We start from the raw sequence: 139,672 nt of genomic DNA, 5'->3' as shown, positions 1-139,672 counted from the left end.
TATTTTAACAGTGAAACTTAGCAAAACAAACAAACAAACAACAAACCGTGACTACAGAAATGCTACGGGCAATAATGGGAATCATACACAAACCCCATAGAAAATAAACCTAGAACCCCACATAGAAATAATAAACTAGACTAAAACCCCTAGTCACGCCCTGACCTATTCTACCATAGAAAATACAGGCTTTCAATGGTCAGGACGTGACACATGGGGACAAAGATCGTACTTTTTGGAGAAATGTACTCTGGTCTAATGAAAAAAAAATTGAACTGTTTGGCCATAATGACCAGCATTGTGTTGGGAGGAAAATGGGGGATGCTTGCAAGCCGAAGAACACCATCCCAACCGTGAAGCACGGGGGTGGCAGCAGCATGTAGTGGGGGTGCTTTGCTGCAGGAGGGAATGGTGCACTTCACAAAATAGATGGCATCATGAGGAGGAAAATTATGTGGATATATTGAAGCAACATCTCAAGACATCAGTCAGGAAGTTAAAGCGTTGTTGCAAATGGGTCTTCCAAATGGACAATGACCCCAAGAATATTTCCAAAGTTGTGGCAAAATGGCTTAAGGACAACAAAGTCAAGGTATTGCAGTGGCCATCACAAAGCCCTGACCTCAATCCTATAGAAAATGTGTGGGCAGAGCTGAAAAAGCGTGTGCGAGCAAGGAGGTCTACAAACCTGACTCAGTTACACCAGCTCTGTCCGGAGGAATGGGCCAAAATTCATCCAACTTAGTGTGGGAAGCTTGTGGAAGGCTACCCAAAACATTTCAAACAAGTTAAACAATTTAAAGGCAATGGTACCAAATACTAATTGAGTGTATGTAAACTTCTGACCCACTGGGAATGTGATGAAAGAAAGAAAAGCTGAAATAAATCATTCTCTCTACTATTATTTTGACATTTCACGTTCTTAATAAAATAAAGTGGTGATCCTAACTGACCTAAGAAAGAGAATTTGAACTAGGATTAAATGTCAGGAATTGTGAAAAACGGAGTTTAAATCTTTTTGGCTAAAGTGTATGTAAACTTTAGACTTTAACTGTATATAAAAAATTCTGTAATTGTTTTGAAAGGGAACTTTCCAAATTCTGTTTCAAATGTGAACTAGTGCAGTTACCATGCATACCATCACATCAAGATATTACAATTCCATAGTGGTGTAAAGTACTTATGTAAATGTACTTTTAACTACTTAAGTAGTTTTTTGAGGTATCTGTACTTTACTTTACTATTTATTTTTTTGACTACATTTACTTTTACTTCACTACATTCCTAAAGAAAATGTGGTACTTTTTACTCCATACATTTTCCCTGACACCCAAAAGTACTCGTTACATTTTGAATGCTTAGCAGGACAGAAATTGACCAATTTACATAGTTGTCAAGAGAGCATCCCTGGTCATCTCTACTGAGTGTTGGAGTGTGCCCCTGGCTATCCATAAATTTTAAAAACCTGAACAATTATGCCATTTGGTTTGCTTAATTTTACTCATTTTAAATTATTTATATTTTACTTTTGATACTTTAGTACATTTTTGCAATTACATTTAGTGTTGATACTTAAGTATATTTAAAACCAAATACTTTTAGACTTTTACTCAAGTAGTATATTACTGGGTGTCTTTCACTTTTACTTGAGTCATTTCCTATTAAAGGTATCTTTACTTTTACTCAAGTATGACAATTGGGTACATTTTCCACCATTGCAATTCCATGTTGGCATAACTGTCTGTGGAACTCAGGTGTAACACCTGTATTTTGCTATACGTTTTGTCTGCATAAAATACGTTTCTATGAATTGAAATGTATATTTTCCGTCGCAAAGTGGCTACAACAACTCTATAACAAACCTATTACAATAAATGCCACAACTCAACACACATCTTAGTTGAACTTGCACTTGCCTAAGACTAGATGGCGCGAATGGTCCAGTAAACGACCAAACAAACTGATACCCAAACAGCATCAGTGAAAAACAGTGAGAACTTGTTAACCCATCTTTTGGTCGCAGAAGATGTTTCATGGTAGGTTACGCATGCCTAAATCAGCTAGACCTGTGATGTAACAGATTGCTTCATTTGATAGTAACATTTTCTATAACATTATTAAGAATGGAGTAATTGTATAAGGGGAAGATACCAGTTCCTGTTAAATATTTATTCCCGTACTTACTTTCAGCTGTGAAAGGCTATTTCATAAGCTACGTTTGCGTTTTCTGTGAAATGTAAGTTCATTTTGGCATGTGTGTAAAAATATTTGAATGGTTTTCAAAAGTAAATCTGGTCAATCAACAGAACATTTGAGTTTGTTCAACAAACATTTGATGAGCTATTCCGATATATAAATTCTTAAACAAACGGTCAAATGCGGGCTACTGTAAGTGATGTTACCCTCCAATGTCTACAGCTATGTTTTTGTCTTGACCACAATACAAATGTGGGTCTTCCAAATTAGATAATTCACGTTTTGGTTCGCCTAGACATGAAATTATTATAATATATATATTGTATTTAACCTTTATTTAACTTGACATGAATAACCCTGCCGATTGTGGTCTGAGTAAATCTTATATCAAAACATGTTAGGAGTGTTAATAAAGGCTGTAAAAGTAGCCTACAGACACAGATAAACGTTAATGACCTTTCTTACACTTTTGGTTTTAGGCTCCTTCAAGTCCTTCCATAACTTCCAGAGTTTAGTCTAAGATTGGCAGAAAAATACATGAATAATAGTACCTTCAAGAAAAATGTCATTATAAGGACATAATTGGATAGCTTCTTCATGCAACCAATTACAGAATAAATCAAAAGTTTGGTTTTAAAGCGGTTTTGCCTGCCTGCACGTCCTGCAGGCTTATGCTTCACTTCATCAAATATATTTTATAATCTGAAAATAGCTTTAATATCCTACCGCCGAGGTATCTAATTCATTTAAAATGAATGAGATATGTTCTTAACCTCACATATTACAAGTATTTAAGAGGTTGATAAGATTCCATCTACTCATAGGTAAATCCTCGAGAGAGATAAGGCCAAATTAATTTTCTATGGACAAGGTAGCCACTCTCTCTGGGTAAAGCTACCGTATTTTGAAGGCAACCACCGACCAGCCTCCCAGTTTGAATCTTGGCAAGGCTATGAGTCTTTGGATAACACGTTGGACAAACTCTATACGGCTTTCATGCCATATTTAAATCACTGCTTCTCCAATCTTCATTTCAAATTGACCTGATAACATTAATACTCTGTTGGTTCCCTACGCAAACGTCAAAGGGTTTACAGACTACAACGTACAGTGAATAAAGACATTCTTCATTTTATGCACGGTCGGCGAGGGAACTTTAGTTATTGAACTTGATAGGCTGTAGTTCAGTGACTGTCTTTTGACACTTACAAGTACAGTCATCTATTTGCAAGCTCTCATTACACAATGCTGTCCATGTCCCCAAAGCACCAAAACATCAATGTTTGTATTGGAGAACAGAGGCCTGTGGCTTGATGTACGCTTAATTGCGCCCATTCTCTTCCCACTTCTACTGTCAAATTGAACAGAAGGTCTGTCAATCAATTATGAGAAGTTGTTTCAAATTCTGACACACAACCTCCAATAAAATAAATGTTTTAGAGTGCTATTATAAACCTGAGAAAAAAAATAAGTGAATAGCTTATTTGTTAGACTACTTTTATTTTTGGGGGAAAATTGACAGCTGTTTCTATTCATGGTCAGTTATTTGCTTATTTATAGCATATTTTTTGTTAATATTTATATGTATTCTTTAAATAACCTAAGGCGTGCTCGTTATTGCCACAGCAAAACTTCCAGTTGAGCACCAGATAATGCAACCCCTATCTGCGATTGAATATCTGCGATTGAATATCTGCTATTTTTACAGTTATCAAACGCCCCCACCTGGTTCTCCACTTGATGTGGCCCATTCCAATACGTGACCAGTTATGGCCACCACTACTTCCGGGTTTGCACAAATTGGTCAAAGCTACCCTCTGCGTTATGCGCCCTGCAACAACACACACACACGCGCGCGCATTTGGAGACCCAAGCACGGCATTCGCACTGCACATCGGGATCCACCAACACACCGACGGACAGTCGACGGCTCCTTTAAGAAAAACAAAGTAAGAAAATATCACCCCTCCTTCTTCAGATCTCCACTTGGATGGTATTGCATCAAAGAAAACCTTCACTGGAGTTGCAAGTGATCGAGGACACGATGGGGACTGTTTTTGAACATCTTTACATGAATATCTGAAGAATTCCAAGTGAGGGAAGAGCGCGACGAGTCATCATTAATTAAGCAAGTTGACAACCTCGATATTGATTGACAGCTTGCTTGTTGAGCGAGACTAGAGTATCAATGTTTTTTTTTCTTCTGTAAGGGGCATTTTACACGTCTCAAGCGTGAAGTCGTAGCCGAGTGTCGCTTGTCTATGAACGGTCTCCAGGAGAAAGAGAAGGAGCTCTGTACTGGATTGTGGTGTTTTTATCTACCCGTGGATTTATGCTGGCAGTCTAGCAACCATCCTCTCTGGAGAGACGAGAACAATATTTTTAATCTTGCATTTGGAGTTAGGTGTTTATTTTCACTCAGCCCTGGCCTCGTAGAAGACGTTTAGAGTCCGATTGGAATCGGCGAGAGTGACAGGCCGATGGCGCAACGGGTGCGTATTGACAGAACTTTTAGCAATGGTAATAAAGCTACAATTGAGACGTGGCTTATTACTGTGCGCAATTCTCCAAGCAGGCAGCCATGCAATAAGAGGTTGTTTCGGCCCTTTGGTAGAGCTATAAATTGTCAAATATACTTCTGCTACGTGCTAGCCTATACTATTCAGCATTTGAACGTGTGTGAGTAGAATAAACAATAGCATTTTCATATTGTCTAAAGAGCTATAGACTGCAGACTGCAAACTTCATAGCATAATTAATTTGCACTATTATGACATGTGTTTTGATATTCTGCATTTCATAAACGCAGCATCCGTCTTTGGGGGGGGGGGGGGGGGGGGGGGGGGGGTAGTGTTTAATGTTTAATGTTGGGGGGGCCAGTGTTCAATTTAAAAGATTACAAAAAACATTATGTAGGTTTGGTAACAAGAACATGGACGACAATTCACAAATGTTTTGTATGTGTGTATGCAATTTCAGTCTTTACAGATATGCGAATTATGTAAAGAATGTTCGCTTTGTGTTTAGTTTGTTGATATCTGTATTTTTCAACATTTCATCATATTCTTATCTGATATATGACATACAAATAAATCAATTCAACATTTAGAATAACAAATATTTGATTACTTCAAAACGTTCTCGAAATGTACTCGAAATAGTTTAGATAGGCCACGTACAGCCATAACAATTAGCCTATCTAAAAATGCATCTGTCATTTTAAACGTTTCTTTAAGCTATTAGTTTAGTCAAGATAAACAGAACAATATTTGATTTCTTTGAAATGTCAGCAAGAATACAGACTGAAAAGTGTAGACATTTGTGATATCGTTTTGTCTTAAGCAAGACCCTGTAGTTCGAATCGCCTGAAAGGATTACGCATACCAAAACCGTTTGAAAGTTGTAGACACAGATAAGTGAACTTCTTTTTCACAACGTTTTAACATGTTAATGATTCAACACTAATCCACAAACAATGAACATTTTCCATTGTAATTTTAGACGATCAACATAGGCTTTTATTGCCACTAATATTATTCCTACCACTAAACATACGATAGGCTACTATTAGCATCATGTACCTAACACATTAGCACTTATTTTATATACTCATTTAGAAGGCCTAGACTTAATTGCTATAATTAGTATAGACTGCAAACAACATAATTTAAGCTAATTTACCATTTTGTTAATAGATTTTTCTTGTTATTAGTCTTTATAATTCGTTTTTATTGTCAGAATTATTACATTATTATATTTAGTTTAGCTATTATCAACACAGGCCTTCATTCAAAATCAGGAGAGGTAGCACAACAGTGTCATTGGTTATTCTTTTAGAATATTCTCTATCTTTCACTTTTGACAGTATGAAGACCTTCCCCACTATGGAATGGACGGAGTAGGGCTGCCCTCGACTATGTACGGGGACCCTCATGCAGCGCGCTCCATGCAGGCGGTTCATCTGAACCACGGGCCCCAGTTCCACTCGCACCAGTACCCGCACTCAACACACGCCAGTGCCATACCGCCCAGTATGGGCTCCTCCGTCAACGACGCTATAAAAAGAGACAAAGATGCCATTTACGGGTACGTTTATTTTACTGCCAACATAAAGTATATAACCATTGGGGATATCAAGCACCACAAATGTGAGCGATGGAAGTTTAAGAGAGAGGGAGGCTTTGAGAAATTCTCGCTAATTATAACCTCTTCTGTGTTCGGTCATTACGCATGGTGCTATAAAGGCTTGTTAAAAAGTATATCTGTTTTGAAATGTTAAATTATGACATCGTCCCCTGAGTTTTCGAAAAAGATGCATAGGCTATGTTTGCATTTGGCTTTCAGTCTAACTATAATGTTATTTTGCATTCACAAAATGTATGATTTGGATGTATCCTATTGTTTAGCCGGAGTCAGTGGTCGAGATAGATAACCTAACTCCCTAAGTGTTTCTAAATCCAACTCTCAGAATAAAAAAAATGTACATCAAACACATTCTCAAACTACCCTGCCTATACTTCAAAAAATGTATAGGCAGTGTTGTTTATATTTGTGTGCCATAATATATAGGCCTATTTTCAGGCCAAGTGTAATAGTCTTAAACTCTATTGAAAAGTTCATAATGTATTTTTTTTGCCTGAGCTAATCTCACTGAAGAATGTGGCGTTATTTCGTTGTCCTAAAATGTTGACTCGTGTTCTAAATAAGGCACTCGAGAGCTGAGGATGCCATACAGTATTTCATGCAGTAAGACTAGGCCTACTTTTATGCAATTATTGTGCTGATACATTTCTGAATGTTTTATTAGGGCAATATTTATTACATTTACAACTGAAGACAGTAGACAATGTGAGTGAAAGCCGATGTTACCTACTTTCTTAGTTTGGGCCTATACCGACTCGCAAACTTTCCAAGGCGGCGTACATCGTTAATGTCCTCTCTCTTCCTTTTAGGCACCCTCTTTTCCCACTTCTAGCTCTGATTTTTGAAAAATGTGAATTAGCAACTTGCACGCCGAGAGAAACTGGGGTCGCTGGAGGCGACGTGTGTTCCTCCGAGTCTTTTAATGAGGATATAGCAGTATTTTCAAAACAGGTTGGACATATCTATTTATTTGTTTTGGTTGTTCAAATTCGTTCAAATTCGTATATTCTAGGGTAGATAACAGTTGTGCATATATAGATGTTTTGTCATTCTGCATTGTGGAAACTTGTAAGCGACAAACTGTCCTATGCATGTGAACACCATGGTTATGAATGATGTATGACACTCAGTGAACAGTGAACTGCTAACACTTTTGTTTCAGATTCGATCAGAGAAGCCTATATTTTCATCAAATCCAGAAATTGATAACTTGGTAAGAACTCACTTGCTTTAGGCCCTTCACAGAAACAGTATCAAACATATGAATACATTCACGAATTGTTTACAGTAGCCAACACTTTAGTGTGAATTGGACTTCATCACAGTCCTTGTTATTAATGGTGTCATAGCAGATACACGCTCATGTAATCGTAATCTGTCAAAACGATTTTCTTGTCATGAAGTATGTTTGCGTTCATGCTAATTATTTTAATCCTAATGATCTCTCACACACACACACACACACACACACACACACACACACACACACACACACACACACACACACACACACACACACACACACACACACACACGTAATGATAATAATAATGTAACGCTCCAAAATGTGAATAAAATGTTTTAATGCAAACGTTTTCCTTCTAGATGATACAAGCAATTCAAGTATTACGGTTTCATCTGCTCGAGCTGGAGAAGGTATATTTACTCATACCCATCTCATGCACGGTATATTTTATCACCATCGATTGCGACGATGCATAGCATTAGGCTATAACTCCGTAGTAGAGGTGTAATAGTGGTGGTAGTATATTTGCTTTGCCCAAGTAAATGTTCATGTTGCGGAGTTGATAATGTTGTCATTGATGGATGCGCTTGCAGAATATTAGGCGAGGGCGTTTATATAATAGTCGCCATATTGCTCATGTTAGGCCTGTATTGTAACTTTCATTAGTGAGGAGAATAAGTTGCTAAAGTAGCCTATAGTTCTCGCTCAATTATATACAAAAAATAAGACAAATAAAATAATCATTCGTTTTTCTACAAGTAATGTAAAATGTATGTGATGTAAAGTAGTTCTGCTATTTTTGAAGCCAATGTGCTTGAATAGTATCTTAGGCCTGTCACAAGGCCAGGGATAGGCTATTCTTTATAATTACCATTCATTGCCACCATCTACATTTGATTTTTTAGGGCTTTCCCGTAGGGTATAGTGCTTACTCAGTTTTCGTGCATGTTTGGTTGTCCTCTGTGTTTGCAGGTACACGAGTTATGCGATAATTTCTGTCATCGATACATCAGCTGCTTGAAAGGAAAAATGCCCATTGATTTGGTCATAGACGACAGGGACGGTGGAAATAAATCTGACAGTGAAGATTTTACAAGGTCGTCTGGGCCTCTTGATCAGGTAAGCTCTTGCCTATTACGTGCGTATTAATACAAGTGTCGTCTATTAAGTGCATTTGAATTGTAGGCCTATACAGAGAACATGTCGCACGCGTTTTATGCTGTCTAGATCGTTGAATCAAAATAGATAGGCCTATGGAAAACATATCATTTAGGAAATTGTTGGCCTCCTCTTAGTTATATAGATTAGTAAGCGACTTTAAAATAAATCAAATATCAAATGTAGGCCTAACATTTGACAAAATGACCATGAGAACAAAGTTTCTATCCCATTTCATTTAAAAGCATAATAAATTGTTTCATCTTTTCTCGGACATGAACATTAATATGTTTTGGAAAAAACGTGTTTGAAGTAAGGATCCCAGAAAACAGTTGTTTGGCTTTTATTATATAACTTCTTGAATAAGTGCTTTGGGGGACTATGGGAAACATTTGAATTGTTATTATGCAATTTTATGGTGTTTTTATGTGTTAATTATGTTCATTGTGCTGCATGTGCTTGAAAAAAGTTGCCATTGATCAAAAAAGGGACAAGAGGTGAAGAGTCAAGTCTGCTCTTTTTTCGTGTGAATGCAACCAAGCCAGTTTTCAAGTCACGTTGCACCCACTCTCTGAGCAAGGCTTTAAGAATATGGAATCTCTTCCTCCGAGTGCCATGTCAGCCACACAGCAACTTGTTAACCATTTAACCCTTTAATTTACCAAAGCAACGAGCATAAACTCAGGCTTCCCTAGCCTTATGGTCAGCCTGTTGTTGAGATGTTCTGAGTGTCCCATTCACTGTACTACAGGGTTCCAAGCTCTGTATTATAAAATAGTCCTCTATCCAAGTCTATGCTGTATTCTAGTGTGAATCACACTACTATATATCCACTAATGAACACGTATCCCCTTCAGTCCTCTCATTTCCATCAGACAGGGAGACTTCCATCCAGTAGTACTTCTGTCACATCTGCTGATTTGCACTTTGACGGTCATCTGACTGTGTGCTGCCACCTGCCAGAGTGTTTTTATTACCGATCAAACACCGCGATCAATGATGAGCGCAGGTCCCCTGAGTCTTATAAGCACTCTTGATTTATGCTTTTGATTTAACAAATTGTGTGGCTCAGTTGGTAAGAGTGTGGCGCCAGCAAAGCCTGTCGTCGGCTCGATTCCCGCTGGGGTTACATATACTAACATGCAAGTCGCTTTGGATAAAAGTGTCTGCTAAATGGCATATGTTATGAAGCAGCACACTCAAGTGTAGCCCCTGGATGTGGAGGTCAACCCAATAACCAGTCCCACCAGCCTTTACTCAGCCCACTCATAAGTCCATACATGGTACAGCACCCGCCCGACACCCAGCCTACCTTACAGGCACTTTGTCCCCTCACCTCTAGCCCAATAGTGTACCCTTTTCACACTTAATCCCACACTTAGTTTCTCTTCTCAAGTGGGGCTGCATAGGGAGTACCTAACACTGATTATGGGTGAATAGTGGGAGGTGGTTGGTGGTGTGTGTGTGTGAATATGCATGTGTGTGAGTTCGTGTACATGTGTGTGTGTGTGTGTGTGTGTGTGTGTGTGTGTGTGTGTGTGTGTGTCTCGGGTCTTGCCACCCTCGGTCTCTCAGGAGCGGTTCCATTCTGACTGAACCAATCTCTTCAGTCCTGTACTCACTCCCTCTCTTCTATCCCCCTGGCTCGTTTCGTTGGGAACCCCTCTTGTTGGAGTTGGCCATTGCTGCTTTAACCATTTGTGTTCCGAGCATATGTTCTAGATTATCACAGCCTGACGGCATTCTCTTGGTATGCAGCGTAATACATGATATATATTTTTCATTTTTCCCTTCCCAAAGAGGACTTATTATTATCCATTTGCTGGTCAAAAACAATTATGAGTAATAGGGTTTGCATTCTGACCTGGAGTTAGCATTGAGTTAGCCACGATGCGCCGCCAACTGAGGGGAGTAGCTAGCTAGTGTGTACAGGGCTGTTTACTACAGGCTACAGTGTTTCTCCTTTTCCCTCCACATGATATGTACTGCATATGATATGGATATGATATGTAAGGAAACTAAGAATGCGGCTTTCGTGCCGATGTACCTAGGGTCTCCATCCACATCTCTTTTAATCAGTCGGCCGTGGATTATTCTTTATGACTAACTCCTGTTAAAGCCCTTGGTTTCTACATGGCGCATAGACAATTGACGCGCTCTCTGTGGTAAATCGTATTCATACGGTAGTTTCTTGGCTGATTGTTGGTGTCATGTCATCCAATCAGATCTCGTGGAGCAGAGACCACGATGACACGGCATCAGTTCGCTCGGCGGGGACGCCCGGGCCCTCCAGTGGGGGACACACGTCACACAGTGGGGACAACAACAGTGAAGAAGGTAAGGATTCACTGATAGGTAAGATAACAGGATAGGTGTCCATCACTATTGCTTTTGTCTTTCAAGTATACTTTCATATCAGTGGGAGGAACGAGGAAGCTATTTTAGAGTTCTGGGACAGATCAGATTCACTTACAGGTAGAAATACTAGAAAGGTGTCCACCATTATCGCTTTTGCCTATCAAGTACTTTCCGGTTAGCGAGACAGTGTTGGGACGGATCCGATGTCAAGCCAATGAGTGAGTGTCACGTGTTGTCGAGTTTGGATTGGATGTAATGTTGAACAGAAAGAGAGACAGCACAGAGAAAGAGAGAGTGAATGATGAGGGTTGACAGAAAAATGTGAATGCTGAGCTCAGCCTGGGACTGGAAGAAAGGGCGCATTATGTTCTTGTCGACTGAGCGACGATTTATATACCAGCCTCTGCGCCTCTTTTATTTGGACATGGGGAAAGAGTAATAACAGAGAGCAACACGCATACACACACACACACACACACACACACACACACACACACACACACACACACACACACACACACACACACACACACACACACACACACACACACACACACACACACACACACACACACACACACACACACACACACACACAAAATGCTAGGCTAGCTCCTAATGGTTGAGGTAGAGAAGAAGACTAAAAGGGACTCTCTCTCCTCTGCTATTGGCCGTCTTTATGAGCAGGGCTTTGGGTTTGTGGACTCCCACCACACTGTCCAAATAGTTTCAGTCAGATGTGTATCACCTATTACCAGGGCCATTTGCAAAGTGCTGTTTGTGTGCCAAGTGCAACAAGCGTTCAGGGGGTTTTGTTATCTCCCGAATACATTTTCAGTTTAGCACCGCCACGGGTGGACTGCATCGGGGACATCTGTGTGTTTTAACTCCCAAACACAAATACAGTCACACAGCCAGAACACAAGGCCCAGAACACAAACACCCCTAATGTCCTTTTTATTCCCCATTTGGATGGTTGGGGAATTGTGGCTCCATCAAGGGAAGTATTTGATAGAAACGTATTGGTTGAGCTTCTGTTGGAAAGTGGATTCTTGGTTGATCCCTGTTGGGGTATGTCGTCCAGTGATACCCTAACACTGGTTCCTTGCATCTCGTAGATAGTCCTAGAGGACCAGAGAAGCTACCACTGGATAGTCATGGTTTTCTGACTTTTCTGGAAAAACCTGATTACATACCTGAGGAGAGATTTGTTATCTCCCACTTTAACTGAAAGAAAAAATATCTCTCACCTGTAGGGAGGGGAGGTTTCATTGCCGGGAAAAAGAGGAGGAAGAAAGAAAACAAAGGGAAAGCTGGTAAATAATGTCCCAAAGAAGGCAAACTGTTTCAATGACTTAGTTCATCGCTATGGGGATGTCTGCGGTTTGGTCAAACATTTAGCTTCTGTTCATTTGAGCTTGCAGGTAGCCAATACAGAAAGTCCATCCAAGACAAGTGGTCAATTAATCTCAATCTTTTCTTTGTGCATTGTCCGTGTTTTGTTGTTTATGGTTGCTTGAAGTTATCACAAGCCTGGCCTGAGCAGCGAGGCCGTTCTTCACAGACCCTTGGATTGGCCAATGGACAATGGACCATGGTCACATGGCTACCTTGCTCCTATAGGGAAGTGCGTATTTTCAAGAAATTACCAATGGCGGAAGCCTGGTGCAAAATGAAAGGTCCTCTCTCCTCCCAGGCCCCTTGCACCAGACCATGGCCGCCAATAACATGTTGTGCAAACACTTCTGAAAGCTCAGCAAATGAGCAGGCCAGCAGCCGCTGCGAGCGCCGAGCTTCGGCAGCTTGACTTACAATGTTTGCGTGAAAAGTGCAAGTGGATTTTTGTGCCCCTTAACCTTGACGCTGGAAGAGAAAGGAGCAAAGCAGCGATATTGAACGGTAGAAGGAGAAAAAAAGGCTGGGAATGGAATGAGGGCAAAGGGAATAAAAGAAAGAAGAGGGAAAGAGAGCGAGGGAAAGAGAGCGAGGGAAAGAGAGAGAGGGAGAGAGAGGGAGAGAGAGGGAGAGAGAGGGAGAGAGAGCGAGGGAAAGAGAGAGAGGGAGAGAGAGGGAGAGAGAGCGAGGGAAAGAGAGCGAGGGAAAGAGAGCGAGGGAAAGAGAGCGAGGGAAAGAGAGAGAGGGAGAGAGAGGGAGAGAGAGGGAGAGAGAGCGAGGGAAAGAGAGCGAGGGAAAGAGAGAGAGGGAGAGAGAGCGAGGGAAAGAGAGCGAGGGAAAGAGAGCGAGGGAAAGAGAGCGAGGGAAAGAGAGCGAGGGTGAGCAATGCATCCTTTGGTTTGGCGTGTGCATGGTCAAGGCTGCATAACCACAGCTGAGCTGACTTCATGTTCAGAGTTTTTTTTCCAGGGGCAACAAATTCCTTTGTATGGCCTCACTCCAGACAGGATGCCAGACAGGAAAGCAGAGCGTAGCGGTGACTTCCCTTTGCCACTACCACTTTCTCCGGACCTCCCCAAGTCACTGCATCGCTCTGCTCCTTCCTTCGTCTTTTAACACCCCCCCCCCCCCTTCACAGTCACACACAGCTGGATGTAGAGGAGGAGGAGGATTTGACATGTGCAGCTCTAGTCACTGTAGAGCGCGTGTCTCCGTCTCCACCCGCTACCCAAGTTGTCACTGTGAAGCTCGGAGCTGTCACAAACCATTAGCAGGTTGGGCCCAAAGTCACCCCAGCGGCGGCATATCTCTCCTCGTGGCGTTTGGGCTCGAGAACGCTGCCGCAACACGGCCCAGTGCGGAGTGTAAATCAGCCTGAGGGAGCCCGCCGTCGTCCCCCTAATGAGGCCGAGAGCTTGTTTATGGACTTCAGCATCATTTTTATGATTATTTCCACCTTCTCAGACTCTTGTCGGTCCCAGTAGAATCTCACCTCTGTTTTGGCGGTGGAGGTAATGGCAGGAGAAGCCTAAGTGAAGTCAACCTCCCAGCTAGTGAAGTCACCACTGATATTATACTCGTGTGGTCAGTAGTTGCTGCCATATGCCTGCTCTGCTCGGCTTTAACTGACTGTCTCTAACCTTGCCTGTTGCTGTTAAAAGGGGGGGAAATTAAATCAAATTAACCTCATTACATGGCACTTGACAAGAATACTGCGTACGACATGATTTGTAATTGCATTTGGGTGGAGAGGTTAGCAGTTAGTGGGGGCTTTGCTAAAGTTGAAATGGACTTAATGTTGGATCGAATGAAGCCTGGTCCCAGATATGTTGTGCTGTCTTGCCAACTCCTATGATAGAGTTGGCAAGACAGTACAGCGTGATCCGGGGCCAGGCTACCTTCAATCCAGCATTTCATCCAGTTCGTCTTTCGCAAAGCCCTCGGCGTGCCCCAAACAATGACCATAGGAGTTGGCAAGGCAGCCACAAACCGATCTGAGACCAGGCGAGATCGAAGGAGCATTCACTTCCAATGAGAAATCTTGGATTATGAACCCAGGGCCAGCAGTGTAGCTCCCTCGGCCAGATGGGAGCTAAGTAAACATAAGAGGCGGACTTTAGAGGAAAAAATAGGGAGAGGAACAAACTGGGTATTAAATCATTGGCTGGTTTTGGACTGCGGGTGCTTCCCAAATGGCACCCTATTCCTTACAGAGTGCAGCACTATGGACCCTGGTCAAAAAGTAGTGCACTATGTAGGGAATAGCGTGCCGTTTGGGACGCACTCTAGGTCTGTGAGATCTTGGAGATGTACTGTATGGATTTTGGGGGTGGATAGATGGTGCTCTGGGTGGGTCATATCAAATCCACAGTACAGTGAGTCAGAGAGTTCAACCCCACAGTACAGTGAGTCAGAGAGTTCAACCCCACAGTACAGTGAGTCAGAGAGTTCAACCCCTGGCTTAAAAGCTTTCTGAGAGTATATTCATAAATCCTTATATATATATATATATATCTTTGTTCTGGGGAGGTTTGGTGCATCACGTGTACAGTACATGGGAGGGTTTTGTATGGAACATTGAAGACTCAACCTATTCGTTCAGACACTCTCTTCTGATAAATATGTGAAGGTTTCTTGGATGAAGATGTTGATGAGTCAATCGTTTGAAATGTGGAGAGAAATACATTTTTCCCCAGATCCATCCATATTTCAACTTTAGAGCTTTCTCCTCGCATTCTGAAAGACTGTGTAGCAGTAACTCTATTACGGCATCCTGCAGTTTGATCCATATGTTCAGAGCTGTGATAAAACTGTGTAAAAAGGGTAGAATGTCTGTAGAAAACATGATCAGTTGCTGTCTTTTGCCCAAGATGCTGCAGCAGAATTCTCTCCTTTTGGTTGAAAACATTTATCTTTTAATGCACTAACTCAACACATTCAGCTAAGCAAGGCCAGGAAAGCACGATCGCTGGCTAATCATGCAAAATATAAAGTTTGTCATTCCACAACAAGCAAAATGAGCAGTTGACTATTGTCCAAGAGAAGATAGTCGGTTGCCAGGTTGGAGCCGAAATGTCCCAAACCTCCCACCTTAGCTCCCCAACGGAACCACTCACCCACACAAACTGTCGCCTTTGTTTGTACAGGTGACTGCATGGACAACGGGGTGGCCTCTCCCAGCACTGGGGACGACGACGACCCTGACAAGGAAAAGAGGGATCGTCACAACAAGAAACGAGGAATCTTCCCTAAAGTGGCCACCAACATCATGAGGGCGTGGCTCTTCCAGCACTTAACGGTGAGTAGAGTGGTGGATCCCCATTACACTTCTTAGAAGCCAAGCAGGGAGACCTCAATACCGGCGGTCATTTTGAGCTCCAAGTCATGCCCTTTAGCCTCAGTTATACTTTATGGGTGTTTAGGGTTGTTGTGACAAGTCTGAAATGTAGCAATGAGGGAGGCATTTTTCCACTGCTGCCTAGCAGGTTTAGAAGGATTTAGCTGTTGAAATGACTTTTGAATTGACTCCACCGAAGTTGTCATGCGGGGGGTGTGTACGTGTGTGTTTGTTTGACAAGGCATATCAAAGCTATAGTGAAAGTTATTTTGTAGATAACTTCTCCCTAACTCTCCTGTCAGTCGCTACATTCAAATCAAATCAAACTACATTTGTCACATGCGTCAAATACAACAAGACCTTACCGTGAAATGCTTACTTACAGGCCCTTAACCAACAGGGAAGTTCAAGAAGAGTCAAGAAAATATTTACTAAATAAACTAAAGTAAAAAATTGAATTAAAAAAATGATAAAAAGTAACACAATAACATAACAATAACGAGGCTATATACAGGGGGTACTGGTACCAAGTCAGTGTGGAGGCTATATACAGGGGGTACTGGTACCGAGTCAGTGTGGAGGCTATATACAGGGGGTACCAGTACCAAGTCAGTGTGCAGGTTGAGGTAATTTGTACATGTAGGTAGGGATGAAGTGACTATGCATAGATAATAAACAGTGAGTAGCAGCAGTGTACAAAATAAATGGGGGGGTCAATGTAAATAGTCCGGTGGCCATTTGATGAATTGTTCAGTAGTCTTATGGCTTGGGGGTAGAAGCTGTACCGAGCAGTTGCCATACCAGGTAGTGATGCAACTGGCCAGGATGCTCTCAGCGGTGCAGCTGTAGAACATTTTGAGGATCTGTGGACCCATGCCAAATCCCCTCTCCTGAGGGGGAAAAGGTTTTGTCGTGCCCTCTTCACGACTGTCTTGGTGTGTTTGGACCATGATAGTTTGTTGGTGATGTGGTCACCAAGGAACTTGAAACTCTCGACCCGCTCCACTACAGCCCTGTTGATGTTAATGGGGGCCTGTTCGGCTCGCCTTTTCCTGTAGTCCACGATCAGCTCCTTTGTCTTGCTCACATTGAGGGAGAGGCTGTTGTCCTGGCACCACACTGCCAGTTCTCTGACCTCCTCCCTATAGGCTGTCTCGTCATTGTCTGTGATCAGGCCTACCACTGTTGTGTCATCAGCAAACTTAATGATAGTGTTGGAGTGTTGGCCACGCAGGGAGTACAGGAGGGGACTAAGTACACACCCCTGAGGGGCCCCAGTGTTGAGGATCAGCGAGGCAGACGTGTTGTTGCCTACCCTTATCACCTGGGGGCGGCCCGTCAGGAAGTCCACGATCGAGTTGCAGAGGGAGGTGTTTAGTCCCAGGGTCCTTTGCTTAGTGATAAGCTTTGTGGGCAATTATGGTGTTGAACGCTGAGCTGTAGTCAATGAACAGCATTCTCACATAGGTGTTCCTTTTGTCCAGGTGGGAAAGGGCAGTGTGGAGTGCAATTGAGATTGCATCATCTGTGGATCTGTTGGGGCAGTATGCGAATTGGAGTGGGTCTAGGGTATCCGGGAGGATGCTGTTGATGTGAGCCATGACCAGCCTTTCAAAGCACTTCATGGCTACCGACGTGAGTGAGAGCTAGAATGTAGTAGCAGCAAAAAGCGAGGCAATATTATCTGTGTCCATAGCCTCACGGATACAGACTGTTAAAGGGAGACATATCTGACATGCACAGACATATCTGATTTACAGCTTTGGCCAAAGTTAGCAAGCTAGTCAATTGGCCAGCAGGCACTGAGAGAGAAACACTGAGAGGATTTTGCTATGTAGGCATTTTCCCCCTTTTTTCTGTCCAGGCTCCATACAAGGAGAGGCTAAATCGGGATGTCTCGATGGGGGTCAAGGTGGCTGCCAGGACCTACCACTGAACCTGGGTGGCTGCAGCCTGCAGCAGATGGGATATGGGAGAGAGGGAGGAGAGATAACCCAGGTAGAGAGAGGGTGGGAGGAAGAGAGGTAGGGAGAGAGAGTTGACCATAGACATTCCCAGGTTCTCTGGAGAGTAAAATGTTTGTGTGTGTGTGTGTTTGTGTGCATGGTCAGTTAAGTGGTATTTAGAACTATGAGCACAGTGTCTTCCATTTACACCGTATCGATTCTCAAGGACTTGGTAAAGGTTCATGTATGTGGTCTAGCAAGCTGGCTGCGGATGTGTGTGTGTGTGTGTGTGTGTACCCAGAATCCTGGTGAGAAATGGGGCAGCACTCTTGCCCCTCCAGCAGGGAACCACAGGCCTTTTCTTCCTTTCACACCCCTATCTCCTCCACTCCCTCTCTTTACCCACTCACACAAATGGTATTTTTGCTTTTAATTGATCAAGAAATTAGTGGTAAACGAAAGCCGTTGCCCCGAAAAGCCCAAAGGAGACCCTGACTGCATCCCAAATGGCACCCCATTCCCAATACAGTGCGCCACCTATAACCAGGGCCCATAGAGCTCTGATCAAAAGTAGTGCACTATGTAGGGATTATGGTGCCATTTAGGAAACAGCCCCCTCTGCTTTTTTTCTGCACACAGGGCTCCCCAAAGAAAAGGTAATTATGTGATAGGGTAATGGGACGAAACCCAGGCGTTCAGATTGTTGCCATGCCCACTACATTGTGGGAGGATCCACTGGGATTTGGCGTGTCGTTACCACGGCGAGGGGGATCAGAGGCGGGGTGAGGAGTGAGGGAGGGGTTAGCAAGTTCCCTCATTTTTTTTTCATTATTTTTTTTCATTTGAGATTTTTTACATTTCTCTTAGTTGTGAACAGAATATAGCCTGCGAGTGAGAGGGGAGCCACAGCTTGTAAAAGAGAAACCACCGCAGAACGTGCTGTTTTCTTCACATGTTTTTGCTTCTCTTTTTACAAAGTGTTTAATGTAAAAAGCAAAAACCAAGTGGAAGGCGTAATCCCTGTTAATGCAATTAGAGGCTAATTTGCCACCCTCTTGCTCACAGATGTGCTGTAATAATAACGCATGCTCCAACCCTGAAAGCACATTCTACCCAAACCTGAGCAGAAACGGGTGGGAAAGAAGTTGTCTTGGGTCGCTAAGTGTACGGTAACTTTGTTTATTGAAGTTGGGTTTGAATAAATGTCAAGTTACCTGTAATTAAAAAACACCCACTTCTGTGAGTTATGGAATGCTCTGGTTACACAGAGGTGAAGAGAACTTCTGAACTGGGGTGGAGATGGCCTAATTCCCGAACCTTAGAGTTCGTAACCCATGCAATGCAGAAACATTTTCTATCCTGCTTTCCTGTCCTCTGGAAAAAAAGGAATGCCCTCCTAAGCAGAAAAAAGTGGAGTCTGGCTAGTGTTTCACAGGAAGCCCCTGGAATGACCTCATCCTCTCTCGCCCCGGGATCGTCAAAGGTCAAAGTTCGACAGGTCATTTGAACCCATTCGTCATTGGTTGTTTATTGCCAGAGCCCCCTTGGATGTTGACGTGCCAATCACCCATGGCAAACTATGGTGTGCCACACAGCATCCTATATATACGCTGGCTGGGAATCCCTGTCCCATGCCAACGGCAGCCAGCCATACCCATACCCGTTCCCCCTCCCCCCATCTACACAGAGGCTCATTTATAATGCGGTCTTGCCCTGATGTCATTAGATCTGGGACATGAAATGATACAAATTAAATATTGACTATAGCCTGACTGGTCTCTCATGCCCCCCCCCCCCCAAAAGAGTCCCTGGACTTCTGAAGCTTTCCCCCATACACACTGTGTATTTACTGTCCTCCCCCCCAGCCCCAAACCACCCCGACTAGCACCACTCATGTACGTGTGACGAATCCATCTATCCATATTCATATTTGTAAATTCAATTTAGTCCCGGGACCTACGGTTCCTGATTATACCTTAATTCTATCCAAGCAAGCACTCAGAATCGTTGGCGCCACCCAATTAAAGAATAAAGAACATTACACATGGTGTATAATCACGTCTTGGCTTCTCAGACTAAAAATATGACCCTCCCTTTTTAGCTGAATGCGCCTCTTTGTTGGGGTAGTTGAAGTTCTTCTTGCCACTGTTTTTAAACCTTTCTTTTAGATCCTTTTTGTTCTCGATGCCCATTTGAGTTATTTGAGTTATTTGAGTTATTTGAGTTATTTGAGTTATTTGAGTTCCAGGGAAATATTTGGATGTAATGAGAAGACGATTATTGGAGTCGGTGGCAATCCAATTCCCTACATAGTGCACTACTAGCCTATATGGCTTTGGTCAAAAGTAGTGCACTATGTAGGGAATAGCGTACCATTTGAGACACAAACAAAGAAGGGAGGAGCAGAAAGATGGGGCAGCCAAACAGGGTATTTTTAGGAGACCTGTGGGGCATCTGAGTTCATTTATCCAATGCTGGCTCCCCATTGTGTCAGGGGATGGTCTTCGCTCTTTCTCTGGGTCCCTCACCCTGCAGTGAAAACATCATCCATTACCTTTTTGACAGGCCCCCAGGGACCTCCAGTGGCTTGGGACTCAGCGCCCAGCGGGGGTCGCCTTTATTGACCTCCCCAGAAATACAGCATGTGGTCACATACATCACTGGCTGGGGCCTTTTTCTCTGACAAGGTAAATGGACAGTGTTTAGTCCCGAAAGGATAATGAAGTGAGGAGAAGAGGGCCAATGGACCGAGGACGTTGGAGGAGATTGGCAGATGGCAGTACACAGTGAACGGGGGAAGCTTTAGTTTGATTGGGGGTGCACTAGAGACGAGTTCAGCAGTTAAACCTGACTCGTTGGTGTTGCTCCGCAATTGATGTTTTGTCTTGATTGCTTTCCCCTACAGCAGCTGGACACACATTGGATATATTTTTTTGGAGTGTCCCTCTCCTTACCCATCTTTATTTTGCCCTTGCCAAAATGCCACAAATGGCAAAATGCTAACAAATCTGAGTTTGTTAAGATTTTGAATTCTTTGTGAAGTTTAGAATTTAGCCTTACTGTAGTTCAATTACACCCGTAGTGTTAAATAAAGATGGGTGAACTCTGCAGACCGAGATGATGGTTCATATACAGTACGTTTACCCTCCTCTATTTTCGCCACTCTTCTCACCTCACACCTCTCGCCCCCGTCCTACTCAGCTGTGTCCGGTTGTGGGCGCGCTGGGCCGACCGCCCCTTGGTTAGCGGCTCCTCACTCCAAATGAGGAGTAATTACAACCTCCTAACAGGTTTACTGGTCCAGTAAACAACATAATGACCCTCCCAAAACGTCCCCTGAATTGGCCCGGGCTGATCGTTCAGTCGTGAACTCAAAGAGCTCGCAGCTCAAACCCCCATTTGCTCACAGCAACCCTTCCCTCCACCCAGCAGGTGTGGAACAGAGTGGCAAGCCCCCTTGCCCTCCCCTCTTACCCCATAGCCGTGAAATGCCACGTATTCTGTTACTGCCGTTTACTAATGAGACTGGTCAGTAGTAGGTACTCCCACTCATTAGAGGCCCTTGTTTGGGGGGGGGGGGGGGGGGGGGGGGGTTGACGTGCTCCATTGCTGGGGCTAGCAGCAGTGGAATGTAGCCTGGGGCTTTGGGCCCTGTTTAAGGCCTACATTGGCCTGCCTGCCTGGTTGGATGAATGGCTGCTAGGTGGGAGACTGGTACAGCTGGCCTGTCACCACCTAGGCTGCCTCACAACCCACAGCCCAGCGGCAGCCACTTAGTGGTCGACACCAGGCAAGTCAGGGCCCACTATGTGAGTTGTGGTGTAGTGTGTTGCAGAAGGGTGGAAGAGTGTATGATGTGTTTGTGTGTGTGCGTATATGTGTACATTATGCCCATGTGTGTATGTGTGAGTGCGTGCATGCGTGCATTCTCGCACATGTGCATGTGTGTGTTTACAAACCCCTCTGACCAACACCCCTCCAACACTGACTCTCTCGCCAGTTTGACAGTAGAGCCCCCTTTCCATTTGATGTGTTTAGACCTGCCTGCTAGGATCGGCCTGGTTGACGACGCTTCCCTCTGTTGCTGTTAATGTGGTGCTGAAAGGCATGGTGACGAGGTGTTCCCCTCGGAGTGGTCAGGCTGGCTGTAAGTGGAGAGGGAGAGGGAGGGAAATAGAGGCCTGTTAACTGTTGGTAGTCTCGGTATCCCATGCTAACAGTTGAAAAGAAGTGACATTCATTTTGAGGTAGAGTCAATAGTGTTAGAAGCTAAGACAAGCTACGTTCATTTTGGATACTAAGCCAAGTTATATTAATTATAAGGTAGAGTTAGTTGTTTGTAAAAAGCTAGTTGCTTGGAAGATAAGACAAGTTACTTTCAGTTTCAGGTTAGTTGTTTGGAAGCTAAGCCAAGTTACATTTATTTTCAGGTTAGTTGTTTGGAAGCTAAGCCAAGTTACATTTATTTTCAGGTTAGTTGTTTGGAAGCTAAGCCAAGTTACATTTATTTTCAGGTTAGTTGTTTGGAAGCTAAGCCAAGTTACATTTATTTTCAGGTTAGTTGTTTGGAAGCTAAGCCAAGTTACATTTATTTTCAGGTTAGTTGTTTGGAAGCTAAGCCAAGTTACATTTATTTTCAGGTTAGTTGTTTCAGCTAAGCCTTAGCTCAGCTCTGTTGCCCCTGAGTATTTGTGTTGCTCTGCACTACTTTTTCTGCTGTTGGTGTCTTCTGTCTCCTTGGATATTTGGTGTCTATTAGCCATTCACCTGGAGGACATGGTTTCATTCTGTCCCAGCATGCTAGAGAGCAGTTCTTGCCTGAGCATGGAGTGGCTGCTAGCTGGCGGCAGACCTGTGTCGCCATTCATGCCAGAGTGCTCCGAGTATAATGTCCCTATAGGCACAAATCTAGGATCAGCTTTAAATGCTATAATCCTAACGGTAACCGTTATAGTGAAAAATCACAAACTGACCTTGGATCAGCGTTGAGAGGCAACTTCATCTTCCTTGTGTCAGAGCCAAGGGTCATGTCCAGTAGGGAGAAAGCTTTTGAAAAAGAGCAAAAAGGGGAGATACTGAACTCGTCCAATATGGACACATATTTGACATTTTCGGTTGCAATGTGTTTTTCCACAGGGTACCCTACTGAACAGGACCCAGGCCTCAGTGCTGATTACAGGGTTGGGGATGGCCCGGCCTTAACTCTGGGGCGGTTAGAGCCGCTAGTCCTTGCTAACAGGATTATAATTCATAATGAGCGGGTGGGTCGGGATTGGGGCCCAGAGTGGAAACTCTGAAATTAGGCCTGAGGTTACCAGCCTTTCCCATGTGTGTGTGTGTGTGTGCGGGAGTGTGTGTACGTGCGTGTGCATGTGTGTGACTGTGCTTTCACTTTTGTGTTCTGGGAAGATGTTATGGTATCTTAACTTGTTTTTCCTTATGAATGTCATTGTAGAGATTGGTTCAAGGCAAGTTTTTAATTCACATTTTCTCAAAAATGTTTTGCTGCTATTTTTCCTTCTCTGAGTTGACAGAATTATCCACGTTATTCAGGAACAAAGGCCACTTGGAGGAACATGGAACATGGCCGACAGACAGCGAGGGACAATTTGATGAGGCGACACTGAGATTATCACTTTCTGTGGCGAATTAGACTCCGTTTAGGCCAATGACCTACAATCAAATCACATGGAAACAAGAGGGAAAGGCATCCATTACCAATTGATTCAGCGTCAATGGGAAAAACACTCAGTAACATCAAAGACCCTCTCCCTGTCGCCACAAAAAAAGGATGTGGTAGATAAATATTCTCCAGGTGTAAAGTATGTCATTTCTAGCTTTGTGCCTATGTGGAATTGGCCTGCAGGTGTTTGGCATCTCAGATGGTTTGAACTGGTCACAGTGGAGGTCTGATTTCTGATTTGATGTTAAATAGCATTAGATGTAATTTTTTAAATTGAACCTATATTTAGCTAGACAAGTCAGTTAAGAACAAATTCTTATTTACAATGACTGCCTACACCGGCCAAACCCAGACGATGCTGGGGACAATTGTGCGCTGCCCTATGGGACTCCCAATCACAGTCGGATGTGGATACAGCCTATGAAGGGTTGGGACAGTAGATGTTTTCCTCTTCTGGTCAACCCATAGTTTGACCTACTTTCCTATATCGTAGCTCCTTTATTCTCACTGACTTGACAGGTCTGGCGGTCGTTGAAAGCCATAGGCTTTAGTTACTGACATAGTGCTCCCCTATCCAGTTCTTTCAGATTAGGGAGTAGGAGGGGAAAGTAAATAGAAAAGGGAGCGCTGTTAAATGCATTGGGATTCTTCCTATGTGACTTACACTCCCATCTCTACACACACGCGTACACACACACGCACGCACACACGCACACACACACACACACACACACACACACACACACACACACACACACACACACACACACACACACACACACACACACACACACACACACACACACACACACACACACTCCACACACCTGTATCTATATCCCCCCCACTGCTAATAGAGCCAGCTCAACCTACTCTAGGGCGTATCAGGAGCTTGTGTGTGTGTGTGTGTGTGTGTGTGTGTGTGTGTGCAAAGCACTAGTATCACCCCTAATTAATAGTAAACTCTTTAATTGGCTCACACACACACACACACACACACACACACACTCACACTCCACACGCCTCTATCTATATCCCCCCCACTGCTAAGAGAGCCAGCTCAACCTACTCTAGGGCGTATCAGGAGCTTGTGTGTGTGTGTGTGTGTGTGTATGTGCAAAGCACTAGTATCACCCCTAATTAATATAGCTGTTTCTCCACTTTGGTAAACTCTTTAATTGGCTCACACACACACACACACACACACACACACACACACACACACACACACACACACACACACACACACACACACACACACACACACACACACACACACACACCATTAATTATGATTCCATTTCATATTGCCCTAATGAGTGTTTGGAGCCACACCTCCATTTGTTCACGCTCATTAGGGCCGCTGCAGCACAGCCACAACGACACAAACAACACAAAAGCCATTTTTTTGTTTTCTTTCAGTTACTATTTCCTTTATATTCATATGGTCTTTCTTTTTCTTTTTCTCGTTGAAACAGCATCCTTACCCTTCGGAAGAGCAGAAGAAACAACTGGCCCAGGACACAGGGTTAACAATCCTACAAGTCAACAATTGGTGAGTTGGATTGGGGTTGTTTGGCGTCTGCGTGTGTTTACATGGCAGTAATACTTAGGCCGCGTCTTAAATGGCAACCTATTCCCCATAGGGCTCCGGTAAAAAGTAATGCACTATATAGGGAATGGGATGCCGTTTGGGATGCTGCCTTAGTTAGTTTACTCCACCCCAGGCAACCTGCATCTAATGATTTGAATGATTAATTCATCTGGGAACACCCGGAAATATCCCCCCTTACAGTCTGCTGGCTTCAGTTAATTGGAATGAGAGGAAACCTGTAGAATAGTTCCAGTGGTGCACGGTGCATTTACTACAGTATTTACTCATCTGAAAGAAGAAAGTAGGACATTTCACTGTACTTTGATCTATTTTATGAATAACTATCCACAGTTATTAACATTGAGTATGAGGTAATAGCATGATGAGGCCTGCAAGGGTTTTAATGCTGTCTGGTTATGGAGGCAAAACATAGACAAGAATGATGATTCAATTACTCTATGAGAAATCTCAGTCTTCACATGTACAGATGTACAGACATCCTATCCAATTGAAACCTAGCCTAGGCGAATATACGCAGCAATATACATGAGCAAATACAGAAAATGCAATCAGTGGTTTATGGTTTAGCTCTACACCATTCCAACTACTGTTTAGCCTTTATATGTATGCACTATGCACAGTATTTCCCTATATGTATGCACTATGCACAGTATTTCCCTATATGTATGCACTATGCACAGTATTTCCCTATATGTATGCACTATGCACAGTATTTCCCTATATGTATGCACTATGCACAGTATTTCCCTATATGTATGCACTATGCACAGTATTTCCCTATATGTATGCACTATGCACAGTATTTCCCAATATGCATCTGTCAAAATCAATACCCACAGAACAATCCTCTGTCAATTCTACAGCTGTTGTATGCGCTAATCATCTGCCTATGAACCGGAGTTATACTGTGAGCACTGAGGTGGCGTGCCCTAGTAGGGAGTCCACTGTGTGCAGCTCACCCTGCACTATCAGCTCCAACATAAATATCACTGTCATGTCTACCTCTGATAAGCCTCCCAGTAAAGCAATAAAAACAATCACGAATCTCAGAAGTGCTAAAAATAGCCCACATTAACATGTGTAGCCTACCCTGACGACATTCATCGCTATTGCAGTTGTTCATGTATATTATAACTTTTTTTAATTGCAATTTGTATTGTTTTTATTTCAGTCAATAGTCACGGTGCTCCCCCTATGGTCATTCCACCCCACCACACCCCTTCAATAGTCTTTACTCTGCCTCCACCTCAATTAATTAATCGCTGCCACAGTTGTTATTATGTATATAGTGCTATTTCTATTTCTATCGTTGTTGTTTTATTGCCATTTTCATTATTTTATTTCACTAAGTCCTGCATGTTGAAGCGCGAAGCCTAAGATTTTTTTTACTGTACCCTGGAATCACACCTGCAACCCTGTACATGTGACTATTAAACACTGCATCTTAATCTGAATCTGAAACAAGGTTCATGAAATCAATAATTCGCGAGTAACAGATATCATTCATTTACTGACTATCTCTGAAACTCACTTACAGTGCCTTGCGAAAGTATTCGGCCCCCTTGAACTTTGCGACCTTTTGCCACATTTCAGGCTTCAAACATAAAGATATAAAACTGTATTTTTTTGTGAAGAATCAACAACAAGTGGGACACAATCATGAAGTGGAACGACATTTATTGGATATTTCAAACTTTTTTAACAAATCAAAAACTGAAAAATTGGGTGTGCAAAATTATTCAGCCCCTTTACTTTCAGTGCAGCAAACTCTCTCCAGAAGTTCAGTGAGGATCTCTGAATGATCCAATGTTGACCTAAATGACTAATGATGATAAATACAATCCACCTGTGTGTAATCAAGTCTCCGTATAAATGCACCTGCACTGTGATAGTCTCAGAGGTCCGTTAAAAGCGCAGAGAGCATCATGAAGAACAAGGAACACACCAGGCAGGTCCGAGATACTGTTGTGAAGAAGTTTAAAGCCGGATTTGGATACAAAAAGATTTCCCAAGCTTTAAACATCCCAAGGAGCACTGTGCAAGCGATAATATTGAAATGGAAGGAGTATCAGACCACTGCAAATCTACCAAGACCTGGCCGTCCCTCTAAACTTTCAGCTCATACAAGGAGAAGACTGATCAGAGATGCAGCCAAGAGGCCCATGATCGCTCTGGATGAACTGCAGAGATCTACAGCTGAGGTGGGAGACTCTGTCCATAGGACAACAATCAGTCGTATATTGCACAAATCTGGCCTTTATGGAAGAGTGGCAAGAAGAAAGCCATTTCTTAAAGATATCCATAAAAAGTGTCATTTAAAGTTTGCCACAAGCCACCTGGGAGACACACCAAACATGTGGAAGAAGGTGCTCTGGTCAGATGAAACCAAAATTGAACTTTTTGGCAACAATGCAAAACGTTATGTTTGGCGTAAAAGCAACACAGCTCATCACCCTGAACACACCATCCCCACTGTCAAACATGGTGGTGGCAGCATCATGATTTGGGCCTGCTTTTCTTCAGCAGGGACAGGGAAGATGGTTAAAATTGATGGGAAGATGGATGGAGCCAATTACAGGACCATTCTGGAAGAAAACCTGATGGAGTCTGCAAAAGACCTGAGACTGGGACGGAGATTTGTCTTCCAACAAGACAATGATCCAAAACATAAAGCAAAATCTACAATGGAATGGTTCAAAAATAAACATATCCAGGTGTTAGAATGGCCAAGTCAATGTCCAGACCTGAATCCAATCGAGAATCTGTGGAAAGAACTGAAAACTGCTGTTCACAAATGCTCTCCATCCAACCTCACTGAGCTCGAGCTCGAGGAATGGGAAAAAAATTATGTCTCTCGATGTGCAAAACTGATAGAGACATACCCCAAGCGACTTACAGCTGTAATCGCAGCAAAAGGTGGTGCAACAAAGTATTAACTTAAGGGGGCTGAATAATTTTGCACGCCCAAATTTTCAGTTTTTGATTTGTTAAAAAGTTTGAAATATCCAATAAATGTCGTTCCACTTCATGATTGTGTCCCACTTGTTGTTGATTCTTCACAAAAAAATACAGTTTTATATCTTTATGTTTGAAGCCTGAAATATGGCAAAAGGTCGCAAAGTTCAAGGGGGCCGAATACTTTCGCAAGGCACTATAGATAACACCTTTAATTATACAGTGGTAGCAATATATGGTTTCAACATCTTCAGAAGAGACAGGAATGCCACTGGTGTTGCCATTTATGTTCAGAGTCATATTCCTGTAAAGCTTAGAGAGGATCTCATGTCAAATGCTGTTGAAGTAATATGGCTGCAGGCTCACCTGCCTCAACTAAAGCCCATTCTTGTGGGAAGCTGCTATAGACCACCAATTGCTAACAGTCAGAATCTGGATAATATGTGAGAAATGCTTAATAATGTATGTGATATCAACACAGAGGTCTATTTTTTGGGGTGATGTAAATATTGACTGGCTTCGATCAAGCTGCCCACTCAAGAAAAATATTCAAACTGTAACCAGTGCCTGCAACCTGGTTCAGGTTATCAGTCAACCTACCAGGGTATTTACAAACATCACAGGAAGGAAATCATCCACATGTATTGGTCACATCTTTACCAATGCTGCAGAAATCTGCTCTTAAGCAGTATCCAAATCCATCAGATGTAGTGATCATAATACTGTATAGTGGCTATATCTAGCAAAACCAAAATTCCAAAGGCTGTGCCTAATATATTGTATAAGAGGTCATACATATATGTAAATAAGATTTTCTGTTTAATGAGGAGCAACCAGATGCTGCACTTGACACATTTATGAAATTGCTTATTCCAGTTACTAATAAGCACGCACCCATTAAGAAAAGCACTGTAAAAACGGTTAAATCCCTGTGGGCTGATGAGGAATTGAAAAATTGTATGGTTGAGAGAGATAAGGCTACAGGAATGGCAAATAAGTCTGGCTGCACAGCCAGAAATGTACTTTAAATTGAGAAATCATGTGACTAAACTGAACAAAAACAAGAAGAAACTGTACTATGAAACAAAGATAAATTATATAAAGAATGATAGTAAAAAGCTTTGGAGCTCCTTAAATTAAATCTTGGGCAAACATACTAACTTGGCTCCATTCACTGAATCAGATGGCTCATTCATCACAAAACCCACTTATATTGCCAACTACTTAAATGAGTATTTCATTGGCAAGATTAGTAAACGTAGGCATGACATGCCAACCACAAATTCTGATCCTACACATTCATGCATAACTGAACAAATTATGAAAGACAACTATTGTCATTTTTAATTCCGTAAAGTGAGTGTGGAAGAGGTGAAAATAGTATTGTTGTCTATCAACAATGACACGCCACCTGGGTCTGACAACTTGATGGAACATTTCTGAGGATGATAGCAGACTATATTGCCTCTCCTCTTTCCCATCTATTCAATCTAAGACTACAGGAAAGTGTGTGCCCTCAGGCCTGGAGGGAAGCAACATTAATTATACTATCAAGAATAGCAAAGCACCCTTTACTGGATCAAACAGTCGACCAATCAGTCTGTTACCATTTCACAGTAGAGAAATTAACAACATATTTTCAGCACACTTATAGGGAATGGCATTCGACATGTACGGCACTTAAACAAATGACTGATGATTGGCTGGGAGAAATTGAGAATATAAAGATTGTGGAAGCTGTTTTTGAAGACTACAGTGCTGCTTTTGACATTATTAATCATAATCTGCTGCTGGGAAAATGTGTGCGTTATGGATTTATATCCCCTGATGTATTGTGCATCGAGTTACCTGTCTTAACAGAACACAGAGGGTGTTCTTTAATGGAAGCCTCTCCAACATAATTCAGGTAAAGTCAGGCAATCCCCAGGGCAGCTGTCTAGGGCCCTTACTTTTTTAAATCTTTACTAATGACCTGCAACTCGCTGATGACTCAACACTATACATGTCAGCTACTGAAATGACTGCAACACTTAACAAATAACTGCAGTCAGTTTCAGAATGTGTGGCAAGAAATATGTAAGTTAGTCCTAAATATTTCAAAAACTAAAAGCATTGTATTTGGGACAAATCATTCACTAAACCCTAAACCTCAACTAAATCTTGTAATGAATAATGTGGAAATTGAGCAAGTTGAGGAGACTAAACTGCTTGGAGTAACCCTGGATTGTAAACTGTCATGGTCAAAACACATTGATGCAACAGTAGCAAAGATGGGGAGAGGTCTGTCCATAATAAATTGCTGCTCTACCTTCTTAACAGCACTAGGGCCTGTAGGCAGTTTTGCCACACTACTGGACTGCAGTAGTGTGGTCAGGAGCCACAATGAGGGACTTAAAACTGAGGGACTTAAAACTGGCCCAGAACAGGGCAGCACGGCTGGCCCTTAAATGTACACAGAGAGCTAACATTTATAATATGCATGGCCCAAAGTAGAGGAGAGATTGACTTCATCACTACTTGTACTTGTGAGAAGTATTGACATGTTGAATTCACCGAGCTGTCTTTTTAAACTACTAGCACACAGCTCAGACACCCATGCATACGTCACAAGACATACCACCAGAGGTCTATTCACAGTCCCCAAGTCCAGGACAGACTATTGGAGGTGCACAGTACTAAATAGAGCCATGACTACATGGAACTCTATTCCACGTCAAGTAATTTGTGCAAGCAGTAAAATCTGATTTTAAAAAACGAATTAAAATACATCTTATGTTACAGCGGGGCCTGTGAAGAGACACACACATACACACACAGGATAACATACGCACTATACAGACACTTACACATGGATTTTGTGTTGTATATGATATGTGGTAGTAGAGTAGTGGCCTGAGGGCACACACTTAATGTGTTCTGAAATCTGTAGTGAAATGTAATGTCATGTTTTTAATTGTATATAACTGCCTTAATTTGGCTGTAACCCAGGAAGAGGGGATCCACAATAAATACAAATACATGCGCCAAATACATGCGCCACAAAGATCTGAAATCTCAAACTCACTCTTACCTGAATAGTGCAGTAATAATTAGCAAAAACTAGCAAAGATGGCCTGCGGTGTGCCACACTGCCATGGTTATTGGGCGGAAGGTAATGGCTCACACAGAGAGGCCAGGTGCTGTAGCCAGGTAGAGAGGAGAACCCAGCGTGTTCCTGCACACTCAGCTGCAATCAGCACTTATGCCTGTCTGGGTCCTGTTCAGTCAGGCACACCGTAGAAAAATGTCTTACAATGGAAACGAAAATCTGCATTGCTATTGGACAGTTCACAGTAGTACCTTTCCGATTCATTCTGTTTCAAAACTCATACAGAAAGGACATGTGCTGTAGCCAGGTAGAGCGGAGAACCCAGCTTGTTGCTGGTCCACACTCAGCAACACACTTTTCCTCTTTCAAGGACGGCGAGGTCGTGAAACATTGTGTGTGTTCCAAATGGCACCCTATTCCCTTTATATTGCACTACTTTTGACCAGTGCCCCTTACACTCCTTTTGACCATAGGCTCTGGTCAAAAGTTGTGCACTATATAGGGAATAGGGTGCCATTAGGGACAGAATCAGGATAGGTTCTCAGGGGCGTTGGTTAGCTGCTCATCCTAGCATGCAGGTAGTAGTACCACACGGGCCCCATGGGAATCAGGGGTGTGAGAGAGGTGGGGTGGGGAATGGAGGGAGAGGAAGAATATAAATAGAGGGGTAGATAGGATGCTTGCACATTCTGGATGGGTGGTGAGGGTGGGGTATGGGAAATATTGTTTCATTTGATGGAGATTGATGACTTCTTGCTATTAGTGTAGCAGCAACGCTAATATTGTGTCATCTATTATTTGTCTGTTACCGTGGTAACTTGGCTGGCGAGCTGATTTTCAGAGGGAGTCCAGGTTTTTCTCTTGCATTATGCTGAGAAATACAAATGAATTTGCAAGTTTAGCCAACTTTGCTTTCAGAAAACTGCAAATGAGGCCTTCTTGTTGGTGTCTCTCCCATATATGCTTTTAAATGGACTTGTGTGTGTGTGTGTGTGTGTTTCTATGTTCTACCAGTATCTGTGTGTGTGTCTGTCTGTGTATGGAGAGATGGCGGGTTCACAGTTTAATTAATGGAAACACTCCTCTGAGTTTGGCGAGAGGTACCCACTGACGGTTGTAATGGGGGTAAGGGGGGGGTTTAGTGATGAGGTAATGGCCTCCCACTGTTCAACAACAGAGCCTAATGTTGCCGTGGGGAGTTGTAGGTGACGCCCGCATATGTCCTTTTCGTTAAAAGCACCAACCTTTGAATCACACACAGACACACAAATGTGCACACACACACACACACACAGACACATGCATGGTTGTGCGTATGCACGTATGTATGTGTACAAGCACGCTGGCACACACACACACACACACACACACACACACACACACAAGTACTGTTCTTGGAATCGCCGGCTGCGGTGGAACGTTACACATATTCGAGCGTGTGTGTAGGAATTCAGAGCCGTTTGGCCTCTCAACTCAGCGGCTGGCGTTTTTTCTCCCATGTCCTCTTTGGAATTTATGTGGTGGAAAAAGTACTACATTGTCATACTTGAGTTAAAGTCAAGATACCTTAATAGAAAATGACTGAAGTAAAAGTGGGAGTCACCCAGTGAAATACTACTTGTGTAAAAAGTGTAAAAGTATTTGGTCAAAAAAATATACTTAAGTATCAAAAGTAAAAGTATAAAACATTTCAAATTCCATATTTGTATATATATATACATATACTTCTTAGCCAAAGAAGGCGACACCATTTTCTTGTTTTTTATTATTATGGAGAGACAGGAGCACACTCCAACACTCCAACATCATTTACAAACAACGCATGTGTGTTTAGTGCACCAGATCAGCGGCAGTAGGGATGTTCTCTTGATAAGTATGTGAATTTGAGCATTTTCCTGTGCTGCTAAATTTTCAAAGTACTTTTGGGTGTCAGGGAAAATAATGTATGAATAAAAACTATATTATTTTCTTTAGGAATGTAGTGAAGTATAAGTAAAAGTTGTCAAAAATATAAATAGAAAAGCAAAGTACAGATACCACAAAAAACGACTTAAGTAGTACTTTAAAGTACTTTTACTTAAGTACTTTACACCACTGATTTAAATGAAGCAGCAGCACATTCCATTTCCTCGACATACACATGCATTGCATAGTCATCGTTCAATTGACATTGCTGTTAGTGCTTTGAATATACTGTACATGCATGGGCTCGTTTATCAATCACATACTAAGTGCAGTAGGATAGGTTGCGGAGAGGTTGTGGAGAGGTTGCCGAAGCGTTTAAGTCCCCCCCACCTCATAACAGGGCCATATGCTGATTGGAACAGGTGAGAAGGGGGGGGGGGGTGATGTCAATGGCGTTTTCACGGCAAACAGCTGGACTGGTTTATTCAAACACACCCAAGGGCGGGCGTGCAAGGGGGGAGTTGTGGGGGGACCGAGGGGGAGGGGGAAGCTGACCTGAGAATGACACCCGGGGAGGTGGGTTTAGGGGCCATTTTACGACCAGGGGAGCCCAGACTGGAGGGGAGCGCTCGTTTATTTTAATCCTCACAGGAGAGGCGTTTCACCGTGCTGAGGCTCCAGCTCTGCAGCCTGCAGTGGACGAGAACAGATGCCACCGCACCAAATTAGCTAAAGGATATTTCAGTTGTTGGGGTTGTCCTTTCTTGGGCATTACTTTAAACAGAAAATGCTTTTCGGTCTGTGTTTTTATGTGTACATTTGATGGTGCTTGATGGTGAGGTAGTATTTATAAAGTTGTGGATCAGGGTTGGGGTCAATTCCATTTCAATTCAGGAAGTGAAAGTAAAGGGAAGGCTTTTCAATGCAATAGTTCCTGAGATGATTGAATTGAAATGGAATTGACCCTAACCCTATTGTGGATACCCTGGCTGTATCTAGAAGTGCTTACTTCACTACACGCTAAGCGTACAAGTTCATATCACACAAAGCCGTCGTAAAATAATGTTTTTCTGAAGAAAAACAACGCTTTTCAAAAGTGGAGGGTTTTTACAACACGTCTAGTCAGAAGAATAGGCCTCTATTGTGGGAGTGGGAGCCAGAGAGGGGTGGATGGTCGCACTTATTGTGCGGTGGGAAGCGGAGGGCTGAAGCAGGGCCATAAACGCAGTCCCATGGTGTGAAGGGTTCGCGGAGGGGTGAAACTTTTAACTCCCTAACAGAGGACGCAGCCTTGGCCGCGCCACATGGCGCTCTATTCCCCCTTTCATTGGCTGCTTAAAAGGCGGAGCTAGGGGGTGTGTGGTGGCGCCCGGGCTCTCACACAAACAGTGCGCCCCACATCCTCTCCACCCCTTTCTCTCCCTCTATCTCTCTCTCCTTTGAGACCCCTAACACTACATACACCCCCTGTGCTCACCACCATGATTCGTCACAGTATCATCAAGGAAATGTCCTTCTTGTGTTTTTTTGTGGAAGCACTCTGGCCTAAGGGACTTTGCGCCTCATTTGTCAAGGCTTTGTTGATATGAAAGTAATTGGTTCCCCTTTATTTTTATGGTTCTATCACCCAAAACATCACCTAATAGCCACATTTTATTGTCTGATAGATATACAGTATGTTATTACACTGAAAAAGCATGCAGCTCTAGATGGGCTTCGTCATATGACTCGGTTTTCTCGTTCAGTTTCGGCCTTTTCTCCTCACTTCTCTCTTAGTGTCTTCTTCTCCCCCTCATCTTCACCCCCCCACTCCTCCTCCCACTCCTCCGCCCCCCTGCCACCCCCTGCTTCTGCCTTTTTTCAGGCCATGCTGAAAGGAGTGTTGTGGCTTTTGTTTCCCTGAAAAGGAAACCCGTTCCTCCCCTTTTCTCTTCTCTCTTTTTTTTCCCGAAGAAAAAGATGAAATGGAACCATCCCGCCAGGGGTAAAAAGGCAGGGGGACATAAATCAAGTTGGAACCACTGAGCTTTCACTCCCTGGGTCGGCAGGGGTCACGGGGCGGGTTCACAAGGCTTTAGGCTGAGCAAGACCAGAGTGCTCCTCTGCCGAGGGCGCTGGGTCACGGGGCCGCCAGGGTCAAAGGTCAGGGATCATGCATACCAGAATGATGGCTTTCAAGAGCACATTTATACTTAGAGGGGACGTGTATGAATATAGGACAACTCTCTGCAAACATTGCTATTCCGTAATGCACCTCAGGTATCCCACAGCACAGAGATTTAGTTGTATGAGTTTGGATTTTGTTTGGATGTGTGCTAAGGGGATAGGACACTAAAAAACGACACTAGTACTTGAGGACTTTACTTAATCAGTGCTTGGTGTATTTTATGTATTGAAAAGCTAAATAGAATTTTGCTGTGACATGAAATGTTTTGGACTTAAAGGACCAACATTTTCAGAGACAGTATATCAAGTGTCTACTGTATTGGTGGATATCAAAGAAGTGTCTGCTTCCACCAGCAGCGGCCGTTTGCTATGAACTCATAGATATTCTAGGTTTTTTGGTTTGATAAGAATCACAGTTACTGTCCAAGAGGCCATTTTTTTTTCTTTGAAAGCCACAGTTTGAGAGGAAGTTGAGGTTTCCACGTTCTTTTAGTGAAGTGTAGACCAGACGCCTGGACAACGTCAGGCAACCATCGCTGACAGCGAGTCTTTTTTTCTTCTCGTAACGCCGAAGTCGAATGAATGCTTTTCCTCTGTGGTCCCAAAACAGTACATTGAAATCATATGCTGCTCGCCAGGCCTCATTTATAACGTGTTGCTGTCTTCTCTCTCCTCCACTGCCCTCCCCCCATCCCCTCCTTCCCTCATTCTCTCTTTCAGGTTCATCAACGCGAGACGAAGAATTGTACAGCCCATGATCGACCAGTCCAATAGAGCAGGCAAGTCTCCCGTCAAATTTGAGGGCTTTCAATTCATGTGGTAAAGCTGTTTCACTTCAAGTCAACGCAGGAATATGAACTCGTCAAGTAAACAGGTCAACATAGATCTAAATAAATCTTAAAACATCTCAACATTTTTGACATGAATTAAAACATAAATGAATCGGTGGTGTACTTCTCCTGCTACTATCTCCAGTCTTGCCCCTTCTGGTCTTCAATGTGTTTAACTGAACGGACGACTACGGGAGTGAGGGGACACTAAAACCCAGAGGATTAGCCCAGACAAAGACGCTAATCACTTTGACTAGCCAGCCCATTGAACATTTAACCTTAGATTAAAAACAAACAAGGAGCAAGTGAAACTGAAGCTAAAATATGACCAGTCGTTTTCCTTAGCTATTTTACAAATTGAAATTTAATTTCAGATTTAAATGTTTTTGATTAAAAAACACATTTTGTCTACTGTAAAAAGTTGTTGAGTAGGACTTTGGTTCACTTCGTTAGTCTCTCTCTCTCTCTCTCTCTCTCTTCCCCCCCCCCCTCTCTCTATCTTCCTCTCTCTCTCCCTCTCTGCTAAAGACAGAGCAGTCCCCTGGCACATGCCTTGTTTTGGAGCTGCTGTAAAATTTATGACCTGTGATGAGGGTTAGGGGTTAGGGTTGCATTAGGGGGACTCTGTAAAGTTCAAAGACGGACCGAGGAGCTTGAACTGTTGCTCCGGCTCATGTAACCAGAACCAGCTCTCTACCTGAGGCTGCCTACACTTTATGATATGAGGGAGACAGAAAGCCGAATCACAGCCCCTTCCTCTGCCACTAATTGTTCCATAAGCGATAGTGGATGGATTAAATAGTAACCTGGTGGAAAAGTAGTTCCTTAATTACGTACTATAATCATGGTTAAGTGGTTCGCTTAAACGCGTGTTTAATGAGTCAAAGAGTTGTTCTAAGTTACTTATCTCCCATTTGCTGCTGTGTATTTCGAGGTAATTACATTCAAGTTGCCAGAACAGTAATCTATTTGCTGATATCAAGTTGCTCTTTCACAGCATAAGCCATAAGGACAAATTGATATTAACTCTTACCAATACAAACGAAGTCATTTGTTAGTAATTAAGCCTGTTGATGAAGAAAATGACCTACCAAATAATCTTGTAATAAGAGGATAATAGTGAGAGAATAATGAGGACAGACCAAACCGGGAGAGGGAACGTTTTATGGGGGCGCACCGGTAATTAAAACTTATGCAATATTCTAATTAGCAATTCCTTCTGTCTCGGCCTGTGTTTTTTCGCCAGTGACTGGAGGAGGGCCCTACACCCCAGATGGTCAACCAATGGGAGGGTTCGTTATGGACGGCCAGACACACATGGGAATCAGACCACCTGGTAAAGACTCCTATCTCTTAACTCCTACGTCCCAGACACACACATATACACACGCACATGCATGCACATATGCACACATGCACACACACACACGCAGGAACGCACACACACACACACACACACACACACACACACACACACACACACACACACACACACACACACACACACACACACACAAACACAAACACACACAAACTTTTGAGTCCCTCAAACACACACCATGGACCTGACTGTTTCCCATTCACCCCTCCCCTGTCACAGTATAATTTACTCACCCTATCTCCCCTGCCCTCCCTCTCCCCCTACAGTCTTGACCAGGTGTGACCAGTCACATTGCAATATTTTGCATTGCCTCACCTCACTGACCCAAATAATAAGTCTTTGTCCTCTTCATCTCTATCCCCCCTCTCTTCCCCCATCCTCACAACTCTCTAATTTGTCCCTCTTCTCTCCCCGTAGGGCCCATGGGTGGGATGGGCATGGGTATGGGCGTGGAGGGACAGTGGCACTACATGTGACCCCTTGCGGACTTAGCACAGAGCCCAAAGGGACGCACTGTAAGTATCAGGCATCCACATTAATGTAGATGTGTTTATTCTATTCGTATTTACAATAAAAGTGACTCCAAAATGTCAAAACATGATTTACCATTCATTTGGGCGCAAAATCATTTTAAACACAATCAAAACAAACAGCAAATGCATCCAGTTTGTAGAGTCACAAGCTTGATGTAATCATCGCGTACTAGGAATATGGGGCGAAATACTAAACTTTTGACTACTTCACATATAAGTGCATTTGTCCCAAATACCCTCAAATTAAAGCTGACAGTCTGCACTTTAACCTCATAGTCATTGTATCATTTCAAATCCAATGTGCTGGAATAGAGAGCCAAAACGACAACAAATGTGTCACTGTCCCAATACTTTTTCCGAGCTCACAGCATCATGACGAATGTGCAAGGCATGCATACTAAGTGGTATGCTAGCACGGACACTCAGAGAGAAACGTGTACGGTACATAAACGCAGCATAAAGCTACTGCCGCGTTGCAGCAGGATGAAAAGGCTGGCAAAAGCTAATTGACTTTGTCTAAATGAAACATGTACACGCCGGTGGTGTGACCAATTGATTTATTTGACTGGTCATGTGGACAGAAATAACGACCTTTCCTTGCTCCCGCTTCTCACACCCACTGTGGGAAAGAACTTGCTATGGCTGTCCACTGTCAAAGGGTCAACCATCGGAGAGAGAAAAAGAAAGAAAGCATAGTGGACTTCTCAGATGTGCATGTTTAGAAACAACCGAAGTGAATGCTCGTTGAAAAGCCATAGCGCTAACGAATTTGTCACGTGAAAATTGTTCATGGGGTAGGAGGTGGCGTCCGAAATCCTATGGGAACAGAAGCAAGACAGACACAGGCCCGAGAGTCAACCTTCCTCTGCCGTCTACTGAGTGATGGTGGCATCCAGCTCCCTCACAGTTGCATTTCGGCCTTATTGAGTGGCTAATTAAGGTAAAGCTCTCAAAGATTGCGGGGTCAATTTAATCATAAGAGATGAGCGATATTCTTTTACGTCCCGTTGAATGAATTGATCATTAACGAGGGACATGAAATGGTTTCCCCGTCTTATTTGATTAAGGGCTCCAGTTCCTTCATAAGATATTTTCATTAAGCCCGGCAAATGGGGAAGATTAAGCGAGCCGCTTACGGCCGAGACTGGAGAGAGACTGGAGACTCGGCGGGTTTTTCTAATACGGTCACTCGGCGACATTACTTCGAACCAAAGTCAATTAAAGACTCCTCAGAAGGAGCATTACGTTTTCTTCCCCTTGCGATTATTGAGCTTATGGGTCCTTGGGAAACAATGCACCTGTCAGTTCAGATCCGAAGCAAGCCATGCAGAAAGTACCCGGACCCCTCTGCACTGCAGAAATGACTGTTCCCTGGTCGTTTGGCCCTCTTCTTTCTTTTCTTCTTATTCCGCAAAATTAGCCAAGGCTGGGGCAAAATCGTCCTTTTCCCTTCCCAGACAATAGGCGATTACGGGCCCACAAATTAACGAGCGTACAGGATTATTTCCCCCCCGTACAAAATGTTTCTCTCTACCCAGAAACCCCCTCAGGCATCCTTTGGTGAACTTCCCCACTGACCCCTGTGCGTTGCCCTAACACCGCTGGAGGCCATTGTTTAAAGGAGCCTCTCCGCCAATTATTCGGGCCGAGGTTTGCTAACATCGTTCCAAGGGGTCAGGGTTGCCATCTTTTGAGGGGAGGACCAGTGAAGGGACTCAGGAGAAAGAAAGAAAACGAAAGAGAAGAAAGAGAGAATAAGGCTTCGGGGGCGTTTAGCCTCTGCTCTCTATCGGGAAGTAGCGCCTGTTGATTGGGTCCCCTGGTGTCAGTGAAACAGAATGGGTCAGCCACGCTGCTCTCTTGCTCAGCCGCAGAGTGCTGCACTCTTGCAAGCTCTAAATTGCTCAACCAGTGGCCTCTTTTTCCTCCCTCCTCCTCTCATTTCCTTCATGAACACTGATCTAAGAGTTAGTGGGATAGGTGAAATCCATTTGTCCCGACATGTCACCCCATTGTAGTGCCGCTTCACTGCACACAACACAACTGCTTCACATGACCTATTCTTTATGTATAGTACATGTCTCTGTGGGAGTTAAAGTAACAGTGCAGAGTGCTGTCGTTTTAAACTGACACTACACAGTGTTATAGAGTTAAAGTAACACTACACAGTTTTATTGTTAAAGTAACTTGTACACACTGGTGTTGTTTTCAATTTTACTCTTTGTTTGTTTCCCCAGCAGAACTGCCAGGTATTCCCGAGGACGGCGTGTCCCATGGCGGTCGGAACAGCACGGATATGGGCATCACTCTGACCTTCACTGGTGCCCCTACCATCACCTCTACCCTCACACCAACCACCCCCACCGCTGGGGCATGATCTCTCAGTGTTGCCCCTCCCTCCGTGACTCTTCCGTGACCCAGCGATATCGATTGCGCTGGTGCCCAGCCCAAACTCACCACCATCACCTGACTGTTTGTCAGTAGGGCTGGTGCCCCCCCCCCCTTTCCAACTTCCCCCATTTCCTTCAAGTGGTTCAGTCTGAGTAGCCACTGTTGCTGAACCACCATCGTGACTATGAGAGGCCTTGGAAACCCTATCATGCCTTGTGAAGACTTCTGACATTGTGAGGACTTCTGACGTTGTGAAGACTTCTGACGTTGTGAAGACTTCTGACGTTGTGAAGACTTCTGACGTTGTGTGGACTTCTGACGTTGTGAAGACTTCTGACGTTGTGTGGACTTCTGACGTTGTGAAGACTTCTGACGTTGTGAAGACTTCTGACGTTGTGAAGACTTCTGACGTTGTGAAGACTTCTGACGTTGTGTGGACTTCTGACGTTGTGAAGACTTCTGACGTTGTAAGGACTTCTGACGTTGTGAAGACTTCTGGCGTTGTGAAGACTTCGGACGTTGTGAAGACTTCTGACGTTGTGAAGACTTCGGACGTTGTGAGGACTTCTGACGTTGTGAAGACTTCTGACGTTGTGAAGACTTCGGACGTTGTGAGGACTTCTGACGTTGTGAGGACTTCTGACGTTGTGAGGACTTCTGACGTTGTGAGGACTTCCCTTCTGGGGACTACAATTACTGGAGCTCTCCAGTGGATACTTCAATACTCTGTTAATTCAACCGATACAAACAAACACTTAGTCCTTCACTTTTCCCCCCTCTGCTGCATTGCATGGACAGTTATAGGGGGTGAAGACACTCTTGTCTTGGCAGTGGACTTGTAAGCAAGAGAAGAAGCCGATGTCCGTATTTGACTGGGGGGTCTTTTTAAAACAACAAACACCCTGGAAACCATTCTTCTTTTTTATATAATGAAATTGTTGTAATTGTGGAAAATTACAATAAGGTGAGGCAATAGTGTCCTGTTTTACCACAAACTCTCTACGGACGAGTAACTATTGCAAGTGCTCTGGTATTGCTTTGCCGTACTGTGCTGTTTTTCAAAAAAAGGACTTGACTTGTCTAATTCACACTATGTGTGTGAGTCTTTTTTCATAGACTTTTATCTCCTACCCCCACGAATCTCTTTGTGTTTGAAAATAAAAAATAAGTTACAGGACCAGTTTCTCTCAGTTTGCTGTATGAACAACACAGAAAGGAACCATTTCAATGCTTCGAGGTCCTATCATGCAATTTATATTATGTGGTAAAGAGCTTTGTAACACTTAAGTAACTAGAGTGTAATTACAGATTTCCTTGCTACATGTAGCCTATAAGAGTAGTAATTACAGGGCTACGACACCGGTATGAGTGCAACTCAATGTAAAGTGCTACCAAAACCCCAGTTAGTAACCCAGACAGTTAGTAGGAGGGTACAGCTTGGTACAGTACAGTGATGGGAAAAATTACACAGTAGATTTTCTGCCTAGAGGCTGCCCCCTTCCCTGCTTCGCCTGGGTTGCTCTGTATTTACTGACTAATTACTTTGTTTGACTCACCCGACTGTGGTGGAAAGGGCTTATGCAGACACAGATTGTGTCCCAAATGGCACCCTACCCCCCCCCCCCTATATGGTGCACTTGTTTTGACTAGGCCTGATAGAGCTCTGGTCCAAAGTGCCATATAATATATGGAATGTGGTGCCATTTGTGATGCATCCTCAGTGTTGGTGGTGTGGGTAAGAACAGAGAAGGGTCGCTATCTCTCGCTCTTTGGTTTCTCAGCTGCTGTATGAGGTGTGGCTGAAGGAAGCAGGCTGTTGAGGCCAAAAGGTTATTCTGCATGACGGACGCTGTGGTCACGTCCGAACCCCCGACGAGAACAGACCAGGTGGGCTTTGAAGGTCCACTAAATGAACAAGCACATTGCTCTATCTTCTTGTTCTTGTCTTTCAATATCTCAGAATAATACATTATAAACTTACCTAAGACCCATAGTCTCTCAGGTTTGAATCACAATGTGAGAAAACAAGGTTTAAACCCAAATCAACTGTTGTGGCAAATAGAATGTTTGCGGACTACTTGAGGATTTTTCTTTATTTTGGAAGAATAGAATATGAATTGAGGTTATACGGGGAAGCATAATGTGGTATAGATGTGAAACTCCCGCATCACTACTAATAAAATATCTGCTGAAATGCACCTCACTGAAATCCAACCACTCCCAAGCTGTGGTACTCTTGCTGCAACAGGGACAAAAAAAATATGCTGACGCTGAAACATGATCTTGTACTATATATAGACAGAGGCCTACTATTTCTATGACATATTGTTATTGTGGCATCCTCCCGCATGAGAAACATGACATACACTACGCTATCCACTACCAACGATGCTTAATAGTGAGAAGGCCTATAATACAGCATATTTTCAGTCCCTCAAATTCCATGCAAGACTCATTGTCATAGACTCATTGTCTTGCATGGAATTTGAGGGACTGAAAATATGCGTATACTTACTAAAACATGATCTTCTACTATAGACATAGGCCTACGATTTACATGATATCCTTTTGTGAGACTCTCCAGAGACAAATTATATCCACTATCCACTACCAAGACACTCAATAGTGAGAAAGGCCTAGCTATATACAAATGAGAGTCTTCCCTGGAATTTGAGGGGGGAAAAAGAGATTTGCGTCAATCTGCCCCAAACACTTAAATGGAGTGATTAGTTCCTGCTCACGCTCTACTTCTCCCTCTCAAAAGATGCACTCTCCCAATCCTCTGGGAGTTCCCTAGATACACCTTATTTCAAAGCCAGCGGCCACAAAAGGAATCATTTATCTTCCTCTTAAAATCAATTACTAATTTGGTTTGAAGACAGAAGAATATTGTGGAATTTTCGGTTGGTTATCGACTTTTATCAAGTGTCGAGATTATGAGAGAATGAGGCTGCCACAAAAAATTTTTTTTGCCACAAATGTAATAAAAGAAAAAAAAGAAAATAGCATCATAATGTTTATGAAAATGTAACTCTTTCTTGTCAAGATTCCCCCCTCATCTCTCATGCATCCTGATTCCACTGCAAGTCTCACATTCCTGAGTGACATGGCTGTCTACTCCGATAAAGCCAACGTGAACTAAGCCCCATGTTTGACTGCCATCTTTAGGGGATTTTGGAAACTGCCTTCATCTGACTGTTTTTCACAACCAAGGGCAGCGTTCCAAATGGCACCCTATTCACTACATAGTACACTATTTTTGACCAGGGCCCATAGGGCTCTGGTCAAAACTAGTGCACAATATAAAGAATAGGGTGCCATTTAGGGCGCTAACCTAAATGTGTGATTATAGCAGATTTCCTCCAGCTGAGGATTCATCATGCCTCTTCGTGTAAACAACAAATATAAAATACATAAAGTTTGTGTGGGGCCACTTTAGGGATTATAGTATGTGGCAATTGCAGTGTTGATTTATTACAAAGTAATAAATGAAGAACTAAGCAAAAATCAATCAACAAAGTAGTGATATACAAAGCATTCATACCCCTTGACATTTTCTACATTTTGTTGTGTTACAGCCTGCATTGTAAATTGATTAAATATAGATGTTGTGTCACTGGCCTACACACAATACCCCATCATAATGTCAAAGTGGAATTACCTTTTTACAAGTTTTTACTATGGGTATGCTTGTCATCGGCAAGGACTAGGGAGTAAAAATAAACGGAATAGAGCTGAGCACAAGCAAAATCCTAGAGGAAAACCTTGTTCAGTCTGCTTTCCAACACACTGGGAGACAAATTCACCTTTCAGGAGGACAATGTGGAACACGTCGAGGGTTATAAATACTTTTTGAAAGCACTGTATCTAGTCCATCTAATCCATTACAATTAAGTTTCATTTTAATTTAGATCTACAATGAAACCCAGACTTAAACAGAATAAATCAGAGGCACACAAGTAATGCTAATGGGAATCAAGATGAGGACTGGTGACATCTCCGAGCCAGTGTGTAAATAGCCTTTGTATTTGATGCAACTAGGAGAAGCAGTCACCCTGAAACAATGGATGGAATCAGCAGGCCACGACCCCTGGGGCCCGGGGGCCCGACATGCAGTGACGGATGACTTGGTCTCCTGAGGTGGGTCACTGCTCTGGTTCTCTATGTGTCAGGGTGCTGCAGGGGCCAAGGCATGGCCACCACCTCACCTCAGCCTGGACCTACCAGAGGAAAGAGGAAAGAGGAGGAAGAGGAATATTTCCACTGACCATGTAAATACTTTATCTGGGGAATATTTCATTTAGTTCACTTCCCCCAAAAAATAATTGGATGAAATTAATTTCTTTTCATTTCAATTTCAATTCACTGAAACTCAATTAGATTCCATTCAAATGCATATCACAAGTTCAGAGCAACTGCAAACCACTGAAAGCTACACGACTAGTTTTGCCTTCTGAATTCTCCATATAGTCACATGCAGCGATTTCACAAGTCTTGACTAGTAAGGTCAATATCTCATTACTAATGTTGTAGAGTTCAGAAGTGAACATTCCGTTAAAGGTACAAAAGATTTTGACATAAAAATTCCTTGCAGACTGACATGCAACTATGGCATGCTGGTACAAGCAGCAGAAACTTCCAGAACATTGAGAGATGGTTAGGTAAAAGTTGTTATCGGGTTCCGAGTGATGAAGTGAGTTAGACTGACAATGTTATCTCTGTGAGGACAGATAGAGTGGCTAATATCTGTGCTGGTTGGCCACCCAAGGCAACTAATACCTTTATGCCCTCAAGAAAATAATTTGGTCGCTGTTTCAAACATGCACAAAAACAATCAATCACTCTTGTCTGTATTATATGTATTGGGCCTGTTTTTCAAAGTAAATGTAAGGAAGGCTAATAGAAAAATGCAAAATGTCCGGAAAAAATTGTGGAAGAGGTATTTATGTTGAATGTGGTGCTACTGCGAATAAGGTACTGCACAGTCAGATCACTGTTATATATTTATTTAAAAAAAGAAAATGCATCAAATAAACCATTTTCCTTAACGATGCACTCTCAAATGTTTGTATAATTTCGGACAGTAGTTTTGAAAGTGGTGCTCACAAGCCAAAACGGAACCGTTTTTTTTGTGTACTACATCATGTGACCCGTTAAAGCTACAATATGTAACTTTTTGGGCCACCTGACCAAATTCACATAAAAAAATGTGAGTTCTAGATCTGTCATTTTTATTAAAAGCAATTCTAAGAAGCGGTAGATCTATTATATGTGCGCTATTTCTAAGCTTTTTAAGTTTCGCTATGGAAAAGATATGTCACAGTGATTTAGATGGTACAATGATTCTCCACACAATGACTGTTGTTTTGTCACATAAACTGAAATTAGAATTTTTGCAACCAGAAAATGGCAGACCAATTTCTGCATAGTGCACTTTTTAGAAATGTTACAATGTTTATGATATCATATTAATTTTGCAATTCATGTGATACAGTATGTTAATCCAATTAGTCAATATATCACAAATTTGTTGCGCTTCAGATTCAGGACTTCTTTAACATGTATATGCTTACAGATTCAAGATGTAATACTCTTGGATTTCCAACCCCCCAACCTGAATCAACAAGAATACAGTGATGGAAAAAGTACCCAGTTATCATACTTGAGTAAAAGTAAAGATACCTTATAATAGAAAATGACTCAAGTAAAAGTGAAGGTCACCCAGTAAAATAATACTTGAGTAAAAGTCTAAAAGTATTTGGTTTTAAATATACTTAAGTATCAAAAGTAAATATAATTGCTAAGATATACTTAAGTATCAAAAGCAAACCAGATGGTGCCAAATTGTTTTTTAAAATTTATTTACGGAAAGCTAGGAGCACACTCCAACATTCAGACATCATTTACAAATGAAGCATGTGTGTTTAGTGAGTCTGCCAGATCAGATGCAGTAGGGATGACCAGGGATGTTGCCATGATAAGCGTGTGAATTGGACCCTTTTCCTGTCCTGCTAAGCATTCAAAATGTAACGAGTAATTTTGGGTGTCAGGGAAAATGTATGGAGTAAAAAGTAAATATTCCAAAAATATATAAATACAGATACAGATACCCCAAAAAACTACTTAAGTAGTACTTTAAAGTATTTTTTACTTAAGTACTTTACACCACTGCAAGGATGACAAGTTGAGATTAATGAAAGGCTGTCGGTGACAGGGCCATTTCTTACGAATTACTGAGGATAATAGCGGACGATATTGCCACTCCTATTCACCACATTTTTTATTTGAGCCTACTAGAAAGTATGTGCCACCAGGCTTGGAAGGAAGCAAAAGTCATTCCGCTACCTAAGATTAGTAAAGCCCCCTTTACTGGCTCAAATAGCTGACCAATCAGAATGTTACCAACCCTTAGTAAACTTCTGGAAAAAAATTGTGTTTGACCAGATACAATGTGATTTTACAGTAAAAAATGTATAACAAATTTTAAGCATGCTTATAGGGAAGGACATTCAACAAGCACAGCACTTACACAAATGACTGATGATTGGCTGAGAGAAATTGATGATGAAAAGATTGAGGGCTTTACACCCCCTGCTATATTGTGGATAAAGAGTTATCTGTCTAACAGAACGCGTTCTTTAATGAAAGCCTCTCCAAAATAATCCAGGTAGAATCAGGAATTCCCCAAGGCAGCTGTATTGGCCCATTACTTTTTTCAATCTTTACTAATGGCATGCCACAGGCTTTGAGTAAAGCCAGTGTGTCTATGTATGCAGATGACACAACACTATACAGCTACTACAGCGACTGAAATGACTGCAACACTTAACAAAGAGTTGCAGTTAGATTCAGAATGGGTGGCAAGGAATAAGTTAGTCCTCAATATTTATCAAACTAAAAGCATTGTATTTGGGACAAATCATTCACTAAACCCTAAACCCTAAACCTCAACTAAATCTTGTAATAAATCATGTGGAAATTGAGCAAGTTGAGGTGACTAAAATGCTTGGAGTAACCCTGGATTGTAAACTGTCATGGTGAAAACATATTGATACAACAGTAGCTAAGATGGGGAGAAGTTTGTTCATAATAAAGTGCTGCTCTACCTTCTTAACAGGATTATCAATAAGGCCCTAGTTTTGTCGCACCTGGACTACTGTTCAGCCGTGTGGTCAGGTGCCACAAAAAGGGACTTGGGAAAATTGCAATTGGCTCAAAACAGGGCAGCACGGCGGGCCCTTGAATGTACACAGAGAGCCAATATTAATAATATGCATGTCAATCTCTCCTGGCTCATCACTACTTGTATTTCTGAGAGGTATTGATATGTTGAATGCACCGAGCTGTCTGTTTTAACTACTGGCGCACAGCTCGGACACCTATGCATACCCCACAAGACATGCCACAAGAGGTCTCTTCACAGTCCCCAAGTCCAGAACAGACTATGGGAGGTGTACAGTACTACAAAGAGCCATGACTACATGGAACTCTATTCCACATCAAGTAACTGATGCAAACAGTAAAATTAAATAAATAAATAAACTCATACCTACACGTACGCTACGGTCACAAGACGCAGGCCTCCTAATTGTCCCTAGAATTTCTTAGCAAACAACTGGAGGCAGGGCTTTCTCCTATAGAGCTCCATTTTTATGGAATGGTCTGCCTACCCATGTGAGAGACGCAAACTCGGTCTCAACCTTTAAGTCTTTACTGAAGACTCATCTCTTCAGTGGGTCATATGATTGAGTGTAGTCTGGCCCAGGAGTGTGAAGGTAAACGGAAAGGCTCTGGAGCAACGAACCACCCTTGCTGTCTCTGCCTGGACGGTTCCCCTCTTTCCACTGGGATTCTCTGCCTCTAACCCTATTACAGGGGCTGAGTCACTGGCTTACTAGGGCTCTTTCATACCGTCCCTAGAAGGGGTGCGTCACTTGAGTGGGTTGAGTCACTGATGTGATCTTCCTGTCTGGGTTGGCGCCCCCCCTTGGGTTGTGCCGTGGCGGAGATCTTTGTGGGCTATACTCGGCCTTGCCTCAGGATGGTAAGTTGGTGGTTGAAGATATCCCTCTAGTGGTGTGGGGGCTGTGCTTTGGCAAAGTGGGTGGGGTTATATCCTTCCTGTTTGGCCCTGTCCGGGGGTGTCATCGGATGGGGCCACAGTGTCTCCTGACCCCTCCTGTCTCAGCCTCCAGTATTTATGTTGCAGTAGTTTATGTGTCGGGGGCTAGGGTCAGTTTGTTATATCTGGAGTATTTCTCCTGTCCTATCCGGTATCCTGTGTGAATTTAAGTATGCTCTGGCTTTTCTAGGGAGTTTTTCCTAGCCACCGTGCTTCTACACCTGCATTGCTTACTGTTTGCGGTTTTAGGCTGGGTTTCTGTACAGCACATTGAGATATCAGCTGATGTAAGAAGGGCTATATAAATACATTTGATTTGATTTGATAAAAATACACCTTATGGAACAGCGGGGACTGTGAAGCAACACAAACATAGGCACAGACATATGCATACACACACGAACACAAGCATTTGGTACTGTTGATATGTGGTAGTGGTGTAGTAGGGGCCTGAGGACACACGGTGTGTTGTGAAATCTGTGAATGTATTGTAATATTTTTAAAATTGTATAAACTGCCTTCATTTTGCTGGACCCCAGGAAGAGTAGCTGAGGCAGCAGCTAATGGGGATCCATAATAAATACAAATACAACTATGGTGCTATTCAGACCCTTTTTTGTACTTCTTTTGATCAGAGCCCTATGTAGTGCACTACATTTGACTAGGGCCCAAAGGGCTAGGGTGATAGTGCACTAGATAATCGCGTGCCTTTTCGGACACACCTTACTGACTCGAGAATAGTGCCCGTGGAATAGCTTCAATGTTAACGTCACGTCTCCCAATGACTTGGATTATCCATACTCACGCTACACTTACTTTAGCATACTTTTTTCAGTTGGTTTTCTAATCCTCTGCTAATGCTTTTGGTATGGAGGCGTGTCGATACAGGCACTCAAACCATCATGCAGTGTGCCTCCCAAATGGCACCCCTTTCCCTATATAGTGCACTACTACAAATGTAGTGCACTATATAGGGAACAATGTGCCATTTGGCACACAAGCCCACAAGTGTGTACATGGTAAACCTATAGTCCTCCCGAACAGATAATAAGTCTCCGAGAGTTGATGGGGTGTATGATGGGATTTTGTCACCCTTTCGCAAGAGTGCAATCGGTAATGCACACGTAACCACTGGCCCAGGAGGTATGGAGATATTTTACTAGGCTCAACGTTGGAAAAAAGTGTCACGGGACGGATAATGAATAGGTTTGCAGTGTTTTCCTTTTTGCCGGCTTTTCCGGTTACGCTAAAGGCTAGTGCATTCCAGACTTCTCTCCATAAGGCACTTTCCCTCCACAAGTCCCCCAACGGCCTCTTGTCTGACAGGTCCGTCGTACTCAACAGGCTTCGGGGTGGAGGGAGGGAGAGAGGTGTGTGTATGTGTGTATGTGCACGTGTGCATGTCCGTGTGTGTGTGCGTACTGCTCATGCATGTGTTGTGTTTGCGTGGTGAACTTTTGATTTGAAGCAACGCTCTTTTAGGCCCTTCTCCCCGCATTGTGCGTTCGCTCAATAGGAAAGAATGCGAGAGACACAGGCGGAGATATATATGCCTTCAAAATGATGGGAGTAGCAAGTGCCCATGGGATGACCCCTCTCTGGCTATAGGCGAAGAGCCCAGAGAGAGGTAAGGGGTTTATATAAACAAAGCAGCTCCTAATTTGGACTCACATAACCAACATTAGTCTGAACATACCCAAATTCCAGCAAGGCATCAATCTAAAGAGCAAGGTTTTCCCCTTCCACTCCTCCAGGTCTTGGTCTGGGTGCGTGACCCAGCCCATCAATAGTCTGCTTTAAGAATAACACTTGCCATGAGCTCATTCCCACTCTTGAAAAGTGTCCAATGTCTTTGTCTCGCTGAAAGTCTAGGACGTTTCCCGGCCGCCTGCAGAATCCAAGTGCGTTCAAGTAAAAATTGGATAATTTATTACTCTTAATTACATTCTTGATTTAAGATGGGATTAAATGTTGTACCGCCTTGCGCTAGTGGAGGGGGAAGGTATTGGATAACGGACAGAGGATCAAGGAATCCAGGGAGGCATGGATCATGGTTACCCCCGGGAGAGGAAGGCGGGAGGTCGGGTTACCCCAACGGGAGACATTGACCCAGCAGGCAGGAAGTCACTGCATTTAAAGGAACAATTACAATGATTTACCCACCAAAGGCAAACATATCAAAGATGGCTGCCATTCCTGTAGGGCATACAGAGGGCAGCGGTACAGAGTGTGGTTTGAAATGAAGAAGAAGTTATAAAGCTTATGGACAGGTTGGTTGTTGAGCAACAAAACCGACACCTGTGCAACTACGGGGCAAAACGGACAGGGTTGGATAAGATTGTCAGCCAACCCGTCTTTATGAAGAATTTGTATATTACACATGTAATATATAAAAGTTTCAGAAACCATTCACAAGCTACCATTGTACTTTAGTAGAGTGTTATGGCACACGATGTTGATGTTATGCTTGTCTAGTGTGTGTTACAGTAACCTACATTTTTGTGCACATGCCTCTGGAAAAAGGCATTGCAGGTTCAAAGAGCTCACATGAAATGTGCAGTTCAAAATAGCCGCCATTCATTGGCACTTCGTAATCACCATCCCTTCCAGTTAATGATTCCTCCTTTGTTTGCACTCCCAGTCTGTCTAGACTCCATTCATTTTTCCTGTTTACCGATACACCTAATGACACCAAATTACAAATAATCGATAGCTAAGAGGAAAACTGGCATGCGGGGAAACTCAAAACAATCTTACTAATGACACTGACTGCCTTGGCCCAACGCTTGTCCATTTACCTTTAGCGATGGCTCAATTAGCTCAAAAGCAAGTTGCTTTGTCAATAGAAACCAAATAACCCGGAAGAGTATTCATTCTTTTGTCGCCCGCAGTGAAATGTGAGTTAAGAGATGTTTGATATCGTACAGTATATGCGGAGAATATACTACTCATACTACTTGTTTGACGGTACTAATTTAAAGTAGGTGGGGACTGGGAGTAGTAGGCCGACATGCCGCCAGTGAGTTCAAATAGCCACTCAACATGGGTGAATGAGTGGAGGCAAATAGATGGGGGGAATGGTGGGGGGTGACTGTAACACAAGCGCAATATAGAGTGTATATAATAAAGCACTGCATACATAAACAATCACCAGAATCAAGGTAATTAAGCTAAAAGCTCATAGTGCACACACACACATATGGTCTTGCAAGTACCACTGATCAAAGGCACATCACCCCCTCCCCCCCCATACTCCTCTGGACACCACAACAAAGAGCCATATCGGGGCTCAACGAACAAATGACCTTGGGGCTGATGACATCACGTGCCGCCGAGCAGAGCAGAGAGAGAAATTAAGCCATTAGCCCGGTGGCAGCCAGCCTTGCTGTAAATCAAGCCTTTTTCCAATAAGACTGCCTCGCTTTGTCATCCATCACGGGAGTGGTGCGCAGGCGAAGCATGGCGACACAGGAGCTGGGCTGGCCCCGGGATGGAAGAGACATAAACAGTCATAATGACCCCTGTCGAAGTGGGTCAATGCCTGCCGCCCGCCGCACCCCCTGCAGGAAATAGAAACACCGAGGTGGGTTCTCTGCCATCTCTGATTGCGACATAGAGGTGATATTGAAAGGAGGAAAGCTAGTGGAGCCGTTGACTGTATCAAACAGGGCGAAAGGCATGTAGTATGTATGGTTGGAGCAAAGGTTTTACGCATATCAAGGTGGATCTTTGCAGCTTTGATGCACCACCCATGTTAAGTTTATGATATTGCTTGTAATTGATGGGATATGACATCACATGTAACCTTGTCCCCAGGCTAATTGCCATTCCAGATGGAGCTCCGGCTGGTGGATGAGACGGCACAACATGTACTATTAGAAACCTAAACCTGTTGCAATAGCATTACGCTGCAACATGTTTGTAGGCTACAGCAGGACAACACCCCTGTTCTAAAAGTCATCCCTTCCCATTAAGGAAGTTCATCTCCATTCACATCTCTCTGATGGTAGCGCACATTACGTTCCTCTCTCAGGGGGCCGCCAGCAAGTGGAGAAAAAGTGTCCATAAAAGTTGCACAGATGGATGAAACAGTCTTATCAAGACCAATATGACATGTGCGGGGAAATGTAATATCTCAAAGCTGTACAGTCAAAAAATTCAAAGCAACTGCTGCCAAAGATGGGATAATCTCAGCTTTTCATTGCAGTGCAGTGATTGCAGGCTGTTTCCCGATAGTCCAGTAAAGATTCTCCATAAATTGAAACAGCCCTTGGCCTGGAACAGCCAAGCAGGCTTCACCTTGACTCCGAAGGAGGTTTCCTGGGAACCAGATATGAAATTAGTTTGGGAAACAAGTTATGCTGTTGTACAGAAAACACAGTGCTCCGTGGAACCTCTCAGAGTAGATCTGGGTCTGTGTTCATAAAGCAACTCAAGAGTAGGAGTGCTGTTCAACACTCAGGTCTCCCCTGTAATATCATACATTATGATCTAAAAGGCTAAACTGGTGCTAGAGTAGCACTCCTTTTCTGAGATGCTTTATGGATACAGGTACTGTAGGTGTGAGAACATCACATCACAGGTGGCCTGGACGTTGGTTCTTCAGAACCTTGCTATTACAGTGCCTGTTGTTTTTACTGAAGTCCTAACAAGCTCATTTGATTGAAATGGGTTCTGCTGCTACACTGCAATGTATCCTAGGATGTACATGCTAGGAAATCAAACAACACCTATAATAACCAGGTTCTCAATTATCCATCACGTGTAGGACCTATGTGCTCTGTTAAGAGTCAAGTTTGGACACTTCCTGCTTGCAGTGGAGGAGTATTGTTTTAGCCAAACGCAAACACAATAAGGCAATTCCTGTGCATGCAATGTCCTTTGCTTTAAACATAGTTTAAGGATGGTTGGAGATCTCACTGGCACCACTTGACATGACTGACAAATGCTGCCCTTTTCCCTCAGGACACACTACTTTATTGAGTTGTGCTCTGTGTCTCCCATTCATATTTCTCACAATACTAGGAACTGAAATCCATATGACATGCATTACATTTCATGACATTACAATAGAACAGACCAGTCAGTGTCAATAAATGCTGTATTAAACGCAACCTAAACACACGCATATCTTACAATGAAGCGAATAAGTGGGCACTTTTAGGGGTAACTTTTTGGAGCGCTTTCAGTTGGATCTGACTGAGCCACTTACTATGTAATTTATGGTTCGGTAATGAAACTGTAGTCGAGAGTCAATTGCACACATTAAAGTGTGTGTTGAAGTGGAAATCTAAAGGGGGCTCTCGAAACATTATATTTCAAGTGCAGCGTGGGTAAACGGTACGCCAACGCTCGGGGAGACTTAATAAATGTGTTTATTGATGATGTTCCGTTTCAAGCGTGGCCAAGGGTTTAGCTGCACATCTCCCACTATTAAAAGTGATTCCTGTAGTCAAAGGAAGACATTCAATGTGGTTGTGGCATCGTGTCTGCTCGGTTGTTTTGTGCCAACTCCCATATTTCATTGAGTTAAATGTTTTTCTATGAAAAAGTGCTTCATGCTTTTCTCAGGCGACATTCTTTCCAGAAATATCCTTGTCTTTCAGTAGTTAAGCAATGACTCCACTGTTTTGAATTAGGACATCTTTATTTCTGATCACTTTGAAAATATTTTTTCTCTCTTTCTCGATGACACAATTTAGGGACAAATGTTTCCATGGAAGCAGACATTTTCCAGTTTGGGGGAATTCTGAGATTCTCAAAGGCAGCAAACCGCAAAAGCTGCCTTTGCTAAACTGTATTTTTTTCTTCTACAAAGCACCACATTTCTCATAGCTGTTAAATTGCCTAATTATTCTCATTTCATTCTTCAAATAAATGTGGCCGAAACCCATTGACAGTTTCTTTGTGGCTCGGTTAAAAATACCAGGAAAAACTCAAGTAAACCTGTTGCAGCTCCCCGGAATTAATCTTGTCCACAGAGACTGTTACGTTGATATACTTTATGAGACAATCGTTACATCCCCACGGGCTTTGGGGGCCCCCAAACAAAAATAAAAATAAAAATTTGGGTGGGGTTGGAGTCCCTACAGAGTTCAGGCCCCCCAGATAGCATGTGAACACGTCATAAGCCATGAAAGAAATGTTGAATTACAGGAAATTAGCTTTAAAACTGCACTTTTTCTCTCAGCCTAATGGCAAAATGTGTAGAACTGCAGGAAATTACCTCAGATTCTTGAAAATCGGGACAATCCTTGTCCGGTAGGGAAACTTTACTTTTACAGCTAAACAAATGAGATTTTATTGCATTATTTGAGCTTAAATTTTACATTTAGGAGGATTTCGTAAGGGAAAGATTTGTTTGGGAATTTTCTAAATGCTATTATTATTCACTTCCATGTCGGCTCTATGCCTGGACACTCTCCCAAAAAATTTATATTAACTGACAAATGATCTTATATAGTTTCTTGCAATAGATCTCTGTGACTTTAAAGAATATTTCTCTGTGATTCCTAAAAGACATGTCCGAATATTTGTGAACCCCGTCAGATTTGTCTAAAATCCTAAATGACACTAAACAAAAATATAAACGCAAAATGTAAAGTGTTGGTCCAATGTTTCATGAGCTGAAATAAAAAATCCCAGAAATGTTCCATTTGCACAAAAAGCTTATTTCTCTCAAATTCTGTGCACAAATTTGTTTATATCCCTGATAGTGAGCATTTCTCCTTTGCCAAGATAATCCACACCTAACAGGTGTGGCATATCAAGAAGCTGAATAAACAGCATGATTATTACACAGGTGCACCTTGTTCTGGGGACAATAAGGCCACTCTAAAAGTTGCCGTTTTGTCACACAACACAATGCCACAGATGTCTGAAATTTTGAGGGAGCATGCAATTGGCATGCTGACTGCAGGAATGTCCACCTGAGCTGTTGACAGAGAATGTAATGTTCATTTCTTTACCATAAACCTCCTCCAACACTGTTTTAGAGAATTTGGTAGTACGTTCAACCAGCCTCACAACCGCAGTCCATGTGTAACCTCGCTAGCTCATGACCTCCACATCCGCCTTCTTCACCTGCGGGATTGTCTGAGACCAGCCCCTGGACAGCTGATGTAACTGAGGAATATTTCTGTCTGTAATAAAGCCCTTTAGTGGGGAAAAACTCATTCTGATTGACTGGGCCTGGCTCCTCAGTGGGTGAGCCTATGACCTCTAAGGTCCACCCTGCCCAGTCATGTGAAATCCATAGATTAGGGCCTACTGAATGTATTTCAATTGACTGATTTCCTTTATAAACTGTAACTCAGTAAAATCATTGAAATTGTTGCATGTTGCATTTACATTTTTGTTCAGTATATAATCAGGAATGAGCAGGGTCAGCTATACCATAAGGACCCCTTTTTCATGTCCTCATTACATGTTTTATAAGAAGACCACTCAAGGTCTGTAATGTTCTCTACTTCAGATTTTTTTTTAAACAAACTATATGGTGGTTGGGGCTTTGCTCAGAGTGGGGTCTTGTCCTTTATGTAGGGTTCTTCAAAGAACCCATATGGTACTACCTAGAACCCTCTATGAAGGGTTCAGCCTAGAACCCTCTATGAAGGGTTCTACCCTTCCTGCCTTCCAAAGAATCATCAAAGAACCTTTCCTTGCAAAAACAGTTCTTAGGATGTTAAAGACTCAATGTAGAACCGTTTGCCTTACAAAGAAACCTTGTCTTCCAAAAAAAGGGTTATTCTGATCAAAATGGTTCTTGGTAGAACCCTATCCCTCTGCAAAGAACCCCTTTGGAACCTTTTTCCCCCAAAGAGTGTAGGCCTATGTAGGCAATGATTGAGGAGAGATTACAGAACATCATCTGAGACAGCTCTAAAGAGATCTGCTAACCTGAAAACTCTGTGCTCTTTTATTAGAGCCTGGGCCATTGTCACAGCTCACATTTGGAAAAAAATTTTTTTGGGGGGGGAAACATGTATTTAGCCTAGCCACTCTAATGCAAAAAACAGGTAGGTACCTTTTTCTCTCTGACAGCACGGCGATGGATTGTTTTTCAGTGCATAGAAACACACAGTTTTCTTTAGCACAGCAGGGTATTCTATTCCGAGGCGCCCTCCATGAAATATCGTGCATATCTGTCTTTGGACAGGAGCCAGTTGCTGTGGTATGGCATTTCAAAGTGAAGGGATGTTGATGAATGCTAGGGTTTTCGTCACAGTCCGGAATTACCAAGGGATACATAACTAACTCCACCCTCATTGGAGGCTCAACAATGTGTAAGCACACAAAATTTGCCTAGAGGAGCCAGCAAATATTTGGCATATTTTATGTGTCCAGAATATCACCCATTGTTGCCTGCAAGGAATGACATTTATCTGTATGCTTATATCTTGCCCTTTGAATTTAAGGCCCAGTGGTTTCTGATGAACCCCCACACCGCCAGTGGCAAAGCACTCAGGCACCAGAGGAGCAGACGGTGCTAGGGTTCTCTCTGTAATTCCACCAAACTACCACAGCTGTTACTGTGATCTGCAATATGCCCCATTCACACCAATGACATTCCCCTAATGAACTCACCAATTAGGTGCTTCGACATTAGGTGCCATATGACCACCTATGGCTAGATAAACAAATGAAGTAAGGACAATGTGTTGAGGTGTGGGGCTCTGTACAGTCATGGTATTCCCTCCAAGGCAAATGACATTTTGGTTTTGAATTTTCCAACAAAAGAGTCCGCCAAGGCATCTCCTGGCTGCGGGTTTGACGCTTCATACCTAAATTGGAAGTGACGGGCCTATGGCCCCTGCTCTTTCATCTCACTATCATTTGGGTGGAGTGTTCACATTTGGTGTGACAGAGGGTGTTACTGTGACTTTTCACCGTGCCGCAGCAGCAGACATTGCCTCCAGTCTTTTCAGAGAAAGAGCCTGATGAGGTGCCAGGACAAAAATGGGAATACAATTCATACAATACAATTTCTCATAAGTTATTTCTTTTTCAAGAACAAAAAGAAATGTCCATTCTGAAAGTCATTGCTTCTCCTTCCCCTTGGGTGATTTTTAAAATTTTTAAATAGACATTATCCATTTACATTACATTCAAGTTACATTATAAAATATATCAGAATAACAAGTAGGCCTAGTTAGTTAAGGGGGCAGGTAGGATGATGATAACCCGGCACTGTGGTTTCAGAGAAAGCTGTGCCATATTAAAAGATCTAGACCACATAATAAACATGGACTATGCTGTTGAATATATAGATACATAATAATAATAAATAAATAAGAATTTAATGTATCCTTTACTTAACCAAATTTGACAAAAATAATTTCTAACAAAGCTGACATTCCAATTCAGAACAGGAGCTATTTCAGTTGTATGTTGTCGTTGGAGCTCTATGCATGCTTGTATGTGATGTGCAGCATCAACGCAAATTGGAGGCCCTCGAACAAAAATACTTTCTGAAACGGAAGTGGAACTGAATCATGGGAACAACATGGCGGAATGTTTGAATCTCTGATGTTGTTCCAAAACAACGTGTCTACATTTCGCTATTACATGATGTAGCTAAAGACATTCTGGTACCTACACATCTTTATATCAAGTTTCATTATAAATGCCAGTTACTATCCCTGCGAACAATATGACAGAATGGCGAACATGTGATACGCCCGCGTCGGGAATGACAGCTGGTTCAGACGAGAGCAAGCAAGGTGGAGGGAAACCGAAAACAAACAGACTGAGAAGAAGCCTCAAACAAACGCAGGCAACTCCATCTCTCATTGTTTCTCCAAAAACCTGTCAAGGTCGGTAGCTTGCAAGCCATGAATGATGTGTTGAATTGATCAGTCACTGATCTAACTAGCTCTTCCTGTAGCCCGTAACGTAAGCAATGAAAACAGCTTATTAGCTGTGCACCGTGCCTAGCTAACTAATGTGCAGTGTTGCGCTACAAACGTTGCTAGCTAGTTATATAACGTTAGTTATTTTCTGGTTAGATGGTGCCTAAAGCCAACTAGCTAGTAGTGGACTAAACTCCACTCCATGTTGAAGGAAGTTTAGTCCGCTGACTAGCTAGGAGTTAATGGCATGTCGTTAGCTACTTCTTTTGTTTGGTTTAGTTAGTTAGCTAACGTTTACCATGTGAGCCAATTAAAATGACATAATCATTCACATATCTACCATCAGATTTCAAGAAGCCAACTCGTGTGACAAGATCAAGATACAACAATGTATTCAACAAAGGAGAGTCGCCAATGAATGAATCAGAACTTCAACAGGATATCGTTTGGGATGCAACTTCCCCTTCACCCCTTAGGACAGGCAATTATATTTACATGTCAATATAACTCTGCATGTTGCCAGGCTAAGCAGTGATAATACATTTTTAAAGTTTACCTCACCTTATCTGTCTTAACTTTTTTCATGTTCCTTCTTAGTTAGCAAAAGAGGCAAGAAGTACTCTGCAAATGTTGGAATTGTGGACATTTCCGATATTGTCAACAGAATAGCTCCCAAGGTTGGTAATACTCTGGCTAGCTAGCCACAAGTGTGCCATCAAATAAATGTATTCAAACTAGCACAAAGTTCATTACTAAACCCAGTGATGTGATTTTCTCATCATATATCCACTCTTTTTCATTTGGCTCTTTCTTAGTATAGTGCTGTTCAATACTCACATACTATGTTATTCTGAAATATTTACTGTAGTAATATAATTATAATTGATCTTATTTAAGCATGGGAGACCTGTAGTTCCAGAGTCATGCTTGCTCCAGTGGATTGGAGACAGTGCTATTCCCTGCACCCCAGAGATGCAGCAGCCCAGGGCCAAGAATAAATCCCCAAGGTAATCCCCAAGACAAGATAACATACTCCCCCCTCTCTCCTACATTGTACAATTATTAGAACAGAGCTTGTCACTTGCAAATAGCTTAAAAAATATATATATTTCCCTACAGGACAAATGGAGTGGACGACCTTTTAAAGTTGGCGAAACAGTTTGATTTCAACATGTTTCGGCAAGACGAAGAACGAGTCAATGATATACACAAGCAGAGTTTGGCGCTTTGGAGGACAGACTCGGAGGTCATATTGGATTTAGATGGCAATGAGAACCAGCCTCCTCCCTTACTGAGTAATGGCACACCTGAAAGTACACAGTCCGCCCTTAAAACAAACAGCATGAGAAACTCCAAAGACCAGATACCTCCTGACCATGAGATGGAAGATGATTTAGATGTTTTATTTGATGGACCAACTCAACACATAAGTCTGAACTTAAGTCAGAATTCATTGCCTCAGTCCTCCAAAGTAATTCCTGGAAAATATCCTTATTCCATACATGGCCACACTTCGACCGTCTCCTCATCGCATCCTGTCAAAAGATGCTCAGCAAATAATAACTTTGACGACGACTGGGAAAATGATTATTTGCTGGATGACTCGCTGGTATTTGAGATGACCCAAAACCCAGACCCCTTTGCCGCTCCTAATCATTGTTTGACCCAAAAAGGGCCGAATGAAACAAAACATGAAAACAACAACCCCTCAGCCATTCCCAAAAATGCTCTTCAAGGAAGTAGAGACATAAAACAAGCGGTGTCTAAAGGACAGAATGAAACTGTGAAAAACAGAAAAACATTCACGCTTGAAGCAAATCCTAATGTACAATCAAAAAGTATCCTCTCAGAGGCATTACCAAAAGTAGGGAATGTCCCCGACACTGTCAAACCAGCACCACATAGGAACGTACGGCAAAACCAACGAGGTCTCTTTCCAATCAACAAAGCTCCGTCAATGGAGTCCAGTTACCAACTTAGCCAGCAAACACAGCGCCTGTCTAATGGAATAAAGACTTGGCCGCAGGTGCCTCTTTTTCAAAGTACATCGATCTCAACCAGCTCAAGCACATTAAACTTCACCAACTCTTATTCAATGTGGCCCCTTCAGGTTGAGAATAGCTCTTACCACAAGCCCACAGAGAACAGCAATATGAAAGGAACAGTTTTCATCAAGGCCCCAGCTAGCCACAGCGTCATCCCAGAGGACGACTTGGACTCTCTCTTTGCTTCTGACTCCATCTGGGATGACAAAGACGATGATCTATTGTGCCAAGCATGTGATCACCTGGAAAGCCAGGTACAGAGCATGGAGGACCCTGTTATCACACGCTCCCAATTCCTGCCCAGTAATCAGACAGAAAGACAGAAGTTTGTCCCTGTCTCTGCACCTTTGAATAGCAGCAGATACAATGTAAATCAAACGACTGAGACCACACAATCCAAATATCCCAACAATTCAGTTTATTTACAATCGGCCCCCTGTAACGGTGGCACTTTCACCCACTCTCTCAATACCAACAAAGTACCTGTTACTGTGGTCTCTGGTTGTGAAAGACCGAGTTACATTGCCTCAGCTGGAAATGCTGGCACTAACTCCACGTCTAGGCCACAGAACCCTGCAGCAGGAGAAGGGTCATACGGAAGTACTCGGGTCAAAAGCACTTGTGTAGCTGGGAGCACAGCTAATCAACAAGGCACTGGGAGTGAAGCAGCTGGGAAATGTTCTGTGGTGGAGATTGAACTGAAGAAACAGCAGGCCATGGAGAGGAGACGGCAACGGATGCAGACGGCCCACAACCTAAGGGCTCCAACCTGAGGCTGGTACAGTGCACATATACAAGAAGATTCCGAATCATAGTTGGACAGTGTTTGCTTACTCTAAACGTTGACTTGTGCTAGACTGACCATACAGAGCTCTTGAAAGTAGACTTACTATAGAGTTGTTGTAGCCTCGTACTACCATCCTGATCTCGTAGCAAAACAGAATGTAAGCTCGCTAGTCCAGGATGGTTGTACGAGGCTAGAGCTGCCGTGCTTTTGTCTGTTTTCCAACTCTTAATTTACATCACTCAATCCATTTCTGAGTAAGATTTTAATCGTTTTAATAACATTTTTCTTATTTACATTAATCTATTAACTGTTAACAAAGTAACTTTAAAAAAAATAAACAATAACCTATTTTCAGGGAGTATGTTACCAGTTGTGTTTGCAGAATAGGTTAAGCTTGTGCTGTCACTTTTTCATATTCAATTATATCAGTTTTGTAAATTACCATAGCATTACAACATGAGTGGTTTTCTGATTAAAAACACGAGGAGTCTTGTGCTGTCAGAAAAACTATCATGTTTCTATATTATGTTTATCTGTCTTTTACTTCTTTACTTCTTTTCTTTTTTTACATTGTTTATATGTTTGTCATTTGCACAATAATGAAACTGCCTCAAAAGATGACACACAGATATTAAAGTTGTGAAAGGATTCCCACCCACCCTTTCCAGACAATACTATATTGTGTACAGCAGTGACATCTAGTGCCCTTTTGTTTCTGTGTCATGTAGGGTCACTCTTTCTTTAGCAGAACATAATTTATTTTTGTGGAATACAACAGAGCTACTGTCACGAAGCACAAAATAACCAGTTTGATGCAACAGTCAACACAGTACGAAGAGCTCTTTTAGGACCAGCACACATAGTAATGAGTAGTGCTTTCAACAGAAATGGTCTACGTCCCAAACGGCACCCTATTCCCTGTGTAGTGCACTACTTTTGACCCGGGCCTATATGAAACTAAATAGGGAGTAGGGTGCCATTTAGGATGCACACATTGTTTAAGCCTTGTTTATACCTGGTGCTAACATCTATCCTTTCTCTTGATCCTATCCACATTCTGATTGTGCCCACATAGCCGTTACGTCTACACATGGCAGTAAAATGTGTATCTTTTCTGTCCAAATTGTGACCAGATATCCTGGTCCCTCCCTGTATGCACATTTTTTGACAGATATTCTTTCAAAATTATGTTAATTTATTAATTTTAAAATAATTGATGCAATAAGCCAATGGTGCTACCTGCCAATTAATTTAGAGACCTGTATAATGAGGATTTCAATAGTTTGATCATCCAGATCTGTATACACTTGATTGATATCCAGGTACAATGGGTCCCCGACTACCTCCGGAGTTGGTCAGGAAGCTCTGATCAAAATTAGATCACAATTAGTCTTTTAATTGTCTACACCTGTCTAAAAATGTGGGGACAATCAGAATGTGGACAAGATGAGAACAAATTATGCCTGTTAGAAACAGGTATAAACAGGGCTTTAGAAAGGTTTTGAAGTGGCTTTGCCTTTGACTACACCACACATGCAGTCTGGTAGAGCGTGTGAGTAGAGACCTGAACCCTTTCAGGGTCCTGTAACTTGGGATCTTATGAATCCTTCAGCCATAGTCGAATATCAGTTTGCACCGTGGGAGCCTCAGGATCTGGCCCTGACTGAACAGTCCGCTCGTTTGGATTTGGCCCCACTTCAATCACATCCACACCATGTATCACTTTATTACATAGATCCTTTACACTCGGTTATTCGAGGAGCTGTGTTGGTCTGTCTGCAAGCTCTGCTCACCGTCTTGATGGGACAAACCATAGACATTAGAGACAATAAAGGAATCTTACTGTAATGTCTATGGTGAACCCTTCAATCCAGCACAGACACACACACACACCAGTCAATACCTTGAGGGAATCTCACTGTTAAAGTGATGCTCCAGGGATTTTGTATAATTTCACACAGACATTTTGACATTTTTGTTGCAATTCGTATATGTTCTAAATTTGTAAGTGCTTAAGATCCGGGACTGCATCTTTAAGTTTATGAAGATTGGCAAACCATTCAATCCAGCACACACACCACTCAGTGCGTTTCAGTTTCATCCGAGGAGTGCTCCAAGGCACCGTGTTCAGCAGCCCAGTCTATGCAGTCAACCCATCCGGACAGACTCGTCAGGTCCCTTCATTAGTAGGCTGGCAGCTGTCTGATGGAGAGATAGGCTTGCTACCCACTCTGGCTGGGGCACATGTAAGGAGAGTCGCGTTATCATCAGACAGGTGTGTAACTGTACCGGTAGTCTGGGTGCACAGCATTGTTGCTGCAAATCAGAGGCACCAAGATGCCAATCTCCTACCTACCGGACTTGATCACAATGCTATTGTCTCACAACGCTGTTTAATTTAGAACAATTATCTGTAAAGGGATTTGACTAGACCCTCCCTTGCCAAATGTAAATAACATTTCACTGTTGGAATTTTTTGTTGTGTTGATATCACCCCCTACACGACACACCTAAGGGGAACAGTTTGTGGTTTTATGGCCCACCTGACACCTAGAACAAGATGGCCGAAAGTGTTTACTACCGATAATGTTTCAGGTGAAATTACGTTATCTGAGAATTGCAATGAACTCCTAATGACCCCTTCTTTGCCCCAATTCAGTGTTCCATTAATTAGTCGCATCCCAATCAGCGAGGACACTGATACTTCTAGGCTTCCTTCATCCCAAATAGCACCCTATTCTCTATAAAGTGCACTGCTTTTGACCAAGGCCCATAGGGCTCTGGTCAAAAGTAGTGCAATATATAAGGAATAGGGTACCATTTGGGGCAGACTTACACACATTGTACCGGGGATCCCGCCAGAGGCCATATCCCTCTCAGACAACGGTCGGGCACGAGGAAGGAGAGGGAATTATCACTTTAGGGTCCTCTGTCTTAATGTCCTGTAATCTCTGTCAAGTCACATCCTCGTAACATAACTCTTTGTTGCTTTGCCTGAAACAACTGATCAAACCTGAAAGTTTGCAAGTCCTTCGAGCAATATCAAATCTCATTGACATGGGATGCTAATAGTGTTATTATCTCACTGGATTAATATTAGGGTGGATGCCTAGACCAAGTTTATTCTTGATAGATGGTATTTAATGTATTTGGTCTCATTAACGCTGCATAGTCAAGGAACTATAGACTTTTGGTACCACATTTGCTGACTAAACTCAACTCCATGGTGCAGGGTTTCTGATTAACTCCACCAATGGAGTTCAGCAGAGACCAGACTTTGTGGAATTCATCTTAGAATATATTGATTTCGGCCAAGGTCAATAGTAAAAAAAAAAAGTTAATGATGAAATGCTTACCTGGTCTCTGCTCAACTCCGGTTGTGGAGTTCATCAGAAACTTTCTTCACCTTGGAGTTGAGCTTAGTAGGCTAATCAAAAATAAGTATTTTGGATATTAACGACCATGCGAGGTGAAGAATCTTGACGGCTCAATCAGTAATTCTTATTACCCAACTTATTGATTTTATTGTACAGCAAACAAATATACAGGTCATTTGATGAAAATGGCTTTTGAACATCCACAGGGCACAGGTAACCTACGAGCGAGCCTCATTAAAAGAGCTGGAAAACCGACATAATCATTAAATAAACTATTGGGTTGCATGACATTTAGTGGAACTAAGTAGCCCAGAGTAATCAGAACCACATGAAGCTCAGCTGGGAGATTGGTCAGAGTGGTTTTCATTAAACAGGGAATCTATCACCAATGGAGTTGGGTTTTTGGAAAGCTATACATTCTCTTTTTTGGGGGGAATTCCATCACACGATTCAAGAATGACAGACATTGATAAAAAAAATAAAAAACTACTTTTCTCAAAGGCTAATATATTTTTTCCCAAATTCAATGTCAAAGTTTGAGAGATGTGTCGTTCCATTACGATCAACAATTTGTACTTCACATTTCAATTTTAATTGACCCCAATCCTGTCAAGCAACTCTCACCAATCTCTATATTCTCACTCCAAAGCCAACCTACAGTACCTTTCTCTATTGCTTGGCAGTATGTGTCAGGTTGAGCTATGGGTTCTGGTCTAGAAGTTCTGGTTTAGTCGTTCACACCTCAGAGAAATTGATTCTGACACCTGTACAAATGAGTCTGATTTTCCCCCCATGCTAGCGTAGCTGTAGGATGTCTGGAGTTCATTCCAACTTGTGCCGTCCCTTTTCACATTGTGGCATTTTTCAGGTAACCTGAGCTACTAAGCCTCCCAGAGGTTTTCCTTACAGTATAAAGGTCCTCAAGATCAACCAGAGGTTCAAATCGAGTACGGTTTCCTTTCATAAGAATAAAGGTGTAACAGTTGGAGCGTCTTCCACGGGTTATCTATCCAAGGCCATCAGTACTGCTGGGAATTACTAAGAACAACTATGGTCTTTGTCTAATGTCCAATGAAAGCTTTTAGATGCTAAATGTTTAAACGTTCAATGAACTGTGTTCGGTACCATAAATGCAGTTGATTCATTATTCATACTCGGGTCAATTTTCATTGTATCCTCCATCTGAAGAACCATGCAATGGAATCAACTTCACACTTAAAAAAAAAAAAAACTCTAGACCTGTTGAAATCAAGGGAAATTCGCCCCCTCAAATAACATGTCTGAAATTACCCATTGGTCGTAATTGTATTTGTGTAGGGTTCAGCATTTTTTGAAGTTGGCTCTTGGTGTCTTTCATGTTGGGTTGTGTAAAAATAAATCTGGAGACTCGCTGAAAGTCCAAATCACAAACAGATGAGCAGGTTCCATGAGAATGGCAGTCTTTCGGAGGTCCATGTGTGGCTCGGCTGAGGAACACAAATGGGAATTTTAATTGGCAGTGACGGGCACAACTGGCCACATTCTGCATGAGCTCCATTAGGACCGTTCAGGAAACAGTGACACGTTATCTGAAGGAAGGGGAATATATGTGTGAGCTCACACATCCATGGGTGTAAAATAAAGGGTATCTGATTACAATTGATGGTTTTCCAGTGGCCTTGAGCTTGAAATCAAACCCAGCTTCCGAGACATTTTCTGCCTCTTCTTTTCCCCGTAAAAAATAAATAAAATACTAAACAGTAGGGTACAGTGCTTGATTGCAACAGAAGGCAATGTGAATAGAAGATGCAGCACTCAAGAGGACACTGCTTTAATCTTTCATTAGTAAGTCTAATTAATTCTGATCTTATTCAGAAAGCGTGTCAAGATATTAAGTCAGGGGCAAGCTCGTGATAGCAGTTCGGTAATAATCAAATCAAATTTTATTTGTCACATGCACCGAATACAACACCTTACAGTGAAATGCTTACTTACTAGCACTTAACTGCATTGTTAGTTTAGAAAAATACCTAAAAAGTAAGAAATAATTCAATAGCAGCAGTAAAATAACAATAGCGAGGCTATATACAGGGGGTACCGGTACAGAGTCAATGTGCGGGGGCACCGGTTGGTCGAGGTAATATGTACATGCAGGTAGAGTTATTAAAAAGTGACTATGCATCAATAACAGAGTAGCAGCGTAAAAGAGGGGAGGGGGTGCAATGCAAATAGTCTGGGTAGCCATTTGATTAGATGTTCAGGAGTCTTATGGCTTGGGGTTAGAAGCCGCTTGGACCTAAACTTGGCGCTCCGGTACCGCTTTCCCTGCGGTAGCAGAGAGAGCAGTCTGACCTGGGTGGCTGGAGTCTCTCACAATTTTTAGGCCCTTCCTCTGACACCGCCTGGCATAGAGGTCCTGGACAGCACGAAGCTCGGCCCCGGTAATGTACTGGGCCCTACTCACTACCCTCTGCACAACTTTGAAGACACACGTCTTTTCGCCTCCTAAAAACAAGGCCCGAGGGAAGGAACCATTTTGAGGAGACAAGGAGAGGACACAAGGAAAATATTTGAGATTCACCCACACTCAATAGCAACTTCTTTTTATAGCCCTCTTATGCTGCCATCTAGCGGCCAGTTTAGAGTATAACAATAACATACCCCATGACCATCCATCCGTGCATTCTGCTCCTGCTTGGTTGAGTGCATTTTTCAGTACAATATGGTTGTCTTATTAATGAAAACAGTGGCATACATGTGGGGATACTAATCATCAATATAAAACACATTTCCCCACTTTCATAGGACAAATATCCCTTTGCTGCTGGTCTTTAACACATTGTCTGGCTTTCTATCAAGCGCATTCACACATATTCTGCAGTGTGCTATCCCGACTGCATTCATTCTAATTTAAGCGCCACCTTGCCACGGTCACAATGCATGGATACATAATGCATGTGTTGTCACACAATTCACAGCCTCCTAACTTTCAAATCGTTTATTTCTCTTTTTCATGTATGAAGTTTCAAATGGTTCCCACAGCAGATGCAGCATGCAGAGATGGATAAGAAGGTATAAACCTAAGACTGAAACCGTTTCTTTGCCTCCACCCTATAATAAAAACACACACACACAGATCCCTTTCCTCCAATAGTGGACACATTTAGCACAAACCTAAAAAAAACAAAAAAAACAAAGGAGGGACCACTAATACTACCATGTTAATAACAAATATATCTGTAAAGAAAAATATATATACAACAAACAAAAAAAACATCTCGAATGGTTTCCCCCTGAAACAGAGCTGGTAGGCTACTCTGGGGCATAAGTGAAGCTTTGCTGGAATTAGAAGTGACAGAGATATCCAAAAGATTATAGTTGTTTAGAATAACAGTTACATGTAGTGGAGTTACTTTGAGTCATTTCCATATTTATTCAACATTCACCAATTCTTTTTTTTTTGGCAACATCCATATACATGTCATTTTCATTTGTCATAATATATTAACATTAAGATTCATATGTAAACAGAGATTTTCAAAAAATTGATCTACATGCACAAAGGAGAAAAAAAGGGGGGGGGGGGGGGGGAAGAGAGAACCCTCCATGTCATGCAAGCACATCACAAGACTTCGGGGGCCTTTTAAGATCAGATAAGAGCCATCGTCGTGCAGCACGCCATTGAAGACAAAACAGCGGTGCGAGGCGGGCGCATGCGGCACAGGATCACGCACGTGAACACCCGCCCGTTGGTGCATTCAGTTGAGCAAAAAAGCAGAGCCACAAACTTAAAACACGTTTAAATTCCATAAAATGTATAGATACAAATAAAAACCTGTTCTCTCTTGTCCCCTCTCTCTGTGTAAAGAACGTTGGTAGCTTTATAATAAAATGCCCTTGTCGGTTGCATCTTCTCAAGAAAAAAGAAGAAGAATGTTCAGGAGGTAGGGAGGAAGAGGGCCCACCTGTGACCTTGCACTATTACATCAACTCACGGCAAGAGTCCATACAATGTTTGAGAAACCGAATTAAAAGATGCTCATGAAATAGATGCAAATTACATGGTCAAGAAGGCTAAATGTGTACGTTGAAATCAACGCCTCTCATAACCCGAACCAACTTAACATCCCTCAATGTCCCAACTATAGCCTACTTACTGTAAGTTACCTCAGCTCTGCCTGCAGTTAAGTTGTTAAATGCAACCCCCCCCCCCCCCAAAAAGCTAGATTTACCGTATCACAAGCATTTAAACCAAAAGCACTCATCTCTACTTCTATTTGATAGTCTGTAACCAATCCATATCTGTAACTTAACATGGCTGACGAAAGCACTAAATACAAAAACCCATTAAGGAGAATATTCTAAATGGCCTGTGATGTCCTACCATCCAGAATGAAGACGTGCTTTTTGTTGGAATAAGAGACTTACGGCGAAAATTATTTGCATAACCAACCAGTAAAACCGCAAGCTTGTATGTGCAGAAATTTAAATATTATTCTCTCTACTCCACTGCATCTTCAAAGCAAGATGATCGATGTCCCTGACAATATAAATATGTATAGTGCACAATCCCCCTTATAAAAAAAAAAGGCTGTCTTACATGATCTTAAAAACGTAGCTGTTCAAAATATTGGGAGTGAAAGAAGCAGGGAAAGCATTTGCCTGGAAAATGTCATTGGACTGTTTGAGTCGTGCAGCATGCACATTGAAATAAGCAAATTCTACCGAATGTTGATAGAAAAAGATGTATACCATTATATTCAACTGGTTTATTATATGTTGTGATTGGCACTTCATGCTCTATTTTTGTGTTGTGTTGAAATCAAGTACATCAAGTTACATCACAGCTAACTACACACATCCCCCACCCCCCCCCAAAAAGCCAAGACCAAAATAAATATGGAAAAAAAAAAAATCCCAACTGCCTCAAAATCAAAGAGAAACACACTAACCCTTCCTCCACCAAACTGAAATACTCGCTCAATGATAAAAAGCTGTCCTTCAGGCTTTTAAAGTGCTACACCGGGTTATTGAGAGAACTCATGTTCGATAACACTATAAAATGGTTGGCGTCAGAAGGCTCGGGTTGAAGAAAAAAAAAATGGGGAAAAAAAAGAAGTGGCTTCACAGAGAAAAATACTTCCATTGAAAAATACACAAGAGACCGTTGCTGGATGACACCTTGAGCAGATCCTCAGAAATGGAGAAGAAAGCGAAAAGGGATTTTTTGCGGGGGCCCGTGAGGTCAGTCACACGTCCACAACCATCTTTTTGTGTATGTCTAATCCTCCCACCACCTAATGGAAGACAAGAGGGGCAAGAAACTGTCACGGACGCAACAGACACCTTTAGAAATTGAACAGAAGTGACGCACCGCGATCATGATCATGGGAATATGATTGCAACATTTCAGATAAATTCATAGTTTTTTTGTTGCAGAAATCCCTGTTGGGAGGATTTCCTGATTATCCCCTACTGGTTCCAGGAAATCCCCCAAATGGGATTTCTCAAACTTGTGAACATTTTATGGAAAGTTTCAGGAACTGTGCAAACCCTATCACAGAGTTAAAACGCTGTTTCTTCGACTCACCGCACAAAACTCCTCAAAGGATATCCTCCCGTCGCCGTCTTTGTCTGCGTTGATGATGGTTTTGTCAACAATCTGCTGGAGCTGGGTGTCCTTTAAGTTGTTCCCCACCATCATCTTGAGGACCTGGAAGAGTTCGCCATTGGATATGTAGCCGTCCTTGTCCATGTCGTAGATCCTGAAGGCAACTAACAGGACAAGGGGAAGACGGGAAGGTTGGGTCAGACCTCTGTGTTTTCATCGCAGCGTCATTGGAATGACCTGCCAATACGCGTATTTTAAAAATGGAAGAACTTCTGAACATCCAAGAACGGGGATAATTTTTCACACAGAAAAGCAAAAATCACAAACATTTGCTTTATGAGCTCAGCATTGGTGTATCGACAAAAAGGTGGGTAATCACTTTAAAATGGGGGGGCGGGGGGGACGTCACAGTGAAAGCAGTTGAGATTAGTTGGCAGTCTACTTACAGCGCAGTTTCATCTCTTTATCACCTTTGACACTGAACTGGGAGACGCCCTCAATGAATTCTGTCAAAGAATGTGAAGCCATTTAGAGTCAACCAACAATTAAAAAGGACAGTAAACAAGGACATGAACACACATCGGGGGCTTTCGAGGAAAATGCCCAACGGCCCAAAAACTATTAAGGCATTTTCTGATTTAAGGTTGGTCAGCATATCATAATAATGCAGGCCAACACATCTTAGAAAAAAAACATTATACATTTAAGCATTTGGTTGATGATTTCATTTCAAGGTGAAACAGCACTGGTCATTATCCACAAGGATATCCTACAACAAAGACACCAGACTAAAACAGACAACAAAGGCTCTTTTGAAGTTAGAATTGAGAAAAGGTGAATAACCCCATATATCAGTCTTACCTTTGAAGTCGACTTCCCCATTGCCATCTGTGTCAAATATATCGATAACTCGCTGTACAAGGGGATTCTGTTGGAGTTCCGGTAAGGACATAAACTCTTCCACGCTCAAGGAGCCAGAGTTATCTAGGTCGAGTTTCTTAAATCTCTTTCCTAGCCTCTTAATCTCATCAGCATCAACTGAAATAGAAAAGGAGAGAGCGAGAAAGGGTGGCGTTAAAAACCGACCGATTCACATTTAGGGGAACAAAACTTTACACAGCAGACTCCATTTTCTAGGGTAGCAACCACCACCGCCGGGTTTCGGGAAGCACACTTTCAGCACACGGGGGAAAAAAGAAAACGGGCCAACCTGGTCACTTACATCTGGTGTTATGGTCCTTTGCGGCTTTTAGAATCGATTCACCCATCCCCGATTGATTCTTACCCGAATTCTTGTGAGTGCTGGCCATAGCATAGCCGTCCCAAGCTACCGCCCACCTAGGTGTAGTTTGATACTGGTGGCCAACATTGAGCGACAGCAGCAGCACACCTCTCGGTTCCCCACTCTAAGCTCTTTCACTGTGTCATGTGACGCCTCCTTCACACACTAATCACTGGACTGATATGCATTAATCGTAACGTGGACACAACAGCGTGAGGTGGACTTAAGTAAGACTAAGTGTGAGCCGTAATGTGGGCGGGATTTCACAAAATGAACCTTTCACCTGCTGCTGTGCACAATGCTTGATTCTACATACATGAGAAAGAATATTCCAGTAGTTTGTTAATACGATCAACCTCGCACTAGTATTAAAATCACCTACAGAGTCTCCCTGTAAATAACAAGCTATTTTTTTTAATCAGTCTTCGAGGCACAATTCATATCTACAGACTCAAAAGTATTTTTCCATCAGCTTTATTTGACAGTTACAGGCAATCCGTAGTTTCTCTCTGACCCGATATGGCTTGGGTTTGCTGAGGCGTTCCTCTGGGCACCTCGATGTGGCAGTGGCGTTTTAGTCAGCATGATGACAGGCTTAACAAGTAGGAACCAACAGCTGCCATAACCGAGACCCACCACTAGATGTACCACAAAACAAGTGAGTGGGGTGTCACAAGAACTAGAATATTACTATGGCGGCTATACATTATGGGGTGCTGCCAATACAGCACCACAGTGAAAACTGATGCCCTTTTACATCTATTTGTGAGCAACTCTCTGCAAAATGTGTCCTACCAAATTGGAAAAAACGTAAACACGCAGCGCCTTTCTACCGGATTGTGGGGGAGGGTTCTTGAAATCCAACATCCAATCAAAATGTAGCCGCTTAATGTAAACGGCCCATTCTAGGCGTTTTAGCTAATACGACATTTTGGATGGCTATGCGACACTACCTGGCAACAGGTGCTTATGCATTGGTAATTTCATATCTCTACATTAAGAACCTTATTAATTATGTGGAAAATGAATTGAAGACAAATCAATATAAGCCAGAAAGTTATGCACCTTTTTCCAGCCCCCAAAAGCCCGTCAGTAGTAGTCTGACATGGAGACAAGGAAGGATGCTATTGAAAATAATTTGGATATAGCCAGCCCATTGATGATCATTTTAGTTAAGCTGATTTAATTTACACCTTAATAATTTCAGCGTTAACGATGGACTAATAACTCTTGTATTTAAAAATATATATTTTCTCAGTTTTTATACATCAATAGCTCCTCCCTTGACACAAACTCTTTATCAGGGGACACAAAAATGTAGCTGCAGAGGCACAGGCCCCAACAGCACTGCATTAATTCAATTACACAACAGTATATGCCAGACAGTGCTGGGTACCATTCTGTCCGTGTATACAGTCCACGAGTGTAGATCAAATAGATGGAGGAAAAAAGTATTTATAGCCACAAGGCAGAGAGAAACACCCCTCACTCCACACACAGCTAAATGGCTGGTGCTGCCCTCCCCTCGGGAAAACCCTAGCAACAAGGAAACCCAGCAAGCCAACACACAAAAGGGGGGAGGGTATTTTGAGAGCTGCAGTCAGACAGCCAGCTGGAGAGGCTTTCAACACAAACTGATCTGCAGAAGGAGACAACGTGTTACATTCACATCGGTTTCATAATTCGGCTCACTGGGCCTCATCTCCCTCACAACCAATGACCATGCAGACAGCTTGAGAGTTCTGAGACTGTCTCCCGAGTCTTCATGAATCAAGCCCCGGTTATGATATTTTAGGAACACTGTTACCACCACAATTGGGTTATCAACAATTTGTTATGTTAGTGTTACTAGCATTCAGGCACGTGTCAAGATTTAGCCCCGTACGAGTCTAAATAGTCATTTTATAGTAATTCTAGACACTGGTTTGCTCTAGAGACCTGTAAACAAATCATGTGTCCCCCCCCCCAGAGAGAGATAACTGCTACGCAAGCTAACCAATGAGCTAACCAATATCACACCTATAAACCAACTACGCATCTGACAAGAGGCAGATAATAAGGAAGCGGCGGTGACTAAGTTGCCATCGCACTTAATTCACTGCTGCAGAAACACAACCCCCCCCCCCCCCCCCCCCTTACATGTGGGCGAGTCACACCGCTGATCTTACTGAAAAAGCGGCACCCACTGGGGCGCATCAAAGCACTGCAGCTCTCCCAAACAGCCAAATAAATACTCTCAGCTCTGTCTCTATACAATATATGGGAAGTTCATTTGTCTTGATGTGCTGGTTTGTAGCTCAATTTGGATGGTTTATTAGCTTGTTGTTGTTGTTTTTTTTAATATACATAATGCGTTTGTGGAGTTTTTTGATCGGAATGTGCCTGTGAGAATGTGTGTGTACAAAAAAACAAGTAAATACAACCTGTCTATAGATGCAGATCCTCTTCTAGTTTGATGAACAGATCATGAATTGCTCCAAAGAACACGGTAGCCAATACATGACCGTCTGTGTACATGCATACTTGTGTGTGGGTTTGCATGCATACTTGTGTGTGGGTTTGCATGCATACTTGTGTGTAGGTTTGCATGCATACTTGTGTGTGGGTTTGCATGCATGCCACGTTCTGCTGCGTCACCATGCTTGACTGGTGCTCCTTACGACACGCCCAAAGCTCTCAGCAGATGCTAAAGATCGCCACTTAGAGATACGCACACTGTTCTAAGACTAGTCTAAGCGGGGAGGGAGGGTGTACAAGTGGGTACAACTACAGAAAAACACAAGGTGTTAAGAGGGGAGTCACCATGTTCTCTTGAAGCGAAAAACAGTCTTTGCAGGGCAAGTCATTTTGTCTGTTTAGCTACAGCTTCAGCCTTACACAGGGAGTCACCTAACCCTCCGAGTAGAAGTTGCCCCTCTGCTAGGATCAGCTTCCCCTTCCCCGTATCCAACCTTTACCATTCGGGGTAAAAGACAGAACTGACCAGCATTCTAGGGGTCTACTAACGAACGCCCTGACTAGTGGACCTGGACAGGGATCTGGGTGAGCTCCCAGTGTTCAGACCCTGCCAGCTCGGTGCGCACAGCTGATTTAAGGTTGTGCGCCTTCTTGACACGGCGAACAGCTGCCCCACGCCCTGCTCCCAGGACTGAGGGGGTGGGTAGAGACTCCCCAAAATACCACACTGTGGGGAAAGTCCATCGGCTGGCTGAGGTTTGAGACCTGTTGAAGTCTCTTGTTTTTTTGATTGTCCTGCAGGTGCGCAACCCAGGCGTGACTCTAAATACAGGTGTGTTTTTGATGGTGGGGTTGTGTCAGCTGGTCCATAAGCATCAAAGTGGCAAGTCCTTATGAAGTGAGACCCCTAAGTCAACACCAGAAAGTAGTACCGCCTACTTGCACCCGTGACAAAGTCCTACGCGAGTCTGGTCTCTCTCAAAACGATTGAAAACCTAGCATTTGCTTTTCCAGTCAAACACATTCTGTACAAGACTGGGCGGGGAGAAACAGAGAGAGGGAGATTGTTCTGGGTTAAGTCAAGTAAAGTAACAAGTGCCGTCGGTCCGACGGCCACCCCTGTGACACCTAACGTAACAGCTCGTTTGGGAGGTGCAGAGGTGCCCCCCCCCGAACACACTCGACACCGGCCAACATTGACGTGAGCTCTGGCTCTGCACGCCACAATCCTCCACAGGAGGGAGTTCCTGAAAAAGTAGAGCCTGAAAGTTCGGTCCTGAAACTCTAATTAGCCCCATTTTCTCTTGAGGGGTGGGTGGATTGATGAGGGTGGAGGGATGGCGCAGCAGGGTGACAAACCAATTAAAAATGGAATATTACTCAGACTAAAAATAAATAAGGCTCTCCCACCAGCCCTGAAACTGACCTTTATGAGGGGGGGGGGGGGGGGGGGGGGGGCATTTTTTAGCTGTGGCAGCCAAGTGCTCAAGCCTCCCAGCAGCGTCTGAGACTGGGTCACACTGAAGGGCTGAAGTATGCAGTATAGCGTGTGGTGATGTATATATTGGTCTGCTCAATTCCCCCGACCGGACCAGTTGTTTACCTCTTAAGTGTCCCAGACTTTTGTAAACTGCAACGCCTATGGTAGATTCTGGCCTTTGAGTTGACTGGGCGGTCACTCTTTAAACCAGAGACAATACAATCCCATAGCCTAAACTATTTTTTTTACATCAAAATTGTTCTCGGTCAAATTAAATTCGATTAAATTCCAGTCATATCTGAATATTACATACAGGACAGCCCACATCTGATATTGTTTGAATCACAGCAGCAGTATTGGAGAAGTTGCCGGGTGACGCTCTCAAATACTTACAGTGTGTACACATCTCCAAGGGATAACTTGCTTCGTTTCCCTAGAAAGAAAGAGGAAAAGAATGGTGAGAATGACCATCCAATCTAATGTCTATTCAGAAATGAAGACAGGAAACCATAGCTAATAACATTCACCATTAAAATCTGTATTTTCTTCTTCAAAATATAGGAATTGTGTTGCTATAATAAGATGGCATTCGCACCAAGGCTCTGAAATATTGCCATTTTACCATTGATTACATTGTAACAAGTTGAGCGGTGACAAGCTTATGTAAAAGACCCGATTGTGTGCACCACATAAGACAAACGCCATACCAATTATTGCGTCCGGGGTATACTACCACCTCAACATTGACACATGAAAGTGATGATGTGCTAATATATTGATGTGAGCTTGGTACGTTAATAGGGAAACAACATTAACCCTACAGAGTGGCATAATATCCTGCCACTAAAACAGCAGGTAGATTTGAAAACCATTCTCGGTCCATCCCACTCTCTGCATTTTGTTTATCCCTCAGAAGTGGCATTCTCCATTATGCATGAGAACAAACAGAATGAACTGGATTCTGCCAGAGCTGGAAATGAGGGCAATCCACTGCCTTTGCCTTACCGCATCTCAGTGGGACATAAAGGAATTGAAAAAAGGAGAAAGGCTGAGCCTTCCTTATTAGATAAAGACTTGGGCCATGACTGAAGGGCTAGCCAAAAAGGGGCATGGACTATCCTAAATGCCTCTAAATAACTATCCATTTAAATCCAAGTTAAAACATTTATCTCCTGAATATCATAGAGCACTTCTGTGGCTCAGTTGGTAAGAGGCATTAGTCACGCCAGGGTCATGGGTTCAGTTCCTGCTCGGGTCACATATACAATGCATTAGTAAAGTCTTCAGATCCCTTGACTTTATCCACATTTTGTTACGTTACAGCCTTCTTCTAAAATAGATTCAATACATTTTTATCCTCATCCACACACAACCCCATAATGACAATGCGAAAACAGGTTTAGACATATTTGCAAATGTACTCTTTATTTTATTTTATTTTTTAACATATCTTATTTACGTAAGTATTCAGACCCTTTGCTATGAGACTCGAAATTGAGCTCAGGTGCATCCTCTTTCCATTGATCATCCTTTAGATATTTCTACAACTTGATTGGAGTTCACCTGTGGTAAATTCAATTGATTGGACATGATTTGGAAAGGCATGCACACCTGTCTATATAAAGTCCCACAGTTGACAGTGAATGTCTGAGCGAAAACCAAGCCATGAGGTCGAAGGAATTGTCTGTAGAACTCTCTAGACAGGATTGTGTCAAGGCACAGATCTGGGGAAGGGTACCAAAAACATTTATGCAGCATTGAAGCTCCCCAAGAACACGGTGGCCTCCATCATTCTTAAATTGAAGAAGTTTGAATCTACCAAGACTCTTCCTAGAGCTGGCCGCCCAGCCAAACTGAGCAATCGGGGGAGAAGGGACTTGGTCATGGAGGTGACCAAGAACCCGATGGTCACTCTGACAGAGCTCCAGAGTTCCTCTGTGGAGATGGGAGAACCTTCCTGCAGCACTCCACCAATCAGGCCATTATGGTAGTGGCCAGACAGAAGCCACACCTCAGTAAAAAAGGCACATGACAGCCTACTTAAAGTTTGCCAAAAGCACCTAAAGGACTCTCAGACCGTGAGAAACAAGATTCTCTGGTCTGATGAAACCAAGATTGAACTCTTTGGCCTGAATGCCAAGCGTCAGGTCTGGAGGAAACCTGGCACCATCCCTACGGTGAAGCGTGGTGGTGACAGCATCCTGCTGTAGAGATGTTTTTCAGTGGCAGGGACTGGGAGACTAGTCAGGATCGAGGGAAAGATGAAAGGAGCAATGTACAGAGAGATCCTTGTTGAAATCTTACTCCAGTGCACTCAGGACCTCAGACTGGGGCGAAGGTTCACCTTCCAACAGGACAACGACCCTAAGCACACAGCCAAGACAATGCGGGAGTGGCTTCAGGACAAGTCTCTGAATGTCCTTGAGTGGCCCAGCCAGATGCCGGACTTGAACCCAATCAAACATCTCAGGAGAGACCTGAAAAAACTGTACAGCGAAGCTCCCCATCCAACCTGACAGAGCTTGAGAGGATCTGCAGAGAAGAATGGGAGAAACTCCCCAAATAAAGGTGTGCCAAGCTTGTAGCGTCATACCTAAGAAGCCGAGGCTGTAATCGTTGCCAAAGTACTGAGTAAAGGTTCTGAATACTTACGTAAATGTGATAGTTTTTAAAATTATTATTATACATTTGCAGAAATTTCTACAAACCTGTTTTTGCTTTGTCATTATGGGGTATTGTGTGTAGATTGATGAGGGAAAAACGAACAATTTAAATCCATTTTAGAATAAGGCTGTAATGCAGCAAAATGTGGAAAAAGCCAAGATGTCTGTGAATACTTTCAGACTGCACCGTATACTAAAAACATATGCACTGTAAGGACAGTAAGTTGCTTTGGATAGAAATGTCTGTCAAATATTCGAATGGCTAGCGAGGCTACCTTGTGTAAATCCACACATCATCCAGAATGTGCTGATGAGGACTATGTTGCAGAATCCGAATCGGGATTGCAAGCCGAAATTCCTTTTCTCTGTGATGAATACAAAACAGCGAAAGTAGGAGACCTGTTTCGACTTGCTCCTGACAACAAAGCCTGGCATAACCCAAGACTGATCATTGACAACCAGAAAGACACGGCCCTGTATTTCCATCTAGCTAAGCTTTGGATTCAATACCAAATAAAATTACATTGTGCATATAGGCTCCATATCCTCCATCACTTGAAGTCATAAAATAGTAAAGGAAATGTCAATAAAAGTATCATTCAAGTTGTTTCATGAACAGTATTTTAGGGATTTAGGCTCCAACGTACAAGCAATGTGACTTTTGTCACTATGACTGGTGTGGGTTACTTTTGGTTTGGCAAATATCAACATTCTGTTTCACACTTTCTTCATTTGATATAGGCTAACCTCAACTCCAAGAATCCCATAGATGTCCATGCTCAAAGTGTTTTCAAATCACTGGCACAGTAGGGTTGTTGCTGCAACAGTCATGTGCCTCTGACTTCAGGTCACACAGAGCATTCAATTCAAGTGGACTGAGGGGTTTAGAATTACACCATTTCCTTGGTGTAAGGTCATGTCTGTGTGGTAACCAAACAGTGGGAGTTCTAGAAGTAAACCTAGTTTTGTAATTATGACATTGCAAAATGGTGCGAGGGCAGATGGGTTGGATTTAGGCCTAACTCAGCTGCGTAGTTTGTACCACAATTGCCAGTCCAAACATATAAAATGAACAATGATCTTGTTAGTTTCTTTTCAACATCCTTTCCTTCAGGCAACTAATTTGTCACTAACGATTCATTCTAAAAATAAAAAAAATGTCTAGGCGTATTCAACACTGTTACCAGTTAGTACTCACATTACTACAACTGGGTTTGGAAAGTGAGGAGTATTTTCTTCCAAATCCATCCCCTTTGTTTATCTAAAACATCTGTACTAAGGGTTAAGAAGAAGCAAGCCAGTCTCCCGACACGCATTGTATTGAAAAACTTTCACAGTATATGCCAAGGCTGGTAGTAAGCTACACATTTTGCTTTTGAGCACCATGACAGCACTATCTGTCAAGAGCTGAGAACTTAATACGTTTTATGAAAAATGTGATATATTGCAGTCAGAGCCTAATACACTTGACTTCAACAGTTCTCACTGAGGGCCTGCTTACAATTGGAATGTGGTTTCAAAGAGACAGCCTGAGTGTACAATCCATCTACCAATAGAATCCATTAAAACCAAATCAGCGTCATCCCAAGTCCTGGCTGCCTGCAGCGACAGCCTATAAAGGAGTATATAGTACACTGAACAAAAATATAAAACGCAATATGCAACAATTCAAAGATTTTACTGAGTCGGTATCTGGTGTGACCACCATTTGCCTCATTAAACACGACGCATCTACTTCGCATAGAGTTGATCAAGCTGTTGATTGTGGCCTGTGGAATGTTGTCTCACTCTTCAACGGCTGTGCAAAGTTGCTGGATATTGGCAAGAACTGGAACATGCTGTCATATGTCAATCCAGAGCATCCCAAACATGCTGAATGGGTGACATGTCTGGTGAGTATGCAGGCCATGGAAAAACTGGGACATTTTCAGCTTCCAGGAATTGTGCACAGATCCTTGCGACATGGGGCCGTGCCTTATCATGCTGAAACATGTGGTGATGGCGGCAGATGAATGGCAACACAATGGGCCTCGGGATCTCGTCACGGTATCTCTGTGCATTCAAATTGCCATCGATAAAATGCAATTGTGTTTGTAGTCCGTAGCTTATGCCTGCCCATACAGACATGACAGTTTGTTCAGAAATTCTTTGGTTGTGCAAACCCACAGTTTCACCAGCTGTCTGGGTAGCTCGTCTCAGACGATCCCTCAGGTGAAGAATACGGACGTGGAGGTCCGGGGCTGGCAAGGTTACACATGGTTGGTGGTTGTGAGGTCGGTTGGAAGTACTGTCAAATTCTCTAAAATTACATTAGAGGTGGCTTATGGTAGAGAAATTAACATTAAATTATCTGGAAACAGTTCTGGTGGACATCCCTGCAGTCAGCATGCCAAATGCACACCTTCAAAATGTGAAACATCTGTGGTATTGTGTTGTGTGACAAAACTGCACAATTTAGAGTGGCCTTTTATAGTCCCCAGCACAAGGTGCACCTGTGTAAAGATCATGCCGTTTAATCAGCTTCGTGATATGCCACACCTGTCAGGTGGATGGATTATCTTGGCAAAGAAGAAATGCTCACTAACATGGACATAAACACATTTGTGCACAAAATGAGAGAAATAAGCTTTTTGTCCATATGGTAAATGTCAGGGATCTTTTATTTCAGCTCATAAAACACGTGACCGACACTTTACATGTTGAGTTTATATTTTTGTTTGAAGCAAATATTCAGATCCTATAGCGTATTTAAGGTTGATGCATTTGTGTTCTTTTTCCTGAAACCACTATGCACACTTGGTCTGAGCTAAATGCTGGCGCTTCAGAAATGCATTACAGGTCCAGTATGCATGCTTAATAATCAAGTCGCCTACTGACCCCCCAAACATGGGCTATGCGTGTACAATTAATGTAGGCCTATGACCGTTGGAAATTGGGAGGAACAGGAAATAGGTCAGTGAACGACAAGATATCAATCTTTTTAAATGGAACTCTGATGCAAATTGATATGACTGGGGTAGTATGAAACTGTATCTGGCCTTCTGCAATGCATGTCCTTTTAAAGCCATTTATTCAGATCCCTGTACTGGGACTGGTAAAAAGAAAATACAAATAATGTAACGAGAGGTAATATAGAAAATGTAAGAAAAGGTGGATCTTTGGGAAGGAATTGTTTCTTCCTGGAAATGTAGTTTAACATTAATAAATGTGACTGACTAACTAGAACAGTCCTGTTCTTTTTAACACATTCCCACGAGTAGTTAGCTAGCTGTGTTGATTGGGAACCACGTTAACGTACCGTGCAGCTCTCATAAGTGACAAACAGGAAAAGTGCCCATTTGCTGTGACCATGTAGTATGTTTTAACTAGTGCTAGTTCAGCTTTGTTGGACCTGCGTTATAAAGCCGAATATTGCCGACACAAGTTGACAAGCGCATCTAATTTATGCACAAACTAAGGCGTGACAGCCTATCGATATTGTTAGTGTTGCCTGCTTGCGGGTTCAGGAAAGATACGATGTTTCACTTTTCCCCCACAAGCTCGCGCCATTTTTCATGTGCCTATAGCTTTAGCTAACTGGCTAGGTTGTTGGTTTAGCTACTTGTCACACATTTTGAGAAGTCTCAGTATAGCTTTTCAGAACACACCAGAATGCGATAAATCATCAAAACATAACGTTGGCCATATTGCCATATCTGTGAACATGAAATTGTGCGTGCAAAAATGTAACGCGATACACGCTTTCAAGCTCATTTGGTCGGGAGAATAAGAACGTAGTGCAACGAGATCTTGGATAGCCTTGAGTGCTATGCATGCATGCATATGGTGTAAGATTTTGTACACGTTCGGTTCAACATTAAAATAGCTAGCTATAGTTTTCCTTACCATTCTGTCGGTTGGGTTTCTTCACCTGGTGCGCAAGAGAAACAATTTGAAAGGACGACGTTGCACAATCAATTTTAAGACTGTTTCAGGGAAATATTTCTGGTTGTAATAAATATAGACCAGCTTGACTTGCTCTCGCCTTTTCTCTTTAAGGATGACGGATTCACTGCAGTAGCTACAGTGGATCCGCAGAGGAGGTTGTGTTGGTGTAGAGAGCGAGCGAGGTTGAAAGGCGAATAGGGGGAGGTGCGGCTATACAGTACATCCGGGTACCCTGTCTATTTCTTTTAATGTATGTATGCCAACCATGTATTGTGACATTTACATAAAATTGTAGCCTATCCATCAATACAGGGTTTAAGTGATGCGTTTAATGCTTTTCGGCGTAGGCCTATTTCCTCATCCAGATTCTAAATGGAGACCTATGCAGTAATGTTTAAGTATGTGGAAAAATCGACCAGTGAATATGAATGCCACACCTACAGGCTTGCCCATAAAGATGCATGGTTGTAAGATTGACTATTGCAGCTTTCTCTTTCACGGGCATGAATAGCCATACTGTACTAGATATAAAAGATGAAGCCTAATGTGTCTAACAGATTGGAATAGGATGTGCAAGTGGGCATGTGAATAAGGGGGCTTACACTGCTAATGAGGACAAAGAAGCAATGGCACAACTGTCGTCTCTAAGCAGGCTTCTGAAATGAGAAATGAATCATGAACACTTTCAGTGAATTAGTGTCTTCAATAGGACAATTTAAACCACAGCAACAACAAACTACTTATTCCAATTATTGTACAATGATGTTAATCAAGTACGCTAGTAACTGGTATGGGTATATTTACTTCCACACTTTTCAATTACATATATAACAGAACTGAACATTTTAGGCAATCTCATATAATTTTGCATCTGAAGAACAAAACCTTTAGGCATAGGATTATTCAGCCATGCATTTACAGACAAAACTGAGACAAAACAATGATAGTGATCCACAACATTACAGAAATAGAAGCACTTAATAGATTATAGAATATCTCCATAAAATAATATAGAAGTTTTAACAAAAAAACTGTCTCACCCCTTTATAGGCTAATCACAATTGTGCTGTTCAGAAGTAGACAGCTGTTCAAAGGCTTAAACAATACTAGAACTAACACATAGGATAACACAAATATGTACATTTATTCATATAACTCACATCACACACACCTCACACGTAATAAATCAGGTTAGATACATTTCACCCGCAACTGTCTTCAATCCTGGTCCAGGAGGGCCACAGCTTCAGCTCGTGTGACCAGAGCTCAGAGTAACACAGCAGATGTTGTATAGCCGTGAATCCCCCCCCCCCCCCCCCCCCCCCCCCGAGATCAGACTGGTAGATAACTGCCCCCCTTTCTCTAAAACAGACAATTATGGTGCTCAGTGACTTGAAACGCATGCCTACAGTAAGGCTTTTCCCTCTGAACTTGATGGTAAAAAAGGGTTATTGTGTGCAACGCATCTCCTCTGCTTGTTTTTCTTCCATTACTGGGTATTGGAAGAATGAGTTGATTGGTGCTCCTCAATTGAACACCTCTTTGTTGATCCACATCAGGCTGCGCGTCTCATTGGGCTTGCATTCGTACTCGATATTGACGAATTTGTTCCCAAACTGGCATTGGTCTCGCTTGTAGTAGTTATAGTACTTTACTTGCCATATTGTCTCGAATTGGCCCGCCTTTCCAAACTGACACAAAAACACACAGAGAAAAGAAAGACATTCATTGAAGGGACTCTGTTGTAGATGACTTGGATTTACTGTCTATAGCACATTTCTTACGACAAATGTATTTGAAAATGTCTGAAAATAGTTTTGATAAGAGAATTGATGAGTTATTAGTGCTGATAATATCATTATTTTGAGTTGGGTCTAAATATGAGAAAATGTACATTTATATTGCCAGAAGACACCACTTAATTATAAATAACTCTGTTAGTTACCGCTTAGTTATACAATTAGGATGAAGTATTCTACTAGATTACCTCTATGCTGACTTGGACAGGTTGCCTGTCCCCACTCTTGGTGTGAGGCACTCCCTCTGTGTCATAATGTCCATGGTACACCACTGACTCCTCGTCTTTGGACTGCTGCTCCAGAGGGAGGGTGATACCTCCGATGTTCATGGTGCTGGGAATCATGAAACAGACATGAAACAGGTTAGTGGGCATCATTCCCAACACCACCCAAATGGGCCTGTAGCCTACCATCGGCAGTGAATTGTTGAGACGTGAATCAACACGCAAAAGATGCGTTCTGTACTCACCCTCCTTGGTTTGATTAAAAATGCATTCACACGCCGCGTCAAGACATTATTTATTAACGCAGAATATCGGGTAGGGGAAAGGGGAAAGGTAGGCTAATGTAGCCTATCCATTGTAGGCTATAGCCTATGCGTTGTAAAATAGCCTGTAAGATATATGGGATATACAGACATATATTTGCAGTCAACCCATTTGAAGATACAGCAACATGCAGTTACATAGGCCTATACGCCAGAAAAACAAAATTTGATCTAACATTCAGGGGAGGCAGAATATAGCGCCTGCATCAGGCTGCATCCACAGACGCACTTTAATGGGCTATAGTAAGACTGACAGGTGCATTTAATTTGAGTGTATTGTAAACGAATTCAATATTACTAATGCAAATGTCCAGTGATTTTCTTGATATAGTCTTTTGTACTTACGCGGCATCAGCATTGCCCGGCTTCATAACCACCTCAACCTTATACTTCGACCCTGTAAGCAATTTTATTGTCCTGCTCTGGCCGAATCTGGTCCCATCCACCTTGAAAAACACCGGTCCATCATTCGGTTGAATTTTTAGAGCGATAGAAATGTTTATAATCGGTGGAACATCGTCGACCATGACTGAAATATAACCTATTATGGTCTCGGGGGCACCCTATAATTATTTAAAGAGAAAGCGGGATGATGCAGCAATGGTGCATTTCCAACCGCACCAGAGAGAGGATGCTGTGACGTGTACAGCTGGCAAAAAGGGTAAAATCACTAACAATGATGGCTGCATTCCTCCGACCCCATTCCTCACTGAGGATAATCACCATACAGATGAAAATTATCCATAGCATTCTACCATAGATAGTCCTACAAATAAAGATCTGATCTGAATGCACGTAAGTATACACTGAGTGTACAAACCATTAGAAACACCTTACTAATATTGAGTTACTGCCTCTTTTGCCCCCAGAACAGCCTCAATTCATCGGGGTATGGACTACAAAGCGTCGAAAGCGTTCCACATGGATGCTGGCCCATGGTGACACCAATGCGTCCCACAGTTGTGTCAAGTTGGCTGGTGGTGAGCCATTCTTGATGCACACGGAAAACTGTTGAGCGTGAAAAACCCAGCAGCGTTGCAGTTCTTGACACACTCAAACCGGTGCACATTGCACCTACCTCCATACCCAGTTCAAAGAAAGAAAGTATTCACACCGCTTGAATTTTTCTAAAATGTGATGTTACAGCCTGAATTTAAAATAGATTACATTGAGATATTGTGTCACTGGCTTACACACAATACCCCATAATGTCAAAGTGGAATAATGTTTTTACACATTTTTACAAATTCATTACAAATGAAAAGCTGAAATGTTGAGCCAATAAGTATTCAACCCCAACCCCTTTGTTATGGCAAGCCTAAATAAGTTCAGGAGTATAAATGTCACATAAGCCACATAATAAGTTGCAATAATACAGTGGACACCCATCATTCAGGGCAGGTGGACTCCAATCAAGTTGTAGAAACATCTAAAGGATGATCAATGGAGGAAACAGGATGCACCTGAGCTCAATTTCGAGTTTCAAAGCAAAGGTTCTGAATATTAATGTAAATAAGTTGTTTTTTATTTTTTATAAATTTGCAAACATTTCCCCAAAATTGTTTTCACTTTGTCATTATGGGGTATTGTGTGTAGATTGATGAGGAAAACAATGCATTCACTCCATTTGAGAATAAGGTTGTAATGTAACAATGTGGAGAAAGTCAAGGGGTCTGAATACTTTCAGAATGCACCGTAAATGAAAGAGTGAAAAGAAGGAAGCCTGTACATAATAAACATATTACAAAACATGCATTGTGTTTGCAATAAGGCACTAAAGTAAAACTGTAAAACATGTGGCAAAGAAATTAACTTTATGTCCTGAATACAAAGGGTTATGTTTGGGGCAAATCCAATACAACACATCCCTGAGTGCTACCCTTCATATTCCCAAGCATGGTGGTGGCTGCATCATGTTATGGGTATGCTTGTCATCGACAAGGACTAAGGAGTTTTTTTTAGGATGAAAATAAATTGAATAGAGCTAGCACAGGCAAAATCATAGAGGAAAACCTGGTTTAGTCTGCTTTCCAACAGACATTCGGAGACAAATATACTCTGGAGTTACAAAGATGACATTGAATGTTCCTGAATGGCCTAGTTACAATTTTGACTTAAATATCCTTGAAAATCTATGGCAAGACTTGAACTTGGCTGTCTAGCAATGATGAACAACCAACTTGACAGGCCTTGAACAATGCAAAAATTGCAAATATTGTACAATCCAGGTGTGCATAGTTCTTATGACTTACCCAGAAAGACTCACAGCTGTAATCGCTGCCAAAGGTGATTATAACATGTATTGGGGTGTGAATACTTATGTAAATGAGATATATCTGTATTTAAAATAAAATAAAATACTAATACATGTTTTCACTTTGTCATTATGGGGTATTGTGTATAGATGGTTAAGGAAAACAATTGAATCAATTTTGAATTCAGACTGTAACACAACAAAATGTGGAACAAGTCAAGGGGTATGAATACTTTCTGACAGTACTGTAAATCTTTGTCTTACCCATTCACCCTCTAAATGGCACACATACACAATCCATGTCTCAAGGCTTAATACAAATGATTCAACCTGTCTCCTAACCTTCATCCACACTGATTGAAGTGTATTTAACAGGTGACATCAATAAGATTCACGTGGATTCACGGATTCATCTCATGGAAAGAGCTTTGTACACTCAGTCTATTTTGTTTTCAGGGTTTTCTATGGTGTTTCTGGTTGCTATATGCTTGCATGGACATACCGGCAGGATGTAGGCCCACACACTGTATTAAAGTACAAAACAACAATTAACAATGCAGGGTGAACTACCCTAATGTGTGATGTCTGAATATTGTTAGCTATCCCTGTCTGAAGTGCTGACATTGGCTCTTGTTAGAGACCTTAGAAAGTCTGTCAATTGATTCGAGTCGACCCTGTCCAGGCTGCTTAAATAGTGGAACTTCGTTAAAGAACCTTCAAAAGTATTTGATACACTGCCGATTTTGCAGGTTTTCCTACTTACAAAGCATGTAGAGGTCTGTAATTTTTATCATAGGTACACTTCAACTGTCAGAGACGGAATCTAAAACAAAAATCCAGAAAATCACATTGTATGATTTTTAAGTAATTAAAAAATAAAAAAGTAATTTTTAGCTCTGATGTCCTTACACAGCTCTCTGGCCATTGTGGAGAGGTTGGAGTCTGTTTGATTGAGTGTGTGGACAGGTGTCTTTTATACAGGTAACGAGTTCAAACAGGTGCAGTTAATACAGGTAATGAGTGGAGAACAGGAGGGCTTCTTAAAGAAAAACTAACAGGTCTGTGAGAGCCGGAATTCTTACAGATTGGTAGGTGATCAAATACTTATGTCATGCAATAAAATGCAAATTAATTACTTAAAAATCATACAATGTGATTTCCTGGATTTTTGTTTTAGATTCCGTCTCTCACAGTTGAAGTGTACCTATGATAAAAATTACAGACCTCTACATGCTTTGCAAGTAGGAAAACCTGCAAAATTGGCAGTGTACCAAATACTTGTTCTCCCCACTGTATTAATGCATAACAAAAAATATATACAAGTCTGTGATTGAACCATAATCCTATATAAAAAATGTATTACGGTATAAAACAAATCAAGTGCTTAAGACATAAGTATAAAAAATGAAATCTAAAGAGTTCACCCATATCTCTTTATAGCATTGCATCTATCTCTCCAGCTCTGCATCCAGAATCTCGCCCCAAGTCTCGACATCCAATGAGCACATGTTCCTGTCCAGTAGTTCATCGGCTGAATGAATGTTGCTGTATCGTCCCCTTAACCATTCTCTCTTCAGAAAACCTCTCCTATAGTTCCGCACCAGGGTGACCTAATAAGAAATAATCAAAGAATGACAAAGGCATTTGTTATTGAGATAAATGACACTCATCCAAAGAGCATTATTGTATTAATGTTTCACAAGGGGGGGGGGGGGGGGGGTGATGTCTATGATACGTCTATATTTGCAATCTGGCAATGATGTTATAGACAGGCATTCCAGTAGTCTAGCATAATTGAGGTGAAGCTGTTTAAAAACCAACAGACCCACCTTCCACGACAGTCCATACTGTCTGTCCCCATCAACCTCCTGTTGACAGAAAGCTTGCACAGTCAGGCAGTGATTCCTCCAGAGGTGGTCACTGTCTTCAATGATGTGGTGCCACAGTTTGCAAGTCAACAATGCACTACATAAGCTGTCAATGTCCAGTTCGCTGAAAATCTTCAAGCTCATTTCCGTGGGCAATATTTCAGCAAAGTTGTGTGGGCATGTCTCTTTGGCGGAGGTCAAGGTGGGACTTCTTTCACTGACAAAATAGGTAATAGAGTTCCTTTTGGAGACATACTGCATAGTTCAGTGTCCCACACCACATTTAACAGTGGCTCTGTGCTGTGAAAAAAGTATGATAATGAGCAAGTGATGTAGCAGAGAGAGCAGGCTGCAGCAAAAACAATGCTTATAAAGGCTTAATACCTATACCTAGCTACCTGTCCAATTAATGCAGGTCTAGTGTCAATGGCTTGGGGCTGTTTCTGTACAGGGCCATATATAGGTCTGTGCCAATGCAATGGACTTTGTCTGGGGCTTGCTAGCTTTGGGACACAGTCTATGGACTCCCGATGTATAGTTTGATATATAGTTTGATAGATATGCTGTAGTTTGATAGCCATGGTTTTGTTAGTCATTAAGCAAGAAAACATTGACCAGAGTCTCTATATACTGTATAACGTTATACAGTATATAGAGTATGTACGGTAGCCAGCTGGCCAGGTCCGATTCGACTGTAATTTACTCGACGTGTGTAGCGTGGTAAGTTATTTCATTGTGTCGAATACGACAACAAAAAAATATTACGACAATTGTCCAAGCTTGATCAGAGTCAGACTAGATATGAAGGTTATATTCATCATTGTATTATTAGATCCGATAAAAAATGTATGAAATAATGCATCGTTGACCTACCCTAAACACTATGTCGACTTCCTAGACAGCTCACGGTTTAAATGTCTCTCTTTCAGTTCAAAGCTACGACAACTGATATGGGACAGCGCATGCGTACATGCTCAACATGGGTAGTATTGAAAGCAAAATGTGTATACACCTTTAACTTGCATAGTTCCATTTAAATAACTACTCAGTACCGAAATCAAAATATGCATGGATAATAATTTGTTGATGTTTTCGATCAATTAAATAGCGTAATCCTATGTTTTTATCGAACGTCGCTTCCACACAAAAACGACGCGCGCATGCACTACAACAGCCCGGGAAGTTAGCTACTGGAGAAATCATTGATCAAAGTTAACCCGTTTCTCAGCCTCAGCACCGTAAGTTAGTTCGAGTGCAAGTAAAACGCATTTATGGAAATAATTTAGAACTAATACGTGTACATTTCTATGGTTGATCATAATATCTATCCAAGGACCAAATGCAGTAAGTTAGAAAGCTCCCTTTACCTCCGAGGGAGAGTCCAAGAATAAGGCAGGTAGCTGTCAGTTTAATGAAGTTATGCTAACAACAATTTGGAAGAAAACATTTATTCTCAACTAACGAGAAGCAATTGGTCATTCATTCAAAGGTATCCACCACCCACAGATGGAGGGGTTCGATCTCGTGCCTGTAGACGGTGGCAGTCCTATACACCTGCCCGTGGGGGAGATACTGCTGAGAAGGGGTCCATTCCTCGGCGTGAGTAACTTTAGCTGGACAATTTTGACTGGTAGAGTAAGCTACGTCTGTAGTCCTCAACCCTGGCCCTGGAGAGCTACAGGATAGGATTTTGTTCCAGACAACCATCGACACTTCTGATTCAACTTATTTGCTAGTATGCATCTTGGTTTGTTGAATCAAGTGTTCTCGTGTTAGACAGGAACAAAATCATGCATACCCTGGCCTGTACCTCTCCAGGACGGGTTGGTGACAATTGCTCTAACCAAATGCTATATTGGTTGAATCTGCAATTACAGTGGGGCAAAAAAGTATTTAGTCAGCCACCAATTGTGCAAGTTCTCCCACTTAAAAAGATGAGAGAGGCCTGTAATTTTCATCATAGGTACACTTCAACTATGACAGACAAAATTAGAAAAAAAATCCAGAAAATCACATTGTAGGATTTTTAATTAATTAATTTGCAAATTATGGTGGAAAATAAGTACCTAGCAAAGGTGCAAGAGGAAGCCCAGCTGGTTGCCTCACAGATATCAGCGAGGGGCACTCCTCTCAGTAGAGCTCAGGACACTGCCACACTTGTTGAATGTGCCACCACAGATCCCAGCACTGGCCTGCCAGCCAGGCGGTATGCTGTCGTGTCCACAATCCAGTGAGATAGCCTCTGCTTTGATAACCCAGCCCCCAGGACTCTCTTACCATAGCAGATAAAGAGCTGGTCTGTTGTTCTCACTGACCGTGTCCGCTCCACATAGGCAGCCAGTGCCTGCACAGGGCAGGTCGTAAGCAGGCAGGATAATAGGGATGTTCACATGCTGGTCTGACAGAACCTTCGGGAGGAATGAAGGGTTGGGGGCGGAGAGATATTCTCCTCTCACAGGGGTCCATCCGGTAGCACTCAGAACTTACTGAAAGAGCATGGAGCTCACCCACCCTCTTCAAGGAAGTAATAACTACCAAGAAATCCACCTTCATAGAGAGGTGTTTCAGGTAGGCAGCCTCCAACTTTTGGCTTTGCCAAAGCTGCCAAGACCAGATCCCAGCTCGCCATTGAGCGGGTCCTAGCTGGACGCAGGCGACGAACCCCCTTCATAAACCTGGAGACCAAGGGATGGTGCCCCACTGGCCTGTCCATCCACCCCACATTGCAGGCAGATATAGCGGCCAAATACTCTGTCAGTGTAGAGGCTGCCAAGCCCTCATCCAAGCGAGACTGCAGGTATTGGAGGACGTACTGCACCCCTCTTGACTCGGGCAAAATCTCAATACCAGTGCACCAAGAGCAGAAGAACCGCCAGCGCAACTGGTTGTAGCCAGTGCTCTTGCGCTCTGCATGGTGTACATTGCACTCTCCTGTAGTCCTAACATGGACCATTGGTGCCGTTTAGTGGCCAATCCCACAGACTGAGGCAGTGCGGTCTCGGATGCCACAGAGTTTCCCCGGCCTGAGACAGCATAGACAAATATCCTAGCTAGAAACAAAAAATAATATACTGAACTGTACCTTGTTATATCTTCTCTTATAGAAAGAAATGGATATCGGTGGACGTTTAAAATCCCTAGTCATACAACATTATGTTCATGCATAATATACCTTACAGTACAAACAATTATCTTTGTCCAGGCTGTACACAGTTGACGTCCATTTTTGAATTTCTTAGTGCTCTGTTTGTGACATGGTTTTTCTTCCGGTTCTGATTTCCCATTTGATAAAAAAAACATGTTTAAGTCAGTTAAGAACAAATTCTTATTTAAAATGATGGCCTACACCGGCCAAACCTGGACGACGCTGAGACAATTGTGCACCGCCCTATGACACTCCCAATCACGGCCGATTGTGATACAGCCTGAAGTAGAACCAGGGTGTCTACAGTGACGCCTCTAGCACTGAGATGCAGTGCCTTAGACCGACTGGCTCTTAGTGTTATACTGAAGTGCATTTCAATTTGCAGTGGCAGATGTTCAGACTGCAATCAGGTCAGTCATACAGCATAATATGTATTGAATTTGTTCATGAAAATGCTTTGAAGCTAATTTCAATTAAAGATCAGTAATTAGGATAATCTTTTGAATGTGGGTCACATATTAACAACATGCACTTGTAGCACAATTTCAGCAGCCCAAAACATATTATGCTCATGATTCAGGACCCTTTAGTATGGAATTGCCCGTCTTCATTTTTGTTATTGATTTGTACTGTCCGGACCACCTATTCTCTCAGGTCTGGGGCTGTATGTAATCAAGCATCTCAGAGTACTGATCGAGGACCAGGACCTCCCTGTCCATATAATAGTATCTAAAAAGGCAAAACGGGTCCTTCTTAGCACTCCTAACTCTGATACACTTTAGACATTTTGCATACGGGCCCTGATCTGAGAGTTTATTCTCTGTGTGTTTCAGGTCAGCAACACAAAAAAAGTCTCCAGACACCACAGCCTTCTTGAGAACCTGAATGGGCAGCTGCACATCAAACCTGTAGGCTTAAGTAGAATTTATAATTTTTTCAGAGTAGACTATTTTCTCTCATCCTGGGCTCAAGTGCATGCTGACCCTATTAAGACAGCTAAGTGCCAAAGCGGGTTATTGTGCCAAAACGACAGTCCTTTGAAATCAGACATCATTAGTGTGTTGAGGAAGGGCTCTCTGGAATCACCATGTTTTCTTTCTATGTGTTGGAAGGGTGTTGAACCATTTAAGAACCTGTAGATTTGTAACCCAGGGAGACTAGTGGTTAGAGTGTTGGACTAGTAACCAAAAGGTTGCAAGTTCAAATCCCCGAGCTGACAAGGTACAAATCTGTCGTTCTGCCCCTGAACAGGCAGTTAACCCACTGTTCCTAGGCCGTCATTGAAAATAAGAATTTGTTCTTAACTGACTTGCCTAGTTAAATAAAGGTAAAATAACATTTTTTTTTTTTAAACTTACCTTTATTAGAAATACTTTTATTTAATAGTTTACCGAATAAGGGAGAAGGGCACAACACTTATACATTCAATTGTTTTTTTTTAGTTGTGAAGCGGATTCATTTTCAACAGTACTTGTGCAAAGTTTCAGAATGATAACTTCCAAAATGAGTGTGCTTACATGACATTTATCATGAAGTGACCCTGGTGTCCCACACAAGTAGCCCATATGTACCCAAGTGGCCAAATTGGTTATACATTTTGAATGGAATATACAAGTTATACATTTTGAATGGAATAACTATATACAAAATACCAAAATGGTATTCTAACACCCCCCCCCCCCAAATGGAGAAAAAACATGAAGAAAAAAAAATACATTTACAAAATAACACTTTCAATATTTGGAAGACCCTAGAGTCCTCAACACAGTATTATGCTGCTGATGCCAGGTGCCATAGCATAGCACATCCATGCCTGCAGAAATACATTTGGGCAGATGAACACCACTTGTGGCAGGAGCTGGAGGAACCAGCTTCAGTGGGGGATGGACACCTTGGCACTGGGGGCTCCCATTCAGAGTCAGTGTCACTGTGAAAGAAAATGTTCAGTTAGAATAGTTTCACATATGAGCCCTGTATCAACAGGTATAATAAACAGATATATAGAGTACAGGGAACATAAGGTTGAATATATTATTATAGACCTGCTAGATCTACTGTCTCATTTATATTATGACATTTCAGCTAGATCTACTGTCTTTATTATATTACAACAGACCAGCTGTATCTACTGTCTCCATTTCACTTTGGCCATTGTTTTGCGGGTGCTATTTAATGAAGCTGCCAGTTGAGGACTTGTGAGACGTCTGTTTCTCAATCTAGACACTAATGTACTTGTCCTCTTGCTCAGTTGTGCACCTGGGCCTACCACTCCTCTTTCTATTCTGGTTAGTGCCAGTTTGCTCTGTTCTGTGAAGGGAGTAGTACACAGCATTGTACGAGATCTTCAGTTTCTTGGAAATTTCTCGCATGGAATATCCTTCATTTCTCAGAACAAGAATAGACTGATGAGTTTCAGAAGAAATGTCTTTGTTTCTGGTCATTTTGAGCCTGTAATCAAACCCACAAATGCTGATGCTCCAGATACTCAACTAATCTAAAGAAGGCCAGTTTTATTGCTTCTTTAATCAGTACAACAGTTTTTAGCTGTGCTAACATAATTGCAAAAGGGTTTTCTAATGATCAACTAGCCTTTTTAAAATGATAAACTTGGATTAGCTAACACAACGTGCCATTGGAACACAGGAGGGATGGTTGCTGATAATGGGCCTCTACGCCCATGTAGGTAATCCATTAAAAATAATCTGTTTCCAGCTACAATAGTAATTTACAACATTAACAATGTCTCTACACTGCAATTGTGGAAAAATAATGTTTGTGTGTGTAGATATATGTATAAATATTGTCACGTTCTGACTTTTATTTCCTTTGTTTTGTATTTATTTAGTATGGTCAGGGCGTGAGTTGGGTGGGCAGTCTATGTTTGTTTTTCTATGTTTTGGGGTGTTTCTATGTTTCGGCCTAGTATGGTTCTCAATCAGAGGCAGGTGTCATTAGTTGTCTCTGATTGAGAATCATACTTAGGTAGCCTGGGTTTCACTGTGTGTTTGTGGGTGATTGTTCCTGTCTCTGTGTTTTGCACCAGACAGGGCTGTTTTTGGTTTTCCGCGTTTATTGTTTTGTAGTGTTCGTGTTTATCTTTGTTTATTAAACATGAATCAATATAATCACGCTGCGTTTTGGTCCGCCTCTACTTCACCCCAAGAGAACCGTTACAAATATATCATATTATGGGTATGTGAGACAAGGAAGATGTACCTGTCCATAGTTGTTTACTAGGAACGGAAATTGTTTTACTTATCGAATGTTGTGAAACAAACAACAATTGTCTTTCATTGTCTGTTGCCATTACAATCGCCGCCTAACCTTATGGTTATTCCCCCTTTCCCTCTTCAAAAGGACCACAATGTAATCAATCAATCCTGACCACCCTTAGACAGATTTGGAAAGATAAGGATTGTTCTCTGGCACTGTCATCAGACGATAGCTTAACTAATTGATTTGCAAATTACAACGTTCATTTGCATTCATCTAAATGTTGTGCCTTTCATCTCCCAAAAACAGGCTAGACTGAGTGGGCTGAATAGGAACAAATACCAGTGTCTTTTATCTATTTTTGTGTAAAAACCAATATCTAAGCAACATTAACTTATGTTGTATTTTTTAATTGGTCTTTTGTCTCTGAAATTTTTTTCTTCCCTGTTAGGTTTTTGTTTGAAGCTTATATCAAAAGGATCCAAACACTCAAGTCAATTTAGCTCCTGTCTACTGCCTACACTAAAGGAACATGCATGACTCATGTAGCTCGTGTTTGCAACAAGTTGTCTCTCCCTTGCAGAAACAGTCAGGCTCTTCAAGATGAAGACGAGGCTGTTATGAAGTCTCCTACTGCCTCTCCTGAACCAAGCGACAAAGCCGCTTGCCCCACTAAGACAGGGCAAGGGGTGGACACCAAGCTCCCATGTACAAGAATCTAGACTGGGAGGTAGTGTGGACCAGAATGAGCCAGATGAACAGCTACCCAACCCACCTACCTCAAACCAGGTCAGGAAATCTGTAGTGTTAGCAAAAGTTTTTATCTTGAGATGTAACCTGGTGTTGGCAATTTTCCTGGGATCCCACTGCTGACACCAATTATGCTTCATATTCCACCTCTGACACCATTTACCCTTGTAATCCCTTACCTAGTACCATTTGCCATTGGGATCCCACTTGTAAACAGCAATTTGCTTTGGGATCCCACTTTGGACACCGATTTCCCAGGGAAATCCCATTCGTGACTCCAATTAATATGTATATTTATATGTTTTCTGTGAATGTGGTGGTACCAATAAACCCGGTTTGTGTTGTGGTTGTGTACTCAGACGGAAGCTGGGGTAGCTGAAGCAGAAAATGACGAGAACGAGCTGAAACTCGTGGATGACGGTACCCATTGCAGCTCCCAAGAGCCCCACCACCACCACCAAAGGTATCACTCCTATTTAGGGCTGTGACATAAAGGAATTGTGGGTAACAATCCATTGACATGCATATGACAGCAATTAACGTTATAATTGTTATCATTACAAATTTAAGAAAAGATTCCTCATCAAATGAAGGGATGCTAGGTTGGAGTGGATTTTCACATTTTACTATTGACACAAGATTAGTGCATGAGAGAGATGGAATAACCTAGTTGTCAACTGCTGTTGCTGTTTCTGAAAAGGTCGAACTAGTCAGAGACCTCCACCATTTTTTATAGAAGATTGATATGTTTATTCTCCCTCACGATTCACGCACTTAGTGAACTGCGCCGGAAGCAGTAAGCTGTGCGCACCACTGTTTCCAGAGGAGCAGTATTTCCCGAGGAGCGGTATTTCCCGAGGAGCAGTATTTCCCGAGGAGCGGTATTGAACTGTAATTCTATGTCATATGTGAAAACAAAGTTGGAAAAGCATGAGAAATAGCGGGTCTGTGCTCAAATAATTTCAAAACGATATGTTGGCTTGCAAAAAAAGAAAATCAAATGCATTAAGTGACATATTGTTGATATTTAACTTGCTAGCTTTATAAGGCTCCATGTTAGGAATCCTACTAAAGTGAGTGATAATATAAGGGGCTTTACAACCCATTTTAACCCCTTAACAGGATGCACTGCATTGGTTTTAAACTCTTTACTTATATTCAATGAAACATGAGGCCAATTGCTTGTTACTATACATATAGCCACCCTTTAACTACATGGAGTTAGGAGGTGTGTGTGTGTGTGTGGGAATGGACATTTACGAAAGGGTGCTGTATCAGCATACACATTGCTTACAAGGTCTTGTACAACAACAGCAGAGGCCAAGCCATAGCCTATTCTATTGGCAATCACTACTCACTTGTTGATAAATGGAAAACTTTGGAATTTCTAATCTTGAGTCGGGAAGGGATCTTGAGAGCTAGGCCTACATTACTTCAACGGTCGCTGTCATGTGTAATTTTGTACGTCGACAAGTGAAATACTTGGAAACAACCTACCACTCTTGAAGATGTCAATATCCTCTTCAGGAAAACAGATTTCAGTTGCGGCGTGCTGCCAAACCTTACTCTTTTGGGTCAAGCCTTTGTTATTTCCTCATATCGTTGCCCTAGTTTCCTTAAAGTTCCCCTGAAAGTTTCAACTTCCTTATTCTGACTCACTCTGGAGTCTAGTGACCCATTTACCATGTATGCATCCCAAATGGCACCCTATTCCCTATAGAGTCCATTACTTTTGACCAGGGCCGATAAGGCTCTGATTATTGATAGCCAATGCCTCTGAGCAAGCCTTTTGACAGGGACCATCAATCTATATTTTCGGTTGAATCAATCAGTGGTCAACAGCACATACCCTTTTTCAGATACCTCATTTCCTATCTTGAACTTGATCTAGGATCAGTTTTCCCTTTTCAATCATAATGAAAAGGATTACATGGACAAGGGGGACCTTATCCTAGATCAGCACTCCTGAGACGCTTTGCGAATACAGGCCCAGGTCTGGGAGTTAATGGCATTAAGTGAATAATTAAACTCCAGGGAGAAACTGAAACCAGTGCACACTGCAGCCCCTGGGCCCAGTTTTTAAAAAGTTATTTATCTAGATTATGCCTATCTGACAGGATTAAATGCAGAAAAATAGAAGAAATAGAATGGGAGTCCCCATTCAAGTCAGTGATTCGTCCCTTCTATTAATTCTCCTTCTATGCATTTAATCCTATCCAATAGGCTAAGTCCAGATAGACAACTTTTGAAAAACTAAACTGGGCCCAGAGGATCAGAGCTTCCTATCTCTGCTGTTGTCATTGTGATCTGCACCTGGCGTCCCTTTATCAAGTTTGGGCAACTCCAGGCCTCGGCAGCCTGAATGGCGTCACACGTTTTCACCAGCCCTAGCTAAAACACCTCAATAAGCTAAATGTATTCTAAACTGGAGACTATGATTATTTGAATCAGCTAGGAGAACTTGAGCAAAAGTGTCACCAATTAGTCCCCCTAGGACTGGAGTTGCCCATCCCTGCTTTACATGACCAGAGAGGTAGAGGCGAAGCGAGAGGATTTACTCGGCCAAAAATCTGTCTGCGTGAGAAACCCATCTTTGTTTTGGACGTCTATGAGAGATGTTAAATTACATGAGGCTTATTTGATCGAATAGAAGTTTCGTAATGTTTAGGCTGTTACAAATGTACTGCTATAAGTGGATGCACTTGGTATTCCGTCAGCTTTGAGAAAAACAACTTAGTTGTGCCTGTTGATTACATGCATACAGTTGGGCAAAAAAGTATTGTCAGCCACCAATTGTGCAAGTTCTCCCACTTAAAAAGATGAGAGAGGCCTGTCATTTTCATCATAGGTACACTTCAACTATGACAGACAAAATGAGAAAAAAAAATCCAGAAAATCACATTGTAGGATTTTTAATGAATTTATTTGCAAATTATGGTGGAAAATAAGTATTTGGTCAATAACAAAAGTTTATCTCAATACTTTGTTAAATACCCTTTGTTGGCAATGACAGAGGTCAAACGTTTTCTGAGTCTTCACAAGGTTTTCACACACTGTTGCTGGTATTTTGGCCCATTCCTCCATGCAGATCTCCTCTAGAGCAGTGATGTTTTGGGGCTGTTGCTGGGCAACACGGACTTTCAATCTTTGGAGGGAGTTTTCTATGGTGTTGAGATCTGGAGACTGGCTAGGCCACTCCAGGACCTTGAAATGCTTCTTACGAAGCCAATCCATCGTTGCGCGGGCGGTGTGTTCGGGATCATTGTCATGCTGAAAGACCCAGCCACGTTTCATCTTCAATGCCCTTGCTTATGGAAGGAGGTTTTCACTCAATCTCACGATACATGGCCCCATTCATTCTTTCCTTTACACGGATCAGTCGTCCTGGTCCCTTTGCAGAAAAACAGCCCCAAAGCATGATGGTTCCATCCCCATGCTTCACAGTAGGTATGGTGTTCTTTGGATGCAACTCAGCATTCTTTGTCTTCCAAACTCGACGAGTTGAGTCTTTACCAAAAAAGTTGTATTTTGGTTTCATCTGACCATATGACATTCTCCCAATCTTCTTCTGGATCATCCAAATGCTCTCTAGCAAACTTCAGATGGGCCTGGACATGAACTGGCTTAAGCAGGGGGACACGTCTGGCACTGCAGGATTTGAGTCCCTGGCGGCGTAGTGTGTTACTGATGGTAGGCTTTGTTACTTTGGTCCCAGCTCTCTGCAGGTCATTCACTAGGTCCCCCCGTGTGGTTCTGGGAGTTTCGCTCACCGTTCTTGTGATCATTTTGACCCCACGGGGTGAGATCTTGCGTGGAGCCCCAGATAGAGGGAGATCAGTGGTCTTGTATGTCTTCCATTTCCTAATAATTGCTCCCACAGTTGATTTCTTCAAACCAAGCTGCTTACCTATTGCAGATTCAGTCTTCCCAGCCTGGTGCAGGTCTACAATTTTGTTTCTGATGTCCTTCGGCCCGTTAACCCAGAATCCTCCTCGTTTTAGGAGCTGGAAATCGAGGCAGAGGAACCACAACCCCAATCATTAGCACCAATCAGGGCACGGCCGAAAGGGCCAGGGACACAGTGCCCTTGTCAGGGGAGGAGGAATCTGAACACAGCGAGCCGGAGCCAAGAGGGTGAGGAGGAAGAGTGATGAGGACGATGTGGTCCAGTCTAAAACAGTTGAGTGTATACTAACTATTGTGTGTGTGTGTGTGTGTGTGTGCGTGCGCGAGTACGTTTGGATACACCTACTCATTCAAGGGATTTTCTTTATTTTTACTATTTTCTACATTGGTTGGTTACTATAATAATAGTGAAGACACCAAAACTATGAAATAACACATGGAATCATGTAGTAACCAAAAAAATGTTAAACAAATTAAAATACATTTTATATTTGAGATTCTTCAAAGTAGCCACCCTTTGCATTGATGACAGCTTTGCTCACTTGATGACAGCTTTGCTTTTCCAACAGTCTTGAAGGAGTTCCAACATATGTTGAGCACTTGTTGGCTGCTTTTCAGTCTGTAGTCCAACTCATCCCAAACCATCTCAATTGGGTTGAGGTCGGGTGATTGTGGAGGCCAGGTCATCTGTTGCAGCAATCCATCACTCTCCTTCTTGGTCAAATATTCCTTAACACAGCCTGGAAGTGTGTTGGGTCATTGTCCTGTTGAAAAAAACAAATGATAGTCCCACTAAGCACAAACCAGATGGGATTGCGTATCGCTGCATAATGCAGTGGTAGCGATGCTGGTTAAGTGTGCCTTGAATCCTAAATAATTCACAGACAGTGTCACCAGCAAAGCACCATCACACCTCTTCCTCCATGCTTCGCGGTGGGAACCACACATGCGGAGATCATCCGTTCACCTACTCTGCGTCTTACAAAAACACAGTTGGAACCAAAAATCTCAAATTTGGACTCAGACCAAAGGACAGATTTTCACCAGTGTAATGTCCATTTCTCGTCTTTCTTGGCTCAAGCAAGTCTCTTTTTCTTATTGGTGTCCTTTAGTAGTGGTTTCTTTGCAGCAATTTGACCATGAAGGCCTGACTCACGCAGTCTTCTCTGAACTGTTGATGTGTCTGTTACTTGACCTGTTCTTGCCATAATATGGACTTGGTCTTTTACCAATTAGGGCTATCTTCTATATACCACCAAACCTTGTCACAACCAAACCTTTTCACAACACAACTGATTGGCTCAAACGGATTAAATTCATCGACCTTGCCAAGGCTTTCGACTCTGTCAATCACCATATTCTTATCGGCAGACTCAGTAGCCTCGGTTTTTCGGATGACTGCCTTGCCTGGTTCACCAATTACTTTGCAGACAGAGTTCAGTGTGTCAAATCGGAGGGCATGCTGTCCGGTCCTCTGGCAGTCTCTATGGGGGTGCCACAGGGTTCAATTCTCGGGCCGACTCTTTTCTCTGTATATATCAATGATGTTGCTCTTGCTGCGGGCGATTCCCTGATCCACCTCTACGCAGACGACACCATTCTATATACTTCCGGCCCGTCCTTGGACACTGTGCTATCTAACCTCCAAACGAGCTTCAATGCCATACAACACTCCTTCCGTGGCCTCCAACTGCTCTTAAACGCTAGTAAAACCAAATGCATGCTTTTCAACCGTTTGCTGCCTGCACCCGCACGCCTGACCAGCATCACCACCCTGGATGGTTCCGAGCCTTGAATATGTGGACATCTATAAGTACCTAGGTGTCTGGCTAGACTGTAAACTCTCCTTCCAGACTCATATCAAACATCTCCAATCGAAAATCAAATCAAGAGTTGGCTTTCTATTCCGCAACAAAGCCTCCTCCACTCACGCCGCCAAACTTACCCTAGTAAAACTGCCTATCCTACCGATCCTCGACTTTGGCGATGTCATCTACAAAATTGCTTCCAACACTCTACTCAGCAAACTGGATGCAGTTTATCACAGTGCCATCCGTTTTGTCACTAAAGCACCTTATACCACCCACCACTGCGACTTGTATGCTCTAGTCGGCTTGCCCTCGCTACATATTCGTCGCCAGACCCACTGGCTCCAGGTCATCTACAAGTCCATGCTAGGTAAAGCTCCACCTTATCTCAGTTCACTGGTCACGATGGCAACACCCATCCGTAGCACGTGCTCCAGCAGGTGTATCTCACTGATCATCCCTAAAGCCAACACCTCATTTGGCCGCCTTTCGTTCCAGTACTCTGCTGCCTGTGACTGGAACGAATTGCAAAAATCGCTGAAGTTGGAGACTTATCTCCCTCACCAACTTCAAACATCTGCTATCTGAGCAGCTAACCGATCGCTGCAGCTGTACATAGTCTATTGGTAAATAGCCCACCCATTTTCACCTACCTCATCCCCATACTGTTTATATTTACTTTTCTGCTCTTTTGCACACCAATATCTCTACCTGTACATGTCAATCTGATCATTTATCACTCCAGTGTTAATCTGCAAAATTGTAATTATTCGCCTACCTCCTCATGCTTTTTGCACACAATGTATATAGACTCCCCTTTTTTTCTACTGTGTTATTGACTTGTTAATTGTTTACTCCATGTGTAACTCTGTGTTGTCTGTTCACACTGCTATGCTTTATCTTGGCCAGGTCGCAGTTGTAAATGAGAACTTGTTCTCAACTAGCCTACATGGTTAAATAAAGGTGAAATCAAATTTAAAAAATAAAAAAAAACTTTTAACAAGGCACACCTGTTAATTTAAATGGATTCCAGGTGACTACCTCATGAAGCTGGTTGAGAGAATGCCAAGAGTGTGCAAAGCTGTCATCAAGGCAAAGGGTGGCTACTTTGAATAATCTCAAATATTAAATTTTGATTTGTTCAACACTTTTTTGATTGCTACATGATTCCGTATGTGTTATTTCATAGTTTTGATGTCGTCACTATTCTACAATGTATAAAACTGTAAAAATAAAGAAAAACCCTTGAATGAGTAGGTGTGTCCAAACTTTTGACTCGTACTGTATATATTGGGGCGGCAGGTAGCCTAGTGGTTAAAGCGTTGGACTTGTAACCCAAAGGTAGCAAGATCGAATCCCTGAGCTGACATGGTAAAAATCTGTCGTTATGCCCCTGAACAAGGTAGTTTAACCCACTGTTCCTAGGCCGTCATTGAAAATAAGAATTTGTTCTCAACTGACTTGCCTAGATAAATAGAGGTAAAATATATCATGTGGATGGAACTCTGGTGTGATTGCACCGGATGTGTAACCACTAGACCACAGCCTCTCGACCACAGCCTCTCGTGGCTCACATTGACTTGTTTTTACTTACAATCAATCAATCTTTATGGTCCCCGAGGGAAATTTAGTTTGTAAAAAGAGTAGCCATAGGGAAATTTGGGCAAATGCCAGATGGGCTTGGTGTGTTGTGGAACAAAATTGTCCTGTATGTTATACACAAGGGAGTGATCTTTTTGGGGGGGAAATGATTGTTTTGGGTTAGAAAACAACTCCAAGCTGTACTTTTTTTTTATTTGAACAAATTGTAATGGACATAGATACAGTTTTTTTAAATAACAACAAAAAAATTGCAACCCTCGAATTGATTTTGATCAACAAATCAGTACATAAAAGGGAATTTTGAAATTCCTCAAGAATACATCACTGAATCGTCTTAGTGCATTTACAGATGCTGGCGCGTGATAAAACGAAATGAGCTACTATGAGAGTATTTCCTGTACCTTGTCAAATCTTCTACCCCATGATCCCCTCCCCAGTTGCCCCATCATAAAGGCTTATTGTTCTGTGATGACCTGATAACATAACAAAGCACATGTTGGCAGCTATTCTACTAAAATGACTATTCATAGGTGTTCTAGTAGTTGGGTTAGATAAGGATCTTTTAAAAGGCTTATATCAGACTGGGTATTAACTGAGCATTTTCCTCCCTAATGTACTCATGCCATGTAGCCCTAAAATGTCAACGTTACTCAAGAATGGAATGGTAGCTATTTTTGCATGAAGTACCGGAAGGGTCTGGTAGCTTTTTTTCCCATGTCATCAACACAGAGGCATTGTGACCTTGCAATTTATCATCCATTAATTTGTATGCGGTCGGTGCCGTTTTAAGATGAGGGAGGACAAAAAAAAATGTATGAGGAAACCACACATGTGGAGTTCATCTGTTCACCTACTCTGCGTCTCTCAAAGACACAGAGGTTGGAACCAAAATTTTTAAATTTGGACTTATCAGACCAAAGGACAGATTTCCACCGATCTAATGTCCATTGCTCGTGTTTCTTGGTTCAAGCAAGTCTCTTCTTATTATTGGTGTCCTTTGCAGAAATGTGACCATGAAGGCCTGATTCAAGCAGACTCCTCTGAACAGTTGGTGTTGAGATGTGTCTGTTACTTGAACTCTGAAGCATTTATTTGGGCTGGTAACTCTAATGAACTTATCCTCTGCAGCAGAGGTAACTCTGGGTCTTCCTTTCCTGTGGTGGTCCTCAAGAGAGCCAGTTTCATCATAGCACTTGATGGTTTTTGCGATTGCACTTGAAAAACTCTCAAAGTTCTTGAAATTTTCCGGATTGACTGACCTTCGTGTCGATGGACTGTCATTTCTCTTTGCTTATTTGAGGTTGCCATAATATGGACTTGGTCTTTTACCAAATAGGACTATCTTCTATATACCACCCCTACTTGTCACAACACAATTGATTGGCTCAAACGCATTAAGAAGGAAAGACATATCACTAATAATTTTTAAACAAGGCACACCTGTTAATTGAAATGCGTTCCAGGTGACTACCTCATGAAACTGGTTGAGAGAATGCCAAGAGTGTGCAAAGCTGACATCAAGGGCGGCTACTTTAAAGAGTCTCAAATATAAAATATATTTTGATTTGTCTAACACTTTTGGTTATTACATGATTCCATATGTGCTATTTCATAGTTTTGATATCTTAATTATTATTCTACAATGTAGAAAATCGTAAAAAATTAAGAAAATCCCTTGAATGAGTAGGTGTATCCAAACCTTTGAATGTACATACGTACGTTCTCGCGCACACACACAATAGTTAGTATACACAACTGTTTTAGACTGGACCACATCGTGTACACTTAGCAAGCAGTTTACCATTTTTCCAACAATTGTTTACAGACAGATTATTACATTTATTATTCACTGTATCACAATTCCAGTGGTTCAGAAGTTTACATACACTAAGTTGACTGTGCCTTTAAACAGCTTGGACAATTCCAGAAAATGTCATGGCTTTAGAAGCTTCTGATAGGCTAATTGACATCATTTTAGTCAATTGGAGGTATAACTGTGGATGTATTTCAAGGCCTACCTTCAACCTCAGTGCCTCTTTGCTTGACATCATGGGAAAATCAAAAGAAATCAGCCAAGACCTCAGAAAATAAATTGTAGACCTCCACAAGTCTGGTTCATCCTTGAGAGCAATTTCCAAACACCTGAAGGTACCATGTTCATCTGTACAAACAATAGTACGCAAGTATTAACACCATGGGACCACACAGCCGTCACACCACTCAGGAAGGAGACACATTCTGTCTCCTAGAGATGAAAGTACTTTGGTGTTGAAAGTGCAAATCAATCCCAGAACAACCGCAAAGGACCTTGTGAAGATGCTGGAGGAAACGGGTACAAAAGTATCTATATCCACAGTAAAACGAGTCCTATATCGACATAACCTAAAAGGCTGCTCAGCAAGGAAGAAACCACTGCTCCAAAACCACCATAAAAAAGCCAGACTACGGTTTGCAACTGCATATGCGGACAAAGATCGATAGAACTGTTTAGCCATAATGACCATCATTATGTTTGGAGGAAAAAGCCGAAGAACACCATCCCAACCGTGAAGCACAGGGGTGGCAGCATCATGTTGTGGGGGTGCTTTGCTGCAGGACGGACTGGTGCACTTCACAAAATATATTATATTGAAGCAACATCTCAAGACATCAGTCAAGAAGTTAAAGGGTTAGAGTTAGGGTTAGGGTCGCAAATGGGTCTTCCAAATGGACAATGACCCCAAGCATACTTCCAAAGTTGTGGCAAAATGACTTAAGGACAACAAAGTCAAGGTATTGGAGTGGCCATCACAAAGCCCTGACCTCAATCCTATAGAAAATTTGTGGGCACCAGCTCTGTCAGGAGGAATGGGCCAAAATTCACCCAACTTATTGTGGGAAGCTTGTGGAAGGCTACTTGAAACATTTGACCCTAGTTAAACTTTTTATATATATATACACATATATAGAGAGAGAGATTTTTTTTACCCCCCTTTTTCTCCCCAATTTCGTAGTGTCCAATTGTTTGTAGTTACTATCTTGTCTCATCGCCACAACTCCTGTACGGGCTCGGGAGAGACGAAGGTCGAGATCCATGCGTCCTCTGAAACACAACCCAACCAAGCCGCACTGCTTCTTAACACAGCTCGCATCCAACCTGGAAGCCAGCCACACCAATTTGTCAGAGGAAACACCGTGCACTGTGCCCGGCCCGCCACAGGAGTCGCTAGTGCGCGATGAGACAAGGATATCCCTGCCGGCCAAACCCTGCCTAACCCGGACGACGCTAGGCCAATTGTGCGTCGCCCCATGGACCTCCCGGTTGCGACAGAGCCTGCGCTCGAACCCAGAGTCTCTGGTGGCACAGCTAGCGCTGCGATGCAGTGCTTTAGACCACTGCGGCACCTGGGAGGCCTTCAAGTTAAACAATTTTAAAGGCAAAGCTACCTAATACTTATTGAGTGTATGTAAACTTCTGATCCACCATAATTTGTAAATAAATTCATAAAAAATCCTACAATGTGATTTTCTGGATTTTTTTTCTTCTCATTTTGTCTGTCATAGTTGAAGTGTACCTATGATGAAAATTACAGGCCTCATCTTTTTCAGTGTGAGAACTTGCACATTTGGGGGCTGACTAAATACATTTTTAATGTTCCATTGCACACTAGGGAGTAGTGTGCCATTTGGGACGTACACAAGGATTTTCCTAGATAGGGACTCAGGGTCCAAAACTAAATGGCAGAGAGCAGGTTCAAATTTAGATTCTCTTTCAGGCAAATGAAATGAGCAAAGAGAATGTGCTAGCTCAAAAGCTAAAAGCTCTTCAAAGAATACCAATCAAAACGGGATTGACCATAACTTTCAGTGAGTTTCAATGTTTTAATAGTGAGCTTTCAATGATTTTCTTTTCAAAATTGTTATTTCTATCAAAGGAAAAACCCAGTCCACTTCCAAGAACCCAGTCACCACGGGGACAGCGACTACGAGGACGATTCCGCGAAAGACGTGAAGGAAGAGGAGGACGTGGACCAACCTGAGTGTCCATATGGCACAGACTGCTACAGGTAGGATGCACACCACAGGATATAAGGAATTGGTAATCGTGTCTCAAGACCATTTATTGTCAGTAATGGCAAACATCAGAAAAAAGTAGCCTAATAGCTCCTACAATTTCAACAGGAAAAGAGATATAACCTATAATTATAGCCAGTTCTCCCCTGTAAGAGGTATTATGACCTCAATGGAACTTTCTGGATACAGGAAGGTTAAATAAAACAGTAAGGCAGTAATCAGGACTCAGATGACAGGAGAGTGTCTGAGTGGGCTCAATTTGTTGGCCTCCATTTTAACCTTGAGCAGTTGACATCGGCGACCAAAGTGCTTGAGCAACAGGAGAGGCTGACATTTTAGTCCCATTGGCATTTGACAATACTAGTAGCCCTTTGTAGTAAATCAAGCAATTTTCCATGTTTTCTTTCCAGGAAAAACACTCTTCACTGGAAGGAATACAAACACACCAAAAAAAAACTCAATTGTTTCTTACGTTCCATTTTTGGTTCCTTTCAATGCAGAAAATAATCAGCCGCACATCCAATGAATCCAACTGGTATGCAGAGCAGAGATATAAAGAGAAACCTTTGATCTGAAGCAATGCTATAAATACGTCTATTGTGCAGATGCCCAACAATCTTATCTGGGCTATTGAATTCAGTTTGTTTTATCTTTCCAGATTTAGTCAGCGATGTGTATGCATATCCATCCACTGTAGCACTAGTGAATACACTGTACAAACGTATAATCCACATTCCCCTCCAGAGTTTAAAGAAGCAATTAAACCAATTGCCCTCCGTTTCTCGGATGTGACGTCAGCAGGATCTTTAAGCTCATTGGGTAACATTGACTTCCTGTAAGGGAGGTGTGTAAACTCAATTTGTATTTGCCTCTCAGCTTACACACTCATAGTTATAATATTGAACATAGCTGCCATTACCAGAAACCTGTAGTAGGATGAAGTTGTCCCTAGACGCTGATCTTGTGTCAGTTTAGCATTTACCCCACTAATGGTTAAGGTAACGATCGGGGAAGGGGAAGCTAATCGTAGATCACATGTGGACAAGCTTTTTGTCTCGAGGGCCACATCAGGATTTAGAAATTCATTGGAGGGTCGCAAAGATTTTTTTTTTTTTTACAATTTGCTTGTCAAAATCTGTTTCCATTATAATTTATATTTATAACGGCCCCCCACCACCACCACCAAACCTCCTGTGGGCCATCAAACCCCCCACCCCTGTTCTAGATCATTACATAGGGAAACTTCATCCCGGAGCGTAGGTCACAGGTTGGGTAGGCTACTTTCTAAATGCAATCCATTAGTTACTAGTTACCTGGTGAATTACTTTCAGTTACTTTTGGATACTTTCCCCTTAAAATGCATTAGAAGAAGACTTGTGGTCGGACTCTCTCAGGTGGAACAAATTTAAACTTGTCCCTTTTTTCAATGCTGAATTGAATGATACCTATTTGAATCCTGTTATGAGTGAATGTAATAAAATGCTGTGCTGTTTTTGTGGAACGTACCATATAATATTGATAAAGACACAACCAATGTCTTGTGCTAGCATCAATGTAATTATACAGCACATTAATAATACTATAAATGGTCATTAATAATTCTATACAATCCCTTCTGCACCGATAAAGCCGGTATCATACAACAACGATGATGATGAGTTTGGGGACGATGACCGCTTCATCAATGATGAGAGCGAGGACGTAAGTGAAGACTATGAGCCACCTGACTCAGACGACAGTGGCAAGGAGGACCTCAAAAGACTCTAGAAAGAAGCCAAGGCCTTCACAAATCTGAACTACTGGCCTAAACTGGACTAATCTCCCTTTACCTGTTTTTAAACTAAGCATGCTATTTAAGCAGGGTTGAAGCGTGTTTGGGTATAGCTTTTTTCCTCTTCAAACACACTTGGAATCCAGCAGGTCTAGAATCTCCAATCTTAGCCTCCCTGTGCTGGGAAAATTGTCAGCAATTTACCCCATCAGTTGGGAAGAATCAATAAGGGGATTCTTGACTTGATGTCTTTGATGTCATATTGCTGGCTTTACCTTTTTTTTTTTAAGTAATTGAATTTATGTGTAATACTTTCTTGGATAGTAATTCATCACTAGCATTTTTGAGGTGTAGGAATTCTTGATTATTGGTTTGTTTGAATAGTATGGACAAGCAGTAAAACATATATATATATTCCTTTAAAAATCATTGATCAGTCCCTTCAGAAAACACCCCTTGATTTTTTTCACATTTTGTTGTTATAAAGTACAATTAAATTGTCCATTTTCCGTCAACTATCTACACTAAATGTTTTGTAATTTCAAAGAAAAATGCTAGATTTAGTATTTATTAAGGAAAATATTCAGTAAATGTTAAACACCTTTTGGTGTGAATTGTTTTGGGTAAGTCTCTAAGAGCTTTGCACACCAGTATTGTGCAAAATTTGCCCATTATTCTTTAAAGAATTATTCAAGCTCTGTCAAGTTGGTTGTTGATCATTGTCTGTTGGAAAGCAGACTGAACCAGGTTTTCCTCTAGGTTTTTGCCTGTGCTTAGAACTATTCTCTTTATTTTTATCCTGAAAAGCTCCCTAGTTCTTGCAGACAATAAGCATATCCATAACGTGATGCAGCCACCACCATGCTGGAAAATACGAAGAGTGGTACTCGGTGATGTGATGAATTTGCCCCAAACATAACACTTTGTATTCAGGACAAAAGTTTTTTTCTTTGCCACATTATTCACAGTATTACTTTAATTTCTTTTTGCAAACAGGATGCATCGTCATTTAGGTTAGGATTATCGAGTAACTACACTGTTTTAATGGCCTCATGGTGAAATCCCTGAGTGGTTTCCTTCCTCTCCAGCAACTGACTTAGGAAGGACGCATGTATCTCTGTAGTGACTGTGTGTATTGATACACCATCCAAAACCTAATGAATAACTTCACCATGCTCAATATTCAGCATCTGCTTTTTAATTTTTTTTACTCATTTACCAATCGGTGACCTTCTTTGTGAGGAATTGAGAAACCTCCCTGGTCTTTGTGGTTGAATCTGTGCTTGAATTTCACAACTCAACTGAGGGACCTTACAGATGATTATATGTGTGAGACGGGCTAGTCATTCAAAAATCATGTTAACCACTATTGCAGAGAGTGAGTCCATGCAACTTATGTGATTTGCTAAGCAAATGTTTACTCCTGAACTTATTTACGCTTGTCATCACAAAGGGGTTGAATACATATTGCCTCAAGCCATTCCAGCCATTTTTGTTTTCATTTGTAAAACATTCTTAAACTCACTTAGACATTCTGGGGTATTGTGTGTAGATCAGTGACACAAAATGTAGTTCTTTAATCCATTTTAAATTCACGCTGTAACACAACAAAATGTGGGAGAAGTCCAAGGGATGTGAATACTTTCTGAAGGCATTATAAATAATGTATCATACCAGTAGTTATGTGTTTAATTGACAGTAGTTTGTCATGATTTGTATGATCAATGCCAGTGTCATGTTTTTCTACAGTACTTTTACAGCTTTTATAGAACAATATTCATTGTCTGTCTCAATGTAGAAAGATGTGTAAAAATACACAAGATGGGATTACACCAGAGTGTAATAGTGTTTAATTATAAAAAATAAATAAAAATATATACAGTTTTTTTGTTTTTTTGTAAGCAAATTTGTATTTATTTTGTCGTCCAGTTTGACCACTCATTTTGTGATCCAATCCACATGCATTCATAAACAAAAACAGAGCGTGGCGGCCTCGTGTTTTTCATCCGGGTAGCGGGTTTAATAACATCTCCCTCTTTTCACCCTCTTTTGTGGACAGCGTAACAAAAACAGGTCAACGCACAGCTCCATACATTGTAAAAATATAATATGAAAATAATGAAATTATCCTTCATGGCATGTTCTCTTTTCACATTTTCTGGAACCTGCTGGAAAAACATACATACTGCGGAGGCAGGTCGTTGGATTTCTATGACTAATTCGAGCCTAGAAGTGGTAAGGGTTCTGACTTTAACTACTGCAAATGCCAAGCGCATGTCTCATAACAAGTACAAGCTAACTGTTGGTCTCGTAGCATAACAAGCAAGGCAACAAAAAATACATCCTATTACAAATGTAAGAGCCCCCATGTATGGCGCTATCATATGAAAACGTTAACAGCAATTTTGTAAAAGAGAATGAAAAACTGGTAGGCAACAAAAGTGACACGCTTTCCGTAATTGATTTACTCCTAAAATGTCGTTTTGATTAAACCTAATGGTTAATAGTTATCGTCATCGTTGAGATCCCAAAAGGTAGCAGTGAGAACTCAAAAGTAGCCTTGAAGAATTTCAACGCCAATATGAACCTGCTGGTTTCCAGACTTCAAATCACCTTTTTTTATTTCACCCTCTACTTGAACAGATTATCATTAGGGAATTTCTTTGAGCCATTTATTTGACATTACAGATTAAAACAGGTGAACTGAATTGATAGCGAGAGAAGCAACGACGACGTCACCATAATATCCTCCCATGCTTTTGAAGCTGATCTGGGACCAGCACCAACTTGGAGTGGTTATTCCCCCCAATCTCACTCCTATCACATGCTAGGCTTTACAGTGTGACCCCCTCCGATAGCCATGGTCATATCAAATTGTATTTGTCACATGCGCCGAATACAACGAGTGCAGACTTTACAGTGAAATGCTTACTTGGTGTTGCGCCAATTTGGTACCTGGCTTGGTAGACTGATACTTTAATTATGGGATTATGCTATTTGTTAATGGTGCACCACTACACTGTATTCTCCACTTGGTCTCATGATTACCTGCTCTTAAGAGCACTATCGTGTAGGTGCTGGTGGGGAATGGCATGTTAGAAAATGTCAAAGTAAAGTAATGTGTCTGGATTTGTGAATGGAATGTTATTCAGTCATGTGTTTTGAGAGTATGTATGGTAAAAAAAAGAAGAAGAAGCGTCAAACGAGAAAGCATCTCTTAATGAATTGATCCATCTGGATCTATCCTAACTCTTAATTGTCTAGCTATCCCCACGCCACAATAGATTTATCTTAGATTCTTTGATTCGATAAGTGTGCTAGTTTCGGTTGAATTATTTATTTTAAAATAAGAATAGAGAGCACTCTTACTATTATTTTAAAAACGATGTATATTTCATATACAAATGTGTATTATAAAACACTATAAACTGATCAATTATTTACTGTAAGACATAGAGACTTGTAATAACCTGTTTGTTTAGTAACCTCCAGGATTACATCAAATCAAGCCTCTTGAATAAATACAGGCAAAATCCTTTCAAAGTCAAATGCCCTCCTCGTGAGTAATTCCATATTGTGAAGAAGTTCTAATTCCATTAAACTTTCACGTTTTTTCAAAATGGCCTCCATGGTATGATAGCAGTGACGATGAGAGGCATTGTGCCATTATGAACTAAGGCAGGACATTGTCACTCTGTCTTAGGGCTGCACAATTAATATAATTCACTTCAAAATGATTCCCACATACAAAGCCCTGCCCCCTGTCACTCGAACAGTGCAGTTTTTCCTCCTCGCTGTTAGATTCACTCTAAGGTTGCATGCTGTTCTGTTAGGTCAAATGCAGTCAATGCATTGTTCCAAACAAGAACAATGCTGCTTTCCACTTTGCTTCTTAATATAAATCATTTTATTTGATTTATATAATTCACCAAGTGTTTTGATCTACTGTTTATCGCAAGCCAAATTGCAATCGCAATATTTGGTCCCAAAAAAATCGCTGTTCGATTTGTTTGCCTTTATCATGCAGCCCTACTCTGTCAGCAGTCTGGATCTCTTGTCCAACGCCAAACCGTTCCCTTGACTCAATCTTATATCTCACCATTTTGGACCTTAAAAAATGGGAAAAGTGTGCAACATCCCAGAATCCACTTGGTCTACTGCTGGTTCTACCTTTCAATAGAGACGATCATCTCAGGATCAGGCCTCTATCTCAGGCGTGTGCACTCAACATCCTCTGTCACGCGTAAAGACGAGGTGTGCTCATCCACCGTCTTTCCCACTGCACATTTGACAGACTTCCAGCGCAGCCTGGTCACTGTCCGCATGCACTCGGCAGTGTTGCGGACGCTCACGAAACACAGCGTGTTGATGACCCCGTTGCTCATGGCAACGCACTCGATAATGTAGAAGGCCACCAGGGAGTTCCTGTCCCTGGAGATCAGGGTGGGGTGAAAGTCCCGTACCAGTGTGAAGCCGTAGTACGGTGCCCAGCAGAGCACGTAGGCGGCCAACACCAGAATCAGCACCACCACCATCCTCCGCCGTCTGTGCAGCCGCTTCCGGATCTGCTCTGTCTGGAAGCCAGGCACGCTCTTGAACCACAGCTCCCGCAAAATCCGTGCGTAACACACGGCCATGATGGCCACGGGCCCGGCGAACTCCAGGGTGAAGATGAAGAGGAAGTAGGAGCGGTAGTAGAGCTGGTGGTCCACAGGCCAGATCTGGGCGCAGAAGGTCTTGTGGCTCTGACTGGAGATGCGCGGGTATGTGATCTCGGAAGCAAAGTAGGCAGAGGGGATGGAGATGACGATGGGTACGATCCACACGCCCAGGATCAGGCTGTAGGCCGTCTGGTACTTCATGCGAGGCTTCATAGGGTGGACGATGGCCATGTACCTGGGAACACAAGGAAAAGACAGACAATGCAAAGAAACTAGTTGGAAGGTTTGAGTTATGAGTGTCAAGGTGTTTTATGTCAAGCTTTATATGCCAGGGAGTTGGAAAGACCAAGTGATCTCTCTGAGGTTATTTAATGATCTTGGAAGTTCTAGGACGATATTGGATCTGTCACAATGTAGAAGAACTTCATTGTTGGGACTGTTGACTAGGGTAAATGATTCGTATCCGGAACCTGAAGTTATATTATAGAGCTTACCGCCTCTTGGCTTCCTAGCAAACTCTGCACATAGCAATAATGGGGAATTTGGAAATGCTTTAGCATTTTGAGATGACGGGAGATTATCCATCTTCATAAATGGCTATTTTTACATAGTTGGGCATGTCAGCAATGATTTATGGGAGCACGTAGCCTTGTCCAAGTAACTTCCTCCCATATGATCCTAAAAGGGCAGTGTGATAGGACTAACTAAAAGCAGGTGATGGATTTTTGGTGGGCAACCCATTGGTGTTGCTCAATTGCTCTTACTTCACAGGGAATGTTATGTTTCCACAGAACATGGCTATATGTCATTGTTATTAAACAAATACTTTGTTATATCATATCTTAGTTACCCTGGATAAAGATGTATATTCCTATTAATGCATGAAATGTGCTTTCTGTGATGACAGTAAGGTGATTTTCTTATCTAGGTTAAGTTCGGAACCTTTTTTTGGTCATGATTAATTTGACTTGATTATTTTGGAGGGGACTTAACAGCATGATGGCACTTTGAAAACTTTGTATCAACTGGCTTTTGGTCTAGTTTGGAGTGAAATGAAAATAAGTAAATTGATGTGATGAAAGCAGATTAACTGTCACACTCATGTTCAAAGGTTTTCAGCCTACGTTTGCTGGCATGTATCGTGAGCAGTAACAGGACCCAGAACAGCTTCTTCCCCCAAGCCAGAAGACTGCTAAATAGTTAAATAGTTAACCAAATAGCTAGCTGGCCTATCTGCATTGACCCTTTCTTGCACTAACCTTTTTGACACTCTGATGCTACCGTTCATTATCTGTCGCCTTATTCCTAGTTCTATGTACATACAGTGCATGAGGAAAGGATTCAGACCCCTTCCCTTTTTCCACATTTTGTTATTCTAAAATGGATTAAATCAATTGTTTCCCTCAGTAATCTACAAACAATACCCGTTAATGACAAAGCGAAAACAAGTTTTTAGAAATGTTTGCTAATGTATTAAAGATTTTTTTTAAACAGGAATAACCTATTTACATATGTTTTCAGACCCTTTACTGCGAGACTTGAAATTGAGCTCAGGTGCATCCTGTTTCCATGATCATCCTTGAGATGTTTCTACAACTTGATTGGAGTCCACCTGTTGTAAATTCAAATTTGGAAAGGCACACACGTCATGATTTGGAAAGGCACACACATGTAACAGTAAGGTCCCACAGCTGACAGTGCATGTCAGAGCAAAAACCAAGCCATGATGTCCGAGACAGGATTGTGTCGAGGCACAGATCTAGGGAAGGGTACTGAAAAATGTTTGCAGCATTGAAGGTCCTCAAGAACACAGTGGCCTCCATCATTCTTAAATGGAAGAAGTTTTGAACCACCGCTCTTTCTAGAGCTGGCTGCCCGGTCAAACTGAGCAATCAGGGGAGAAGGGCCTTGGTCAGGGAGGTGACCAAGAACCCGATGGTCACTCTGACAGAGCTCCAGAGTTCCTCTGTGGAGTTAGGAGAACCTTCCAGAAGGACAACCATCTCTGCAGCAATCTACCAATCAGGCCTAAAGACTCTCAGACCATGAGAAACAAGATTCTCTGGTCTGATGAAACCAAGATTGAACTATTTGGCCTAAATGCCAAGCGTCACGTCTGGAGGAAACCTGGCACCATCCAGGTATATCTCTCTGGTCACCCCCAAAACCAATTCTGCCTTTGGCCACCTCTCCTTCCAGTTCTCTTCTGCCAATGACTGTAACGAACTACAAAAATCTCTGAAACTGGAAACACTTATCTCCATCACTAGCTTTAAGCACCAGCTGTCAGAGCAGCTCACAGATTTCTGCACCTGTACATAGCCCATCTATAATTTAGCCCAAACAACTACCTCCCCCCTACTGTATTTATTTATTTTGTTCCTTTGCACCCCATTATTTTTTTCTCTACCTTGCACATTCTTCCACTGCAAATCTACCATTCCAGTTTTTTACATGCTATATTGTATTTACTTCGCCACCATGGCCTTTTTTTTGCCTTTACCTCCCTTTTCTCACCTCATTTGCTCACATTGTATATAGACTTATTTTCCTACTGTATTATTGACTGTATGTTTGTTTTACTCCATGTGTAACTCTGTGTTGTTGTATGTGCGAAACTGCTTTGCTTTATCTTGGCCAGGTCGCAAACTTGCCTACATGGTTAAATAGAAGTGAAATAACAAAATGTGGAAAAAGTCAAGGGGTCTGAATACTTCCCGAATGCACTTTATCTACCTCAATCACCTCGTACCCCTGCACATCGACTCGGTACTGGTACCCATATAGCCATGTTATCGTTACTCATTGTGTATTATTGCTTTTATCATTACATGTTTTACTTTCCTATTATTTCTCTTTTTTCCGTCTCTCTGCATTGCTTGGAAGTGCCGATAAGTAAGGGAAAGGGGGATACCTAGTCAGTAGTACAACTGAATGCCTTCAACTGAAATGTGTCTTCCGCATTTAACACAACCCTGCTGAATCAGAGAGGTGCGGGGGGCTGCCTTAAACGACAACCATGTCTTCGGCGCCCGGGGAAAAGTGGGCATTTCACTGTTTGTTACAAAGCATGTGACATATAAGATTTGATGTTGCATGCATGTATTTTTACGTAAACTGTTTACAACCACCTAAAATAGGACTCTCATTGCAATGCACACATAGAGAGGCTTATGAGGGAGCATAAACATGGCAAATATCCTCCTGTCACATCCCCACGGTTGAAGATGCGCACTGCTGCTGGCCTGAGAATATGAGAGCACTGAACATGTGTGTGGGTTGACTTTGTAACTATTCAGGGTTACAATATAGGATATGTTGATATTAATAATAATAATAATAATAATAATTGATTGCATTTATATATTTCCATATGCTCAAAGTGCATATATACTGTATTATCACATGTTGCTAGGAAAGTAGGTAAAATATGTGTGTCACCTGAGATGTTTATAGCTCTACAGGTTTAGGTTTTATGAGAACTATAAAAAGTTCACAACAAGGAGGAGATATGGTCTTGAAATTGACAACAACAAAAAATCAGATGAAGATTTAGTTGACAGAATGGTAATAGTGGGATTCATTTTCTGTTGTGTGAATATGGATAAACTGTTTGCTATGTTCTGTGTCGGAGAGGGATGAACCTGCAAACGCCTCACCCACCTGTCCACTGCGATTGCCAGCAGCGCGTTGGTGGACACATACAGGGACACCGTGCGTAAATAGTTGATTGAGGCGCACAGGACAAGCCCATGGTCCCATGACAGCTGCTTCACCACATAGTAATCCAACAGAAACGGACAGCACACTACAGCCACCAGAATATCCGACACGGCCAAGTTAGCAATGAGGAGATTGGTGAGGTTACGGAGTTTTTTGTAGCGCGCCAGAGAGGCAATGAACAGACAGTTGCCAATGCCACAGACTAATATGATACAGACCAGGACCATGGCTATGACAATGGTAGCCACAAAAAACGCACATCCCTGCGTTGTATCGGGGATCTCCTCCCGTGGAACTCCATAGTCCAGATCGTATGCGCTGGAATTGAAAGTGTCAGGACAATTCTCCGGCAGGTCTTGCGTCATGGAGAAGCTGCTGTTATTGTGACATTCACCCATGTTGGATTAACATATTCAACCAAGGTTAACTGCAAGGCAAATCACAACGATGTTATTTTGGTTTAATAAAAAAAAAAGTGAAATTCAATTGGTTTGCATTCTAGCCTGCATACACAAGGGAAAAATGCCAGTAAAACTACAACAATTCAATTATAAACACCAACTAAACCTTTAGGGTAATTTATGTTTCCCAGGAGATATGTCCTATATGCTAAAATTATAACTACATCCATAATTTACACATAATGACTTTTTCTGACTTTGCAGTAAAAAAGGAAGAAAATTATGCCTGGATTTTAATGCCGCTTCCATTCACTGCCCCCCTTTGAATGTGTGTAGAAGGTTTAGCATAGAGATCTTACAATGACATAGTGGCACAACATTTTAGGTGGCACAGTATTTTAACATCAGTGATATAATAAATATGTTGGGAGAGAGAACATGATGATGTGCAACATAACATTTCTCAGATGTGGATGGACTGACATTTTAAAGACCACACAATCGTTTGTTCCTGAATTTGCTTGAGTTTTAAAGCATGAGGTAGACCTATGCTGTTTTCCTTGTGTCCGACGGAATCAAAATGTTTTAGAGTGATCCCAAATTCAAGGTATCTAAATTAGGTTACCAGTTGCGTTTCCATATTTATTTCATCATAATCGATCTGAATACGGGGGGAAATATTTGCAGACTAAATGAATAAAAATACGTTTTTTTATTTACATAAAGTAGCATATTTGATCCGTTCAATTGATATGTTCAAACTTTGAGAGGCAACAAAACTGTGAAAGTGCTAAAATAGTTGAGACCAGAGAAATATTCTATCACACTCACCAAACTCCAGCCAGAAGTGACTTTTCTTTTCATATTACAGCACCGCGTATTCTATGGAAAAAATAACATTGAGGCAGCGCGGATGCGCTCTTTCCATTCCTGCTAGGAGAATGGGCTCAAATTGGAATCGGCGGTTGGGTATCATCTCTGTTGTTGTAGATTGTAACCCTCCTTTCCCCCTCTAGTGGCAATGCCATGCTATTCAGTCAGTGCGCGCATCAGTGTCAACTCCACTCTCCAACCACCGTGCACTGAGTGTACAAAACATTAGCAACACCGTCCAATTATTGAGTTGCACCCCTAGACGTTTTCACTTCACAATAACAGCACTTACAGTTGACCTGGGCAGGTCTAGCAGGGCAGACATTTGACCAACTGACTTGTTGGAAAGGTGGCATCCTATGACGGTGCCACGTTGAAAGTCACTGAGCTCTCCAGTATGGTTCATTCTACTGCCAATGTTTGTTTATAGAGATTGCATGGCTGTTTGCCCGATTTTATACACCTTTCAATAAACGGGTGTGGCAGAAATAGCCGAATCCACTAATTCGATCCACTAATTTCAAGGGATGTCCACATACTTGTGTATATATAATGTGGTTGATTTATGGGGCAAATTTAGGGGGCAAATTTAAATAAATAATTTTAATCAGTAATAACCATAGTAAGGCACATAATTAGACATCAAAATCACTCAATCATCCTAACATAATACAACATGCATGTCTTACTTAGCAAATAAGTGTTCCATTTCAACTTAACCATGATCATATATGTCATTTGTGTCTTTTCAGGTCTTAAGGTAAGTAAAAGTGTATGAGCTAATACATTTTGTCATTACCACCCCATCTGTCCTTACCATTACAGTTCTTTATGTGCTGGTAATGAGGTGCGGTGGGAATGACATTTTTTGCAGTATTTGGTCATAAATAGCAGGGATTCTAGCATACTAACTCCAGTTGAACAGCTAGTATACAATGTTATCCAAATAATCATAATTAAAACATCATTTCTAAAATCTAACATAATTTGATGTAATTATAGCCAATTTGCTAATTACATACAACACAAAATATTATCTCAAGTAATATTTACCTTTATTTTTGACCTTTTAATTTCCTGGCATCAAAATTGGAATTCCCCTCCATGACACCCATGTCACTGTCACTATTCATATCCATGGTAACCAAGTACACAAACTTTTGAAAAAAATGTTATTTTCTTGTAATTTGCTTGTCTTGGTGGTAATAACACAATACTTAGAAAGTATCAAATGGCTTATGCACATCTAATATGTATATAGTTTCCATTTATTATACTTTTTCTTTTTAACTGGTCCATTAAATATGTCGTAATTATCGAGACTTTTGCACGTGTAATACATAGAAGAATGTCAAAAGTATGTGTGTGAGACAGGACAAAAACGGTGCAAAACAGTTGAAATCCAGACATGAAATGCTTTAGAAAATTACATTTTAGAAACATTGGAAGCTGAAAAACAAATGTTAAGGTTTATTTTAGTCTGTACTTAATGGCTGTACAATAAAAAATAAAAAATTAATGAACATTTTATCTTAAGATTCTAACCCTGAGACACACGTATTTGCTAAATCACCCATTATTTAATTGTATTAAATGGCATTTACTCATCTAGAAAGCGCTTTCAAATAACTACAAAATACATATTTTTTTTGTGTGTGTATTATGACCTTGGAAATAGTATATGGCAATAGAGCAGGCTACAGTTGAACAGGAACTGTCTTCAACCATATGTTTATTAATCAACCTACTTGATGTGTTCACACTAGTGATACTTCTATCTGTGAGTGAATACAGCCAGATGAGTGGTTCCCCTGGTATTTGAATTGCGCTTGCGGCAGTAGAACAGTCTATACAAACAACCATGGTTAGTGTCATCTGGACAAATGGACGGAATGTTCTGCATGGAAATAAATCACATCCTTCATGGGCAATGAACAAAAATATAAACATAACATGCAACAATTTCAAAGATTTTACGGAGTTACAGTTCATGCAAGGAAATCTGTCAATTGAAATAAATTCATTAGGCCCTAATCAATGCATTTCACATGACTGTGAATACAGACGTGCATCTGTTAGTCACAGATACTTTTTTTTTAAAGGTATGGGTGTGGATCCAGTTGTATCTGGTGTGACCACAATTTGCCTCATGCACGCTGTCGTACACGTCGATCCAGATCATCTGAAACATGCTCAATGGGTGACATTTCTGGTGAGTATCCAGGCCATGGAACAATTGGGACATTTTTAGCTGCCAGGAATTATGCACAGATCCTTGCGACATGGGGTCGTGCGTTATCATGCTGAAACATGAGGTGATGGCCGGCGGATGAATGTAACAATGGGCCTCAGGATCTCAACATGGTATCTCTGTGCATTTAAATTGCCATCAATAAATGCAATTGTGTTTGTTGTCCGTAGCTTATCCCTGCCCATAACATAACTTCACCGCCACCATGGGGTTACACGGGGTCTGTGGTTGTGAGTCCGGTTGGACATACTGCCAAATTCCAACGATGTTGGAGGCGGCTTATGGTAGTGAAATTAATATTCCATTTTCTGGCAACAGCTCTGGTGGACATTCCTGCAGTCAGCATGCCAATTGCACACTCCCTCAAAACTTGAGACATCTGTGGCATTGTGTTGTGTGACAAAACTGCACATTTAAGAGTGGCCTTTTATTGTCCCCAGCACAAGTTGCACCTGGGTAAAGATCATGCTGTTTAATCATGGGACCAACAGCTTCATGAAATGCCACACCTGTCAGGTGGATGGATTATCTTGGCAAAAGAGAAATGCTCAATAAAAGGGCTGTAAACATTTCTGGGATCTTTTATTTCGGGTCAAGAAACATGGGACCAACACCTTACATGTGTTTATATTTATAAATGACATCCAGCCTAATTTAAGTGCACGTAGCCTTAAGACAAATAGATGGATCCAAAGCACAAGGGATGTGTTCTCTCTGAAGTGGAGTCTCATTCAGAGAGGTTCAAGGCCATGGTACAATGGGGGAAGGAGTGCTAGGTCAGAGAACAATAAAGGAGGGTGGTGAAAAGTACATTTACTGCTCTCTCTCTCTCTCCCTCTCTCTCTCTCTCTCTCTCTCTCTCTGTATAAGTGTTTAGAAACATATTTTATTCTTATTTACAATAAAAGTGACTCCACAATAACACGACACATTATTTACCATTATTTTATATTGGGCACAAAATAATCTGAAACACAAACAAAACAAACAGGAAATGCATCCAATAAGTTTGTAGAGTCACAAGCATGATGTAATCATTGTGTGCAAAGACTTTGGGTCCAAATAATACTAAACGTTTGACTGCTTTAATACACATACAGTATAAGTGAATTTGTCCCAGTACTTTTGTCCCAGTACTATGTACAAAAAGTGCTTTAATTTCTAAATGGCTCACCCGATATGGATGAAAATACCCTCAAATTAAAGCTGACAGTCTGCACTCATAGTCATGGTTTCATATCAAATCAAAAGTATTGGAATACAGAGCTAAAACAACAAAACATTTGTACTGTCCCAATACTTTTGGAGCTCACTGTATATACCTCTCAAACTCAATTCTTGACCTTGAAGCCAGTTCCACTGCATTTTTTCATTGTTACCTTCAAATCGGGGACTGCTTTTAGATGTGGAACACCAGGTGGGTGCAGCAACCAGGTAGAACCGAAAACCAGCAAGCTCCAGACTCCGTAGGGTAAGAGTTGAATGCCTCTGCCTACGGAGTCTGGAGCCTGCTGGTTTGTGTGTGTGTGTCTGGAGCTTGTGGTGAGAAGTAACAACAGCCATACGCTTCATATTGCAGATGGCCTGTGGGTACCTTGATACAAAAATACATTTCTGCATAAACAACAATCATCCACCGCACTCACTTTTATTGTGAACAGCTGTGTAAACCCACCATAACATTTACTTCAGAGAGAAGGCAAGAGTGTAGTAGTAGATTAAAGGCCCACTGATATTTACAGACGTTTTCGGTCATTTAAATCAGTGTTTTTTTTCTTCATCCTGGTCCTTTTGCCCTAGCGCTACACAGCTGATTCAAGTCATCATCTTTTCATCAAGCTTTGATGATTTGAATCAGCTTTAATATTTAACTGTTTGCATAATTTCTAATCCCCCTTATATCCATTGCCCCGTTTGACGTAGACTTCAAATTTTGTATACGTATCTTTCCTCATGCTGAACACATTTGGATCAAGGACACATAAGGTCCCTCAGGATATATTTTTTTCCATCTTGGACATTTTGGAAAAACTTTGAAAAATTTCTCGTGGACCATAATTCCAAATAACTTGTCGGCCCATGGCACATCTCTTAACTTAAAAAAGTCAAGGGATTGGTTAAGAGATGGCTGAGTTATTGATAAATAAGAAAATCAGATTTTTCTTGTCCATTTCAATCCTTTGTAAATCTACTCCACAATGGCCTATCAATTTCAAACATTTTAGGGTAATCAAAAACATTACCATGATGAAAATTGTAACGTTTGGTATTGACAACTTAAGAGATAAGGAAACTATACAATAACCTTTTTTGACTAACGTTAAAAAGCTTAAAATAATCACATAAAATCTTCTCATGGACTAACAGTCACTCCAAAGTTGGTATTTGGACTCATCACAAAAGTCCCTAAAGAGTTTGAGAAAATAACATTGACACATTCAAATATTGCCACACTCCCAGTAGATGCATATTAGTACATTCGCTAATATACTAAAACATGCAAAAAAGACATGCAATCAAAATGAACCACATGACCAATGGTACATGGCTTAACCTTTAGAAGAGCTAAGGGATTGGTCAAAGTTGCGGAGTCAATGACAAATATAAAATCGGATTTTAGGTATCAATTTAAACCACTGTAAATCCACTAAACAGTGGCCTATCAACTATAAACTTGGCATCGCTATCATGGATGTCCCTAAAAGGAACCAGACTGGATTTGGTAATGATATCTCAAAAAACAAGGAAACTATTAACTAATTCTTTGCATGTGTAACACTGATGCTCAAAATCATCTGCAATCATCTTCTCCTCATATCTCCTCAGCCATATGCAGGATTCACTCCAGATTTTGTATTTAGACTTATTGCAGACGTATTTAATGGTCTTGAGAAAATAGTTGCTGCATTCAAATATGGCCGCACTTTCCCTATAGATGCACATATGCTAATGCTAAAAATACTTTACAAACAAATTACCTTCTTATGAACCATGAGTCAGATTGACTCCGGATTTGGTATATAGACGTAATAAATTAGTCTCTAACGAATATGAGGATGATTAGTTGCTGCAGTCAAAGTCAGCCACACTACACATTTTTTTAACTAGGCAAGTCAGTTAAGAACAAATTCTTATTTACAATGACGTCTGAGGAACAGTGGGTTAAACCACTGCGTTGTTCCATGGCAGAACTGCTTTGTTCAGGGGCAGAACTGCTTTGTTCAGAGGAAGAACTGCTTTGTTCAGGGGCGGAACAGCTTTGTTCAGAGGAAGAACTGCTTTGCTCAAGGGCAGAACTGCTTTGTTCAGAGGAAGAACTGCTTTGTTCAGAGGAAGAACTGCTTTGCTCAAGGGCAGAACTGCTTTGTTCAGAGGAACAACTGCTTTGTTCAGAGGAAGCACTGCTTTGTTCAGGGGCAGAACTGCTTTGTTCAGAGGAAGAACTGCTTTGTTCAGAGGAAGAACTGCTTTGTTCAGAGGAAGAACTGCTTTGTTCAGAGGAAGAACTGCTTTGTTCAGAGGAAGAACTGCTTTGTTCAGAGGAAGAACTGCTTTGTTCAGGGGCAGAACTGCTTTGTTCAGAGGAAGAACTGCTTTGTTCAGAGGAAGAACTGCTTTGTTCAGAGGAAGAACTGCTTTGTTCAGAGGAAGAACTGCTTTGTTCAGAGGAAGAACTGCTTTGTTCAGAGGAAGAACTGCTTTGTTCAGAGGAAGAACTGCTTTGTTCAGGGGCAGAACTGCTTTGTTCAGGGGCAGAATGACAGATTTTTACCTTGTCAGATCAGGGATTTGATCTAGCAACCTTTCAGTTACTGGCCCAATGCTCTAACCACTAGGCTACCTGCTGCCCCTAATACCAAAACCAATAACCCCACCGAAGATGTTCTATATCACACTAGGGCTATAAGAACTTAACCAATGGATATGGGGCCATGACATTTGGTATGTAAAACGTATGTATATGTCCTTTAGAAGCTTTGTGAATATAAAGACCAGTTGGTGGCACTACAGCTGTCATTGGCACCAGTGGCACCACAGGATACTAGAGCAATAACTTTTGATCAAGTGGACTTTGTCTCATTCAAATTAATGTGAGATTTAAATCATGCAGATGACCAGTGTGAAATATCGTATTTAGTATATCTGTATAATCACATATTATTGCCCTATTATGTGGTCTGAATGTAGTGAAAAGTGGATATTTTATTCAGGAAACTTAGAAACCGGAAATCCTACCGCTTGCGCAGTATGTGTATTACAGCTGTGAAAGTATTTTGGAACGCTAATGTTGTTAGGTGCCTCCTTAGAAGAGGTAGGTGCAGGAGTCAGGAGAGCAAGGAATTCCAGTTGGCACAGTCGTTTATTAGAAATCCCAACCCACCAACCACAGGCGCGGAAAATCACGAAACACAATGAGGAGAAACCTCTACTCTTAATAGAGTACCAACAGTACAACGACTGTGAGGAAGAAATTAAATTTAAAAAACTGTGGCGCAACCACGCACCCCTAACAGAGCTAACACAGCAAAATAATCCCGCACAAAGACTAGCAGGCAGCGGAGGTTAACAAACCCACCGAAATTAACTAATCAGACACAGGTGATAACAAGAACAGACAGACACAAACGAAAAGGAAAATGCATCGGTGGCAGTTAGTAGGCCGGCGACAACGAACGCCGAGCACCGCCAGAACAGGGAGAGGAGCCACCGTCGGTGGAAGTCGTGACAAATGTGGAGTGTACCAACTGAGATTAAATCATTTACACAAACAGATTTTGAGAAAACAAAGTCCTAGAATTCAAAGATTTACGCAATAGACCTATACACTAACACTACAAATATTTCACAAAACTTAACATAAACTCCCTCCGCAAGGCTATCAAACAAGCTAAGCGTCAGTATAGAGACAAAGTAGAATCTCAATTCAACGGCTCAGACACAAGAGGTATGTGGCAGGGTCTACAGTCAATCACAGATTACAAAAAGAAAACCAGCCCCGTCACGGACCAGGATGTCTTGCTTCCAGGCAGACTAAATAACTTTTTGGCCCACTTTGAGGACAATACAGTGCCACTGACACGGCCCGCAACTAAAACATGCGGACTCTCCTTCACTGCAGCCGACGTGAGGAAAACATTTAAACGTGTCAACCCTCGCAAGGCTGCAGGCCCAGACGGCATCCCCAGCCGCGCCCTCAGAGCATGCGCAGACCAGCTGGCTGGTGTGTTTACGGACATATTCAATCAATCCCTATCCCAGTCTGTTGTTCCCACATGCTTCAAGAGGGCCACCATTGTTCCTGTTCCCAAGAAAGCTAAGGTAACTGAGCTAAACGACTACCGCCCCGTAGCACTCACTTCCGTCATCATGAAGTGCTTTGAGAGACTAGTCAAGGACCATATCACCTCCACCCTACCTGACACCCTAGACCCACTCCAATTTGCTTACCGCCCAAATAGGTCCACAGACGATGCAATCTCAACCACACTGCACACTGCCCTAACCCATCTGGACAAGAGGAATACCTATGTGAGAATGCTGTTCATCGACTACAGCTCGGCATTTAACACCATAGTGCCCTCCAAGCTCGTCATCAAGCTCGAGACCCTGGGTCTCGACCCCGCCCTGTGCAAATGGGTACTGGACTTCCTGACGGGCCGCCCCCAGGTGGTGAGGGTAGGCAACAACATCTCCACCCCGCTGATCCTCAACACTGGGGCCCCACAAGGGTGCGTTCTGAGCCCTCTCCTGTACTCCCTGTTCACCCACGACTGCGTGGCCACGCACGCCTCCAACTCAATCATCAAGTTTGCGGACGACACAACAGTGGTAGGCTTGATTACCAACGACGAGACGGCCTACAGGGAGGAGGTGAGGGCCCTCGGAGTGTGGTGTCAGGAAAATAACCTCACACTCAACGTCAACAAAACTAAGGAAATTATTGTGGACTTCAGGAAACAGCAGAGGGAACACCCCCCTATCCACATCGATGGAACAGTAGTGGAGAGGGTAGTAAGTTTTAAGTTCCTCGGCGTACACATCACAGACAAACTGAATTGGTCCACCCACACAGACAGCATCGTGAAGAAGGCGCAGCAGGGCCTCTTCAACCTCAGGAGGCTGAAGAAATTTGGCTTGTCACCAAAAGCACTCACAAACTTCTACAGATGCACAATCGAGAGCATCCTGTCGGGCTGTATCACCGCCTGGTACGGCAACTGCTCCGCCCACAACCGTAAGGCTCTCCAGGGGGTAGTGAGGGCTGCACAATGCATCACCGGGGGCAAACTACCTGCCCTCCAGGACACCTACACCACCCAGTGTCACAGGAAGGCCATAAAGATCATCAAGGACAACAACCACCCGAGCCACTGCCTGTTCACCCCGCTATCATCCAGAAGGCGAGGTCAGTACAGGTGCATCAAAGCTGGGACCGAGAGACTGAAAAACAGCTTCTATCTCAAGGCCATCAGACTGTTAAACAGCCACCACTAACATTGAGTGGCTGCTGCCAACACACTGACTCAACTCCAGCCACTTTAATAATGGGAATTGATGGGAAATGATGTAAAATATATCACTAGCCACTTTAAACAATGCTACCTAATATAATGTTTACATACCCTACATTATTCATCTCATATGTATACGTATATACCGTACTCTATATCATCTACTGCATCCTTATGTAATACATGTATCACTAGCCACTTTAACTATGCCACTTTGTTTACATACTCATCTCATATGTATATACTGCATTCAATACCATCTACTGTATCTTGCCTATGCCGCTCTGTACCATCACTCATTCATTAATCTTTATGTTCATATTCTTTATCCCCTTACACTTGTGTCTATAAGGTAGTGGTTTTGGAATTGTTAGCTAGATTACTTGTTGGTTATTACTGCATTGTAGGAACTAGAAGCACAAGCATTTCGTTACACTCGCATTAACATCTGCTAACCATGTGTATGTGACAAATAAAATTTGATTTGATTTGATTTGATTTCAACCATTAGTCAAATTTACCCCAGAATTGGAACATAAACTGAATACATGAAGTAATGATATTAACCCTTTATACTTGTGGGAATTGCCATACGGTATAAAGATAAACATTACTCAACAATATGAAAGCAGATCTAATTAAATAGAACAATCTTCCCATAAATCTTACAGGTACAATAAACTTCTTCAGAATAGCATAGTTCCTAAAATACCAATTACCCCACCGAAGATGTTCTAAAAAACGGTATACTTGGCCATAACAGAGTTTATGGGCAAATAAAAGTCATAGAATAAAAATGACATTTTAAAATCTTTCTAAGTCTGAGAGTGGTTTTAACCTTCCAGAATTGGAATTGTATGAACTCGCCACCCAAGGATTTTACTTGTGACAGTTAAATGCAATAAAGAGGAAACAAAGGGTACATATTGAATTTGCGCATGCTCATTCCCAGAATCTTTTCAGGTGTCTATTGTCAGAGGATATATCTAAAATGTCATGCCCTGATCTGTTTCACCTGTCTTTGTGATTGTCTCCACCCACCTCCAAGTGTCACCTGTTTTCCCCATTATTCCCAGGGTATTTATTCCTGTGTTCTCTGTTTGTCTGTTGCACGTTCGTCTTGTCAAGTCAACCAGCGTGTTTCTCCTGCTTTTTCCTTGTCTCGGTTTTTCTAGTTCTCCTGGTTTTGACCTTCTTCCTGCCCTGACTCTGAGCCCGCCTGCCTGACCATTCAGCCTGCCCTGACCTTGAGCCTGCCTGCCTCCCTGTACCGTTTGGAACTCTGACCTGGTTAATGAACCTTTGCCTGTTCTCGACCAGCCTCTTGCCTGCCCCTTGTTGTTTAATAAATATCAGAGACTCTAACAATCTGCCTCCCATGTCTGCATCTGGGTCTCGCCCTGTGTCGTTATGTAAAAACATTAACAACATCATAGTTAAGAACACTATAACAATATAGAAGAAAATGAAACATATTCTACAAGAACCAATATCATTCCTTAAAAACACAAACTGATTAAACAATCCTTGGATAGCTTCTCAGATTCCTCCTATAAATTGGTCCACATGGAAAACTAAAGGCATAGAAACTGTATATGACTTGTTAGTATGAAATACATTTATTTCCATGACAGAATTCAAAATCTATTTTGGACTGACCAGTGTAGATATTTTCAAATACATGCAACTTAATGTTGATTTGAAATCTTTTGGGCATGATTGCAATCTTGAGGGAATCCTATTTGAGCCAGAAAAGGATATTCATATGATAGGTAAGATACACAACAATGTTGTGAAATAGCACAGTTACAAATAGAAATCAAACTGGATGGACATCAGAAATAGAGGAAGGACTAAAAACAAACAAAATATAACTATTGTAATATAGATTGTGTCTGTAAAATGTGTATAATATGTATAAACTGAAGGTAGAAGCCTAAGTGTTATTGTTTATTAGTTTACTCCAATTGGGGGAGGTGTGGTAGGATTAGCGGTGAATAATAAAGGTATATTCTAAAAAAAGTATTATATGTATTTACAGTTGTGTCACGCCCTGGCCTTAGTTATCTTTGTTTTCTTTATTATTTTGGTCAGGCCAGGGTGTGACATGGGTGATTTATTGTGTTCGTCTTGTCTAGGGGTTTATTAGATTAATTAGATTAATGGCGTTGTGTTCAGTTTAGTTGTCTAGGTAAGTCTATGTTCATGTTTGAGTTTTCTTATTAAAGAACCATGAACTATAACCACGCTGCATTTTGGTCCGCCTCTCCTTCCCAGGAAGAAAGCCGTGACAGAATCACCCACCACAACAGGACCAAGCGGCGTGGTGACAGGCAGCGGCAGGAGGAGCAGCGATGTCAGGATTATTGGATTTGGGAGCAAAATCTGGTCGACCCAGGGAGAGTGCCGGAGCCCGCCTGGGATTCGCTGGAGCAGTGCGAGGAGGGTTATAGGAGAATAGAGTTGGAGAAACGAGCACGGCGGCGCGGTAGGAAGCCCGAGAGTCAGCCCCTAAAATTTCTTGGGGGGAGGCACACAGGAAGTATGGCGAAGCCAGGTAGGAGACCAGTGCCAACTTCCTGTGCTTACCGGAGAGCGAGAGAGACTGGGCAGGCACCGTGTTATGCTGTGGAGCGCACGGTGTCCCCAGTGCGGGTGCATAGCCCGGTGCGGTACATACCAGCTCCTCGTATCGGCCGGGCTAGAGTGGGCATCGAGCCAAGTGCCATGAAGCCGGCTCTACGCATCTGGTCTCCAGTGCGTCTCCTTGGGCCGGCGTACATGGCACCAGCCTTACACATGGTGTCCCAGGTTCACCTGCACAGCCCAGTGCGGGCTATTCCACCTCGCCGCACTGGCAGGGCGACCGGGAGCATTCAACCAGGTAAGGTTGGGCAGGCTCGGTGCTCAAGAGCTCCAGTTCGCCTGTACGGTCCGGTCTATCCAGTGCCACCTCCACGCACCAGCCCTCCGGTGGCAGCCCCCAGCACCAGGCTTCCTGTGCGTGTCCAGAGCCCAGTACTCCCTGTTCCTCCTCCCCGCACTCGCCCTGAGGTTCGTGTCCTCGGCCCAGTACCACCAGCGCCGGCACCACGCACCAGGCCTACAGTGCGCCTCGTCTGTCCAGACCCGCTAGAGTCTCCCGTCTGTCCAGAGCCGCCAGAGTCTCCCGTCTGTCATGAGCCGCCAGAGTCTCCTGTCTGTCATGAGCCGCCAGAGTCTCCCGTCTGTCATGAGCCGCCAGAGTTTCCCGTCTGTCATGAGCCGCCAGAGTCTCCCGTCTGTCATGAGCCGCCAGAGTCTCCCGTCTGTCATGAGCCGCCAGAGTCTCCCGTCTGTCATGAGCTGCCAGAGTTTCCCGTCTGTCATGAGCCGCCAGAGTCTCCCGTCTGTCATGAGCCGCCAGAGTCTCCCGTCTGTCATGAGCCGCCAGAGTCTCCCAATCCGCCAGAGCCGCCATTCAGCCAGAAGCTGCCAGAGCCGTCAACCAGCCTGAGCTACCTCTCAGTCCTGAGCTACCTCAGTCCGGAGGGTCGCCGTTCCTAGGATGCTACAAAAATGGACTAAGACTATGGTGGAGTGGGGTCCACGTCCCGCGCCAGAGCCGCCACCGTGGACAGACGCCCACCCAGACCCTCCCCTATGGGTTTAGGTGTGCGGCCGGGAGTCCGCACCTTTGGGGGGGGTACTGTCCCTCCCTGGCCTTAGTTATCTTTGTTTTCTTTATTTTTGGTTAGGCCAGGGTGTGACATGGGTGATTTTTTGTGTTCGTCTTGTCTAGGGGTTTATTAGATTAATGGGGTTGTGATCAGTTGTCTAGGTAAGTCTATGGTTGCCTAGAGTGGTTTTCAATCAGAGGCAGGTGTTTATCGTTGTCTCTGATTGGGAACCATATTTAGGCAGCCATATTCTTTGGGTATTTTGTGGGTGATTGTTTCCTGTCTTTGTGTTTTATGCACCAGTTAGGACTGTAACGGTTTTCACGTTTATTGTTTTGTAGTTTGTTTGAGTTTTCTTATTAAAGAACCATGAACTATAACCACGCTGCGTTTTGGTCCGCCTCTCCTTCCCAGGAAGAAAGCCGTGACAAGTTGAAGTCGTAAGTTTATTTACACCTTAGCCAAATACATTTAAACTCAGCTTTTCACAATTCCTGACATTTAATCATAATAAAAATTCCCTGTCTCAGGTCAGTTATGATCACCACTTTATTTTAAGAATGTGAAATTTCAGAATAATAGGAGAGAGAATGATTTATTTAGATTTTCCCATGATGTCAAGCAAAGAGGCACTGAGTTTGAAGGTAGGCCTTAAAATACATCCACAGGTACACCTCCAATTGACTCAAATGATGTCAATTGGCCTATCAGAAGCTTCTAAAGCCATGACATTTTCTGGAATTGTCCAAGCTGTTTAAAGGCACAGTCAACTTAGTGTGTGTAAACTTCTGACCCACTGGAATTGTGATACAGTGAATTATAAGTGAAATAATCTGTCTCTAAACAATTGTTGGAAAAATGACAAAGTAGATGTCCTAAGTGACTTGCCAAAACTATAGTTGTTAACAATACATTTGTGGAGTAGTTGAAAAACGAGTCTAACCTAAGTGTATGTAAACTTCCAACTTCAACTGTATGTGTATATGTATGAATGTTTATGTATATGGGTATGTGTATGTATGTATGTAAATGGGTATATATTTACCCCAAAAATATATGGGGGATTGGAAATGATGCAGACAATAACATTGATGGAAGCAAAAATCTATCCACAATATTAAAGCTGATCCATCACTTAAAAAAAGATAATAATAATAATAAATAAATAATAATAATTAAAAATAGGCTCTCTGCAAGGTTTTGTATATCTGTATATAATTTTAGAAAGAAAGGGTCCAGATTGTCTAGCCCGGCTGATTTGTAGGGGTCCAGATTTTGCAGCTCTTTCAGAACATCAGCTGACTGGATTTGGGAGAAGGAGAAATGGGGAAGGCTTGGGCGAGTTGCTGTGGGGGGTGCAGTGCTGTTGACTGGGGTAGGAGTAGCCAGGTGGAAAGCATGGCCAGCCGTAGAAAAATGCTTATTGAAATTCTCAATTATGGTGGATTTATCAGTGGTGACAGTGTTTCCTATCTTCAGTGCAGTGGGCAGCTGGGAGGAGATGTTCTTATTCTCCATGGACTTTACAGTGTCCCACTTTTTTGAGTTAGTGTTGCAGGAAGCAAATTTCTGCTTGAAAACGCTAGCCTTGGCTTTTCTTGGCTTTTCTTGGCTTTTCCTTGCTGCTGTGCAAGGACTCGTGCCTGACAAGGTCCCTTGCCATCATTTGGGATTTCACCCGAGCGTCGGGAGGGGATCTGAACCATGCAAAGTTTTTCGGAAGATGGCGCGGTAGGACGGATGTGCCCGGGGGGTTATCTCTCTGTGAGGGGGCCCTGAGGATTCTCGGTCTCAAAAAGGTGGTCTCAAAAAGCCGGAGGCCACCAAAAAGGTGGATGTGTTGCCGTCTCTTTTGTATTTGGCGTACATCTACGGACGGATAGGGACAGGTTTCTGCTCTGGCTTCTCATGAGTCTCTTTAAACGGGGGCTGTGGGAAGCCAGGCAGAACATGGTGAAGACAGGGAGAGACTGGGGGGTGGAAGGGATAGTGAGGAGGGTGGAAGGAGACTTGAGGGGGAGGATGAAGAGGGAGGAGAGGAAGTGGGGGCAGCATGCTGCCCGGGAGAGGTGGAAGGGGGGTTGGGGGGTTGTTTGGTTGTAGGGGGGTTGTTTGCTTTGGCATCTTTCAACACCCTGCATTATCACATTCATGCATGCAAAACACTCACTTACATTACTGATTACACACCCCATTGTATATTGTACTTAGTTTACTTTATTTAATAAATATATGTTTTGTTACTCTTTATCTCCACGTTGTCTCCCTTTTGTTATGGGCATTGAGGAGGTTTGTGACAAGTGGGGGCTCGTCCGGGATCTTTGAACGTATTAGTTTGGGAGAACGTGGAGGTAATGTTAAATTCTGTACGTGTTTGGTTTGCATATTTTGTTTGTTTGAGTTTTGATAGGCCCAGTATTGGTTGCCTTTGTGGTTTGGTTTGTGTGCTGCGTTGGAGAGAGTATAATGGTTAGTTTCCAGGCCCTGCCCAGCCTGGAAACGCTTGTTCTACTTTCTGTTGGGACATTGGTCTGAGGATGTGAGTAAATCGGCTGTGTACCTCATGGGAGATTTGGGTAGGGTTGTGGAACTTGCTACCCGGAGCTATAGCCTTTTTCCCCTGATAGGCTTAGCAATGTGTAATTTTTGGAATATGTTGGGCATGGATAAATGTTTTATTTTTGTGTGGTGTCTGTGGACTGAGCAGTTGTCCCGGGGGCAAATCAGTGGCTTGGTGGAATTTGCCAGCATGCTGGGGAGTTTTATTTCCTTGCCAGCGGGCTACAGTGCGTAAATACCCACCACAAATCCTCACGAAGACTAGTGAGTTATTGTAGATTTTGGGGAAGCTCTGTATCATCTCTCTTCTGTGGTGCTCAGGGTGATTGTCATTTCTCTGGTTGTGGTTTGATGTGCTCAGCAGAGGGGTTGATCAAGATTATTTACTTATGACTATGGTGTCTTATGTAGATGAGTTCATTCGCTTTCCATCAGAGGAACTGTTAGACTTATGTACTAAAGAACAGCTGTTGAAGATCGCTGAACACGACAAGGTTGAATGATTGAAATTAATGAAATTCTGTTACGTTGGGAAGTGAGTATGAATCGTTGGGAGTTGTTGTAAAAATTAAGAAGGACCCTGATGTTCTTTTCATTGGCGTTTGTAGCTGATCTCTTGTGCCCTGTTCCTGAATGTTGATGTGACTGGTGTCATGTTCTATCTTTCCTGTCTGTTCCCTCCTAGTCTTGTGTTCTTCTTTCCTCTTAAACGTTGCTTCCTGTGCGCAAAGGTTGCTGAGGTCTGGGGAGGAGGAGGTTGGCTGGGGCAAGTGGAAGTGTGAACATGTACCTCGTCAATTTGGGATGCAGGGGCTGTGTCAATTTGGGATGCAGGGGCTGTGTCAATTTGGGACGCAGGGGCTGTGTCAATTTGGGACGCAGGGGCCGTTATGTTGTTCCGGGGTCCTTGTTGGTCCCCGGTTTTATGGGGGGGGGGGATGTGACAACCCTCCCACTCTGTCTGCCGTATTCTCTTTGTTCTTGTTTCCTTATTAGGATGCCGGTGGGCGGAGTTGGGAGGGTCGTCAGCTGCATTGGAAACACCTAGGCCCAGTGTGTCCCAGGATAAATACACCACTTCCCCATTCATGGAGGAGACTCTCTCCATGCAGACACCTTTATAGATTTAGTTGTGTATCTTGGTGGTTTTTGGTTGTTTGCTTTGGCACCTTTCAACACCCTGCATTATCACATTCATGCATGCAAAACACTCACTTACACTACTGATTACTGATTACACACACCATTGTATATTGTACTTAGTTTACTTTATTTAATAAATATATTTTTTGTTACTCCTTATCTCCACGTTGTCTCCCTTTTGTTACGGGCTTTGAGCCGGTTCGTGACAGTGAGCATAGAAGTTATTTAGCTCATCTGGTAGGCTCGTGTCACTGGGCAGCTGCTTCCCTTTGTAGTCTGTAATAGTTTGCAAGCCCTGCCACATCTGACATGTGTCGGAGCCGGTGTAGTGAGCATGTATACCGTGTGTGTGAGATGTATACTTTTGTTTCAAAGTAGATCTGTTTAAGACTATCAAGAAACACACCGTGTGACCCTGATTTAGCCCACTGCAGTAAAGGATTTTAAACAAGTGGATCAGAAGGAACCAAATCCTAAATGTTGATATTTGGTTGCGTGGTCAACCGTACACAATTTAATATTACTTTTGTAATACAGTAAATAGCCTATCTTACAAACGTATGTAACATTCAACCTTAAAATGAGTAACACATCCATGGCCACTACAACTACTGAACAAAAGTAGAAACGCAATATTTTACAAAGGTATAATGGTAATCTGGTAATCGGTCAATTGAAATATATTCATTAGGTCCTAATCTCTGGATTTCACATGACTAAGCCATGGGTGGGCCTGGGAGGGCATGGGCCCACCCACTGGGGAGCCAGGCCCAGCCAATCAGAATGGGTTTTCCTCAGAAAAGGGCTTTATTACGGACAGACATCCTCCAGTTTCATCAGCTCTCCGGGTGAGGAAGGTGAGGAGGCCGGATGTGGAGGTCCTGGGCTGGCGTGGTTACACGTGGTCTGTGGTTTTTAGTCCGGTTGGACGTACTGACAAATTCTCTAAAATTACATTGGTTGAGCTTATGGTAGATAAATTAACATTCAATTCTCTGGCAATAGCTCTGGTGGACATTTCTGCAGTCAGCAAGCCTCAACATTTGAGACATCTGTGGCATTGTGTTGTGTGACAAAACTGCACATTTTAGAGTGGCCTTTTATTGTCCCCAGCACAAGGCACACCTGTGTAATGATCATGCTGTTTAATCAGCTTCATGATATGCCACACCTGTCAGGTGGATGGGATTGTCTTGGCAAAAGATACATGCTCACTAACAGGGATGTGAACAATATTTGAGAGAAATATTATTTTTGTGCAAATGGAAAAATGTCTGGAATCTTTTATTTCATCTCATGAATAATGGGACCAACATTTATATGTCGCATTTATATTTTTTGTTCAGTATATAAATGGCTCCTTAAGTAATCAAAAAAGGGTGCATGTTCAAGATAGCATGCATAGGTCATCACAGGTCTGTGGAGATCTTCACAATAGCTGTAATGATCTGTACAGAATCTCAAACAGCATTGATCACTTGCACCGTGTACTTTTAATGTAATCTCAACTGCAATCCAGATAATTTGGTTCTGCTATTAGATGAGGCACAATGACAACCCATTAATCAGTTGTATAAATACACAAAATATATTACATTGTATTCCAATTTGAACTGGATGTGCTTTTAAATGGTTGAAAGCACAGTGGTAGACATTTGGGTGACAGCTAAACCAAAAATGTCATGTTCTGACCTTAGTTCCTTTGTTTTGTCTTCTGTTTTGGTATGGTCAGGGCGTGAGTTGGGTGGGTTGTCTATGTTAGTTTTTCTATGATTTTCTATTTCTGTGTTTGGCCTGGTATGGTTCTCAATCAGAGGCAGCTGTCAATCGTTGTCCCTGATTGAGAACCATATTTAGGTAGCCTGTTTTCAATTGGGTTTTGTGGGTGGTTGTTTTCAGTCTTTGTGTGTCGACACCAGACAGAACTGTTCCGGTTGTTTCTTTGTTATTCAGTGTTCAGTTTACTTTATTAAAAAGATGAACACGTGCATTGGTCCTCACCTTATTCCACCGACGACGGCCGTTACAAAAAATCAGACATTGTTTTTCCATTGGAATTTGGTTGTGCTTTTAGATGGTTAACTTTTGGCTGTCTTTTTGAGTGGGTGAATATAGGTTGTAATCAAATTGATCAACGTCTCAAATATTACCCAATTGTCCCCGTTGAAGTGACGTGGTGTGCCCAGTGGGTTACTTCTTAAATGGTTGCTGCCACTGCCGGGTACAGGATGGATGGGATGGAGGATCATTCTCCTGGCAATTCCACGTGTGTATATATCTTGATTTGCAATGCAGTCCAATTCAAAGTGAATTTCTCTGGCCCTATCAGACGAAGTGATTGTTCGGATGTAGCATTGTTTGAATGGCCAATTTCTCTTGCTTTTGCTCAGGCAAAGACTGTGCTCTATCATGCTGGGACAGAATGAAACCATGACCTCCAGGTGAATGGCTGACTGATCCCACCTGAGTGTCTCAGATCTCCAAGGAGACAGAGGACACCAACAAAGTAGTGCAGATCAACACAAATACCTGTGGGCAACAGAGCTGTCTTGGCCTCCTGAGTGGCGCAGAGTTCTAGAGGTGTTACTACAGACCTGGGTTCATTTCCCAGGCTGTGCTACAACTCTGGGTGTTCCTTTCCTGGTTGCGGTCCTCACGAGAGCCAGTTTCATCATTAACGCTTGATGGTTTTTGTGGCTCCACTTGAAGAAATGTTTAACGTTCTTGAAATGTCCCAGATTGACTGACCTTCATGTCTTAAAGTAATAATGGACTGTCATTTCTCTTTGCTTATTTGAGCTGTTCTTGCCATAATATATACTTGGTCTTTTACCAAATAGGGCTATCTTCTGTATACCACTACTACCTTGTCACGACACAATTGATTGGCTCAAACACATTAAGAAGGAAAGGAATTCCACAAATTAACTTTTAACAAGGCACACTTGTTAAATGCATTCCAGGTGACTACCTCATGAATCTGGTTGAGAGAATGCCAAGAGTATGCAAAGCTGGCATCAAGGCAAAGGGTGGCTACTTGGAAGAATCTCAAATGTAAAATGTATTTTAACACTTTTTTCCTTACTACATGATTCCATATGTGTTATTTCATAGTTTTGATGTCTTCGCTATTATTCTACAATGTAGAAAATAGTAAAAATTAAGAAAATCCCTGGAATGAGTAGGTGTGTCCAAACTTTTGTCTGGTACTTTACATGATATACATGGAGTACACAGTGCAATTAAATGTTTACTTGCAGGTTCACCTCTCGACAATGCAACAACATAACATTTTTGAAAAGTAAGTCCCTAAGTGAATAAAAATAATAATAAAAAATAAAAGCTCATTCAAATAATTTCACCAATTTAGTAATGGGCAGTTTTTTTCTCTCCAAAGAGTTAACCAGCCTAGATGGAAATAACAGACATGAGCCAATTATGTTTACCTGTGGAATTAAATAAATATTTTTATTTAATTTATTTATTTAACCAGGTTAGTTGAGAACAAGTTCTCATTTACAACTGCAACCTGGCCAAGATATAGCAACTCAGTGTGACACAGACAACACAGAGTTACACAAGCCAATAACACAATAAACAAGTCAATGTCACAGTAGAAAAAAAGAAAGTCTATATACAGTGTGTGCAAAAGGCATGAGGACGTAGGCAATAAATAGGCCATAGTAGCGAAGAATTACAATTTAGTAGATTATCACTGGCGTGATAAATGAGCAGAAAAGTAAATAAAAACAGTGTGGGGATGAGGTAGGTAGATTGGGTGGGCTATTTACAGATGGACTATGTACAGCTGCAGCGATCGGTTAGCTGCTCAGATAGCTGATGTTTAAAGTTGGTGAGGGAAATAAAAGTCTCCAGGTTCAGCGATTTATGCAATTCGTTCCAGTCACTAGTGTAACCGATGTGAAATGGCTAGCTAGTTAGCAGTGGTGCGCGCTAATTGCGTTTCAATCGGTGACATCACTTGCTTTGAGACCTTGAAGTAGTGGTTCCCCACGGCTTTTGTGGAGCGATGGGTAATGATGCTTCGTGGGTGTCAGTTGTTGATGTGTGTAGAGACTGATGGAGCATTCATTAACCCGTACGGCATGACGAGGTACTCATAATGCCCAGAAGTGGTGCTAAATGCTGTCTTCCACTCATCTCCCGCCCGGATACGCACCAGGTTGTAAGCGCTCCTGAGGTCCAATTTTGTGAAGAAGCACGCCCCGTGTAATGACTCGGTCATACTGGCTATGAGCGATAGCGGGTAACTGTATTGTACTGTGATATTATTTACACTTCGATAATCAATACACGGGCGCAAACCTCCATCCTTCTTCTTCACAAAAAAGAAACTCGAGGAGACAGGTGAGATGGAAGACCGAATGTATCCCTGTCCCAGAGATTCGGTGACATATGTCTCCATAGCCACCGTCTCCTCCTGTGACAGAGGATACACGTGACTCCTGGGAAGTGCAGCATCTACCAAGAGATCTATCGCACAATCCCCCTGTCGATGGGGTGGTAATTGAGTCGCCTTCTCTTTACAGAAGGCGAGTGCCAAATTGGCATATTCGGGGGGAATGTGCATGGTGGAGACCCACCGTAGTGGCACCTAAGGAAGCACCTACACACCTCCCTGAGCACTGACGGGACCCTCCCTTGAGAGCCCTCTGTTGCAACGAAATAGTAGGATCATGTGAAGCCAACCAGGGAATTCCCAACACAACAGGGAACGCAGGAGAGTCGATTAGGAAGAGACTAATTTGCTCCCTATGACTCTCCTGCATTATCTTAGTGAGCGGAGCTGTGACCTCCCTAATTAGCCCTGATGGCGTTGACCCATTCCAGGGCTTTACCGGTCAGACAGGAGATAAGGGCTCTCACTTTCTCACGTCCCGAAGGAGCTGGCCGGACAGATGCCAGATAGAGCTCCAGCTGGAGTAGGAACCCCTGACTCCCTGCAGCTGTCCCATCATACGCCCTTGGGAGTGAGAGCTGAATCGCACCGGATCCTGATGATGGAGAGGCGGACATCACGGTAGGTAGTGGTGGAACCTGAGGAGACGACACCGGGTTCACAGGAAAAACCCCTCTCTCCCATCGGGCCATGGTTTGCAGCACACGATCCATGGCTGTACCCAGACTCTGCAGCATGGTCACGTGCTGCTGAACGCGCTCCTCCATTTGAAGCGGAGGGCTGGCTGCACCTGCTGACTCCATGTATAAGGTGCGTGATTCTGTCAGAGTCTATCTAGAAGATAGCG

General features: G+C 42.3%; 6 protein-coding genes and 1 long non-coding RNA gene across 9 annotated transcripts; 3 read left to right on the top strand and 4 right to left on the bottom strand.

The window, feature by feature from the left end:
• Positions 1-4,029: 4,029 nt before the first annotated feature.
• LOC109865674 (homeobox protein Meis1) lies at positions 4,030-41,503 on the top strand. Of its 2 annotated transcripts, none has more exons than XM_020454040.2 (13): positions 4,030-4,688; positions 6,062-6,282; positions 7,149-7,290; positions 7,502-7,552; positions 7,945-7,995; positions 8,558-8,704; positions 10,969-11,080; positions 15,643-15,794; positions 24,941-25,017; positions 35,912-35,970; positions 37,268-37,357; positions 37,820-37,917; positions 40,173-41,503. In XM_020454040.2, exons 1-12 carry the CDS (start codon positions 4,677-4,679, stop codon positions 37,876-37,878), a joined length of 1,173 nt encoding a protein of 390 aa, XP_020309629.1. In that variant the 5' UTR covers positions 4,030-4,676; the 3' UTR covers positions 37,879-37,917; positions 40,173-41,503. The 2 variants fall into 2 exon arrangements, with proteins under 2 accessions (XP_020309629.1, XP_020309630.1); XM_020454041.2 differs by having other exon boundaries at positions 4,043-4,688; positions 40,176-41,503.
• Positions 41,504-57,893: 16,390 nt separating this feature from the next.
• Positions 57,894-61,808, top strand: LOC109865951 (ewing's tumor-associated antigen 1 homolog). Its single transcript, XM_020454466.2, has 5 exons — positions 57,894-58,263; positions 58,646-58,780; positions 58,897-58,976; positions 59,197-59,306; positions 59,419-61,808. Exons 1-5 carry the CDS (start codon positions 58,074-58,076, stop codon positions 61,115-61,117), a joined length of 2,214 nt encoding a protein of 737 aa, XP_020310055.1. The 5' UTR covers positions 57,894-58,073; the 3' UTR covers positions 61,118-61,808.
• A 5,662-nt stretch (positions 61,809-67,470) lies between these two features.
• LOC109865672 (calcineurin subunit B type 1) lies at positions 67,471-82,140 on the bottom strand. The gene is made up of 6 exons (XM_020454038.2): positions 81,866-82,140; positions 75,711-75,750; positions 70,960-71,136; positions 70,545-70,604; positions 70,078-70,262; positions 67,471-69,784 (listed from the first exon to the last, which is right to left on the bottom strand). Exons 1-6 carry the CDS (start codon positions 81,866-81,868, stop codon positions 69,737-69,739), a joined length of 513 nt encoding a protein of 170 aa, XP_020309627.1. The 5' UTR covers positions 81,869-82,140; the 3' UTR covers positions 67,471-69,736.
• A 450-nt stretch (positions 82,141-82,590) lies between these two features.
• On the bottom strand, positions 82,591-85,102 carry LOC109865668 (CB1 cannabinoid receptor-interacting protein 1-like). The gene is made up of 3 exons (XM_020454033.2): positions 84,599-85,102; positions 83,895-84,039; positions 82,591-83,598 (listed from the first exon to the last, which is right to left on the bottom strand). Exons 1-3 carry the CDS (start codon positions 84,778-84,780, stop codon positions 83,434-83,436), a joined length of 492 nt encoding a protein of 163 aa, XP_020309622.1. The 5' UTR covers positions 84,781-85,102; the 3' UTR covers positions 82,591-83,433.
• Positions 83,927-89,330, bottom strand: LOC109865670 (F-box only protein 48-like). 2 transcript variants are annotated; one of them, XM_020454034.2, is made up of 4 exons: positions 89,249-89,330; positions 88,337-88,675; positions 87,932-88,117; positions 83,927-84,039 (listed from the first exon to the last, which is right to left on the bottom strand). In XM_020454034.2, the coding sequence occupies exons 2-3, from the start codon at positions 88,634-88,636 to the stop codon at positions 87,956-87,958; spliced, it is 462 nt and encodes a 153-aa protein (XP_020309623.2). In that variant the 5' UTR covers positions 88,637-88,675; positions 89,249-89,330; the 3' UTR covers positions 83,927-84,039; positions 87,932-87,955. The 2 variants fall into 2 exon arrangements, with proteins under 2 accessions (XP_020309623.2, XP_020309625.2); XM_020454036.2 differs by having other exon boundaries at positions 88,337-88,670; positions 89,249-89,310.
• A 5,986-nt stretch (positions 89,331-95,316) lies between these two features.
• On the top strand, positions 95,317-110,551 carry LOC109865671 (uncharacterized). Its single transcript, XR_004204417.1, has 4 exons — positions 95,317-95,522; positions 95,843-95,946; positions 106,714-106,845; positions 108,482-110,551. It is a non-coding gene; the product is annotated as an uncharacterized LOC109865671 (long non-coding RNA).
• A 1,608-nt stretch (positions 110,552-112,159) lies between these two features.
• On the bottom strand, positions 112,160-117,405 carry LOC109865265 (prokineticin receptor 1-like). The gene is made up of 2 exons (XM_020453369.2): positions 116,948-117,405; positions 112,160-113,519 (listed from the first exon to the last, which is right to left on the bottom strand). Exons 1-2 carry the CDS (start codon positions 117,403-117,405, stop codon positions 112,829-112,831), a joined length of 1,149 nt encoding a protein of 382 aa, XP_020308958.1. The 3' UTR covers positions 112,160-112,828.
• Positions 117,406-139,672: the final 22,267 nt, after the last annotated feature.

The sequence above is a fragment of the Oncorhynchus kisutch genome, linkage group LG20, assembly GCF_002021735.2.
Source record: "Oncorhynchus kisutch isolate 150728-3 linkage group LG20, Okis_V2, whole genome shotgun sequence".
Taxonomy (NCBI): domain Eukaryota; kingdom Metazoa; phylum Chordata; class Actinopteri; order Salmoniformes; family Salmonidae; genus Oncorhynchus; species Oncorhynchus kisutch.
Note: the sequence above shows the minus strand (reverse complement) of the source record. Positions and strands in the feature narration are given on the sequence as shown.

Bases quoted from the DNA above. Each gene is read 5' to 3' on its own strand.
- LOC109865674 (XM_020454040.2), top strand. The intron at 11,081-15,642 runs GTAAGGATTCAC...TTGTTTGTACAG, and splicing joins GGACAACAACAGTGAAGAAG to GTGACTGCATGGACAACGGG. The intron at 35,971-37,267 runs GCAAGTCTCCCG...TTTTTTCGCCAG, and splicing joins CGACCAGTCCAATAGAGCAG to TGACTGGAGGAGGGCCCTAC.
- LOC109865672 (XM_020454038.2), bottom strand. The intron at 71,137-75,710 runs GTAAGTATTTGA...TTTCTATTTCAG, and splicing joins CTTGGAGATGTGTACACACT to TTGATGCTGATGAGATTAAG. The intron at 69,785-70,077 runs GTGAGTCGAAGA...GTCTTCCATTAG, and splicing joins CCTTTGAGGAGTTTTGTGCG to GTGGTGGGAGGATTAGACAT.
- LOC109865668 (XM_020454033.2), bottom strand. From the start codon at position 84,780: ATGGTCGACGATGTTCCACCGATTATAAACATTTCTATCGCTCTAAAA. The intron at 84,040-84,598 runs GTAAGTACAAAA...CATGATTCCCAG, and splicing joins CCGGGCAATGCTGATGCCGC to CACCATGAACATCGGAGGTA. The intron at 83,599-83,894 runs GTAATCTAGTAG...TTTTTGTGTCAG, and splicing joins CTGTCCAAGTCAGCATAGAG to TTTGGAAAGGCGGGCCAATT.
- LOC109865951 (XM_020454466.2), top strand. From the start codon at position 58,074: ATGCCAGTTACTATCCCTGCGAACAATATGACAGAATGGCGAACATGT. The intron at 58,781-58,896 runs GCAATTATATTT...GTTCCTTCTTAG, and splicing joins CCCTTCACCCCTTAGGACAG to TTAGCAAAAGAGGCAAGAAG. The intron at 58,977-59,196 runs GTTGGTAATACT...ATCTTATTTAAG, and splicing joins TCAACAGAATAGCTCCCAAG to CATGGGAGACCTGTAGTTCC.
- LOC109865670 (XM_020454034.2), bottom strand. From the start codon at position 88,636: ATGCAGTATGTCTCCAAAAGGAACTCTATTACCTATTTTGTCAGTGAA. The intron at 88,118-88,336 runs GTGGGTCTGTTG...ATTTCTTATTAG, and splicing joins AGTATGGACTGTCGTGGAAG to GTCACCCTGGTGCGGAACTA.
- LOC109865265 (XM_020453369.2), bottom strand. From the start codon at position 117,405: ATGGGTGAATGTCACAATAACAGCAGCTTCTCCATGACGCAAGACCTG. The intron at 113,520-116,947 runs GTGGGTGAGGCG...TTGTGTTCCCAG, and splicing joins CTGGCAATCGCAGTGGACAG to GTACATGGCCATCGTCCACC.